The 144,179-nt window shown below is 38.5% G+C and overlaps 1 protein-coding gene across 4 annotated transcripts; it reads right to left on the bottom strand.

Annotated features, from left to right (window-relative positions):
• Window positions 1-2,944: 2,944 nt before the first annotated feature.
• Window positions 2,945-121,355, bottom strand: FIGN (fidgetin, microtubule severing factor). Of its 4 annotated transcripts, XM_084891934.1 has the most exons (3): window positions 120,993-121,355; window positions 119,946-120,115; window positions 2,945-5,213 (listed from the first exon to the last, which is right to left on the bottom strand). In XM_084891934.1, exons 2-3 carry the CDS (start codon window positions 119,968-119,970, stop codon window positions 2,959-2,961), a joined length of 2,280 nt encoding a protein of 759 aa, XP_084748060.1. In that variant the 5' UTR covers window positions 119,971-120,115; window positions 120,993-121,355; the 3' UTR covers window positions 2,945-2,958. The 4 variants fall into 4 exon arrangements, with proteins under 4 accessions (XP_084748060.1, XP_084748061.1, XP_084748063.1 ...); XM_084891935.1 differs by lacking the exon at window positions 119,946-120,115; XM_084891937.1 differs by lacking the exons at window positions 119,946-120,115; window positions 120,993-121,355 and adding an exon at window positions 113,594-113,686.
• Between the last annotated feature and the right edge of the window lie 22,824 nt (window positions 121,356-144,179).

Consider the following 144,179-nt stretch of genomic DNA (forward strand, 5'->3'; position numbering starts at 1 on the left):
GAAAAAGAGCTCATTATTAGGCCAGTCCATAGAGGAGCTCATAATGCTGTCACGGTGAATCAAAGAATCGCAGGAGAGCTCTATCTACCCAAGGGTCAGTCTTATCTCCCCCATCAGATCTTCATTTCTTCATCATGCCCAATTTCTTATGAAATCAAATCCTAGAATTGAGGAGGCTACGTGAAATTCGCACACGAATTCAGCTTCTGCCTAAATACGTGGATTTTTTGACCACTGATATCTCAAAGCAATGACTAAGTCACTTAAAGCTAAAAGCCAGTATGTCTGACCTTATTTTCAGTTTTATAAATGAGTGTAAAACATAATAGTGCAGTCATATATTTGGCATTAACTCCTACTAGCCACACACACACAAAAAAATATGGATCGATACTGGATTTTCCAAAGTTGTCTAAGACCGGATTTATCAAAACTTGCCAGCTGCTTTCAAGTGAACACAGCATGTTGGCGGAAATGAAATGTAGTGTCTAAAAGACAGAAAATAGGCCAGTACTGTACAAAAGTAAACTTGTCAGTGAGATCAATACAGACCTACAAGTTAATGGGGATATTAGAATTTCCTTACAATAAGGGGTGTGCAGGGTAGAGCCAGAATACGATTGTAGCATTTATTCCCTTGTGAAAAGCAGAGGATGTATTTTTGTATCCTTAATGAAAGGCACTGCTTTTTAATGTGGGATATTTAAATGTAAGCACAGTTTTAATTCCTAGGATGTCACAGTAAATTAAATTCTGGTTCATTTGCTCAATTTTTAGCAATATGAAAATAATAAAAACAAGGAGTAATGGATCAAACAGCATAAAATTTCAGAAATATCATGACGTTCTCATTAGCTTTTTCTCTATGTTGTGTTTCAGAGAATTTTACGTTGGGGATGAAATCAGTAAAAATATTTGGAAGGGAAACAAAAACAAAAACAGAAAGAGCTTTCTTGGGGCTTCCCATTGCATTTATTTAAAGTTTTTTTTAAAAAAAATGTACATCACTTTTGGAATACATAAAATGCCAGTGCTTTGCAACAGTTTGGTTACTGCATCTCTTGACTTAAAAAATGAAAAATAAAAAATAAAAAGAAAGGAAAAATACATTCAAAAAGCCAGGCTGTCTGCTTACGCATGGGCAGCGGCTTTGGAAAGCTGCAGCCTACACTGTGTCTGTTGAGAGGCATTGCCAGGCATCAGTCAGCTCTCGTTGAGAAGTTGCACAGAAAGCATACAGGAATACAAAGAACAACTTGGTGGGGAGCAGGAGAGGAATCCGAAATGATGAAAAACGCCACTTACGCACTTGGGGTGGGAGCTAGAGTCAGGTAGACTTAAGCAGGAAGACGGATGTATTTGGGAATTAGATTTATGGGAAAAGAAAACAAAGTGACACGTTTGGCAAGCTATAGAGTGTGTGTGTGCGTGTGTGTGTGTTTGTGCACCCCTGTGTGTGTGTCCACTTCCAATTTTCTACTTTAATTTCCAAGAGAAATGTAACAAAACTGAGGTAGAAACGAATGTGGGAGCACTACAGCCCAGAAGAGTTTAAAATGAGAAGCAAAATCCCACTGACAAGAAAGCAGTCAAAAAGGAGGAAAAGGGATGTAGACGCTCTTTGTGGATACATATATGTAGATATATGTATATATATATAAAAGTTGGTCGGTTGTGTTTTGCATTTATTTATTTTGTTATTTGTTTGATTTGGTTGTTATCTTCCGCATTCTGTTAAATAGCATGGCAAGCCTATGAAGCTAGATTAGTGAAGAAAATGACACCATTCCCAGCAGTTTTGAGAGAGAACTTGCAAACCATCACCACTCCCACCTATGCAGTAAAATGCAGTCCTAGTCTGTAGGTACCATGACCCTCAGGGTCCTAAACAGGTTTTGTGGCTGACTGTCCTAGACACTAACACAAACTGAGTTAAGTAGCTTTCCATTAACCAGTGTACCTTTTTACGAACATTTTCACTTCATTATCAAGGAGCAATGTACAAAGAACTCTTGCAGTTACTGACATAAAGAATTACTCTGCTCTGGTTAATTCCCCATAATTAGTAAAAGAACCTTTAAAAAAAAAATCCTTCCATTTCTACTTTAAATTGTAAATATTCAGTTGTATCACACTTCATTGTTTTTCTGGATACATTCAAAGTAATTTTCCTTGCTATTTTCCAATCGTTGAGGTAAACATACATTTTAATATAAAGTAACATTGAAGCCCATCCCATTACTCTCAGCAGTACATAGTGCTTTCAACACATTCCTTTGAGGTACTGTACAAATCACAATCGCTTTCCTGAGTTTTTGCAGACAAGAACACTAAAAGAAATGAACTGCAGAAAATTAAGGTCCAGATTACCGTTACCCTGTTTTACCTGTTCTTAGCTTAACACCGCAGAACAGACAGGATTGAGGAATACTGTTGCTCTAAACATGGCAAAAAATCTGGGTTTTCTGTCATAACGCAACCGTTCATCTCTTTAGTCCACTAATGTTTGAAGTTAAAGCTCTTTATATTAGCACATGCCACCAATGTAATTGTGAGGCAAACAAAAAAATAAAGCACCACTCCAGGCACTTGACAGCAACTAAATCTCGAGAACAGCAGAATGGAATCAACACACGAGGTTCATGTCCTTCCGAAGTCAACACACTTGCACCTTGCTCCTTGGTGAGTGTCGCCTGGCTTGAGCCGAACGGAGCATCCACGGATGCTCTCTGTCATCTGGGGCTTTCAGATCAGATGCTCTCATTCGATGCACGTGTTTCCCCGCCTCCAAACCTACCCTGACGCTAACGATGCAACTTCCTTTTCCTCTCCCCCAGTATCCTTTGCAATTGAAACACTACTGGAAAGGGGCGCTATGCCCTGTGTAGCAGGTTTTGTGTGTGTGTGTGCCAACATTCATTACACTTTTTTTTTTTCTTAAAAAAAAAAAAGAAGTTATCACTGACTGCAACCAAACATTTTGTTCCACTCAACATACATATCAAGCTCTTTTTGAGATATGCTAGGCTGAATCTTGCAGAACACATTTTCAAAGTCTTGGTATGTGACGGGCCTCAGCTGGCTGGGCATGATGGCTGCGAGGTCTGTGGCCGGCATGGCGTGGAGGGGGCCCACCGCCGCTTCCTGACACAAATGAGCCACGTCGAGTCCAGAGAAGCCTTCTGTGCGCTGGACGAGCAGTGCAAACTCCTTCTCGTTGAGACAGTAATTGTGCTGTGAGAGCAGTTGTACTATTATCTGGTGCCTCGCTGTGCTGTCAGGAAGCGGGATTAAAAGTCGTTTCATGAAGTACCTCCGGAGAGATTCATCTATTTCCTCGGGTTTACTGGTGGCACAAATGACTACGATTTGGTCCTCAGCCGACGTGAGTACGGTGTCCAGCTGCATCAGAAACTCGGTTCTCATCCGGCTGACGGGACTGTGCTCCTCACCCACTTGAGAGGAGAGGAGCAGGTCGATGTCGCTGACAAAGATCACGGAGGGCTGGCGACACCTGGCCACGAGGAAAGAGGCGTGGATGATCTTCTCTGCCTCCCCCAGCCACTTGGCGACGAGTCCGGAGCCGGCGATTTTGAAGAACGTGGCCCCCAGCTGACTGGCTATGCACCTGCCCAGTAACGTCTTGCCTGTCCCCCGAGGCCCGAACAAAAGGATGCTCCGAGGTAAGGCCGTCAGCCCACTGAACGCGTCGGATCGCAGCACCGGCCACAACACCTCCTCTTTAATGACGGCCTTCACCAGGTCCAGGCCGGCGATGTCGCTCCAGTCCACGGGGGGTCCCTGGGCGATGATCTCGTTGGTGACCAGGTCCAGGAGGTGCGTGTCAGTGTTCTTCAGTTGCTCGTCCACGGAGTGGTTGGATGAGGTAGCTGCACGGAGCCCAGGGCCTGGCATGGGGTGCGAGAGGAGCTGCCTGTGCTCGTCCCCGTGCTCGCTCATGACCGGCGGCGTGTACTTCCCGAAGGGCTCGCTGGCCCTGGAGCCCAGCGCGGTTTTAGCAGAGCTGTAGGAGGGCGGGGTCAGCGCCCGGCCGGACTGGCTGCTGAATTTCCTCTGCTGCTCAGAGGACAGGAGCTGCTTCGTTGGCTTAAACGCTAAGGATGATGCTTCAGCACTTCTGTCAAAGCCATTCCCCCGGTTTGAGTTTGAAATGCTGTTGTCGGGCATTCTGTACATGGGGCTCTGCGTGGATCTCTGTTGGCCGTAGCTGTAATTTCCATAACTGGAGTCCATGTCGCCCTGCCCCGCCATATAGAAAGCTTTTCTTTTGAGGGAGCTCGCCGAACTGTTTGCCAGGGCAGAGGGCGCAATGGGTGTCAAGCCGTGACCCTGGTAGGTGTAGCCGGGGACCGTGGTGGGGGGCAGGGGGGTGGGAGCTGGGATTCCTGAAGGCAGGTATGCTGAGGGAGGAGGGGGCGCCCCCCCGGGGCTATACCCAGACCCCACAGCAGTTTGGGGGGGATAGCTGGCAGAGGGGTAGCTGTAACTGGAGAGGTTGGAAGTCCCGTTGTAGCCTGGGACCAGGGCGGGTGGCGGGGGAGGAGGCGGCGGCGGCTGGAGGAGCCCAGAGCTATGCAGAGGAGACGGATGAGGCGAGGGAAGTGCAGGTGCTGGCTGGCCACTGTACGTAGAATGCAAATAAGATCCGTTGTATCCGGGGGCGTATTCCTGAGACGGGAGCCCTGCGTGGAGACTAGGTACAGTGTGGCTTCCACAGGTGCTGCTGGAATAGCTGGGTTCCGTCAGGTTGCTGGCCACCCCGGGAGAGCTCCCGATGCTCGCAGAGACATCTGCCGGAGGGAGGGCCGACCCGACCCCAGCTTTGCTGGCCGCGATCACGTCCGGGACACAGTTCATGGGATACACGGCGTCCGAGTTCAAGGACGGCTGCCAGGGTTCGTTTTCATTTTTCCGACCGTTCACCAGTCCCGACGGTGCGTCCGAGTAGTTGCTGAGTACGGGTCGGTCCACGGGGCCCTCCAAGATGCCGGAGTACTTCTCGGCATACTTCTTGAGCAGGTTGGATGCAGTCAGGGCAGAGATGTCGTCGTTTGCCCAGGCGTACTGATAGGTGCGCTGCAAATGACCTCGGTAGGCTTCGACTTTGTGGGCAGGAGACCGCGTGGTCGAGGTGATGTCAAAGTGCTGCTCTGGCCACTGGGCATGCTCTGGCGTCCACTGCATCTTCAAGCCTGAGGGTGAGGGCGGGGGGAAAGGTAAGTCACTTAGATACTCATCAGAACTTCTTTTGTTACCTATCATCATCTACCAATCATGTCCGCATTATAAAGTATCCCCCCAGTTTATAACATCTGTCATAAGCTCTATAACATGCACACTTTAACATGGATTGAATTTCAGCCCTGTAAATAAAATAAAATAAAAATTCGAATGAACACTCTGTAGAAGACCTAAATTTTCCCCCATTTTTAACTCATAGGCAAATGTATTTCTTGTAAGCCTATTAAGTCACTTGCTACACACACAGAAACACACACGCACACACACACACACACTCACACACACATATATATATATATATATATATATATATATATATATATATATGTACACACACATTCCTGCCAAGTGAGAATTCAATCACAGGTTCTTACAATAAAATATGCACCCGTTTTAAATATCGAGCAAGTGACTGTATTAATGTGCAATGTCTCGCTATTCCGCCACTACCCATCGCAGTTTCTGTTTCAGGTTTTAGCCAATATAAAAATGAGACACAGCTGACAGATCCCATCTAGGATACCTCTCTTATTTGGTACTGAACACCTAGTTAGCACAGCATAATGCTCCCTGCACAGAACAATATGACACAGACAGAGCAGGTCATTCCATAATCCAACTCTCATCTAAAGTGGCCCACGACAGTTTCAAATCTGTTTCGTGGAGTGCAGCCAAGCAATCTCCCAGGCAGCGCTTCACCGCTCGCATCGCACAAAGCCCACAACTCGGTATGAATTACAACTGGCTCCTTTCCGCCTCTCAGTTCTGTTGTCGAGCCCCGGAAAAAAAAGATACAGGCATCACTTGTCTGTCCGTCTTCTCGCTAGCATTCCCCCTCCTTCTCTTACAATCCTTCTCTCTGCCTTAGAGGCTCCAAGCTACTGAGAGGAGAGAAGATTCTCTGTCGAGAGAGAGAGAGAGAGAGAGAGAGAGAGAGAGAGAGAGAGAGAGGGAGGTGAATAGGGGGATAAGAATAGAGAGAGAAGGAGAGGATCTGGATTCTAACTACATTTCTATGGGAAGCGGTGTGGGGCAGAAACCGGAGCGGTACAACTCTGTAATGGCACGCTATGGGTATAGATAGAATCTGTGAGATTACTAACGGAAGCAAGGTGGCCATGTGTTAAAGTATAACACAAGAGAATTTTCCCACTTAAAAGAAAACGCTAAGCAGTTGGAATCAGAATCATTTGAATGTTACACTTTAAAGGAGACCTTAGACATCGCCTTCTCACCCCCAAAGGGATCCATAGCGCACCCTGGAGGACTCACATGGGTCAGTGACAGAAGAGCCCTGGAACCCTGTTCTAGCTCCCAGTGCAGGCTCATCCCCATCCTTATCTCCGCTTTTTTGGAACACTTGCTAGTCTGGTTCAGCGGTATCAAGCGGGCCTCCTTAATCTCCTCTGTCTTACCCAAAGCGAATTTTGCAAACTGTCTTGTGCCCTCTGGCAGAGATTCCTTGATAAGAAGGAGGCCTGGTCTAAATGAAGCTTCTGTGGCATCAGCTGTCTTCTGAATTTCCCAGCCTATTTTGACAGCTCCTACCCGCCTCTGCTTTCTTCCTCCAAACCCTTTCGCTCTTCATTGCCTGACTGGCTTCTGACACAGCCAGCTTTGACTTACGGAGCAAAGCTGAACATAGCACAGAGTTTGGTAACAGAATGGCATGTTGATTCCCTTCTGACTCCCTCTTCCTTGTTTGCAAAACCATTGCACCAGACACTGGAAGTTAATTAGCGGGATGATGCTGTGCTAATTGTGTTAATTTACAAGGTTTTAGTCAAAGAGAATCATGCCAGGGCTGGCACTGCTGTCATGCTTCCAACTTAATGATTAAAAAATACTGAAAACAAGGTAGGAAGGATTGCAGTAATTACACAATAAATGAATAAAGCAACAGGATTCATTTGCAAATATATTTTACCACAGTTGTACTCATTTGCATTTGGATTTTTTAAAAGGATCCATGTAGATATTCATTTGCAAATCACCATCTCAGTTAAATTAAGTCTGAAAGCTGCACAGCATAACTTAATCAAGCTTTACCATTTTTTTTTTTTTTAAGTAAAAATACTGAAGACCTTGTATATTCAACAGATTCCTTCTTCACTTTTCCTCTTTTCAAAGTCTGTCTTTTAGAAACAATCTCATCAAATTGCAAAATAATAAAGTAAAATAATAAATAAATACATTGTAAATCTGGATGAAATGCAACTTATGTCATTTCACTCTGAGGAACTCGGTGTGAATTCTAGGAAGAACTAAAGTGATATTCTTAATTGTTTCTGTTTTCTCAATCGTTATGTTTTTAAGGGAGAGGAAAACAGACCACAAAATGGGTGAAATGATCGAAACCATACTTAAAGAGGAAAATATGCAATTTTAATGAAGCAGCATTTCAGGAATCATACTTTCATTAAATTCAACTGGAAATTATTAAGAGCAAATCACCAGGAACCAATCGCAAGTAATCAGTATCTAAATTCTTGTAGTGTCATGGGATTTACTTCAAGCCTTATAAGAAGGAGAGAATATTAATGTGACTGTAATGGAGAGCTGTCTAAAAGACCTACAAATTCATTAGTCCTGTAAATTATTTCCAGGGAATTTCTATTAGGATTTTTGTTGTTGTTGTTCAGACTATCAAAATACAGAGTTGAGAACATAAGAATACACATACACTATGAGTAAGACTTTGATTAGACTGATACAGAAGAAACATTTAAATAAATGTCTTGAAACAAGGTTTCAGAAAATAATTTAGGAGTCCAGGCAACGGGATTTACTATAAGTGCACCACCACACCACACCACACAACACAACATGCGTGTGAAGCGGCCTGGTTTCCTTTCAGTGAGCTGAGGTAAGCCATTGTTATCATGCCTTAACACACATACATAACAAAAATTATTTTTAAAATGCTCACTATAAAAATTTCAGCTTTAGATTTAGAATAATTATTAAAAACAAAACAAAGCAAAAACGGTGGGCAACCTTCCACCTGTATCGGCTTAAGTGTTTTTTCTTGTAAATTAGCCATTTATAAAAACTATGCATAAAATAATCTAGGTAAGTTACAATCACTATAAGAGACAGGAATATAAAGTTTAAATCAAGTAGGCTGGCTATTTTCGCTGGGCCTTTTTGCAAAGGCTCTAGCAAAACGAATTCAATTTCATAAGATTTCTGTTTCATCAGAAATTAAGCAAAAATCCTATCAAAACTATTTGTTTGGAACAATTATGGGGAACATGATCGATTTTCGATGCTCACGCTAATTTTGGATGTGATTACCAAGATTATTGAAAGTTTATTGATTCATACTAAATAACAATAACCTCAGCAGGGCTGCAAAGGGCAAGATGGAGCTTTGATTAAATAAACTTAAAGGAATGGAATTATTCACATCCCTGAAACACAAGGACAGAGCTAGTGCTTTAAAGCCATCAGTATTGTTTAAATACGTAAGTTAATAGTTTACCATCCTCTGGTTCTTACTGTCAGTGGGCGCTAAGGAAGCTAGTGCTCAGGGGACTATCCTGGCCGTGGGAGCACAAAGAGCCTTCTCATCAGCATCTTGAATTTTAATACCAATCAAAAGTAGAACCAAACTTACTTTTGTTGTTGTTATTATTGCTCCGTTTATTGGTGGTGATATTTCTGACGTGAAATGGATGAAAAACATACAGTTAAATGTTCTTTGAACAAAAAAGCACGCTCCCTTTGAGTGTATTGCTGCTATCTGTGAGTGAGAAGCAGCAGATGCCTGTCACTTACTTGGCACCCAAATAATAAGATGGGTTTTAAAAACAGCTTTTATACGGTTTCTTTTTGAAACACAAAGAGAGAAACCTCAGAAACAATACCATCTTAAACATTATTAGAGACGTGATTAAAAAAAAAAAAAAAGTAACTCCCACCGCTGTTTAGTAATAGCTTACATAAGTACAATAAAAACTCAGAAAACAGTGAAAATTACGAAAAACAGTTCTTAAAGATAATTGAAGGATCGCTCCAAAACACCAATTTTTATGTTTGATAGTATCAGACAATTATTAATACAGCTGGCAAATATTACAATGCAATGTGTTTGTTTAAAAAAAAATGTGTTATTTAATAGAAAATTGCTTTTAAGGCACTTTACCATGTTACCCAAGAACGACAGAGTCTACAGGAAAAAAGCCAGAGCGTTTGTTATTTTATTGTTAGAGGATTGATTTATGTGTGTACAAATGAACAAGTCTGTATTTCCCATAAAACTGGGCAGTTGGCATAGCATTTTTCCATTGTTATCCTTATGACCGTTTCATAACTTATCTTTAATTACTGAACAGTCGCTGCCTGTCGCTTTACTTCCTCCCTTTTCACAATTTTGAAACGAAACAACTGGAAACAATTGTGGCATCCTTCACAGTGCTGTCTCAGCTTCCAAATTACCAAGAAACTCTTGCATAGGAAAATGAAGGGTATAAACACAACTTTCTGAATGGGAGGAAACTGAAATAAAAGACTGAGCCTTCTAGAATCTATTTTTAGCACACATTCCTGGAAATATTAATCTAAGGCGCTCACCACTCCACCCCCACCCGTAACACACACACACACACACACACACACACACACACACACGCTATTCAGCAGTTCATCGGTCTAAAAAAGCTGGTCCCCTCCACCAGATTCCCACGGGGTAATTCTCGCTGCTAGGGACTCTGCCTTCATTTGTCCGTGTCCTCAGACCTCCTAAGGGCAGGGACCCCAGGCAAACACCTGCAGGCACAGCAGGCAGGCCGGCTCCAGAACGGCTGCACAGCCCTCTCCCAGGCCTGCCACATCACTGCACTCATTACACTCCTTTGGGTTCCTGTACCTCTCAGGCCTTCATTATTATTATTTTTTATAATATATTTAAAAATATATGTAGTACCATATTTACCACGGTTTCTCTCTAGAAAACAATTACTACGAGGGTGACTATAACAAGTAATTAGAGTCTCCAGCCCCCTCAGCCCACCAATGCAGCATATTCATCATCTCATAGGTGGGACATGGCAGAACACTCACAGCTTTAACATTTCAATTAGAGGGGAGCGAATTCATTGGCCGAAACTATAGGCGCATGCAGTGACGAGCCTTCTGAGAGGGCTTACAAACTTCCTGGTACTGAAAACTGGTGCCTTGCAATTATTCTTCAAGGGGAGTGATGACCAAATGAAATGTCTGAGCAGACTCTGTGGCAGTCTACTTCTTTTTTTAAAAAAAATATATTTTTTTACTTATTTTATAGAGGAAGGGAGAGGAAGAGAGAGACAGAAACACCAACGATGAGAGAGAATCATTGATTGCTTGCCTTCTGCATGCCCCACACTGGGTATTAAGCCTGCAACCTGGGCATGTGCCCTCACCAGGAATCAAACTATGACCTCCTGGTTCATAGGTTGATGCTCAACCACTGAGTCACTCTGGCTGGGCTGCAGCAGGCTTCCTTTGTGTGCTGACCTTCATAAACCAAGAGGCCAACACAGCAGTATCTGGTATTAATTGAACTAACCCATTTCATCTGAAAACTTCCTCAGTCCATTTCCTGATAATTCCTAGCCTGAAGATGTGATGTCTTATCAGAAAGTAATAGTAAGGGGAAAGTGAGGGGAAGAAACACATGAGCTACATATTCTCTTTAATATATTTAATTTGGTCCATCTTCAGAACACTAAAAGTAGAAGTCCTCTATAAAATGAATTTGATGTAGGGACTGTTCACTTAGTCAACAAACTGAGGTAGCACTACGTGTGAAGGTCAACAAACTGAGGGCCCACTATGTGTAAACCTTTGTGGTTCGATTGTAAGAATTTAAACCAGGGGGAATCAGTTTACCAGGAAATGACATTTTCCAGCTTTCTATCTTCCTTATAATTTTACATTCACTCATATGTGGAATCCAATAAACTAAGTAACAAGCAAAACAGAGACAAACTCATAATAGATAGAAACTAAGTAACAAGCAAAACAGAGACAAACTCATAATAGATAGAAAGCAGGCTGTAGGCTGTCAGAGGGGTGGGGGAGCTAGGTGAGGGGGTGTTAGGACTGAACAAAAAAGAAAAATAAAGGGAAAAAAACCTCAAGGACAAGAACAACAGTATGGTGGTTTCTGGGAGGTGGGGTGGGAGGCAGAGGAGCGTGTTGGGGAGTAAAGAGTGAAGGAAGTAGATCTGACTTAGGGAGGTGAACACACAATACAGATGATGGGTTTTGGAAATGTACACTTGAAACCTGTATAATTTTTTCTAACCAGTGTCAACCCAATACATCCAATAAAAAGGAAAAACATTTACATTCTAAATTCTCTAAAATTAGAGTCTTTGATTTTAATGATTAAGGGAACTTTAAAAGTGACCTAGTCCCCAATCCAAACAGCCTGGGTTACCATGTGGTAACGCCACTTACTGTGGTGTTCTGGGGGGTTGAATACTATTTTGTCTAACACGGTTTTATTGGGAGGGTGTTGCTAGATTGTTAGGATAGAAAGAAACTGGAAAAGACATAAAGAAGGTTCTAGAGATGTGTGTGAAGAGTGATTATCCGAAGCATGAGAATCAGACCACTGGCTTTGCTCATCCCGTTATGTATTTGTTCTAAGTCAAGCACATCACACCCAGCTATGAAATGTGGATGGCAACGGTGTAATTTGCTGGTGGACTGTTAAGATTACCCAATGTAATATTTGGGAAAATATTTTGCAGTGGTGTATACAGATACTTTTGTAATTCTTTTACTTTGAAAAAAGCAAAAGGTGCATTAAAAACAAAACTGACTAGACAGAAAAAAGTAAAATCACTCTTAGAATTTATAAATCACTTTTTCTTTAATGTCAGGACAGCTACTGAAAAGGAAAATTTCCAGTGGGTTATAAAAAAGGTACTGTATAAAGATTCTTTAATACTCAGCAAAATACAGAGCATGATCTCCTTAATCAAAAAGGTGTCAAAAAATTCAAAAAAAAATTCATAGCATTTTATTTTTAATGTTATTTTTGACTCAATGTTGTGGAGACCACAACTAAGGAACAAAATACTTATCAGTTTAAAACCAGTTAAGGATGATCTCAAAATTCACAGTCTCAAAATAAAATATTCTAATTATATAACAAGGATGTCAAGTGATTTTTCTCTTTAAATCACACTTTCACACCTCAAGACTCCAAATTATAATACATTTTGCAGCAAATTACTTTCTCCCCCCCCCCCATCCCATCTTATTTGCATAAAACAATCCCTTTTAACAATCATGAAGGCATTTCTGGCTAAATGATCCTTAGTAAATATAGTTCAAATACCTCACCCTCTAACAGAAAAATTGCCACCTGACAGTCTGTGGGCGGCATGCGGCCTGCAGCCATGTTGTGTTTGGCCAGCAGAGGGTTTTGCAATCAGCCAACTTTATATTATATAAAAGAATTCTTATGTTTCCCTTTTTTCAAGTTGAATGATCTTATAATCCAAGAACTAATTTTTGCCGGGCAACAGTTGGCTGGATCTGATGACCATCTGCCGGCTTTGGACATGGCATACCATCTAGTTTGTCATGGTGCCCCTTCCCTGTTACATCAGGTACTTTTACCATATTTTCTGGTCACGTAAGCAACTGAATTTATGATTTCACTATGAAGCTTAAAGAGCTGGTTTATCACTTAATTACATTTTCTTAGCAAGTAGCTAGTGCTCTTATTTTTTTTCTTTATTTTTTGTTGTTGTTGTTAAAGTAGTCTCTTTAGAACAAAATGTTTCCAAATAGTATTCATTATATGCATTCCTGCCCTTTTAATCAGGGCACTGATAAAATAACTGATATTTTTCTTGTTGACTCAGACTCATAATACAATAGTATAGAATGATGAATAATGATTGAAAACAAAACACTGGTTTCTAGATTGGTGTCATTTCAGTATGTTCCCCTTTGTTGTGATCTGTCAGATACTCTTCCTAGCTATGTTTTTTAAATATACATTTTATTGATTCTTTTTACAGAGAGAAAGAGAGAGGGATAGAGAGATTAAAAACATCGGTGAGAAACATCCATCAGCTGCCTCCTGCACGCCCCCTACTGGAAATATGCCCTTGACCAGAATCGAACCTGGGACCTTTCAGTCCACAGGCCGACGCTCTATCCACTGAGCCAAACCGGTTTCAGCATAGCTATTTTCTTTATATCAGTCCATGCCATCGCTAATGTTCCTTTGAATCTGCCATAGGTTCTGATACCAAAACCATGTAACAGCCAATCATGAGCTTCGGTATAACTTTTGAGGGACTGCTTAACTGTAAAGTTATACTTCTTATAGGAAGCTGTTGGGTGGATGGTATCTGGGTGATCAACTGATCTTTGGGCTTAGGTAGAGCCTGTATTCAGTGTTACAGGCACCATGACTTGGGCAAGAATGGTATATACCCTGTCCTTCAGTTAATTTTGTGGGTAGCTTAGGATCTGAATTAGTTTCCCTAAAAGTCATTACATTTTATCCACAGCAACAAAATATTGACTCACCAAAACGTGACCAAATATAAAAATGGCTATTTTTGCCAACATTTCATTATAATGAGGATGAAACTTGGTATGCATGAGTCAGACAGATCATTTTTACTTTATTTCTATTTAAAATTTTTATTGTTGAAATTTTTCTTAAGTCCCCCATTAATCCCTTCTAGTCCACCTGCCCCCCACCTCAGATCTTCACCACTTCATTATCTGTGTCCATGGATTATGCATACATGCATACAACTTCTTAGGTTGATCTCTTCCCAAGCACTTACCCACCCCAGCCTTCCCTCTAAGATTCAACTGTCTGTTCCATGCTTCTGTGTCTCCGGGTATATTTTGTTCATTAGTTTATTTTGTTCATTGGATCCCACATTTGAGTGAGATCGTATGATACTTATCTTTCTCTGACTGGCTTATTTTGCTCAGCATATTCCTCTGCAAGTCCCTTCATGCTATCTCAAAGGGTAAGAGATCCTTCTTTTGTACTGCTGCATAGTATTCCATGGTGTAAATGTACCACAGCTTTTTGATCCATTCATCTACTGATGGACACTTGGGCTATTGCCAGATCTTAGCCTTTGTAAATTGTGCTGCTATGAACACAGGCGTGCATACATTCTTTATGATTGGTGTTTCAGGATTCTTGGGGTATATTCCTAAAAGTGGGATCACTGGGCCAAATGGCAGTTCCATATTTAATTTTTTTGAGGAAAATGCCAACAATGTTCTTTGTTGATTTGTTGATGATAGCCATTCTGACAGGTGTGAGGTGATACCTCATTGTCGTTTTAATTTGCATTTCTCTGATAATTAGTGACTACAAGCAAGACATAAAGAAGATGGTTTGCATTTATGAGGCTGAATGCATAAGCACTTATGCAAAGCAAATTACACTGATGAAGGAAATAACACTGTTCATCCACTGAACTTATATTCAATATATAATCAGTATAGATTGTCTATCATTTAGATCAACCCAGGAAATCAAAATCCTAATTCAAATCATTTTTTCCTGTAGGAAGTCTTAAAATTTCCAATGCTTAAATCAAAGTATTCAAGTGAACATATAATTATGTTCATATAAAATCCCTACATTTTAAAATTATAATTTAAATTGATGTTGTTGTTTCTGACAGAAAGTAGGTTTTACAAAAGTTTATGTTTAAATATTTTTTTAATAATAATCTAAATCAAGTAAAAACAGTGTCCAAAAGTCTGTGTATATTCTAACATAATTAATTCAAAAGAGTACACAACTATGCATATACATGCAACTTAAAATATACAAGTGATTCATACCCAGAATCTTAGTATTTAGCGTCAGATGTCATTAACTATAACAAGGGAAAAGGTTTGAGAATTTGTAGGTAAGAGGACTGATTGTCCCATGTTAAGTCAAATGTTACTTTGTGTAAGGTACCTATGAGAAGGATTTTAAACAATTTATAATAAGTTTAAACAGTGCTTGGTAGTTAACCTTTGAAGTTGTTACTTTATGGCCTTTCATTTCTCATGCCTGTCTTCCCTTTGTCCATATATGTTTTCAATCCATTAAGACCACCTACCCTTTCCCCCAGTTACTTTTGTCACACAAAGATCATCAGGACATACCACGTATGTCCACAGGGACTGCCATTACTAATAAATATGTATATTCTGTGTCACAACAGGTCACTCCCCTTGTTCTGCATATCAACCCTCTTACGTGTGTAAATAACAGGTAAGTTGTAGCATGTGAGGGTAAATAAGGTTAACACAACCTGAAAGCCATATACTAGATCCATAGTATCTGGCCTGCATGATTCAGAAAGAGAAATCCAAAATTCCAAAAGTATTGTGCATTTTCTATGTGTTTTGAATCTTTATTTTTAAGAAGGACTCTGATGATATAACATTGCCATCATCTTAAAGTTTGAGGTTATTCCAATTGAGTCTGAAGGTGAAGACGTGCCATATTAAATGCATTTGTACTTTTAATTAACATAACCCAGGCATAATATCAATCTTGAATTATGAGATGGCTGGTTAATTTCCTCATGCACAATCTTAAAATATTATGTTAATCATTATGAGCACATATAGCTATCTGTAAATAGTTATTTGTGAGTGTGTGTATTCTACTCCAAGTATATAAATGCATAGCTCAATTTAGTTATATTTAAACTAAACTATATTCATTTTTATCCAACGCATCACGCTGACATGGGTCAATAAACAAATTCAGAATCGCCCAAGCACCATGACCTTGTGTAAGATGGAATTTGCTTTCATTCTTTTTTTTGCCTTTCTATGATCCTCTAGAGAACCTTACTCAAAAAAAAAAAAAAAAAAAAAAAAAATCAGTTTAAAAAAATCAGTTTAGACAACACTTTGCTTGGAAAAGATTTTTAAAAAAAGATAATTAGGAATGCTGATTTAAGATTGAGGACTACTTCGTATAATTAGGCAAAGGAATAAGAATATTATTTACATATAAGTATATAACTCTTCAACAATTTTCCTTAAAAAGTCTTTGCTTAAGGTGACTCTAAAGTGTGCAAAGCCCAGACAAAATTTGTTTAGATTACTTATTCATTTTTTTCTTTTTGGCAATCTGTGCATTCACTTTTAATGCAATAGCAAAATAGTGTCTTGGACTTTGATAAAAAATATTCTCTAGTCAGGGCTAGGTGACACAGTGCATTAATTCAGTGTCCTTCACTCCTGGGAACTGTGTATAATTTAGTCCAGCCTGAAGAAAATAACTTTGATCAGAAGGCAGTGGAAAAAGCTCCATATGAAATGAGTCTTGGTGAGTTTTGCCTTGTTTCTTCCATGTAAGACGACATATGAAGATAAACTGCTATAGAATACAATCAGCATGGTGGAGGATGGAAAGTGAGGAGCTCACTGTGACAGCAGTAGTTTCCTCACCTCTCCATTCTCTCCCCATCTGGCCCCACTCCATGGTCTGGTTAAATAAACCTCAGCAGCACCTATAATTGGGATGCTCTAATTTCCAGATAAACAGAACATTGTTGAAGTGCAATGTGAATGGCAGTCCAGTCATCAGCACGTTGGCTCTTCCATTTGTAAAAAGGAAGAGTGCTGCACAATGAGACAGAATCAGAAGCCGAGGATATGAGCATCCTCAAAGAAAGTGGCATTTCCTATCCTGGAGGGGGTGCCCAAAAACCTAACTCTTGGGGAAATGCTAACAACAGTAGGAACCACAAGATATGGTTTCTTCAAATTCCATTTTGATTGCCTTCTCTATGACAAGATTTAACTGCACAATTTCATCTACTGTTATAATAGACAATGCCATTACATTAAAAAAATAAAAGTATCATCTTTGGCTGATTTGAATCAACTAGCTAACCCAAGTTGTATTAATCACACAAGTACAGATTGCCCCTTCTTGTAATTCTACAATTAATTTCAATCCAACTGTCTTCTGCTGTGAATAAACATGGCCTACTTTGTCTCTAATGTAGCAGTTAGAAATAAAGTTGTTCTCAGTACTGTCAAAAGATTGAAAGCTCTACGGATGTTACTTCGATATGGTCTAAATTATTCTACAATTGTATACTTACTGATGATCATGAACTATTTTATTGGCCTCCTTAGTTATCGGTAAGCTCTGGTGTTTCTTAATACTTTTAAGGAAAAGGGAAATTCTTCCAGTCACATTTTTCAAATTCGCAGGTCTCTTGAAAGAGATTCAATTCTGAAGTTTCTAGTACCAGTTGCTTATGTTAAAAGAGTAAATAAGTCAAATCTTCCTGCTACTTCTTCAAAGTGTGCGCATCCTATTTACACAAAGTCCCTGAACAACAGGAAAACCAGAACCCTGCGGGTAATACATGGAGGCTACACAGTAAAATAAAATCTAGCTGCCTGTATATGTGTGAGTGTTACATCTGTAGTTGGAGAAAGGATATTTTTAAAAATGGGGAGGGGGTGGAATGACAGATAAAAAATCGTTTTTATCCTAAATATAACCTGCTTTACTAGCTTTATTAGTAATAATCTCAAAATTCATAGAATATTCTAAATTATTTAACTAGTATGAACACATGATATTTTTAAAATCAAAAGTAAGCATTACTTAAAATTTCTTTTCAGTATATTTTAAAGATTTGTGACTTGAACCAAGTTATATAACTCAAGAAGTTTCCATACTTAAACAAAAGTTTCCATACTTAATTAGGGCCTCAAAATATGCCACGCATACTCATTTCCTTAATTGAGTACTTATTTTAAAGGAGATTTTTACATGTGTAAGGTTTTCTTCCAAAGGAAACCTAATAACAATTTTATTAAGTACTGAAACACATTTTTCAATTGCACACAAAAAGAAAAAAGGTGCACTAAAATAGTTGGAGATGACATCTTTAAAAAAAAAAAAAATCCTTGAAAAGCAAACAATTAATTATATAATAACTAGAGGCCCAGTGCACGAATTCCTGATCAAATGGGGCCCCATGGCCCAGCCCCAATCATGGAGGATCTAGGCTGGGCCTGTTGGGAGGGAGAGATGGCAGGAGGTTGGCCAGCTGTCCCACCCCAATCAGGGCCTGATCAGGGTTAGGGGCTGTGGGTGATTGGCTGCCCATGAATGGGGTGGGGGTTGCCTATTGGGGGCCAGCGGCCTGGAGGAGGGGCCATGGGTGGTTGGCCATGTGGCCCTGCCCCTGATGGGATGGGGGAGCTGATGTGGGGTGGGGCTGGGCAGAGGGAGGGGCTGCAGGAGGTTGCGGGCTAGCCTCACCCCCTATTGGGGTTGGGGGTACAATGAGGGGTGGGCTGGCTGGGGGGCGGGGCTGCAGGCCTGTCATGGTGAGATGGGCTGGTTGGGGGTGGGGCTGGCCGGCAGCTGGAGGGGAAGGGAGAGGATGTTTGGCCAGTGGCCAACTCTTTTTCCCCCCTTAAAAACATATTTTATTGAGGAAGGGACAGGAAGAGAGAGAGAGAGAAACATCAATGATGAGAGAGAACCACTGATTGGCTGCCTCCTGCACGCCCCCTACTGGGGATCGAGCCCGCAACCCAGGCATGTGCCCCTGGCAGGAATCGAACCTGAGACCCTCAGTCAGCAGGCCACTGGCTTTTTATGTATATAGGTACTTGGGAAAGTGCCCCAATTGTTAATTTAGAATTTTTTTCCCCTCCTATACAAAATATTTTTTGTCCTTTTTATTAAAGCAGAATACAGAATTCATAGACTTACTGATGAATCACAGATCTAAAAGTACATCCCTACTCACTGAACTGACATAGTTGCAGCTAGTCTCCGTTTTTAATCAAGTCTTTTGAAACCTACCAGAGCATTCGTTTGTATCAGAGTTTCAGCCTTATAGCCATTACATGACCTTAGCCAACTTGTGAAATAACAGGCAAGGATGTTTTATTGTGCCCTCCCTTTTTCTTAACGCCTCTCCACCCAGCCATTGTTTCCATATGCTACCCTAGGAATTATTTTATCCAGTTCAGTGTTAAATGATATTATACCTTTAAAAGAATCTGTTCGGAAAATTGGTATAAAATAGTGGACTGCATCCCTGGCCACAGCTCCCAGAGGCATGGAAATGTTCCTGGAGCACCCACATGACAGCAGTGACGGCTTAATCACTTGAAGGCTTTTTACATTCACCATTTTTTTTTTCTTTCAATATGAGCAGTAATATTCAGGCACCATTTAATAGGAGGTTAGCTGTTAACCGAGACTAAATAACATACTTTGTAAAATACCAAAATCAAGTTTAGTGTCTAACAAACATTCCTTCACACATTCTGAAACATTTATTAGTGCACGTTCATAAAGCCTGACTTCTTTTTTCCTCTCCCACTATGGGCATTTAAAAAAAAAAACAAAAAACAGGTTTGATAATTAGCATGCGGAGTCCAACAGCTTCCTTATTGTTATAATTTTAAGTAGAAGATCCATGGATAAAACATAATCGAAAGGTGAGCCTTTTCATCCAGAGAAATAACCTCAGCAAACCAAATAGGAAGAAATAATTTTTAAAATCGTCCATTTGTAGTTTTATATTTCTAAAAGCGGGGGGAAAAACAAACAGAAAATCTAAAGGTGACCTTAGTTAGACCTATTAGCCAAGACAGCCTTGGCTGTTTTTAGGCAAACATGATCGTGACTCCACTTTGTCCATCCGGTTTTCCAGTGTGGAGATTGGATGATGACTTGAACAATTCTCTCTCCATTAGTGAACTGTGGAAAGGAAATATAGAGGCGGCTTTTTATTTTTTTAAACTGTGCAGTGTCTTGCAGCCAGATTCCAAAGCATCAAAGAAAAAACATTTTTTTTTTTTTTTTTTGCTAGACAAACTGTCATAATTGAAATGAAGTCTAATCAGACTCATTACTGTTTTCAGCAATTTGCACCACCAAAGATGCTTATTAGGTAACTATGTTTAATAAACCACTCTTTAGAAAAATACCAGTAATGAGCTCTGAACAGCCAATCGTTAGGATGAATGCAATGTGAAAAGTGTTCCTCGGGCTGAGTAGATTTTCACACTTAGTAGTGTCATAATTAAGCTCTATGAATTGGTTTCTATGATGTTAGATTTATTGCAATAATCTTTTTTTTCTAATTTAAACATATTTGGAAATACAATCATCTAGTAGAGTTGGTTTCTGTTCATTGCACAGCAAATTTTAGGCTAATGCCAAAGTGGTCAACAACCTTTTCAATGGAACATTTATTAACAAATGATAAGCAAAGATTAAAAAACTGATAATGCCAGCTCAGCATCCCCACACCTAAGAAGAAAAAAAAAATCTTCCTATCATTTCATTATATATGAAAACTTACCCCCCCAAAAATATATTGTTAATATTTTTTAAAAATTGGATTTCTATCACCAAGTTAAAACATGGAAAAAATGGATATTCTGAAAGGAATATTTGAGGAAATGGTGGCCTTTCATAATAACATTATATTGCTTTATTAGATACTACAGGCCTGGTACAGGAATTGTGCATGGGGGAGAGGGGCTCCTCAGCCCGGCCTGCACCCTCTCGTAATCTGGGACCCCTTGGGGGATATCTGACTGCTAGTTTAGGCCCGATCCCTCCCTTTCACAATCCGGGATCGCTGGCTCCTAACTGCTCGCCTGCCTGCCTGCCTCATTACCCCTAACCACCTCTGCCTGCCTGCCTCATCGCCCCTAACCACTCTGCCTGCCTGCCAGATGCCCCTAACTGTTCGCCTGCCTGATCGCCTCTAAGGGCCACTGCCTCGCCCCCCCCCCCTCCCCCCATGGTGGCTTTGTCCAGAAAGACATCCGGAATGACATTTGGAAGGTCTTTTGGCTGTCCAGTCTAATTAGCCTATGATGCTTTTATTATTATAGATTGTTTTGAAAAATGTGAATATTATTTTCCTCCCCAAATCTTCTTTTTTGTAGCTATATTTACTAAGATCTTAATATTAAAGGACAGTATTACCAGTATATGTTATTTATATGCACTAAGGGTAATCATAAGACTTAACTAGGCTTCTTATTGATAAAGGAAAATGTTACACACCTCTAAGGACAAGAAGTACATTTCCACACAAGATGTTGCATGTGCTAACATATATAGTGTCTACAGTGATTAGAGGATAGCCTGAGGCATTTTCTCTATATATATAATTATACAGAATCAATTGAAAATATTTTTGGGGGAATATCTAAATAAGGCTTATAGGAAGCTCTTGAGCTTGTAGTCATGAGATGTCTCACAAAAGAGATAAATATCTTTTGTTTGCTAAAAGCAACCCAAAAGATGACATAATCAGCTTTGTAATGAGATTTTAGACATTGTGAAACAGAAAGAAAATCAAGAAATGAAACGGTACAAAAATAACATGAGACCAAGCATTTATACTCATTCATTTTAAGAAAAATTCTGTTACTTAATGATTCCTCTCCCAATACACTCTTATTTCTTATAACCTCAAGCTTCATAATTCCTAATTGGAGCCAATAAGGCTCCATAACTGTTTTCAGCTTTCTGAATCAATAGGGCTAGGAGAACTGAGACTGTCAAATTAGTGGCTTATTTCATCTGATTTTGTGAAATGCATTTTGCATTACAAGGTAGAGAAGAAAACAAAACCCATTCCCTTGTGACTTCATATAGCTTTCATATCAAAATATCTTTCTTTTTCTTTAAGTCTTCACTGAATTCGTACTCAGAACCACAAAGAAAAAAATCAGTGTATAAAACTACCTGAAATCTCAATCCTACATCTCTAAATGAGTCACAGGTAAAAAACAAATACTAAGAGAGGGCCCCTTTCAATGCCTTTGGAATGTCATATCATACATTGAATAACTTCACTTATGAATCATAATTTATCAACATTTTATAAAAAAGAATGAATGTTTTGTGCAGTTGAATTTATTATAACTAAGAGTCTCTAAGATTTCAAGTAAGAGTATAAAGACAATAATAATAAAGATAATAAAAATCATTCTTGGTGAGTTTTTAAAATAGCTTCCCATATGATACAGCTCTGATTTTACTTATCGGTTTTAATTAGGAATTGAGAACTGAGTTGAAAAATATTATGGCCGAGACAAATTCTACCAGCCTTCTATAACTGAGGGTTGGATCTATGTAAAATATCTACCAATTTGAGGAAACACAAGCTAAGGAATATGGAAATATGCATAGATAAGATTCTAGTGCAGAGAATTAACACATAAATATTATCTATAATAATAAAAGCATAATATGCTAATAAAATGGACATCTTTCTGGATGAAAGCCAGGGCTGAAAGGGAAGCCAGGGTCTCAGGTGCCAGGGGAAGGAAGGACTACTCTTGCACAAATTTCGTGCATCGGGCCTTTAGTGTAAATATAAATGGTAGTGTTAATGGGTAGTGGTAGTGGTGTTTACCATGTAAGACGTTTAGGAGAAACTGGGTTTTAAGCTTTAGCTCTTGGCTGTACCATTTAGACATTTGTCTGAAGATGTAGAGAAGTCATATACTTAAGCTTGAAAATGATTTCAGAAAATAATTAGAGCTCATTAACACTTAACATTTTCAAATTTACAACACCTAGTAACAGCTTTACAGTATTAGACCTCTACTCTATTTTATCATTGGCCATAACCCTGAGCTAAAAAGGCTTTCAGTAAATATTCTTCCATGTAACAAACAAGCAAAATTACCAACTTAAACATTAGCCTGCTATATTTGGTCAAACATTTAATTAACTCACTCCCAAAGCCTTGGTAGGGCCAGACCCAATGATTTCTAAGGCCTTATAAAGCCCGTTGGCATTCCTCACCCCTGCTCTAAGGATGTCTGAGTGCCTACTTGATGAGCTTACAAAACTTCGGAGTGCTGACTTGAGAACTTCTGCCTTAAGTGCTAGGGAATGAATATAAGTAGACTCCTTCCCAATGGGACTTACAGTCTTATCTCTAGTGGTGATTTACCAAAGAAATGATTTAGTTCAAAATCTGGCAGGGAGAGGGGGCTATATTAAAGAGTTAAAAATGAGTAGTATTTCACCAGTTAGAATAGAGGAAGCTGAGTTTTCCTGACTGAAACAAAAAATTGTTAAAAACACCGATAAAGCAAAGGGTACCTGGAACACGTGGGAAACAAGGTAGCTAATTATGGTTAGGAGATAGGAGGGAGGTATATGTCTATGCAAAAAGTGGGATGGAAGTAGATGAAGCTTGAATTCATATTGAGAAGGACTTGAACGTTTGGACTTTATTCTACTGCCAGCATAAAGTGCTATCTCATTGATTCTTCAGAAATATATTGATGATGATGATGATGATAATAATAATAATAATAATAATAATAAATGAGACAGAGTAGAGGGGAAACCATATAATAATAATAATAATAATAATAATAATAATAATAATAATAATAATAATAAATGAGACAGAGTAGAGGGGAAACCAGGGCCTGAACTTGAGCAAAAAGTAGAGAAACATCTTAAACAGATTTTAGATACAGAGTAAAAAGGATGGGCTGACCAATTAGGTTTGGAGGAATGAAGAAAAGGAAAGGAACATTCAAAGGATATCATAAAAAAAGAAATATTGGTAAGACAGCTGTCAAATAATAAAGAGATTTTGGTGAATATTACATTTAATCCTCGAAAAGCCTAGTGAGGAATCATTATTCCCTTTTTACATATGACTAGAGGCCTGGTGCACAGATTTGTACAACAGTGGGGTCCCTCAGCCTGGCCTGTGCCCTCTTGCAATCTGGGACTTCTCAGGGGATGTAGTAGTGTGTGAAGTGGCAGGTGGCTGGGGAGGAGCCTGAGCCAGGGCTGGGCACCACAACACTCCTGCTCATCCTGGCCCTCTGTGCCTGCCACAGCCATCACAGCCAGGTAGGACTGCCGCCGAGGTGGGAGAGGCTCAAATCATTGCAGCTGCACTTGCCAGCCATGAGCCCAGTGGTGTTCTGGCACCTGTCAGTCAGCTGAGCAGTGCTCCTGCTGTGAGAGCACACTGACCACCAGGGGGCAGCTCCTGCATTGAGCATCTGCCCCCTGGTGGTCGGTGTGTGTCATAGCAACCACTCCACTGGTCATTTGGTTGTTTGGTCGCTTAGGCTTTTATACATATAGATGAAACAAGTTCCACAAATCTAAGGAATTTTCCCAAGGCCATCCCAGAGACAGAATGACAACCTGGATTATTTGACGACAAAAAGAAAAAACAAAACAAAACAAAAAACAAAAACAACAACAACAAAAACAAAAACACACACAATATTTTTGTCTCCTCTTGGTGAACTTCTCCAAGGCTTTTAGCTTGTACAACCAATGAGTTGGGCTGCTGAAAGTTACAATCTTTTTTATGTGAAAGGAGCCAAAGCTCTTCAAGGATATTTGGAAATCACACACATGAGAATTTGCTGAAATTATGTAATAGAAGACAGCAGGAAGTGTGTACAATGAGATGAGAAGGAATCTCATGAGTTAAATCAACATTTAAGAAGTAGGCAATGGGGAGTGGGAGGGAATTTGCATAATGGAAAAAGCAGAGAAAGGGATAGAAAGTGCTGTTGCAAAAGACAAGTGAGGAATGGTTTTCAAGGACAGAGTATTTAACTGTAGCATATGCATCAGAGAAGTCAAATAGAATTAGGAGAGAAAATAGGCAATTAGGAGGCTAGAGCTGATCTGTGAGAGAGCAATATGAGTAGAGTGGTGCGGTCAGAAGCCATGATGAGTGGGTTATGGAAGAAATGAGTTGTGAGAAAGAGACATGACAAGCATGGAAGAATTTTCCTCATTGATAAACACCTGATAAAGAGCAGTTGATAGGGCAAAGAAGAATTGAGGCAAGATATTTTCTTTTAAGGAATATGGGGAAAACCTGGTCATTATCCTAGACCAAACTATGACCAGTAGGCAAAATCCAGTGTGACATTTTCTTTGGTAAATAAAATAGTATTGGAACACAGCCACACCCATTTATTTATGTCATCTTTGATTTATTTCTAGCTATATGCAGAGTGAAGAAATTGGGGCAGTTACCTACCACATGGCTCACAGCTGAAATCTTTACCATATAGCCCTTTACAGAAAATTCCTGCCAACCTCTGCTCTAGGTTGAGTGGGCAAAAATAGTGAAAAATAAAAACATAAAACACTCTATAGATGGGGCAGGAGTGAGAATTCACAAAGATGAAAATAGGTAGAATCAAGGGCACGAATGCTTCAGAGTACATTGAGGAAAAACAGAGGATCATGTCTTCGATTGAGATTAGTGAGAAGTTTAAGAACAGGTGGAATATATTTAATTTCTGGATCCCCTTTCATTTCATTGAAGACAATCTTTAGTAGTCAGTTATTCCTTTTACTTCCGATAAGCCAGTCAGTAGTCCCATGTTCCATGTCTTGTCCCATAGTCTATCAACTGTATCTCTGATCAACTGTATCTCTGATCCCAGTCAAGTACAAACTCTGGTCATGAGGAGGGACGGGATGAAAGAGAGTGAGGGAGGATTAATGCAAATGCATTATCACGATTAGAAAATTACACAGGCAAACCATCGTGGGCAAGAGTGCTATTGTATATGACAAGAAAGAACAACCCTAGAAAAACAGGCCTAATTAGAGATTGCATCCCAGTTGTAGCAAAAATTTGTGTTCTAAGAAGGGTAATTACTGGTAGTCATAACTGAAAAATTAAGTAAGACTTTCAGCTTTAAGGGAGACATAGCTCTTGAAGAAATAGATGAACCTATTTGGACAGAAATGATTACTGCCTAAAAAATCCTTATTGTCTCTGCCCTCAAGGAAAAAAAAAGCCTCATTCTATTTAAAATTTATTAAAATTCAGGAAAATCTATTTACAATATTAAGCAGGTATCTGGTCTTCTTCATACACAACTCTGTGCCAAATACAAATACATCACTCTTTTCATCATCTTCCTCTTCATTTCATAAAGCAGAAAATTACTAGGTGCCAGAAAATTCTGCATCTTTTGTAGCTCTGGGTCCTTCCTCTTTTTCTTTTGAGTTCACTACTGTGCTCTTTATAGTAGGAGAGTTGCTCCAGAAGAGTAACTACATGTGAACCAGAGCTCGAGTTAGGAAAAAACTGTACTAGACAGGGTACTTTTCTCCAAAAAAATATTTGTGATAAATAAGTATGACTGTTATATTGCACAGTGTTTAGTGATTAGAATGACTTCTGATTACTAGTTACACATTGTCATGCACACAAAAACATGTTTTGGGAAATTAAAAGGAAGATGTATAATTCTACATGGTAAAATCTTTGTAAGAATCATTCAGTCTATTGTGCCACATTCTTGTACAACATTGTTTATGAGTTAGTCTCTTTCGCTAAAGCTGTGTCTTATTCAGCTTATGTTTCCAGCACATCCCACTATACTTTGCACAGAGCATGTGCTCAATAAATAAGAAAAAATTATTGGGGAAGGTGGTGGCACTGAAGAGCACACGTAATGGAATAAAAAAAAAATAAGAAAAAGAATAAATTAAGCAACATGGAAAACTGCTGATAATATCTTATTAAACACAAAGCTGTCACTATTAAGCTAAGTTGTACCTGTAATATTTAAAAATAAAATCAGAATAATAGATATTTTCTATTAGTAGCTATGATATGTATGCTTAATGTGTATCAAATGCTTTTGATAATTATAATATTCCTTAATTCACTCACAAAATATAAAAAAGTAAAGTAAGTCTTCATTAAAATATGTTATGGGTGCAACTGAATAAGAATATAATGTACAATAATAAGATCACCACAAATACTTAAGCCATATATTTAACTATTATGCTTAAAAACTTTGTATGAGTAACCAAATATCAGAAAAAAGCATTATAAATGTGATTTTAAATTTCTTTTAGATGAAGTCACATCATATGCATCCTATTTGTAAATCTTAATTAACAAAATGTATACCATGACTGGCCTAAACAATATTTGATAACTAATGGTTAGAGGGCACAGACTGATATTTATGATACAAGGCTGCACCATGGTAACTTGGATGGTTTACTTTATATTGAGGATAACCAGTTATGACATTTCTATAAAAGATCCAGATCACTAAAGTGAAGGAATGGCCTAAATGCATCAATGGGAACTTCTCCTTAGCAAATATATAGATCTATTTGGAAAGAGAGATAAATGAAGAAAGAGAGGGGGTGAAAGTTGCCATTTTTTATGAGTCATACTAGTGTTTTCCAATAAATCTAAAGAGAGTGGTAGGTACTTTTAAAATCAGTTGGGTAACTTGCTCTTAAAATGATGGCATAATCCCTTCATTGTGGTTGATATGTTAGGATAAGTTCTGGGTTGCTTTAGAATATTGCTCAGTATTTTTACAAGTGTGACTGTTATTGTGCATTTTCTCTTTTGTGTAAGGTCACTTAGATTAAACTGCCACAACACTTTTCAAACTATGCATGCCGGCTTTCCAAGGTGGAGTGAATGAAGCTGGTGTGAATATGCCACTGCATAGCCACTTGCTTCCTGTAGACTTCTGAATAGGTACAGAGGTTTAGGGTAAATGTATTTCCCCACATTTCTTCCCCAAATGCAATCCTAGGGAAGTATGTAAAACTTGTGTCTAGGGGAAAATAACAACAACAGTAAATAGAATTTGCGAAGTAAAACACAGAATGCATTAAACTAATATCAGGTACAAAGAAAAGTAAAGCAAATTAAATAATTCTTATAAATAAAAGAAAACCACTAAGCATCATTTATTTGTCCTATTAAAGCTTATGAAGGGCCTACTTTGTGCCAATACTCTTTAAATAAAACAGAGAAGTTAAAGTGAAAGAATAAACTACATCAACCAGTAGCAATCACAAATTCAAAACTGACAGTTGTTGAACTATACCCTGATTCTCTGGGACTTGGAAAGAGATCATGTATTCTCAACTTCCATCTCCTAAATAGGTTATGTTCTTCCTTGGGTTTTCAAATCTTAATTCACAAATCTAACTCTGACAGATATTTTTATTTTGTTCTTCTGTTAATCCTCACCCAAGGATATTTTTCCATTGAGTTTTAGATAGAGTGGAAGGAAAGGAAGAGACAGAGAGAAACATCAATGTGAGAGAGACACATTGATTGGTTGACTCCTGCATGCACCCCTACCAAGGCTGGGAACCTACAACCAAGTTACATGCCCTTGACCAGAATCAAACCGGGACCCTCCAGTGTGGGCTAGTGCTCTACCCACTGGGCCATACCCACTAGGACTAACTCTCACAGATTTTAATCTTGCCCAACAAATTAAAGTAACATGTCCTATGATAACAAAGGAAACCAAATCGGGGGGAAAAAAATCTCTGGTGCTGACTTCTGGTATCTAAGATTTAATGGCAACACATGTCTTCTTAGTGCCTCTCACTTAAAAGGGATAATGCATGTGAAGATAGACAAAATTGTAGGTTCAGTTGTATAAAATATGATTTATGCCAAAATAGATCTGAGAATGCCAACAACTACAGAATCAATGACAAGTTTTAAACTCCTGAAAAGAGGAGTGAATTCAGGAATTATTTAACTTTTTTTTTCTACCACAATGTGGACCACAATCCTTTCTTACAAAGCTTTACATTTTTTATTTTCCTTGAGAAGGCCCTGGGAACCCAACAAAATGCTGTAACTCCACAGAGAAAGACATATCTTAGTGCATATTTTTAGCATGATTTGACTTTTGCCATTAAAAAAATGAAATTGAAGTGCCACTGATAGAATTCCAAGTAAACAAAGCAGCTACAGAAAGCACAGTGCCTCAGTGTGCTGGGCGCTCCGTCAGACAGTCATCTGCAAATGGACAACTTTAATTCGATTCCTGGCACCATTGGCCGTGCTGAGAATTCTCCTATCTCTTCACACCAGGGGTTTGCTCTTTTAAGCATTGCTCCCTGAAGGGAAGGAAAAACTAGAGAGGGAGGATTTCCAATGACCCTGCACAGATGAATGGATATGTCAATGGTGAATATTGGTTCAGCTTTGAAACAGGGAATCCTGCAGTGGTTTCGCAACTCCAAGCCCTTCTACGCTAGTGTGATTGTAGCCAAAGACTTGTGTGAGCAAGGACCTTTAAAGGATCGAGGCAGAGAATGAGAAAGTGGAAACACAAGCAGAAAAGAAGACAAAATGCGCTTTAAAAATTAATGATAATTTAAATGTTTGGGAAATTCAATTCTCGAGAGGCAAGCATGATAGTATTAACTCTTGTGTTGGTTGAGCCTTACATTGAAAACTTGAGGCTCTGAAAGGTAAATTCCAAAACATTAATTGCTCATAGAGTCCATTAGTAACGTGGTGTCCCTCTCACAGTTCTTGCAAGACAATGAAATACTGAAGCAAGCACTTTGAATCCTCTTATTTTCCCTGCCAGTCTTTTATAAAGAAGGCATGCACACAGAAACAAGCAAAAGGAGGAAATGTCAATTCCATTTTGTTGGAAGATGAGATTTCAGTTAATCATCTTGCAATGGGGTAGATGCAAAAATTGTGCCTGAGTAACTTCAGAACATGAATTTATTTTCACATGCTTTCTGGTTAGTTTTCATTCAGCTATCAATCAATCAATTATGCTGTGACATGATATAATTTCCTAATCATGCTAATATTCCTACTTTTATCACTATCAAACCTAGAGCACATACATTTCAATGAGACAGAAGTCTAATTATTTAAATATGCTAGAACATATTACATCTCCAAGGCGGTTTCCTTTATGAGTTTTTCTCCCCTAAAAAAAAAAAAAAAATCTAATTTAATTGCAAAGAGAAAAGTATATTAAACAGGGTTATACCGCTCCAGTAAGCAAAACTGGTGTTGTACAGAGTCCAATCACTATAGAGTTTTTATGGATCCTTATTTTAAATTAATGTTTTTGTTTGTTCCTGAAAATAGCAAAATAGAATTTGTGTCACAAAATAAATGATCATCATACTCAAGGTAAAAGATAAAATACTTTTATTTTGTTTTCCAATGCTCTTGACCTGAATAAAATTATTATAGGGATTAACTAGGAATTGCTTTATATCCCAAACATATGATTTTGCATTATTTCTTACTAGAGGCCTGGTGCACAAAATTCATGGACGGAGGGGCGGGGGGTATCCCTCAGCTTAACCTACTCCCTCTCCAATCTGGGACATCCCTCTCACAATCCAGGACTTCTGGCTTCCAACCGTTTGCCTGCCTACCTGCCTGCCTGATTGCCCCCTAACCACTCCCCTGCCAGCCTTATTGATGTCTAATTGCTCCCTGCTGGCCTGATTGCCTCTAATTGCCCTCCCCTGCTGGCCTGGTCACTCCTAACTGTCCTCCCCTGCAGGTCTGGTCACTCCCAACTCTCTTCCCCTGCCAGCCTGGTTGCCCCTAACTGCCCTCCCCTGTCAGCCCGATTGCCTCAAATTGCACTCCCCTGCTGGTCTGGTCACCCCCAACTGCCCTCCCTTGCAGGCCCGGTTGCCCCCAACTACCCTCTCCTGCTGGCCTGATTGCCCACAACTGCCCTCTCCTGCTGGCCATCTTGTGTCCACATGGGGGTAGCCATCTTGTGTGTTGGACTGATGGTCAATTTGCATATCACCTCTTTATTATAAAGGATGACTGATTTGGGCTTCAATTTTTTTTTCTACACTAAAAAATTTCATACTTGAATTATATCAAACTGCAGAGAAAAGTTTACAAGTTTTCTAGCAAGACCACTTCTGTGATGCACATGTTGAAATCTATTATTACAGGTTTTGCTATGCAGATTATTTTAAAGGCAATAAATCTATATATAGTGTAGGTTACACATGGGAAACATATACATGTTCTCTCAGATCTTTATAAAGAGAAAAAAATCGGACTCAATTGCCAGTTTTCACTTCCTACAGTGCTCAGAAGCCCACAGTCCACTCAAACCTTAGCTATAGCTCACACATTTTCTACAATACAACATGTTTCAATGTATGTACTTTCAAGACACTATGAAAACTGCATTATTCTCTTTGGTGGGGAGTGAGCACAGATATATAAAACCGAATAGGAAACAGCAACACCATAAACAAAAACAAAAATCTAAAAGGCATTCTTCTCACGTACAAAATCAATTATTTCTCAAGCCATAAAAGTTGTCTCTTCTTAATTTCTCAGGAAAGACAAAAATCCAGTAGGATTTTTTGTACTTTACCTAAGTATTTCTTTTTACTGTTAATGTGACATTCTAATATTTTAAGTTTTTGTAAATAGAGAATAGACATTAATATGCCATACATAATGTAACTTAAGTTGATGTGTTTTTACAGAAACTTTATTATTATTGATTACCATCCAAGTGCTGTCCTTAGTGCTACAATTATTACTCAGCATGCTGAAAAATTACTTCATGTGAAAACTACTGAGAGCACACACACACTTGTATGTGTGCACAGGAAGTGACTTCTGCAAGCACTTTTCTATTGTTCTTACACTCCCTTGTAAAATAAAATAAAAAGTTTTTGTAGGAAATTTCCCTCTGCTTGAGGATTAGCACATATTTATAAAATAGTAACTTAAACTATGAATACAGTAACATGTTTAGTCAAATTAACAGATACAGAAATACTGAACTGGAAAATTTCACAACATTGAACTAAGGAACAATAATTAGAGAATTAGAAGATTCGGTCTTTTTAAAATTATTTTTGTGAAAATCTCCACTGGTTATTCATTTCATCATTTTCTTTCACCAGCACGCCCTCTCACCCTGCCACCATAACTCATAACTCTGTGTGTGTGTGTGTGTGTGTGTGTGTGTGTGTGTGTGTCTGCACATTTATTTCTACATTTAGATTTCAATTGTTTTTATTTTATACATTTCTGCACAGAAAACAAATAATAATTTGTAACCACTGACTTTAAATCTCTATTACACTTTAAAGAGTCTGTACTTAGAAAGCAATTTAGTTCATTTCTCTGGAAATGAAGTTCTTCTAGGAGGAACAGCTCCCTTCTGGCATGGAGTTCCATTATAAATCACAACCTATTTACCGGGAAAAAACAGTCTAATTGTTTTGAATCTAATGCTAGCTCTTTGAACTATATTTAGTTACAGGGAAGATAGGGTTAATAAAAATACCTAAGCAAAATAATAGTCTTATGCTAAAGACAAAGAACCAAATGAAAATCCCTCAAGATGTACTTGATCAAATATTTAGAATGAAACTAATATAAGATGAGTTCTGGCCCTTTGACCCCCAAGTCTCCCAAATAGTGATAAATAGTGGGGCTCCCCAAAGAGTCTCTTCCTCGTCCCTTAACAGACTGTTTGGCATCAAGTGCTCAGTGGGCCGGAAACCCACAGCCAGCCCGGGAGAGATGGCACAGACAGAACCATGTTTGCTCTGTCAGAGGCGGCTGATTAGGGTGACACCAGCTCTTCACATAAACCTGCTAAGCAGTGCTTTACCCAGAGGACTTCCTGAAACTGGGAGTTCCAGTTAAGTTCACCTACTATAATATATGTTACTAATGCTGGAGAGTCGGCTTTATTAACTCTGTAGTAACTTAATTGTCCTGATTTATATATATATATATATATATATATATATATATATATATATATATATGTACTGAGTGGCCAGATTATTATGATCTTTGAATGTATAATAATCTGGCCACTCAGTATATATATATATATATGTATATGTTAGAGGGGCCCGGTGCATGAATTCATGCATGGGTAGTGTCTGGCCAGCCTGGCAAGGGGGAGGGGACATGGGCAGTTGGCCAGCTTGCCTGCTGGTCGAACTCCCAATTGAGGGAACAATTTGAATATTAGCCTTTTATTATACAGGATATACACTGAGTGGCCAGATTATTATGCATTCAGAGATCATAATAATCTAGCCACTCAGTAAGTGTGTGTGTGTGTGTGTGTGTGTGTGTGTGTCTATATCTATATCTATATCTATATCTATATCTATATCTATATCTATCTATAACTAATATTCAGAGAGGAAGGGAGAGGGGGAGAGAGATGGAAACATCAATGATGAGAGAGAATCATTGATTAGCTGTCTCTTGCACGCCTCCCACTGGTGATCAAGCCCAAAACCCAGGCATTTGCCCTTGACCAGAATCAAATTCAGGGCCCTTCAGTCTGCAAGCCAATGTTCTGTCCACTGAACCAAACCAGCTAGGGCCCATCCTGATTTTTACACTTTGATTTAGAGTCAAGGATTCTTAAAGGAGAATCTCAGAAATCAATGAAAAAAATTAATAGCAGAAAAAAAAAAAAGAATCCCAGTTTCCTATCACTGAATCACATAACTTGAAGGGTCTTTGGAGGCCATTAGTTCAGTCCCTTCATCTTACACTTAAGAAGCCTGAGGTCCAGAGTTCTTACATCTCAGCAGCAGCCAAACCAGGATTAGAGAACCAAAACCTCCTGCATCATCCCAAAGAGCCTTCCGCTATCTGGGTGCCTTACACCTTTTCAGAAAATTAAAAAATCACACCCTGGAACACAATCATAATTTCAAATATAGTCCTCCAGGAGCAAAGGAGCTGGGAATCTGGTGAGAAAAAAGAAAATAGGATTGCGATAGGATTATAATGGCAGTAAATCCCATGGGTGGTATCATTAAAATAAATCAGATTCAGTTATTAGAAAACATTTTCCTCAGAATTATACTATGTGCTGTGTTACAAGTAGGGATGAGCTTATCATTCATGTTTCATTTAAAATCTAGTATAGTCTTAAGCCAATCCTATATAATAAAACCCTAATATGCAAATTGACCAAATGGCAGAATGACTGGTTACTATGACATGCACTGACCACCAGGGGGCAGATGCTCAGTGCAGGAGCTACTCCCTGGTGGTCAGTGTGCTTCCATAGGGGGAACAAGGCTCAGCCAGAAGCCAGGCTCTCAGTTGGTGAGCACATCAGTGGTGGCGGGAGTCTCTCTCACCTCTGCTCTAGGTGGGTGATAATGAGAGAGGGGTCCTGAGCTCTGAGAGGCCTGGACTGTGAGAGGGATGTCTGACTGGGCCTAACACAGCAGGCAGATATCCCCTGGGGGGTCCAAGACTGCAAGAAGGCACAGGCCGGACTGAGAGGACTGCCCACCCCCACAGTGCACAAATTTTGTGCACCAAGCCTCTAGCGTTTTTATAGAACCCATATTTTCTTGACCATTCAGGCCAAAAATATTTCTAACATGGTCCATGTTTATGCACTATGATGTGTTTCAACAGTAAGAACACTTCTCTGCCAAAATTGCATTATTAATCTGTTATGGTATAATCAAATACCAACCTAATTTGATAAGAATCATTTAGGTGTCATTTGGGGTGAATGAAATATTCTTTCCCTGTCACTACAAAATATTCTGACTTAGATCACTTGGGAATGGTTGAATCATGACTCCCAGCATGTGAAATACCCATTGAAAGTTTATTTTCTGAAAGTATCTTTATTCTCCAGCCATTAAGGTTTAGTTTCACACACTGTTAGGCTAGGCTGATGTACCTAAGTGATCCAAAAGAAATTATGACTGCTTCCAAAAGCTTGTGGAAATACTTGTAAACCCTGTGGGACAGTGACAACAATGCCAAATTTAGGAGTAAAGAAGTCTGAGTAATTAGTCTCAACTCTACTAATTAGTTGTATTCACATAGCCCTTGATCATTTGTTTTCTCATCTACAAATGGAATTAGCTTATGCTATCCCTAAATGTTATGCTAAGAAACTAACTCTAGGAATTGGATAAATGGAAAAGTAGGAGAGTGTTTGTATGTTTATCTAAGATCACCTAGAAAGCATAAAACAGTGTGGGTACTCAAAGGAAAGAATAACTACTAATGCATAGTAGAGTTGGTTATAGATTCCAGCAGATCTCTTAGTTCTCAAAGGCAGATACTGAATATAGTTAGTCTTTATAACACCAGAAGCTAGTACACTTATTGGCACATCATAGGTCTTCATTAATTATATATTGGATGAATGAGTAATCAAAACCTTACAATATCAAAAAGTAGCATTCTAAATGGATGGAATGCTACATGTAAAGGCTTTGGAGGTTTGAAAGGATATGATATGTTCAGGGAAAGAAAGAAGTGTGCCTAGATCACGAGGACTGTGGAATAATTGTGGTAGAAAATGAGATTGGTTTCCCAATCAAACAGGGCCCTAGCCTTAGTAACCAGAACACTTTACATCTGAGCAGAATGGGAGAAACACTCCCCATTTTGAATACTAGGCAACAACATGCAGAAGAAAATATGCTAATAGTATAGAGCATACACTCACAGTGCCAAGATATGTCAAATGAAGTGCAGCTGATGGAAGTAGCATAGCAAATTAGACTAGGAGAAGGCAATTGGGTGTTATGCTTCCTGGGCAGAATTCTGTACCTCTCATAGCACATCCTCACTCCCAAGGCTACACTGAGCTCAGCCATGGTTAACAGAGGAGTCCTTTGTGTCACTGACTATGCACTGCTGCCCCCACTACCTTAGTCTCACTTCCTCACATCCTAGTGGGTATGGAGGCAGGTCCCTCTTTTTTAAAGACATTTCCTTTCCCTGGGAAATGACACATGGTCGTGTTCCAGAAATAATGGCTCTTCAGGTAAAGCTGGTTGGAGTTACAAGAAAACAGAGCCTATGTTTTTCTTAACAAGTCTCTTCTAATGTGTCTACTTTAAATAATGAACTTTAGTAAAGGTTCTAAAAGGAAATAAACACTTGCGAATAACTCGATTTTCCAGCTCCTTTGCTCCTGGGGGACTATATTTGAAAATAATTGTAACTAATTATGAAAGAAAGTAAATGAGTGGGCCCATAGAATGACCTATTATTTATTTGTTACAATGCTAGTCACTACATATGGTATAACAAACTTTGAAATTGAATGCAAACTGTAAGCAACACTAAATTTATCAGTGTAGTTACAAAAGAAATCATTAGTTAATCATTATTTGTTTTCCCTGATTACTTACTACTCTTATCTTTGATAAGCCACAACTTTGTAAAAATGTCTTGAGATGCCAAATATAGTTATATAGTTTTGGCTTTGGAGGGAGAAATTATTTTATAATATTTTTTTCTTCATTTGCTATGTTTTTAATGACTCCACAGTCGTTTATAGGGAAAAGTTGGCCATTACTAAAAAGGGAAACATTATGCATTTTCTTGTCTTCATCCACATCTAATGTGTATATTTCACTTAGGAAGTTAATGAGACATTTCAGCATTTTATGGTTAATGTTAGGTACTGTTTAAAAGATTAAATGAAAATATTATACTACTGTGAGGACATTAACCTCTCATACAAGTTAAGAATGGTTTGTCTTCTAAGAGTTCCTTAGGTAAGTCTTCTCACAGAAGTGTTTTAAATGCAATAGTTATTGTACATTTGCTGGTGAGTCCAGAGAATGATATAAGTCCCTTACCTAGAGGGTTATGGTTTACTCTGGCTTAGCTTACTCACATGAAAGCACTGTAGCATGAAATAGGAGGTCTGAGTTACAATTATGCCTAAAAGACACACGTGATGGGGTCCAAAGCTCAACAGTTACATAAAAAAAGGTATATATGCCCAAGTCAGTTATTCTCCAATTTCTGTAACCTGGGCAACAAAATTTCCTTGTACATGTGAGCTGAATCTTCAGAAAATTCTAACTGTAATAATAAATGATTAGTAAATCCAGAACATGGTCTGTATTTGCATATTTAAATTGATCACTGTCATGTACCAATTTCCACTTCAAATTAAGGATGGAGATTATGACTTTTATCAATTCTGTTCACAACTGTATTAAAATAAATCTATAATCTGTAATATGTAGCTTTTGTTAAATAAATGAAAAGCTTCCTTTACAGTTTGTTGAAATTTTACTTTACTGTCAAGTCAGAAGCAATATAAATTGAATAAATTCATCTGATTTAAAACTTTCAACTATATTATAGGGTTAACTCAATATAGGACTACCATATAAAGAAATGCTTTTATTCTACTGCATCCCCTTTTTGTTTACAAAGACTAAACTGACCCATGTATTGTGATGTGTATTTTAAAGTCACAAGTCATTGTTGCCATGTTATTAACTCTCATAATGGAGACTCTAAAGTATAAAATGCCTTGGGAATTTATGCATGTCATTGAAAACATATACTAAAGTGATAGCCTAAAAAATATCAGGGGCTCATAAACAAAATTTACTTTCAAGCCATAAGAGTACTGGTATGTAAAAAATTTTACAATGATAAATATGAGCACTTTATCTCATTTCATTTTTTTTTAAAAAAAATACAGCTGTAGTGTGTTTCAATGAAATGATAATAAAGTAAAAGTAATAAGAAAATAAACTTTAGTGTTGTTTTTAAGGATTAGTATATATATATGGACTACATAAGCATTTCAGTATAAACTTTAGGTCAGTTAGGTAACAGACTGTTGGGACAGGATAAAAAGGGATTGCTGCCAACTCTGTTGACAATACATTGATCTCACATTAATTTGATTGAAGGTGGCTTGCCAACACATCTCACTTTCCCCATTGAGAGCGCTCAGATAAGAAAAACACAGTGATGCTTAGCAGATAGGCTTGGTGACACAATAAAACACAAAGCATTGCAGGAGTGTAATTATAGTGATTACTTCAGAAAAGAGAGCAGATACACTGATGGGAAGAAGTAAACATCGCCGCTGCAGTTATGGGAGCCCCGTTCACTTTGGTAAAGACACAGGCATCCCAGCCAACCTGGCAGTAAGAACACAGAGAGCTCTCCGATTTACAGCACAAAGCACTAAAGGTTACCAAATGGCCTAAGCATTGGCCAACATGCTTGAACAAAGGTCTCTCTCTCTCTCTCTCTCTCTCTCTCTCTCTCTCTCTCTCTGGATGAATTCAGTATATCAAATAGATTATTCAAACATAGAAGCCCAGCCTTCCACAATTAAAACTAAGTACAACCATCCGGAAAGTTTGCCCCCAGAGGAATGTAATCTGTAAATGCTTTTTAAAGCTATTATTTTGTTGGTTGTGCAAAATAAATAATGTGAGGTATCCAGTTCTCTGAGGTCACCATCCCCTGAGACCAGCTGTAGAGGCAGGACGGGTTCATGTATGCAATTAATTAGATACATATAATCCACCGGCATCAAAGCATCCAAGAACTCTTTCTTAATGTGACAAAAATAGGGGAAAATTCCACCTCTCCCCGGTTCATGGGACTAGAGATACGAATGGAAGGAAAAACAGAGTTTGAAAAGGGCCCCGGAACTCACCTAAGGGGAGCCTTGCCTGCCATTCCTGAAGAAACAGACTCCCGCACAGCATGGCCTCCTCAGCACAGCAAGTGGAGCAAGAGCAGGACTGGAGCCCAACTCTCCTGACTCCCAGTCCTATGTTTTCCCACTGCAACTGAATTGCTTTTCAGTAACAAACCCAATAAAATATGAAAAATTACTTATGTAAATTTGCACTGTGAAAGCTACTATAATTTAAAAGTACTTAATCATCTTATTTGACTGTGACCAGCACCCTGTGAGGTACATAGAAATATTTTTATGTCAGAAATACATGTGCTCATGTATGTAGACATGTAAAAAGGGAGACAAAGTGGAAGAGAGACATGCAAAGAGACTGAGAGAATAGGGGTGCCTAAGAGACAAGAAAGTGTGATAGGTGACTGCAAAAGCCAAATAAAAAGTGGCAGACACAGACACACACACACACACACACACACACACACACACTCAGGTATACACACTCAGGCACAGGCAGAAAAGAAGAAACCATTAGGGCTTAAATGATTTGCCCTCAAAGAGCTGTGCCTCAACCCAGTTTTTTTTTTTTTTTTAATATATTTTTATTGATTTTTTTTACAAAGAGGAAGGGAGAGAGATAAAGAGCTAGAAACGTCGATGAGAGAGAAACATCGACCAGCTGCCTCTTGCACACCACACCGCCTACCGGGGATGTGCCGGCAACCAAGGTACATGCCCTTGACCGGAATGGAACCCGGGACCTTTCAGTCCGCAGACGGACGCTCTACCACTGAGCCAAACCGGTTTCGGCTCAACCAGTTTTGAAATACAAATTTCCCTGCTTTTCCACAAGGAAGGCACCATCAAAAGCAAAAGTGAAATCAAAGTGCAACTATATAATTTTATTTTTGGTTATTCTTTTGCTTTTGGCCCCCAAGCGGAAAGGGTGGAATCTTCCTAATAGAATCAAGGCAATGGCCATAGTCTAGGTGAGAGGGTTACCTAAGTCTTGCCTTGCGAAATAAAATATCAAGAGAAACATTTTTCCCCCCCTGTCATTAGGGATTTCATGACCTCTACAATAAATGCAGGGTTCTTAGCTTGGGATTCATGGAAGCATCTGACTGTATCTGTAAACCTTTACACTGTTGGCAAAATGAAGAGCTTATGTGCATTTTCTAGAAAGACGGTCCATCTGATTTGCAGAGGTTCCTTACTCAAAAATATCGAGCTGTTGCTTTATACGTTTGTGGAAGCACTTGAAGACGTGTACTTTTTTTTGTACATCAAAAATTAACCACCTGAATAATTTAGAAAGCAATGGTAATTGATCTTTAGTGCTACCACATCCTAAACATTCTTATTTTGGGTTTAACTGCAAACTACCTTCCCATTCTTTTTGCTCCAGCCACCTTTTGTGGGACTCTTATGTATGACGATAACATCTAGTTGGTAGTTAATTTTGTTAATTTTTTTTTTAAAAGTTTGTTAATTTTTTTAAAAAAACAAGTCCTATATAAGTAATACAGCACTTAATTCAAGTATATTCTAAATGGGATGCTCTACTCCTCAACATTGGAACAAACTGGCTTAAGTCTAGAGCCATGGCAGTCATCTCCCATGTCGATACCCATAAAATTACCAGCATTCTTTGCTTTCAAATTGAAGCACGATTATAAACAGGACTCTCCTAGACTGCTACCTAAATCATGGCAACACGCTCTGGACAAAGAGTTGGAAAAACAATACTGTGATAGCCAGTTTCCAAAATGTCCTCTAAGAAGCCACCCATTCCAGCCTTCTGTAGTCCTCTCCCACAGTGATCTGAGTCAGATCCTCATTCCCTTTCCCCAATACAATGAGCAGAAGAAGCCAGTTCCAGTTGTGAGCTTTTATACTTGGGGGTGTGGGTGGGGGGCTAATCTTCAATGGAAGAGAGAGGCCAGCTGAAGAGAGAGGCCAGGTGGAGAAGACAGTGAGAGGAAGAGGGCCGAGACTAAACAGAGGGAGGCCCAGCTATGCAGCATTGTCCCAGCTGAGCTCCGCCTTCCTGCATCCTGCAAGGTACCAGGCACATGAGTGACATTCTAGCATGGCTGCAGCTTCAGCCAATATCACCTTGAAGAACTGCTCAGTTGTGCCCAGACAACCCACATTATCATAAAAAGAGTAAATCGTTATTGTTTAAAGCTACTAAGTTTTGGGATGATTTGTTAAGCAACAATACATAACCAAAACTGAAGTTAAGGGTAATATGGCATGAAGAATGGGTTTACAAGAGGAAATTTAGAAGATGATAAAGTGTAATTCCAGCTTATCACTGTTGGGAATGAAAAAATAACATCTATTAAGTACTAACTAATTTGCACACCACTTGTTCATGAAACCTCATCACTACACTGACCAAGAGAGTTTGAGTAACATGCTGCCCAAGGTCATGAAGCTACAAGGTGGGGAAGCCAGACATTGAATATATATTTGATTTTATGGCCTCAATGTACTCATCCCATGTAGCCTGTGAAGAGGGAGGGAGGGAAGAAGAGAGGAAGACAGACATACAGAGCAGCTTGACAATTAATTATTTGTGACAAAAACCATTCTGAAACATATCCATAGTTTTGTTTTATTTTTAAAATATTTTATTGATTTTTCACAGAGAGGAAGAGAGATGGATAGAGAGTTAGAAACATTGATGAGAGAGAAACATCGATCAGCTGCCTCCTGCACACTCCCCACTGGGGATGTGCCCACAACCAATGTACATGCCCTTGACCGGAATCGAACCTGGGACCTTTCATTCCACAGGCCGAGGCTCTATTCACTGAGCCAAACCGGTTTTGGAGTATCCATAGTTTAAAAAATAGAATATCCACCATTATTAGCCTGTATTAACTGTTATTCATCATTATTACTAATATCTACATTGAAGTGCAATGTGCTGTAATATAATAAGCACTTGGAGACATGTAGGATTACTTGATTCCATATTAAAATGATCCCAAATTTTCATACATATATAGGGTTGGGCAGAAGTAGGTTTACAATTGTGAGTGTGGGAAACAGAGTTTGTTCCTGTGTTATATGTGCACTGGGGAGGGGGTGTCCCTCAGCCCAGCCTGCACCCTTTCCAATCTGGGACCCTTCGGGGGATGTCGGACTGCCTGATTGCCCCTAACTATTCTGTCTGCCAGCCTGATAGCCCCCTAACTGCTCCCCTGCTCACCTGATTGATACCTAACTGTTCCCCTGCTGGCCCGATTGCCCCAACTTCCCTCCCTTGCAGGCCTGGTCTCCCCCAACTGCCCTCCCCTGCAGGTCTGGTTGCCCCCAACTGCTCTCCCCTGCAGGCCATCTTGTGACGACGTGTGGGTGGCCATCTTATGAAGACATGGGGGGCCACCTTAATGTGAGGGCGTGAGGGTCAATTTGCATATTACCTCTTTATTATATAGGACTAGAGGTCTGGTGGTTGAAGAAGGGTGATGACAGTGTTATGGAGTTGCCAGGCAAGGGGAACTTAAATATTTTGTCAATTTTTATGTTCTTTATGCAATAAAAGTGTAATGCTTGTGAAAATGAGAGCAAACCTTAACTAAGAAAGTTTACATGTTAAAACAGATGGTGGCCACTGTGTGACTCAAACAACTACAATAATTGGCATCACCTCTAAGCTCAATTCATTCTCTTTAGGAGATTGAAGAGACCTTTGATAGCAAGGCATTACATCATCCTAGTAGGCAAACGCATATGAAGTACAACACGAGATCATGTTATTGTTAGTGTTGAGACACTCAGCAGATTAGGATTGCTCAAAAAGTTTCTAAAATGCCAATTTTAAAAAAAAATTAACTCAAGCAAAACTTAGGGTATTCACTGATCAAAATTTGTACAGCTATCCTTTAAGGACATCCACAATTACTACTGTCATACCTCCAGTTAGGCAGTTCAAATTGCTTAAAACTTGGTAAATAACTACTTGGCTATGGTTTGAATGAAGGTCATTTGCCCTTCCATTCACATCTCATATAGCACCTTTTATACACATATCTTGGGGTCCTTTACAAAGAATACTAATCAAGATACAAAATACAATTGTAGCAAATAATCTTGTCACAAGTTCCATTACCCAGTAAAAGCTAAATAAAAAATAACAGCTTTTCTGCCTATATTTAAAATTTTATATCACTTAGTGTCAGGCAATTTAGAGAAGAGAATTCTACAAAAGAGACCAAAGGTGACAGGAAAAGATCCATTAACTAACACACACACACACACACACACACACACACACACACTTCACCAAATGAAAATGTTAAGAATAAACCTAGGAAATCTGTGATTAGGGATAGGTTTTTTTCTTTATTGTTTTAACATATTTCACACACACACAAAAAAATAGATACATTGATAAATTGACTACTCCCAATTACCATGAGCAAATATATTCAGCCAAATTTAGGCAATAACATAATATCTCAATTTAAATGGACACAGTTAAAATTCTTGCTGTGGTTAGCTAGCATATGTTCTGCTGAAGAAGTTCATGTACTTTTACTTGTTAAATAAGAAAAGGATGAATTATTCCCACTCCCATCTCTAGGCCTTACAAACACCCTTTGAACCTCCATATCCTGTAATCTACAATTAAAAAAAAATCTGTATTTGATTTTTCTCTGACTCCCAGACAAACTCAATAGTAATTATCATTCCTGTTTTATAGGTTTAAAAGTTAGAAGTTGGAGGAAAGAGTGACTTTAGCAAAACACACACTTGGCAATGCATGTAGGAACTGATTACTTGCTATGGCATGAGAAATACAAGTTTGCCTTCCACCTAAGTTTTGGATATAAAAATGAAGATAATATTTGGTTTTATTTAAGGTTTCCCATATTGCTGCTTCTGTGATGGATAAAATTGTATGACAATAACATTATCAATTTTTCCAGAACCAAATTGTTTTCAGTTTATGATTTATTGATTACCTTAAGACATTAGTATTAATATTTTAAAATATCATTGCTAATGTTATATATCAAAGTTATCTATTTTAAGTATACTATTTTAAAATATTTATGTTATGTTAGTCCATTCAAAACAAATCCTGTCTCTCACTAATGAATCTCTATCTATAAGATGGAATTCAGTGCAAAAGGCAAAATAGATTATGTATGGCAGAAATTTACTTTTCAGGAGGTTTTTTTATTTTTGTATTTTTACTATTTATTTTTAGGATCATGTTTTTAAAGACACTTTCTTTTCTTTGAAGATTCTATAAAGTCAACAAGATGCTTTTAAGGTTGATGTCTAATGTTATGTAAACATCCCATGGTTGTGGTCTTAAGTTATATGGATGTCTTCTAAAATGGAACCAAGAGCTAATGTGAATATAAGAAGAATCTGAAAACCACAGTGTTCACACGTCTCATTTTAACCTGTGAATAATCTCGAGGGTCAGGATTAAGGTGGAAAATAGGAGCTTTCTTATACAATTTCTTTAACTATTATTTTTATCCTTCCTTCCTAATATTGATTTCATTCCATTTCTAGAATTATTACTGAGATTACATTATTGAATATACTGTATAATAATTTGTATGTAAAGGGGGAGTGTATGGGAAAAATCAAAAATACTTGTTAAATTATAATTGTTTATAGACAAAAATCCTGTTACTTGGCATTAATTTTGGCACAGAATTAGTTGTGCTAAGCAAAGATGTGCTATTGCTGAACATATTGGCACTTATTAATCAGGGTTACAGACACTCAAGAAAATTAATGCTCAATTCTAGATAACTATTTTTTAAAGGTAGTTGGGATCTACTTTTAATCTTAGTAATATGAATTAAGGTATAATCAGTGTTGTGTTTTTCAAAAGTACAACTAAGTACACTAAGTAGATCAGCATGAAATCCATTAGGATTGCTTTGTGAAAAGGGAGGGGAAAGACAAGAGAAGAAACCTCCATTATGTGCTGGTCTTTATGCCTATTTTTCACAGGCCCTCACATTTAATCATTTTATTTAAAAATGTGAGAAGAGAGGTGGGATATTTTATTAATTCACAAAGGAGGAGAATTCCAACAGGAGACTGATAAATTATAGATGGGATAAGAAGTTGAACCAGGAACCTCTACTGTGAGTGTACCAGCTCTGTTATCATAGGACTTCATGCCCTCACATGCCTTGTGTTAAAATATATATAAATATTTACACACACTTACACACATACATAGTACATACTCGAAAGACATTTTATTCTTCTAAGAACTGGTTTACAACTAGAAAGTACAGTATCTCAGGCCGTTATCTTCTCTCAAGCTGAAGTAGCCAACACTTGACAAACCATACTTGGATGGAGCTGGTAGTCCAAATGGTTCATAACTATTTATTTAACAAACTCATATATGTTTTAAGCATCAATGTTTACCAGGTTCTGTAGGTACAGAGATAACTTTAAAAACCTCATAGTCCAATGTTGGAGATAAGAACACAACTAATTATTAGATATTGTGGTAAGTGGTATAACAGAAACTGATGACCAATAGCATGATAGGTTTTCAGTTGACATTAGAAATGTGATATACACTGTTTGGAAATAACAAACATACCACATCTCCTCTAGGTACTTAGCCTCCCCCATCAAATTCTACCACCAGTTTCATAACTAATCATATCCCTCTTATGTAATTACGGGAAAAGGTAATTACATTTTTATAATTCATGACTGATGAACCCATTTTGATATGTTGTATTGGAAAACCAGTATATATCTATATATTCCAGACTCTTGAGGCCACTGCTATTTCACTCCTACATATAGCTTGGTTTCTCAGAGAGAAATAGGTAGTTTAAGCTCTCATGTTTATTCTGACTCCTACAAAGAAACATAAAACACACACACACACACACACACACACACACACACGAGAACTACATTTGCAGAGATAATGCCTAAACACTGCAGGTAACAAAGACATTTCAGGACCTACTCATATTCTGGAGGTGCTGACAGAATGAGTAACCTGAACTAAGGAGACTTTCACTGCTTCTTCAGCATCTTTTGTTACAACTCTTTCAACAATATCAAATTAGATCAGGGCTAAGGACACTGTTTTTGAATCACATGATTCAGATTAAGAATACATAAGTGTAGTTTTCCTTCTGCAAATAATTAGATTCATAACTATTGTTAGTTACAAAATAGGATATCAAGATCATTCACCTCCAAAAATAAATAAACCTATAAGAGTATTAGTTAGTTAATATAGATAGTTGATTAGCTAATTAGTATTACCCCTGGTTGCTGACTCACCCTTAGAGATATCCAGAGATATCAAAATGATCCAGAGATCATTTTTGATGGTGATGAACGATCACCTCACACTGTTGGATATCAAGAGTTCTAAATTCCCAGAGGCTGTACAGCAAGCACTGTGATATGTCACCATAAAACAAACAAAACTGATTAAAAGTGAATTTTTTATGGCTATCATTAAAGGGTGAGAAAAATAGTAAGGTAACCCATAAAAGCATAAAACGAAAGACTAAACTTGTGCTTAAGAGCTAATCCAGTTGTTGCCAATGTTACACCCCATTCCTAGAGGGGCTCATCAAGCCAAATTTCTGTTGTGTGCCAAGCCTGAGATTAGATTGCATCCACATGGCCAATCAATCAGAGACAATGGACCCTACATCTGACTTGAGGGTTGGGTCAGAAATCTACTGAGGAGTCAGAAGTTTAAGCCACAAAAATTACAATTGCTTCTAACGGGCATTATTTTTCACTGTTTCATCAATAAGGAAGCAGGCGCCTCTGTACTAATTCACAGGGTGGGAATGCTTTCTGGAGTTGGATTGTCAAGAGCTGCTTTTTAAAATAGCAATGCTCTTATCATAGTAAAACCCGCCTGCTGAGTCCAAAGGGAAGTTGGCCTCATCTACCTTTAGAGCTCAGGAAGAATTAAAATGTAAAGAAGCCTGGTATGACTCCAGCTGTTAGCTACTACAGATACTTTTAAATACCCACTCTTTCATTGATCTGAAAGTATATGGGCAAGCAGGTATATACTGTAAATGGAAAACAGAAAGAAGGCCACGTTTAAATGCCCAATTGACTGAAAGCAAACAATAAGAAACCTGTTTTTCCCCCCTTTTATTCACCCAAAGAATCTGGCTTTACAAGACCCCACTGGGAGAAAAAGAATACCCCCAAATATAAATGAGTGCCTAGACCTATCACATTCCCTAATCATGGAGAGAGAATTAAAAAATAATATTACAAATAAGGATGTTAATGTACTGCTATTTTGATCTCAAAGCCACCTTTCCCCTAATCCCACTGGTTTTTATTCAGCTCAATTTGAAGCCATCAAATAATTCTGTTTTATGGATCCTCTTCACTCTCAACACATATAAGGGATGATTCAATAGGTTTTGCAATAGTCAATGGCGAGCCTGGAAACATGACCATTCCGATGCAATATTTTGGCATAAAATGCATAGACTATGCCAGAAGAGGCACACCCTTGCATAATATTGGAGTATGTCAGGGATCAGGATATCAGGCAGATGGAGTGTGTGCATGTATGTATGTTTGTTGAGTAAAACGGAAAATATGTGAGGAGTTCTACAGTCACATAGACAAAGGAGAAGGCTAGTGTAACTAAGAGAAGCTTATGAAGTCTCTATGTAACCAGCAATGAGTTCTTTCACTTAGCCAGACTATGATGGTAAAAGGGAGGTAGAAGCCTTTACTACACGTTTTTAGCGGGTTATGCCAAACAATGTATAAAATAAGAGAATTATTCATACGTCAATAAAAGGATTTCACAAATGTGTAATAGAAGTTACAGTGAACATGTATTCAACTTGAGAGTCTGAAAATTTTAGATATATATGGTAATTTTGGAAGCTTAAAAATGAAATGAAAACTGGGATCATTTTCTTGGTTTAATATAAACTTTCAAGCTGGGAGTAACAATACTATTAGCTTATTCCAGGGGCTGCCTGAGAGGAAACAAACTGTAGGAGCTACTAAAGGACTAGAAAATCACCATCAGACTTTTTTTTTTTTTTTTTTAAGTAAGAGATCCTGGTACTCTCTTTCTCGGGAAGAATAATTTGTCCTCAGGGGAAGAGATATTCATAAGGTAGTCTTAGGGAGCCCATTACTGGTGGCAGGTAACTTATTTCTTAAAAAGTAGAGGAACTCCCCAGCCATCTCACAGGGCCATTTGGGGGATTTCTGTCTCTGTATAGGACTAAATGCTAGGACCCAGGCTGTGACAATCCAAGGATCTAGCCTCAGGGCCCATGGGCACATAGAGCATATTAAAAGTCATTCTTGGAAAACACCAGCCCTTTCTCTCTCTCTCTCACTCTCCTCATATGCCACCAGCGAGAAGAGAGTGAACCAACTCTTAGAGGTGCAACGATTCTTCCAGGCCTAGAATACATTATGCTGTGAGTGTTCTTGAACATTCGTTCAACAATTCCCTGTGCCCAACATATGGCTTCACAGCCCAGAAAAGAGTCTAAACAACCACATCACCAATACCCACAAATGCATCCTCCTCTGGAGCTGACTCTCTAAGTTCACCCTTTGCTTTTTCTTATTAAGTACCTGGACATTCTATGACAATTCTGCAACAAAAAAACTCCAGAGAGGGAATGATAAATAAGCTTAACAGTTTTGTTCAAAAACCTAAATTTGCTTTTTGGAAACAAATTGAGAGACAAGATGAAAATCAGAACAGAGCTAACTAAGAAGAAATATTTTGGGTTAGAGCCCCTGAAAGAATTTGGAATGTACACTGGCCTACTGTTATAGCTATCACTTGTTCAATATTTGAGCTGAACTAATGTATTAACATTAATTGCCAACCTAAATTTCTAGGAAATTCTGTCAGAAATATTCAAAGTATTTTTTAAATGATTACCAAAAGCATTTCCATGTGTGAGGTAGAACAAGATACACTTTTGAATTGGAAGATGTGATCTAGAAATTCATGGGCAAGAAAAGCCCCTGAGGAGTATAGGAATGCATCTGGGATATTCCAAGTTGTTGAAATAAACCCCAAGTGTATTATAATAAAAACACATTCCTTGAGTCAGTCCTAGAACATCATCCCAAGTGACCTGAAATACTTTGGTCACTTTATGAGGGGGAGAAATCACTGGTTTATGGGAAAGTATAAAGAACAGACCATTAGACCCAGTAATTCCACTTTTAGGAATATATCCCAAAAAATCAGAAACACCAATCAAAGGATATTTGCACCCCTATGCTCATAGCTGCACAATTTACAGTAGCTAAGATTTGGAAATAGCATAAGTGCCCATCAGCAGATGAGTAGATTAAAAAACTGTGGTACAACTACACAATGGAATACTACTCTGCTATAAAAAAAAAGAAAGAAAGAAATTCTTACCATTTGTAACAGCATGGATGGAACTGAGAGCATTATGCTAAGTGAAATAAGCCAGTCAGAGAAAGATAAATATCACATGATATAACTCATTTGTGGAATATAATGAACATCATAAACTGAAAACAAAAATAGAGCCAGGGACAGAGAAGCATGGAACAGACCATCCAACCTCACAGGGAAGGCAGGGGATGGTGGGGAGAGCTGGTTAAGAGATCAACCAAAGGGCTTGTATGCGTGCATATAAGCATAACCCATGGCCACAGACAGTAGGGAGGTGAGGGCATGAGCTGGGGGCTAGGGGGGTTAGCAACAACCAAGAAGAGGTCAAGGGGGAAAAGTATTACACATATTATACTTTAAGCAATAAAAGTTTAAAAATGAAGACAGTCTACACACTGACAAAATATTTACAAGCCACATATCAGACAATGGACTTGTATTCAGAACAGATAAAGAACATGCAGAATTGAATAAAAAGGGGAAAATATACTATAAGTGGGCAGAGTAAAAAAAGTGGCTAAAGGGCTGAACAAGTACTTTACTGATGAGGATAGCCATTAGGGAGGTGCCAACTAAAACCACGAGGAGAAACCACCATACACGTATTAGAATGGCAAATAGAAAGCAATGAAATTATCAAACCCTGGATGAGGAGAAACACAATCTCTCAGACATTGCAGGTGGAAGTGCAGAATGATAGAGCCATTCTGGAAAAACAGTTGGGCAGTTTTTAAAATAAAAGTAAGCATACACTTAAAAAAAAAAGAATAGACTAACTTTTTAAATGTATTTCTTACATTTGGTGATTCGATTGTTATCAGTTGTTGGGGAACAAAAATCAGATAAAATTTTTCATTTTCTAACAACTCTGCATAGTACTAAATCCCAGTTTCAGTCATGTTATCAAAACACCAAGATAGAAAATAAACTTCCAAACCCATGAATGTAATTGTTGATGTACTAATGAACAAGAAAATTACCAATAAAGAAGGAAGGATATAATAATACATCTTTTTAAAAAGATTAAGTGAAAAATCTCTAATCACAGTTTTGATGTTATTGTATAAGAAGAATCGACTCCCTCTTCAGAGATTTATCAGTTTTCTCAAGGCATCTGGGTGGCCTAAATAGTTCAGTAATGCTATATCATTCCAAAGTTCATAATAGGATTCAATGCAGCATAATGTAATTTAGACACCAAAGAACTGATGTACCTAGTAAGAGTTGCTTCACTCTCTTCTCACTGATGGTATCTGATCTAATAGGTAGAGAAATGTGCTGAATTGTCACAGCATACATTTCAATGAGAAAAATCACTACAGCATAGAAATATTTATGGAAGTGCTGACAACATATCAATTAATAATGCCTCTGAGATACAAAGAGAAAATATTCTATCCTTTACAAGTTGAGAAAGAGCCAAGGCCAGACTTAATTTCATGCAGCCTCTCATACTGCAACACAGCAAATAATTTCACCTCTGGTGGACTAGTAACACCCTACTGAGAATTTGCTAATAGCTGGAGTGAAAAGAGCTACAAGAAAAACTGTGGGTTGTCCGGCCAGTGTTGTTCAGTGGTTGAAGGTTGACCTATGAACCAGGGGTCAATGTTTGATTCCAGTCAGGGCACATACCTGGTTGTGGGCTCAATACCCAATAGGAGGCATGCAGGAGGTAGCCATTCAATGATTCACTCTCATCACTGATATTTCTATATATCTTTCCCTCTCCCTTCCTCTCTGAAATCAATAAAAATATATTAAGAGAGCCGAAACTGGTTTGGCTCAGTGGTAGAGTGTCGGTTTGCAGACTGAAAGGTCCCGGGTTCGATTCCGGCCAAGGGCATGTACATTGGTTGCGGGCACATCCCGGTAGGGGGTGTGCGGGAGGCAGCTGATCGATGTTTCTCTCTCATTGACGTTTCTAGCTCTCTATCTCTCTCCCTTCCTCTCTGTAAAATATCAATAAAATATATTTAAAAAATATATTAAGAGAGAAAAACTGTACATATTGTGTGCTACCATCCATGTAAACCAGGAAAGTGTGGGCAGATAAGCACAGAAACATTTGTGTAGCCCTGGCAGGGTGGCTCAGTTGGTTGGAGCATTGTCCCCCACACCAAAAGGCTACAAGTTCAATCCCTAGTTGGGCACATACCAGAGAAAACAGATCCATCTTTCTCTCTCACATCTATGTTTCTCTCTCTCCCTTCTTCTCTCACTAAAATCAATAAACAGCTCCTTAGGTGAGAATTAGAAAAACATTTTTGTATACAAGAAATCTTTTACGTAGGAAGAAAACCTAAGATGTTGGAAAAATGAGTACCGCAAGGTAGGATACCACGGAGCAGGGAAGATTGTAGACATATTTTCACCATATACTCCTTTCGATTTTTTTAATTTCTTCTTCCCCTTCTCTTCCTTCTTCTTAAAACATAAGTATGTTTTGACTACTTAAAATGTTTTTTAAAGAATGGCTGAAGAATAAATGAGGAATAAAACAAGCCAGTTAGAGAAAGACAAGTATCACATGATCTCACTCATAGGTGGAATTGAATGAACAAAATAAACTGTTGAGCAAAATGGATCCAGAGATAGAGAAGCATGGAAGAGACTATGGAGTCTCAGAGGGAAGGCAGGGGTGGAACGGAAGGGAGAGAAGAGATCAACCAAAGAACTGTATGCATATATGTATAACCATTGGACACAGATAATAGGGTAGTGAAGGCCTAAAGAGTGTGTGTGTGAGGGACTAGAAGGGATCAATGGGGGGTAAAGGAGACATATGTAATATTTTTAACAATAAAAGTTTAATTTTTTTTAAAGTACATTATAGAAGAGTAAGCTGTTGAAGAACTATTATGATTTCAAATGTCAGTTAAAAAAAAAAGAGCATTCTCTTTGTCCTATACACATGTGACTTATGAGTTGTAACGAAAGTATTTTAATGACTAAACATGCCCTGGGAAACCCCAATACTGCCAGTTATTAGTTGTCTTTCCTTATAAAGTTAGCATCTATGTCCTTCTTAGTAAATGGGTACAATGACCTGCATGTACATGTGTATTTGTGATGGTAGGGGACAGGCTGGGTGTAATCAGGACTGACTGCCTGGAGGAGGAGAACGACCTCATTAACCAAAGGGACTCATCTCCTGCACTCTATGCTAAGGGGACTGAAAGCATGGTATGATTTTGGAGATGGTCAGTTTCCTCCCCATTTTAAAAAGTAAAAAAGGCCAATGAGAACTGACGATCATTCTGCTGTAGTATATCCTCCCTTTAGTCTCTCCTTCAGCTGGGCTCCAAAACCGCTTCAACTTACCAAGATGCTGAATACTTTCGTACATTTCCACGGGCCTACATTTCTGAAAAGTCATCCCAATTGTTTATTGTTTATTAAATTCCCACATATACATTTTATGGCTCACTTAAAAATTTTTCTGACATAAAAACCTCAGCTAGCCAGCCATTAGAGCTTTCCCCTCTATTATTAATCACCGGTATCCTTCCAAAACAATCTAAATTTCCATTCATTTTATCTAGAGGAGCAGCCCGTAGTAAAACATCATCGCTTTTCCTGTTTTCCTCTGCTTAAACCAGCTCTAAATCTATCTGGAGGCCAAACAGATTCAACTTGAGTTCATAAAATAGTGCTGCCCCAGCAAAACTCTACTCAACCTGTCTTTAATCTTTAGGAAAGTTTACCTGTTAGCCCAGGTTTAAAAATTAAGCTATGAGAGTCAACACTATAACCACCAAGATGAATCAGGCAATAGATTTCTTTTTTTTTTTTTTGAATGAGTTTTGCTATTTCACGGCGGGTTCAGCAAACCAATTACGTGAGCTCTCACACTGCGTCACAAGAGCACAGGCCCCTTGATGTTTATATGGCGGGACCCCGAAAGTAATTGAAAACAACTCCCCATCTGAGCTGGCTGCCTCCTGTGTGGGCACTCTTTCCCCTACAGGCTGGCAACATGAACTGTAGTTGTGTATAGTAATCCAGAAGATAATCGATTATTTGCCAGTGGTCTGTTTTTGAGTTGCCACTTATTATTATTTTTATCCACTCCAGGGACACACTTTCAATTTCACAGTCTTTTGCACATGGCGGACAGTGGCTTTAATTTCTTAAAGGAAAGCGCACATTCTCTTTCTATTATAGCTGGACCCGTGGCTCTGCAAAGAGCAGGCGGGACCTTTATGTCCAGGGAGAAAATGCCTGTGCTCACCTTGCGAGCTCACTCCAGCTGCAGTGTGGTGGCCTAGGAGCTGGGAAGGGAATGAACTCAGAACCTTCCTTCGTCTAAGGAGAGACACCTCCATGCCTCACAGTCTCAGGTGTCTGTCTGAGGGATGGGAAACATTCCGGTAGATGCCATTCTTTAATTGTTGGTGGATCCTTCTCCTCATTTTACTGCTAAAGTAAGAGTTCCTGGCAGAGTTAGAGAGGCTTGTCAGGAAACAGTTGTTTTCCTCCTGTAGACTAACGTTCCTGCAGGCAATGCAGCAAATTAACCAACATAAATGTTTCCTTCAAAACACAGAAATCTTTTATCTATTTAGGAAGAGATCACACAATATAACATGCTGAACTATTTCTATTAAGCTCAAAGATGACAAAAAAAAATGGAAAAGAATAAATCTATTATAAAGAATTCATCTCTGCGGCTTTGTGAGCCATCCATAATACACCGTATTGTGCAAACTATAGGAGATGATGACCCAACAATACAGAATGTAGAGAGGGCTTTTGACAACAGAAAAGCATAAGAGAGAGTATCATTTAATGGAGAGTGAAAAAAAAATGATCCTGGATTCTCTTTCCTCCTTTATTTGTTGTATCACTTTGTAAAATCTTTCTATGCCTTGCTCTCTTCATCAGAAAAATGAGACCTATGGTTTTATTTTTACAAAGTGCTTTAGGATTTAGGGGAACCCAGAATGCATTATGTGATGAAAGCCACCATGGTGCATGTCATGTGACTGTAGCAGAAAAAGATCTAGCGACCAAAAGCAAAACATGAATCAGCAATGAATTCTCGTTTTGTTTGTTTAAAACCCCAGGAGGGGTGCAAATAGATGTCAGAACTGAAGCTGATCCTCCTCCTTTATAATCACACATCACTATATCTGGGTCTGGTTCCAAAACTTGAGTTTAGTGTCAAGAATATGAACGGAGGAAGGAATAAGGAGCAGGGTCTTTATTAATAAGCAAACCCTAAGTCTCTAGAGGGGTCACCAAGAACTCCACTACCTCATTCCCCAAGGGACCAGAGATACAGGGCAATGGCCATCTCTCTCCTCCCATCCTCATCATACATTATTCCCAACAGAGTCACGCACTGAGGAGATAAATCAACAAGTGGAGGCTGATTCCCAAACCTGCCCAAAGTCACATGGGTTTTTAGGACCACAGGAGAGTGAGAATTGGGGATAATGTGATCATCACTTTGAGACATAGGTCAAGATAGAGTTCTAGAAGTTAGGAGCCAAACTCTGTGGACCTCTGTTTTCTCAACTGACACCGAAGGTGAGAAAGGTGGGAAATTGATTTAAATGACTTCCTTCCAAGATCTAGAATTCTATTATTCTTTGAGTGTATGAATAGTAACTTTAGATTTGTGATATATAATCTAGTAGGAAAAATTAAAAGTATCAAGGTAACTTTCTCTGGAAATACAATAGTATCATGCTAGTATCAGGATGACAGAAATGAGAAGACGAAGACAGAGAAATGCCATAATCACACAGTTAGTAGTAAATTAGGAACTTTGGGATTTGAACACAAATTCTGATATTTTTTATACTGCAGTTAGATTTCCTATAAATTCTCCAACTTGAGAAGTCTAAAACTAAATGTATTTAAAAAAAAAAAAAAGAGTCCCAAGAACATAGGTATGCTAGGTACACATCCTCTTCCTCTCTCTCTCTCTCTCTCTCTCTCTCTCTCTCTCTCTCTCTTTCTACCCCCCCCCCCTCATTATTTGGGAATTTACCAAGTTTATAGTCATGAGTATGCAAAACAGTTTATTCTTGTATTATTATTTATTATTATATTATTCTCCATATAAACAACTGTAAACCTACTTTTGCCCACCCCTGAATCAAACATGTTTTATTCACCTGAACAATGTGTATTATATTTAGCAAGTGAATACTATTCCCATATAAACCTGTTCTCCTTTCTGTACTCTCTGTTCTTAGCATCACCCCACAGGCCCAATGTCCAAAGACAGAACAATGACATCACCCTGTTTTCATAATTCCCACCAAATACAACCGACTTTCCCTCTGACTTCATTTCTATGCACTCTTTCTTCTTCATCCCCAACTTGTTTGCATCATTCAGGCCTTCATCTGCTTTCTCGCCTCTTCCTATCTAACTGGCCTCCTTGCCTCTACATCCTTCTGCTACACATGGGATTAAAATAATCTTTTAAAATTAAAATGTAAACACATCTCTTACCTGTTTAAAAACTGTCAAAATTCATTAGTTTACCCACAGGACGAAACCTAAGCTTCCTAGTAGGAAGACCCAGGCCCCTTTGACCATGACCTGCCTTTCTAGCTCAACCCCCGCCATTCTCCGTGCACACTGCTTGCTTCAGCAAGAACAAATGCTCACAGATATTCCCCAGGCACAGCATACCACTGTGACTTGGCATATGCTAGCATCTCAGTCTGGAAATCCCTATTCTTTTCCATTGTTTACTTGAAAAATCCCATTCATCTTTTAAAAACCAAGTAAATCATTCCTCCACTGGGATCCCTCCAGCTGTACACTTCCCTTTATAATTAACCACATCCTGTTCTAAGCGGATTCTGTACTTTGGACAGACTTTCACTGTTGCATTCTTCACACTGCACTGTAATTGTTTATTTGTATGGCTCCCTCCATCACTAAACTGTGCAACTCTTGAAGGCACAGTGTTTTAGCACAGTGCCTCGAACATGGAAAGTCCTCAATATGTGTTTGCAACTGTAAATTATGAGCAAGCAAGCAAACATTCTGATAGAGATAAGAGCTATTCAGAGAATTAAACTGGGATGACAGGATGGAAAAGGACCGGGTGTTAACATTGGTTCACACGGTCAGGAGAGGCTTCTTCAAAACCACGCATGACAAGCACTGTCCCACAGGCTTTGCCAAAGGAACAGCTATTGTCCCAACGGATTAGCAGCAGCTCAAAATGAGGGAACTAGAGTAATCAAGTGCAGCTCACAGAGTTTTGGTTTTAGCAGCCAAGTAATTAGGAGTGTGATATACTCTGATGGGGAAGACTCGGGGAGGTGCAGGTTTGAAAGACAAAATTAAAAGCTATCCATTTGGCCTCTTCAATTTGTAGATGCCTACTAGACATCTAAATAGAAATGTCAAGTAGGCAGTTAGATATCGGAAGCAGGTGTTTCAGAGGGCATTGTGACCAGAGAAAAAGACTTGAGAGCCATCAGCTCCCCACAAAACGGTATTTAAAAACACCGTGGGGCTGGATGACATCACTTAGGCAAGTGTGCAGATTAAAAAGGGGCCAGTCCTGGGAGACATTCAAACAGAAAAACCAATAAAGGAGAATGAGAAGGATATACGGCTAAGCCAGGAGGAAAACAAGGAGATCATGGTCAACCGTGAGAAGAAAGTATATAAAGGAGGCAGTAGTCAACTTTGCTGAACTTCGCTGAAAGATCGAGTGAGATAAGATGTTTAATTACCAACAGCGGAGAATAATGGTTTGCTAGATGAACACTCTAAGAGTAGATACAGGAATGAAGTATCTTTTTAAAAAGTATTTTTTTTAAAATTAATTTCAGAGAGGAAGGGAGAGGAAAAGAGAGATAGAAACATGATGAGAGAGAATCATTGATTGGCTGCCTCATGCATGCCCCACACTGGGGAATCAAGCTCACACACAACCTGAGCATGTGCCCCGACTAGGAATGGAACAGTGACCTCCTGGTTCATAGGTCAATGCTCAACCACTGAGCCATGCCAGCCGGGCAGGAAAAAAGTCTTATTCAAGTAGAATCCCAGCTCTTAGTAAGAAACCATGAAGAGACATTACACAATAATGAAGAAAATGAAGAAACAAAGCTTAAAATGGACAAAATTTCCATGAGACTTAGAATAAATTTCAGGACGAATTTTCTAGCAGCACAGTTAACAGAAAAAGAACACATACTATAACTCCTATCACATAATTAAAAGAAAGGAAAGACTGCCATCCTGTTGAACTAATCAATTTAATAATTCTTTGTGTTTATATTTTCAAAACTGAAAAAATAGTAAAAAATCATTGAAATATGATTGCCATTTTTCTCACATTTGGGGTACATTCTCTTATAAATCTGTATACCTAACAACAGCTAAACATACACTTCACCTTTTAAAAATAAAAAATAAGGGCCAATTCATTAATTTCATACACTATATTGTGTAAGTAAATAACTGTTTTAATACTTATGTGTTAGAAAGAGAATTATTTTAAAATTTGTAGATTGAAGGTAAAACGAAATAGCACAGTCTACAATTAAGATGCCAATCATAACAAGACTGAAGGAAATAAGGCTATTTTCTTTTACAAATTCTACATCTCAAGTTATTTTTCTTGTTTTCTTCCAGAGAGATGACAAAGTTTCCACAAGTCATACTTTGCTGTGCAAACTCCCAAAACTAATTTACATCAAGGTGTTCCTCTACTTCTCTAGTGACGAAAGTTCTTTATTCTCTGCTAATTACTGAAGACTTCTATGATTAAAAATGGTTATTCTTGCAACACAGACACGTATGGTTTAATAGAAATGAACAAATTCCCACTAATAACCTAGCCGTGTTTATTTAAGTACTGATACCGTACTTTTACAGGAAGCAAAAGATGTGCAAACATTTTGTGCATTTTCGTCATAAAAATGGGAATGAATAACATAAGGGTTATGTTCTTTTGTTACATAGTAAAAAGATATGCACAAAGGTAATTCTGATGGACAGAAAAGCTCAGCTTTAGGGAAACTGGAGTGATTTGCTTGGGCACGCCATGATAATATTATAATTATCTTAAAATAAATGGGATCTCTTTTAAATTTTAGCTGCCACAAAGCATTATGTCAAATATTAGAATGATGCAGTGTTAATACCATGGCATACATCTTATTGGGGCCAATGAGATGGCTTTCAAAATGGATCTTGAGCCCTAACTGGTTTGGCTCAGTGGATAGAGCGTCGGCCTGTGGACTGAAAGGTCCCAGGTTCGATTCTGGTCAAGGGCATTTTCCTGGTTGTGGGCACATCCCCAGTAAGATGTGTGCAAGAAGTGGCTGATCGATTTTTCCCTCTCATCAATGTTTTTGACTCTCTGTCCCTCTCTCTAAAAAATCAATAAAATATTTTTTTAAATGGATCTTGATTGCTTAGAAGCAGGCAAAACAAAACAAAAAATAAAACCTATAAAAATAGTAAGTGTTTTAATTGACAAAGTAACTATTTAATTGGAGTAACTGGTAGACACATAGTGTAATAATACCACCATGTATATTTATCTTTTATGAATGGAGCATTTTTAGCATCTTAATACCTTCCTCAAATTAGACCAAAAGGTCACCTGTTATATATACACAATTCAGTAAAATAAATTTAGCCAAGAGAAAAGGCTTTTGGCCTTTATGACAAGACTGTCGTTTGTGGTTCTGTTCACTTATGGAGAGTCTTTTTATAACAAATTCTATTGGTTTATTTTAGGAACGTGATCAGCTCATCAATAATGCTTAACCAGCATAACATCAAGATCAGCCTGGAACAGCAAGCAATATATAACATGATGATTCACATGATCTCTCCAGCTGGCCTGACTTGGCAAACAATATTTTACAAGATACTGCACCAGCTTGGGATCAACTGGAGATGCAATGTGCCCAGTCTCTAGGCGCTGAAGTTGTGGCCTGTAAACTCTGTTACCTGCCATCCTCCATTTCTCTGCACCCAGCAATTGGCAACCCATTCCACATGTAGCACAGGTAGGGGTTTATGAGTGGGAAATTGCCCATAAACAAGCAGACAAAAGGGTGTCACCCTTCACAGCACACTAAACACCATGCATGTGGGACACTCCATGTAAGACATAGGCAATGCTACCATATGTGTTACACGCTACAGACAACAACAAACAAAATATGAAGAGAAGAAACTCGGGACCATGAACATAGATCCCCCCTATAAGCATTTAGTATGGGAGGTATGCATACTCTGAATTGAGAGTTAGACATGGTTATGCTTTCTGACAAACTGCCCTATTGTTTGCCTCATGATTTCAGAAGAGATTTGTCGATTCACAGTCATTTCCACAACTACATCTTCCTGTAGGTGTCTATGGTGAGTCAATATATCAGCAAATGAAGGGCAATTGCCAAAACTGGTCATGCAGTCCACAAGCATTTTGAGGAAAATAACCAAGAATCCAAGTTTCACTTATCTAAACATTTTACTGCCTTTTAAGAATCACTCAGTGTGATAAGTAGTGTGGAACATCTGAGAATTACTCACAGCTTCTGATTCACATTAAAAAGCACGAGCTGACATCAAGCCACAGAATAGGTGAATGTTAGCACGACAAGGTTATGAAACAGGCATATAGTAATTCTGAAGTTTTCATCATCACTTCTCTCAGATAAATTTAGTATAATTTCTTCATAACTCTGTGAGTCATTGGCCGACTCATTACAATATAATCAATATATTATTGAGACAGAAATATCCTGGCAATACGGCAAGACTCTAGAAAAGCTACTTTCTAAATTAATGTCACAGCATTACACACGTGTCATAAATGGCTCACAGAGGGATGCCTCATCATCCCGGTTGCTGAGATAATTGTTATACTTTGAAGTTTCAGAAGATCAATTGTGTTAGTTCCCAGGTCAGAGCTATCTCCCTCTCTCCTTTTTCTCTTCACTCTTCAATCATAATGTAGCATGGAAGTTATTTGACAATGAGATAACTGAAGTTATTTCAATGGTTCTAATGCAGCAAGTTGTGTGTTTTTGTTAAAGGCCACTTAATTGGATTTGTTAAAGAGGAGAATCCTTGATCTGCTTGCCAAGACCGATTATAGAAATTTTGCATATCTAAGGTTCCATGATAACCTTCAGGAAGTGAAGACACTACAGAATAAGCTTGGGCACATGTTTATAGGATGAACTGGCCCTCTTCACGATCTACAAGACAGGCTTTATGCCTTAGTGACACTTTCAAGTATATATTCTGTGTCTCCTCCAATTAGACTGGAAGCAGGTGCTTCACAAATATTTGAAGAAGACTGACTTATTGAAGAAGCATTCACATACGATCTCATGGCAATTCAATGTGAAAAGCAAAGTGCTGCAGTCACTGTTTTGTTTCTGTGCTCCTACCAGGCAGCATAACAAAACAACAAAACTATAACAAAAAAGAGCAATGATGGTGCTTACAGTTAATTTTATTTATTTACTTATTTTTAATTTATTTATTGATTAAGGTGTTATATATGTATCCTTATTTCCCCATTAACCTTCCCTCTGTCCCCTGCCCCCCACTCATGCCCTCACTCCCTGTTGCCTGTGTTCATTGGTTAGGCTTATATGCATGCATACAAGTCCTTTGGTTGATCTCTCCCCCTTTCCCCACTTTACCCTACCTTCCCTCTGAGGTTTGATGGTCTGATCGATGTTTCTACAGTTAAGTATAAATTCTTCCATTGTTCACAGAGTCAAATAATCATCCATGCCCTCCGGGTGTAAACTCTTCAGTATCTTCTCTGTACCAACCACATATTTTGGGGAAACTATAACTTGTACAAGCTGGTTTATCCTCTCTTACTTTGTACATTTCCTTGGATATAGGACTTTTTCTACCTTAATTTCTTTAAGTCACCATCACTACAGCTTACCAAAGAAGAAAGATATAGTGAAATACAATAGGGGACTACGGAGTTACATTTTACATCACTGCCTTTTTAGTTGCAGTGCACAACACGTAAGAATTCCTGGCTAGGAAATATAAATGTGTGTGAGAATAGGAACAGAATGAAGCAGCTTAAAATAGGGAAAGATTATTCAAAATAAAATGAAGTTCCTTAGTGGAGACGCAAGTGGGCCCTATAAGAATTAATTTTCCTAAATGCAGAGCCATGGACCTGAATCTGCAAAGTGTAAATAAACATCTACCTTGGGATGTGGGATTCACTTACGGACTTCTTCACATAGAAATGCACTGTTGAGAGTCAGTGGGTCCCCGAGGAGACAGGGCTATAGGAGCAGACTTCATTTCTACTGTTTCCTGCAGTAAGATGAATCTGACAGCTGATTCTCCTCTGGACAAGGAGAATTTTTAAGCCAAGAATATAAACATAGTCCATTTTTTCTGTCTTCATCTTATCCTAGATGGTGCCTTACCCCAAGATTTCAAGGCACGAACTCAAGTTCAGTGAACTCTCCAAGATTACTATGCATTTCCCAAGGAGATGTGCAAAATTTAATCTGCCAATTCCATGTAGTCATTTCATTAAAGCTTTCATTTAATTGCCTGGGACTTATGAAGGATCTTGTGACAAAACCACCCTGTGCCATAGCTTACCCCAACATGAGAAGAGAGAACTAGAGCTCAGATAGGTTAAAACTATATGCTCTTTGGGGGCATGACCAGTGTCTATTTTATTCTTCATGCACTTTCCTGGCCCTGCACAGGGGGGTGTCCTGGCAGTACAGCACAGCAGTTAAGAGCTTAGAGACTGGAGTCAGATAGACCAAGAGTGGAGTGCAAGCTCTCAGCTCTAACAAATTCATAGTGACCATGAAAAAGTTGTTTCCTTAGTTTCTTCATCTTTTAAAATGGAGATAAATAATGGTATCCATCTTATAAAGTGTTGGATAATTAAATGAAGTACTGCACATACTCAAATATGTCTGCTACATAGCTAACATTTAATATATTAATATACCAGTATTATTAATAGCATCCTCACTATTATTGTCAAGCACACAGGCAGTATTTGATATTATATGGAATAAATGGATGAAAGCAGCTATTCAACACCAAACTGGAACAGTGATTTTCTCACTTCCCCCTCAGTTCATGCCTCCCTTAAATCTGCCATACACCACACACACACACACACACACACACACACACACACCTGTAAGTAGCGTACAATGATTGATGAACTTAGTTTTACTAACTCTAATTCAGTCTCTCTTGCAAGCATGTGGGAAGGAGGAGCTTTTCATAAGAACACTTTGTACCAGCTTGAGGGTATTATTATTTTATTATTTTCGTCGCCCACCCCCATAAACTGAGTTTCCTAATGTTGAGATTTACTACCGAGGCAATGCCCCATTTCATGACTTCTCCATTATTTCTAGCTTTCAAGAAATGCTATTGCTGATAATCCTGCAGAGTTTTTATATGGAGAGAAATCTAGATAAAAGGAATTCTGTTCCAAAGCTTTTTCAGTCCTGCACTACTCACAGTATTAACTGTTTTAAGAAGAGACTGAGAATGTCTAGCGAGGGATCTATTCCCTGCCAACCGCAGGTCCCACCCAACTTTAGAACACACAGATAGACCCGAGAGAGGGCTGGTTCCACCCAGGACCTTCATAGAGACTTAATCAGCTTTGGGAAAGGAAGCAGAAACTCTTACAAAAGGAAAGTTTTTCATGTACAGCAGCTTATGCCTGGGAGATATCAAAACAAAATGATGGGTTACCACCATGGGGGCCCTCTTTAAAGGATCACTTACAGATCTACCATCCAAAATACTAGTTTTCAGTTATTAAGTAGAATAATTGTGGTTGGTTCACAGTTCTGTTCTTTCCAGTATTAGAAAACCAGATTTTCTCCCTCAATATTACTCAGTGAATTTCTTTAGGAGTATCCTTGCCTGGCAAGTAAATAAACTTAGATTTAAAGAGAAACTGAAACGAAAATGGCAACTTTAACCTAAAATTAGAGTAATGGCGGGAATTGTTTAATTTTGCAAACTGAAATGATTTGGGAACTATAGAAAAACTATTTTTAAGGATGGACTAAAGTTGAAGAACATTTAATTTTTTAATATAAACAAGTCTTAGTGGGGCTGATGAATTCTATAGGACACAAGTGTCAGAAAATTATAATGCAGCTCCTTCTTTAGATTTCTTAAGTGTCTTCTTTATCCATAGTGATGTCCACTCGTATGGTTGTTTTATACCAGTGGTCGGCAAACTGAGGCTCTGTTGACTAATGAGTTTGCCGACCACTGTTCTATGGTCTTCACATATGTGGATTGATATAAAAGTTGAGGCACTGAGACTGGTTATTTAAATGGCTTTCTAAGAAGTACAGTTAGCTACTGAAGAAAGATGAGTAACTTGAATCTTTGGTTTAAATCTACTACCCCTCATGGATCTATAGTAGCTTTTGAAAAATATCCTTTAGGTACCTGTAATACAATTTCACCTTAAAGTCTTTATTTATACATGTTTTTAGATTCTTTCTGAGAAAATTATATAAAATCAAGGCAATGAATTCTTTTTTATGCTATATTTGGGTTAATATAATCTCTCTTATTGTCCCAAAACGAACAGGGTAATAGTAACAGAAATTGATATACTAGAGCCTGGGCAAACCCTAACTTGCTTTTATCGATTCTTCAATGTACCTTGCTTTCAATTGCTCTGACTGATCTGAGATAATGTTTGTTTGTTCATAGTTTATAAGATCTGAGACACTGTTTTCAAATAGTAGGAAGAGTAGGACATCACACAGTAGGACCTAACTCCCTATAAATCCAAAAATTCTTATAATAGACGAGGGATTCTCAAAGTGTAGTCCCTGGACCAGCAGCAATGGCATCACAGGGAAACTTGTTAGAAACACAATTTCTATAGAGCCTTATCCAAGATCTACTAAGTCAGAAATTCTAGATGGGGCCCAGCAATATGGATTTTAACCAGTTTCTGAGCACATCTGATAAAAGCAAAGGCTTGAGAGCCACTGACCCAGACTTAGAGCTCCTTGACCCAGATAGTTGCATATTCGCATGACCAGCACCTGTTCCCAGCATCACTCTTTCTACTTTCTAAGACCTATACTTGAATGTTTTATTTTTATACTCTCCAGTGTCAGCCTGCTCCTCTTAATTGAATGAAAAGATTGCCATTTGTTTTTGGTAGGAGGCAAGATGGGTAGGTGATATCTATACTAATAAAAGGGTAATATGCAAATTGGTCACAATACCCTCACAGTAACAACCTAACAGCAGGCTACATGGGGCAACCAGGCTGGCAGGGGGATTAGTGAGAAATAACCAAATGATTAACCAGCAGGCTGCATCGGGTGACCAGGCTGAGCCAGCAGAAGGGGACAGTGAGGGATGACCAGGCTGGCGGGCAAGGGGGGCAGTTGGGGGCGATTAGGCAGGCAGAGGCAGGCAGGTGAGCAGTTAGGAGCCAGCGATCTCAGATTGTGACAGGGATGTCTGACTGCTGGTTTCAGCCCAATCCCAGCGATCAGGCCTGGCAGTCAGACATCCCCCAAGGGGTCCCAGATTGGAGAGGATACAGGTTGGGCTGAGCAACCCCTCCCCACCGTGCATGAATTTCATGCACCAGGCCTCTATTTCATAGATAAGTATTCTCATATATGTACAAATTAATGCTTTAGAGTCAGTATCAAATAGCAAGTACACACATGAATATAAAATGTTTAAGGTAAGAATATTCAATGATATTGGAAAATTTGCCTAAAGAGATTAAACTATTCACAATTGCAACTGCCAAATGCAACTGTATTTACAGTATATCTCACGTCTCCCTCAAGGACCCTGCCCTTTTCCACATGAATCCTAAAATTTCTAAGTATTATTGAATAGCCATTAAATATTATGGTCTTGCAGAACCAATTATCTTTTTAAAAGAATAGTTCCATCCCTTATTTTCTGAAGGGAGTATGCATAGAAATCACCAAAGCAATACTATTGATCAATATTTTAAATTCTGCAGAGCACTTTGTAATCCAACACACCATATGACATTTTAAAGTTCCACCTCAACTTTCAAAGAAAATTACATCTTTTTTCTTTTTTTTTATAGGTTTTTTTTTTTTTTTTTTTTTTTTTTTTTTTTTACTGTATTAAAAAAAATCTCCATGTTTGTTTATTTAAGTGTTGATTCAAAAAGTCTCCTGGGTTCTACATTCACTTTCACAGGCTCAGAACTCTGATATATAAAATGTATTTTTAAATATTCACTCAAGTCTCCTTTTGCCAAAGGCGGCAGCAGAGTCTTATCCTGCAAAGCGTATACCTAGGGGCAGTTGAATGGAGTGGAGTGCTATGTATAAAATGAAAAAGTATCAAGTGACATGGTCCACAAGATCACAGTGGCTTCAATATTTGTCTCAAATGCATTAGAAATGAATATCAGACATTTATACCAGATTGAAGTCAAATTTTTTTCCTACTTCCTATGCCTTTGCATGTGCTGCTCATTCTTATTTCACCTTACACCTTATCACTTAGCCACTCCATACATGTTCTTCAAAATTCACCTTTCTGTGACTTTAACTTCCCCACTCCAGGGTTAGATTTACTGCCCGCTTTTGCCTCCCACAGTCCTTTATATGAACACTATTATGGTACTTATTATGTTGTATAATAAAACAACATCTACCTAGATGTCTCCCCCACTGGACTTTGAGCTTCCTAGCAGGCTACCTAACCCAGAACAGGCCATAAGAGTAACTCAACATCTGAGTACATACCACATGCCAGGCACTGTGCTAAAGTATTTATAGAAATTATACATTCTTCACAATGGTCTTAAGCAATAGTGCAGTTATTATGATCACTTTACAGATTATGGAATTGAGATCTGAAGACTTTAAGTAACTTGCCTCTGGGCAAAGATCAATCAAGTTTCAGAGCTCAAATATAAGTCTAACTCTAAGTCCATTTTCTGAAGTATTTTCTTGCTTCTCTGAGGATCAACAAATAGTTATTGAATGAACTAGTGCATGGATGTCAGTGAACAAATGAAAATATTACTATATTAAAGCAAATTATACCAAGAGCTCTAAATGCTTAAACTGTTTGGCATGGAATCTTAATGTGTAGGCTGGAATGATTTTCTAAGTTAAAAGAGGGACATTTAGAGGGAAGGTAATCAAAATGTAAGTTTTTAAGGGATACAACATGCATTTGAATAATTTTCCAGGGAAAACGATCGAAACGCTTCTCCTACTGGCTTATGAACAACTCTGTGGAGAGGGCTAGAATGACTGCTGTGAAGAAAAGAGCCTGAAACCAATCCAGGAACACTCTTTTCTTCAAAAGAAATTCCAACCAATTCAGCCAGGAAATGTGGCTTTGAACAAGGAAGGCAACTGTGAGTTGGCTCACACTGGATTGGACATTTCCCAAGTGTTTTTCCCATGAAGCTGCAGTTTGGCAGTGCTTTTAGGGACTAGTGTGCTAAGTGACCGAGACTGCGAGAACTCAGAGACCTCAGGAAAAAATCCTGGCAAACAAGAAATTATTTAATCTACTTTCTTTTCCTGTTGCAATCTTTTTTTTTAATTTATTTTTTTTTAATTTTTTTATTTTAAAGAAGTCAAAATGTTTATTTTAATGGGAAAGGCATTTTGCGGGTATAAAAATTCCATTTGTATAATTCATTAATAAAAGGGCATTTCTTATACTTTGCAAAATTTCAAACTCCACATTTGAGGTATTCCCTTCTACTGTGCTTTAATTACTATTAGCAGGAGCACAAAAACTAGGCTATAGCTTCAGGGTATTTCAGTAATCCAACTCAACAAGTATGTATTAAGCTTTGTCTATGCTAATATGAAAGGTACATGTGGCAAGGGTCCTGTCCTTCAAGGCACAGACATACAATCTTGTTATGGAGAAGAGACACATGCAGAAAATAATTAGAGAACAAGACAGTACAAGAAAGGGCTATAATATAATCGAATAAATTGCCTTTATAGTCATGGGTGTAGGGAAAGACTTTCAGGTACAAATAGGATGATATATGCCTTGAAGAATTGCTTTTATAGGTGAAAAGGGAATTTAAAAACAGAAGAAAAGGTGTTCTTTCAGTAACAGTGTGAGCAGAAACAGAAAAGTACAAAATAGCATTCATTCAAGTGTTCATTCAACAAATATTTGCCGGACACCTATACATATAAGGCCCTGTGTCAAGAGCTAGCATGACATTTCTTCTTCTTTTTCAGAGAGAGCAAAAAAGTCACACTAGCAGGGACAAGGGGCAGCTTTCAGCTATATGACTTTGGATGAGTCACTTAACCTCATCCTGAGCCTTAGTTTCTTGCCTCGTGAAGTGAGAGGATTAGTTACCAGTTATTGTTGTTGTTTTTGGTTTTTTGTTTTTGTTTTTTTAACAATGAAACTGTTTCCAGTTTTATTAAGATCTTAATTAAGCACATGCAAAATACATAAAGGAACCAGATGAATGGACCTTCCTTCTCTGGCTGAAGAAAGAAGAAGGGGATGGGGAAAAAGAGAGCCCAGATAGCTGAAACCGGTTTGGCTCAGTGGATAGAGCGTCGGCCTGCGGACTGAAAGGTCCCAGGTTCGATTCCAGTCAAGGGCATGTACATTGGTTGCGGGGACATTCCCAGTGGGGGGTGTGCAGGAGGCAGCTGATCGATGATTCTCTCTCATTGATGTTTCTAACTTTCTATCCCTCTCTCTTCCTCTCTGTAAAAAATCAACAAATATATTGAGAGAGAGAGAGAGAGAGAGAGAGAGAGAGAGAGAGAGAGAGAGAGCGCGCTCAGAATTTTCAAACAACTCATCTCCTGAGATCTAATTCCCTACAAATTGTAAAATGTTGCAGAAGAAAATATAAGCAACCAGAGGAGCCATTTTTAAAAAAATAGTTTGATTAAAAAAGACCCTGGATTCCAGGATGCCAAAGTAGTGTAAGTTCTTATGTGAAATGGCAAAACTGTTTGAAAGACTGTTCTTTGAGTGTGTCTGGTAATGCCATTTAGAAGGGACAGGAAGAAGAAAACAAGATATTAAGCTATACAGGCCTCGGCAAGGCTAGCATTACTGGGGACAGGAAGGGTCAAACCAATACAGCTAAGGGAGAATCTGCAGAACTTGGTAAGATTAAATAGGGAGGAAGGAGACAAAGAAGGAGTCAAAAATAGCACTCTCGTTGTAAATCCAATAAGGTACTGCAGATAGATATGGGGAAGTGCATCTCAAACTAGTGTACATTCCAATTGCCAGGGGAGCTTTAAAAACACTGATAGCTTGTTCTCACCCCCCGAGGTTCTAAATTAGATGGTGAGGGGTACCAGCCTAGGCACTGGTATGTAAAAGCTCCCCAGGTAATTCTACTATCTAGCCAAGGTTGAGAACCACTGAATTAGAAGGACAGGAAGTTAAGGCAGGCCTGAAGAATATACTTTAATGAGCTACCTCTGCTGTTTTGATGATCCAGCAATTTTTTTTAAAATCAAAGTTGATTGTTTTTCAACATCTTTGCCTAGTATTAAATAATGACCATGTAACTACAGTTATATGAAATAGCATTTTTAATATTATCTCTATGGTAGTCTCTGTTTTTCCCCCCAATGTTTAAAATAAAACATTTTAAAAAATCTCTACTAATGAAATATGTGCATAAGTGTCTGTGTTTAAATATGTGTGTAAAGACTATCACTTTAAGAGTTTTCCTTTACAACAGATTGTTATTACAAGATCATAATGATGTTTATGAAAAAATTATCTTTTCTTGACACACACACAGTTCAGAGACTTACAAACAACCTATTATTCAGGCATTCTTATCTCGAAATACTATTTAGTCTTTGTAAGGTTATTAGGTAAAGTCAAAAGAAGTTCAGCCTTTACTTTGCCTAAATATAGTAAAGGGCAAGGTAAATAAAAATTAAGTCACAACAATCCTTAATATTTGCATAGACTTTTTAAATTTTTAAACCTTTTTACAAACATTATCCAAATGGATCTTAACAACACTTCTATTATTGAATCATGACAGGTACTATAATTTTATTTTTCTAGATGAGAAAAAGTAGGCCCAGAGGTTGGTAACATGCCCCAGTCCCAGAGGTAGAATTTAACTCATTAAACCACATATGTTTCCTTGCCTTTTCTCTATAGTTTCTTCTAAGCAAACATTCTAGTTATCAGGTGCATGCCCTCAATGTAGGCTCTATGTCCCATGGGGCTTTATCAGTACAGACTATAAAACTGTTATTTACTACTTTTATTAGAACTATAAAAATGCTTATTTTCATTATTGAACTATAAGCTTCTTGAAGGTTAGATCCATGAATGATTATAAGAGTTATGTTTCGCCCTAGCTGGTTTTGCTCAGTGGATAGAGCGTCAGCCTATGGACTAAAGGGTCCCAGGTTCGATCCTGGTCAAGGGCACATGCCTGGGTTGTGGGCTCTATCCCCAGTAAGGGGCAGCAAGAGGCAGCCTATCAATGATTATCTCTCATCCTTGATGTTTCTCTCTTTCTCTCCCTCTCCCTTCCTCTCTGAAATCAATAAAAAATATATTAAAACATAAAAAGAGTTATGTTTCCTATCCCCAAACCACATACAACACATTCATATACTTAACCAGGTATAAAAATATACTCTCTTATTTCTATGTTCTATTTCAATCTAATTTGTTAGATTTTGAGTTCAGAATCAGAAATATCATTTTCCAAATTAATGTGCACTGTGCTACCCTAGTGTGATGCATAAAGAACCCATCGACCATCCTATATGGTAAACAGCTCTTCATTGAAAGAATATCACCATATCCTCCCTGAAGTTTTTTGTTTGTTTATTTTTTTGCCAAGCCAAAATTACATAGTTTCTTTAATAATCTAAAATAGCAAAAGGCATTTAGATCATTACTTTCTTTGACAAATCCTCCGGATAAAATTAATGTTTGGCACAAGGACTTCAGGATTAAAGTGACATGAGCCTTGTTCAGTCCAGAGGAACTGGGTAAGGACCAGTGATTATATAACCTTAGATTAAGGTTATATTAGATTTTACATAATAACTTGTCACCTGGAGGGATGAGCCAACTTTCCTCCCAGATCAATATTAGCGATCTAATAGTACCATTATCTGAAGTAAATGCAAGAATACTTTAGTTTGTATATCGGAGCCCTTTAAATGGTTTCTCTGAGACATGGAATACAGTGTTAACTGATGGAAAACTGGGAGCCAAGCCAGTATACACTCATGGACAGTCCTGGTTTTCACTGTGGCGACTGAGAGAACTGGATTCTCTGAATAGTGGGTGTGTAAAACCGCATCAAAGATACGGCATCAACTACCAAGTGAACATCATCATGGAAATATATGAAGACAATAATACTCCTTTCAAAGCAGCTTTATTTTAAACAAAAAAATCACATGTCAGATCTATCAGGGGCACTAACCCCTCTGAGCGAGTCAAGTTGTACTCCTTCAATTTGGCCTTACCCCTCAACTTTTTGATCATTAAATCCAAGGAGATGATTAAAACAGTATGAAGGCAATGTTGGAAATAGTGTCACAACATTTTTAAGGGATGGAAATTCTAACTAGTTATATGTGAAGTTCCAGATAGATTTCAACTGTAATTTCTTCAATCAGAAAAAAAGGCAAGTAACCATCCTCCCCATCCTAACTTATCCTGACTTAAATAAAAAGGAGGATGGATTTCAAATGACCTCTACTCATGACAGTTTCATCCCAGACAAAGTTCCTTCCACAAAACAGAGGGTGAAGGACTTCTACAGGAGCTGTGATTGCCATAATGTTAATTAAATGTACACTTAACGCAAGGAACGCTATTCTGTGGCATGGCAGAGCAGTCTTTCTAGTACCATTAAGAAACCCTTCAAGTACAATCTTCTAAAAGTGGTACTTTGATGAGCAATTCAACAACATACCTGAAGTTTCCCTGCTATGCAAAGCACAGGTTGGAACTGTAAAGCAGTGGGGAAAGGGGGTGAGACTGTCTCACATATACTGGGACAGTATACATATATTTCTAGTTATGAACTGTGCAAAAACAACACACATAACAACAACCCAGATTTGTTTTGTTTTATAGTTATAACTCTTTTGAGGCCAAATATCCATTTCATTTGATCAATTCTCATCATATCTCATTTACTAGGCTTGGCTCCAAGTGACATTTAGCTATTTTCCCAAATCATATATATATATATATATATTCTTAAAGGACAGTGTTGCAACACTAAAGATAATCAAAAGAGAGGGACATAGGAGGAAAGTATTTCCTAAGCAAGAGGAACAAATGTGCTTGGCAGGGTAGAACAGGTATTTATATTTGTTGAACAAGGTTTGGAAAACTAATTTGCTGTAATTTAAAATCATCAGTCATTACTTAATCATTACACATTTCATATCATGATGTGTGTGTGAGACTGTGTACACACACATGCCTGCACACACACGTTTAGATGCTTCCAGCAAGATCCCTTTGTGTTAAAAATAAGGCTCTTAGCAAAATGATAATAATAAACCAAAATGGTTCTTAGAGGAACCTGCAAAGTATAGCAGAGAAAAGAAACAGAATGTTATTCAGAAGAGTCAATTCATGTGAGGGTTCCCTTCACCCTGGTCCTCCAAGCCCACCCTGGATTTTTTAGCCATCATTTTGAAGGTGTAGTAGTCACATATTTTAAACCAGCGTCAGGCTTAGCTAGGGAGACAAACAGAAACCCTACTCCAGAACAGCTATGGAGGAATGGCAGCAGCAAGCGAAACCACTAGTCTTTGAGCGCTGGTTTAGAGAGCAGAACACACTGTCAATTGACACTTGCCTTTTACAATTTGAACACGGGCAGGTCACCTGACCCCCCAGCCTCAGACACCGCTTAGTAAACTGCATTGCTCCCCAAAGGATAATTTATCTTTTCCTTTTCAGAGTGCTAGACTTCACTCCAAAATGAGGAAACTGAGAGTGGTCAACTGACTTCACATCGAAGCACTACTCCTGGAGAAGGAAAGTCAAGAATAGAGAATCAAGTCATATAAGCAATTTGTTTACATTTTTGCCCACTTATCACTTGATTAAGTGTCTGCCTGTCTAGGGAACAAAATGTTTTGCATTGTGACTAACGATGCAAAATTAAAACTTAGCAATATATTAGTTCTTTATTCTAATACTAGTTTTTCATAGTCTCGTAGTAACCTTTTTTTCAATGTAGAAATAAAACATGAATGATAACATGCAGACTTAAACCAAGGCTCAGGAGTCCTTACAAAGGTCCAGCCAGGAGGACCGCATGCCTAACTGAAAGACCGAAAGACATCACTTCAGACCAGTAAGTCAGGAGTGAGGGCACAGATGCCTGTGACCGTCAGGTACTAACCCTCTTGGTGAAAGTTGCATAATATTCCAATTATATTTTACAAAATAAATGTTCAATAAATGCCTGGGGTTTAGATTTATCCTATTTGCTAGTATCCAAGGATAAAATCTGTCATATTTGGGCATACAACTCCACTTTACAGAGAAGATGTTTGTTTATACAATGTTCATTCTCATTGAAGCAAAACATTCCAAAACCAATGTCTTTATGCCTATGCCAGCTTATACGAGATACTTTATGAGAAGGAGCCAGGAGATCCATCACCAATGAAGTGTGTATCCAATGGCACCTCCTATGTGCTTAACATGTGTGAACCTTGTAATGGAAGACATCATCTTAAGTCTGGCATGCCATTTGTAAAAGAGTAAACAAAAATAACACCTAGGCTAATTTAAAACTAAATTTAATGTTTTACATTAAAAAAAAAAGATTAGCACTAAAGGAGATCACAACCTAAAACAGTTTTATATAGGATGACCTTTGTCTTTGGTTGTAGAGAATAAAGAGGTTTTGGAACATAAGAACAAAGGTAAAACTGGAGAATGTTTGTATAAAATGTCTATGGGAAGGTTAAAAAAATCCTGCTTAGAATGGAAGAAATACTATTATTGTAGCCTTAGAAGCAAGGGAAATTCTGACTTAGCGCTGTGAATACTGTAGGTTCCAGAAGGCTATTCTAACAAAGAGGTAGACAGGGTGAAGGTAGTGTTCACCTGACTACTCAGCCAGGATAATAAAAAGTAGGTGAGAGGAAAGGGAACCTCAAGCCAGAGCTGACAATTTTAGAGTGCTCTTTCATTTAGCAGAGTAGTACAGTGTAGTTAGGGGATTTATGTTCATGTTTTTAGAAAGGGAAAGTGCAGTCTAACAACTAATTGTGGAGAGAGAAGCAGAGAAAGCAAGCAGCCTATCAAATGATGAATCCAACTGTGGGATAATAAGATAGTGGAAAGCAAGCGTAGCTCTGGCATCAAGTCTCTCACTGAGCATGTCAGAGACAAAGCTCAGGCTTGGAAGTGAAACATCCCGCTATGACTCGTTTCATGGGTCCTACAAAAAGTTTAAATTTCATACCATATAAATTCTCAATATTTTGGATTTTCATCCACTCTATGCCTGTTTTTTATGCTCGAATGACCCTTAGGCATGCATCATTTTAATTAAGAAAAAAAAGGAAATGTATGGTTAACCAATATAGAGAGGGATCAAATCATATCATGAAATGGAAACGAGGAACCCTTTTTAAAAACAACGGAGACTTTCAATCGACTAGTGTTCAAGTATTGAGTCACTCTGAATTACACAGAGCCTTGACCAATATTTATTGCTACATGTTTTAGAAGCAATTTCCATTTTGATGGCTTGCTTCAAAAGTGGTATTCTGAAGCAGTTAGGTAACATAAAAATATAGGATCAAGATTATGTCTGTCAGATGAAAAATATAGCATTTATGCAGCATTATATAATCCATTCGTTGGTTTATGAGCCCAAGGTCCCCACGGGAGTGTCACAATCCCACATAGTATGCTACAGGGTTATATTTTGCATTGAGAATCCAAATGAGCAGGAAATACTTTCTAAAACCACAAGTGTAACTAAAATACTTGTACTTGCTTCCATGAAAAAAAAAAAGTCCTAAATTACAAATAATTTCAATTTGGCAGCTTAAGATGTCTTCAGTTTGGGTGACCCAGACATTAAAATACATGCACTTTTTCTCCAGTGTGTTCGTCCCCCTCAGTTGTTAAGATACATCGCACATAAATCAGATGGCCAAATTGGGCCTATGAAAGAACAGTTACCAATGATTCAATGTCAAGGAAGCCTACTGCAGTGCTCCCCAAGGATGAGGCCAGTATTTCTTAAACACTCCAGCTAACTGCCTTCAATAAAGAAGGAACACATGATACTTAATTTCCAAGGTGACATCACACCGGGGATAATAGCTGGTGTGGTTCACTCAGCAATGGACGTAATTGGGATTCAAAACAAAAGGTTCCATCATGGACATACACTGAAAAATAAAGGCCGGAGATTATATGCATTTATAGAAGAAAAAAGACAATGATACAGCAATCTCTAGCAGCAGAAACAAAACGCATAAAACAGCTATAGAGCTTAATAGAAAGTTAAAATGAATCCTGATTTGTAATAAAACCATGGTCAAAAAGTATATATAATTTAGGTAAATATACACAATATGTAAAATATAATAAAAATGTTATGTAATTCTGTTACTAAGTATGCTTGTTGGTAATACAATTCAATAGATATGTCTAGGGAAAAATACAAAAAATGTTTGTGTGTAAAATAGGATTTATGGAAATATTAAAGTAGTCTGAATTATTTAATCTAGAGCAGTTAAAATTGAAGGGGGCTCAAGAGTTTTGAACATAAAATAGATGTTTTGTACATATTTGGTTGCTTTAAATTCTAAAAGAGAAACAAAAGAATACAGTTTGTGTTGCAAAAACAGGTTTATACCAAAAATGTTATTTTATACATTTAAAGTTTTGAAATAGTGACAAAATTGTAGACTTAGTCCAGACTTACACTGAAGATTTCACTAGACACTATTAGGAACTGACTTCCAACCTCACATTTTCCAGCATGCCTTTGGCTGAATTCTCAGCCCAAATTGCCTTCCAGTCTTTCGCTTAGACCATGAAACTCAAAAATAAACTTTTTCCCAAAGGAAATGCACCGCTGACCACTGACCACAGAATTAAGAATACTACGCACATTGTTTTCAATATAACACTAAATTTATCTTTCAAATTGACGGGGTTTCTAGAGGTCACCAACTGACAGTCCATGTACAAAATGCAGACTGCTTAGTGTTCGTAAAATCTTTTACTAGTTACCTAATAATTTAAAACATTGATACCATCTACATAAAAGTAGGGTGTCGGGTATAACAAGAAAATGAAAGGAAAGAGAAAAATCTGGCAAGCCTGTGCCTTTATTTTCATCTGCTAGTGCTCAGTGGTGACAAAGAAGGAATAATGATCTTGGTATCTGTCCTCCTTAACTCATTTCTAGCCAACCTGGTCGAGGACACATCTGAGTTTGCGGTGCATGGTTTGCAAGGGTGAACATCGTCTTACTGTGTTACGTGATGTGACCTATTTTGCACAGTGGCTTCAGTATGCCCAGCATAGAGTACAGCACATTCATTAATCCAAGAGGAACTTAATAGCAGGAAGTCAGGGAGCGGCAGTCTTTAATGAGTGGTGAAGCAGTTTTTCAGTTTGGCCAGATTTCATCTCGTTACCCAATGTTTCCTTTTACCCACACTAAAATAGGTGAGTGACAATCGAATCTCCCTCTCTTTTCCAAAGGTGAGGACAAAATCAACCCCTTTGATAATTAAAAATAAAGAAAACCAGAGTGGGGGAAGGAGGTTGTGGAATAAGAAAAAGGGAAATATGTACTATAGTCAAGGCCAGAGGAATTTGCAATTTCAATAAAGAACAAAATGTTCTGTCCAAGGAAAATACCAATCAAAAGGCTTTTAAATGTGTTTCCAAGGATTCTCTCCGAGATGTGAGTAAAAAAATCCAGAAGTGAGCTCTTCATTAAAAATTGTAAACAGTCAATCAAGTTCATCTGAAGCATTTGTTTTGTTAGACCCAGGAAAAAGACTATCCTCACATCACCGTTAAGATAGCTTGACACTGTCTTAACGAATGAGGCCATGTTTCACAAAAAACTCTACATCCTTATTGAAAATTATGAAAAATAACATTTTAAAATTAGAAATATAAATTGGACTTTTTTAGCATGTGGTTGTAATCATGGTTAAATAGGAGAATCTTATATTGTCAGTTACTTGTTCAGATAAAAAAACAACAAATATCCTGTGAGGACATGATTCAATAAGGAGCAAAAGCAGGAATCTACATACATCCAGGAGAGTAACTGCAAGTACCAGTAGGAGATGTTGGTGCCTTTCTAAGGTAAAATTACTTACTACTGTGCTCTTTAGTATGATGTTAGAAACAACTCAACAATGTACATTAATATGATATCAATTATACTTTTTTCTAAGGAGCTAGATGCACCTCATATGCTCAAAATATAATCTGTTATGCATGGTAAGGAGGCTAATCATGTCTATTCAATTAAATGAGATGGCCCACATTCAAAGCAATGAAAAACTTAGAAAAAGAAAAAAAAAGTGTCAATATACTTTTCATGTTTTTCTACTGAAGATTACCATTCCTAAAAGAGTTTGAAAGCCTATTCCTGAAAGGTGATAGAGGAGACCGACTTCTATTAATGTGGTGTCCTTTGACATCTAGTTTAGTCTGAAAATAAAAGAAGAAAGCATTAACTTTTAGTAGTGGACATGTTACAAAGGGAAAAAAAGAAATACAAATGAGCAAATTCTAAATAGCTATTTGGAACAAGGTGACCCGGCCTGGTTTAACAGAGAACCAAAATGTAATGAAATGAAGCCTACCACCTTTGTAGTACCAGAGACAGCGAGGGAGACAAGAAGGCGAACACAATGTGCGAACCTGGGAAGGGAAATTAAAAGAAGTCACAACGTTCCCCTGACTCTGCACAATAGGGGGTCCCCGAAACCACTCCAGCCCTGAAAGTCCCTCAGCCAGGGCTTCAGCCTCTGACCATGATCCGTTTTCATTTTCCAAATAAACTGAAGGCAACTCAAACCAACCGGGCAAAGCGAACCGGAGCTCGGTGAACCCGCCAGAAGCACCTGAAACCACGCCTCTAGTTTCCAAGTGAAAGCAAATCCCACTGACTTTGTCTCAGCCTCTAGGCACATGCCACAACCGGCACAGGCACTTTATCTAATCAAGAGTGTCAGTGTGTGTGTCCGCCTGTCTGTGCCTGTGGTCAGTGGAGGGAGGGCTGGCAAAGGAGGCCAGAAGAGGAGGAAAGGGTTGAATCCTGAGGAAGAACCACAACCGCAAGAAGAATGAGAAGGAAGGACATAGACTCTGACCCCTTCTCTCTTTCTCCAGCGCCCAGTACAGCATGTAGGTGCCCAACAAAAAGACTGGTGAATGAATCAATCAAAAAGTGTATTTTCCAAATTGCATATTCACTTTGTAATGTTAGTTATCAGGGAAGAAAGCTCGCTTGCTTGCTCATGATAATCACATTCTAAAGCAACCAAAATTAGAGCAGTTAAATTAACAAATAAACCTACAGGTACTAAAAACAAACATGAAACAACCATTCAAGTTAGAAAAGAGAAAAAAAAATATATGAAATATCATTAAAAATAAAATACAATATTTTATTGCTGGGAGAAACCCATTATTGCCAGTGAAGTACTTTTTTTTTTTTTCCCAAACAATATACTAAATGTATAATATTATAATGTATCTGAAGTGATAAGAAATGAAACTGTTAGATGATATTGTGAACAACAATGACCATTTAAACTAAATACCATTTAAACAAACAAAGGGGGCACATTACTGCGTATCCCCTTTCCTTAGCTGCTTCGGGACTCTTGAGGTTATTTGGGTAACGGAGGACTTGTCCTCTTGGCCTTGCTTAGAAGAGCTTTATAAGTGAAGGCAGCTTATCCAAGGGAAGAGCTAGAAGGTCCGGGAGCAACCTGCCACCATTGAAAGCAGTGATGCCTAGACAGGGCTGAAGCTTATTTCTGTCCATACCCTGTATGCCCTGGTTATTTTCTTCTGTTCACTAAAGACAGCAGCCATTATGCAGTTACTAGTAAGTAGCCCGTGTTAACTTGGAATATTTTTTTTTTTTTTCCGTAATCAATTTGGGAGAGCAAATGCTTAATGTTTTCCATAGTATGCTCCATGGAACACTAAGCCATATTTGAATCAGTTGGGGAATGTTGTCTATTATAACCCTATCTTCAAGATGTTTAATACACAAAGCATTCTAGAGGCCCTAACAGGTCCTAATGTGAAGAAACCTGTTTAACCCAAACCTATGTCACCATGGCATCATCACTTTAGCAGGGTTGGACAGGTGGAGAGAAGTGCAGGGAACTGACTTAGCCTCTTGTAACATTTTGATAAAACACAGAACCATAACTGGTTGGAAACTTAGAATGTCTCGACCCAACCCCTCACATTAGACTTGAAAAAAATGAGGTCAGACAGTACAATCATATGGCCAAGGTTACACAGCCATTGTCCACAATGAAAGCGAAAGCATTGGCCATCCCTTTACGGTAGCCGCTGTGCTTGATCATTTCACTACTTCAAATAAATAAAACATCAGGCTAGATGTGCCCACGACCCTACCCTTAACTTCTCCTTCTCCATCACCTCCTAGCCCTTCTGTTTCCCAGGCCAGCCCTCACTTCTGGGCGCCAAACTGCATTTGTTCCTCCTCCTTTGGAATCTCAAGCCTCACTCACCCTCTTTCTTCTGTGCTTTGTCTCCCCTTCTCTTCTGAGGTTCACCATCAATTTTAAGAATGTCCAAGTTCTTTATGTCTGTCTCTCTAACTCCCTCCTGAATCACTCTTTCCCTTCACCATCAAATTCCTTAAAATATATCTATATTTAACATTTCAACTTCTTCCACTTTCTTTGACTTCTTAATAATCAAAATCTGTTTTCATTCTCCCTACTGTCCTAAATCCCCTCCCCCCCCAGGCCCCAGTACATAACCCACACCCTGCAGTGCTCCAACCACAAGGGGATTTCCATTTGCCACCATCTCTGGAATACCTTACGCCCTCCTACATCTCTAGTTAATGTAACACGTGCCTCCCTCCCCCTCCACCCTGCTGCCTCCCTTTGCTCACTAGCAAAACCACTCAGCTCAAAATTCACCTATTCTAAGAAAACTGACTTTGAGTCCTCAGTATTTGCCCCACTTCCTTCAAGGTACATGCAAAATATCTTATCCACATCTATTCTAACTCATGTGAATATAAAATTTGTGTTCAACTAGGGCACATTTGAGAATGATCGGAGACTCTTAGTAGTCATTCCAGGGCAAGAAGTATAACCTGTACCACCCTAGCAAACTAGGATGGCTTTTCCCATAATGATAGCCCTTACCAGTTCATACTAAAACTTACTTGTTCACATGTCTGCTGTATTTCCAACAGACTACAAGTTCCCCAAGGTCAGAGACCTTTCCCACCCAGCATAATGCTTATTAGCATACCTTGGGTTCTTAATAAACGTTTCTGGAATGAAGAACCTGAATGAAGATACCATAAGAAAAGGTGTTCTGAAAAGAAGATGACAGTTAATGATAACAGTAGCTCCCTTAGCAGCAACAAATTCTTAATAGTAACAGATGTGAAGAGGTATGCCTTCATCTTTCAACAAAATCAGCATGAAATCTGGTAAGAAGTTTCTAAACCTCAGAGTATTTCCTGGTTTCCCTTGAAATAGTCTAGAAAACAAGGAAAACTTAGCTCCATTTTTTTTTAACCTTTTTTCTTACCAGGAAATCTCTTACTTATCATTTTAAGACCTATCTCTAATGTCACTTTCTTGATGAAATATTGCTCAAGTTATCTGAGTAGTTAATTGCCTACTCTTCCATACTCCCAGAACACTGCTAAGAATCTACAGTTTATTGAGTATTTACAACATGACAGGAGTGTTCACATACACTGTATCATTTAAGTCATATAATAAAATGTGAGGAACTATTATTATCTCCATTTTAGAAATAAAGAACTAGATACAGAGGATTAAGTAAACTCCCCAGGCCAGTGACTTTGCCCAAGCCTTAGGGTTCCCATGTATAAAATGGGAGACAGAAACTCTGAACCTCACAGAGTTGAGATAAATTTTAGTAAAATAGCATAGGCAAAAACACTTAAAACTGTGTTAACCAAATAATACATAATTTAGTAGTAGTAGCAATAGCAGTAGTAGTAGAAGTAGTATTGGCATTTTTCCTTCTCCCCCACCCACAATTTCTCCATCTTCATTGTTACTTCCATTTTGCTAGCATCTTCTTTCAGAGAGATAAAAAATAAAACAGAGAGAGATAGAAGGAAAGGAGCACTCCCTTCTGCTCACCATGTAAAGCCATGCAGTGTGCCTGAGAAAGCATAAGCATTGGAATGACAAAGTCATGCTTTTGAATTCGGTTTCACCCCTTAAAGCTGTCTGTAATAAAAGAGATCTGTTCATGCCCCCAACATACAGGGGCTTGGGTCAGGATTAATGTTATTCTTGCCCTCTCCTGGTTTTCCCTGGGAGGTCTCCTAACACCCCATCCTACACCTTTTCCATAAATCGAGGGAGAATGGGGTTGTGAGAAGATGGCAAACTGGGGGAAGAAGAAAGATAGAAGGCAAGCACAGTCTGTTCTCATTGCTTACCCCTCCCTCCACTGCTGTTTCTCCAAATGCCCATCTCTGTTGACCCTGCCACTCCCCACACCGCTCTCTCAGAATTCCTGCCCCAGGCCAGGGAGACCTTGAAGCTCAGACAACACAGGTCTTCTTGCCAGGGCTCCCCCACCAAGGACAGAGCAAATTAGTCCCCGCTCTGTGTGCAGCCATAGAATAGAAGGGGGCCAGGTTCCCTGCTTGCCAATTGTGTTAATTTGGGATTCAGACTACACATAATGTGGGATAGATGGGTAATGTCTCTTATTACCCAAATCCAGGTAAACATACAAAACTCTGAACATGGAACAGGATCCCTAACCACAATAAAAACTGTGATTTCTGGGAGATCCTGCATGTTACCTTTGCATCACGTGTAAGTAAACCTGGGAATGTGTTGCATTTTCTCACCCCAGAGCCTGAGAGTAGTTCTGTGGAGCTAAAATAGTGTTAGATATTTTGAAGTCCCTGTCAACATGAAGGATGCTCTTTAAGGGGACTTGAAAATAAAGGTTTCTTGTTTTATCAGAGAAGAAACATTTTATCAGAGAAGAAACAAAATACAGGGAAGGAAATTCGGTGCTGCGTTTCTGTCTCTGCCGTGGAGGCAGGGTGATGTTGACAAAGTAATGGAGAGTTTCCCTCCAGCCCCAGGGAGGAGAATGGGCTGCAGAGGTCAGGCCCCATCCCCTGCCTCCAGGAGGAATGAACCTAAACTGGCCTCAAAGAGCCCTTCAGCAGTGAGTGTGCCAAAGCGCCGGCCATACAGAACTTAACAATAGCTCTGCAATGGGAGAGTTTTAAAGTAAAGAGCTTTGTGCACACAAAATTTCACAAGGCACGAGTCAAGAAAGAAGACAAAAATAGGACAGAACGGGACAAGAAGGAAGAAGTGGTTTTGACAGACATTTTCAGTTTCATACAATTTAAAATGAACTTTTAAAAACCAGGACAGCTTTTAAAAAACATAAAAACCAAAATGCCATTTTGTACTGATTTAAAAAAAAAAAAAAAAAAAACACAACACAAAACACAACATTCCAACTATGTACACATTCAGAACCTCATAGCTATCTAGTTCTCCTTTAGAAGTGTCTGATCTAAGCACCAAAAATTGTCAAGCAAACTTGAATTTTTAGCTTAGTGTTCCAAGAAAGAGCATTCTGAGTGTACTGAAGTCAGTACATGTTCCCATGAATGTAGGTTCTTACATTATTTTACAATTAGAACGTTAAAAAAAAGAGAGAGAAGCAAAATTCACTATTTTTTTTTCTCCTCTAATGGTCTATCTTCCCTGGGAATAGTGATTTGTGGAAGTCCCATTTAGGAAGAAAATTAAGATTCAGTTAAAGTTTTTGCAGCAGTTGAAGAAAGGAATCTTCACAGAGTCCGTGCTGTATTTTTCAACAGGGCCGCGATTGCCGAAGAGCTGCGCATAAACATTTCTCAGTAAATCTGATAACTTGAGGATAGTCGAGATACCTGACATTCAGGAGACTGTATGATAAATTACAAGGTGAAGGATTCATTTACAAAGTAACTACACTTTGTCATCTCCTTCATAGTTGGTTTATATACCCTGCGTGTACGGTGAATGCACCTACTCTTAGGAACATGCTATTTTTAGGTATTGCCCTCTTCGACTACATGAAATCAAACAAAGGGTAGGGAAAGAGAAAAAGCAGGAGCTGTAGAAGGAAAAAATAAATAAACAAGGCACTGAACTCAATGGAGGTTATATGAACTTTAAAACCAGACCTTGAAACTAATTCTAAAGTATAGGGAAACATCACTCCTTATACCCTCATTCTGTAACAGACATGTAGCGAGTAAGCTGTTGATAATGTTTTAATTGTTAAGTTAGAGGGACTCTTCTTGTTCTTTTTTAACTAAAATACAGTAAATGATTCTACCAAATTCATATCAAGGAGGCAGACTTCGCTATCTAAGTGACAAGAAAAGGGAAGCTGTTAGAATCATGCGGAATGCTGCTAACATGTGGATGTGGAGCATGTGAATAATGAGGTCTTTGAGCAGTTTCACTGGGAGAAGAGAGAGGGGACTGGGGGACACTGGGGCAGGGCTCAGGAATCTGGTTTAATTGGATAACAAGAAGCAGAGTTTATGGCAGAATGGCCATGGTGAGAACTCAGGAGAGCCTGGAAGCTTCCGTTTCAGAACTTATCAGCCCGGATGAGAGAGGATGAAATCCAGAATGGAGAGCCTGGGTTGCAGCAATGTCATAAATAGGCTATATTGTGGGAGTGGTGACTAGCAGATTTATAGGGAACGCAGAAAGGGAAGAGTTCATTCAAGGTTACTAGCAATGGAGGCAATTGGAAGAGGGAAATGGAACAGCATGGTACGTGAGGATGTTCCATCTGAGGATAAGAAATGTTTCCCAGTCTGCGATCACATTTTGTGAAAGCAGAGAAATAGAGAATCTAAAACTGCTGATGGCTTTTCCTCTGATAGTTCTGTCTCCACTGAAGTATGGCCCAAAGAATATATAGTTGTTACCATCAATTAATGTAGCCCTCTAAATCAGTACCCTGCACTCTCTCGGTGCTCACTGCATTATATAGGGTAACCAATTCACCAATTTACATTTGTGAAACACTGAATGGATCCACAACTCTTCACAGGGTGCTTTATTCAAAGGCTTTCTTAGCATTTCCTTATAGTGTAGTTTCTAGGGAAATATACAGCCATCGGTAGATGCATGTACGTTTAAGAAAGTGTTTTTTTTTTTTTTTTTTTTTTTGGTTTGTTTGTTTTTAAATTTCTGATCTCTCCAATAAATTGCAAGCTTTGTGTGATAGTTAAAAGCAGCTCGACTGACACAGTAACTCAGAGCTCAGGTCCTCACTCTGCCACTCCTTTATTGTAGGACCTGCATGCAGCAAGTCCCCTGACCTCGGTTTTACCTTCTGTAAAATGGGAGTTATAGCATTTACACCGTCCATCTCTCAGAATTGTGAAAAGTAATGAGTTCAAAGTATTTTTTACATCACAAGCAGCTACCCCAAAGCAAGGTGGTATTTTTATCATCTGGCATATTTGTATATCCCACAGTAACTCCAAGAATGTGTGCTCATTCGAGAGACAAAGAGAGCACGGACACAGAGCACAGCTGCGGGCGATACATGACACCTGGGTGCTGAGTGTGAAAACACCTGCACACCCCAGCACACGCCCTGGTTCCCCGGAAGCCAGGGAGCCTTAGCCAGCAGGTTCCTCGCACACTGAGAAGTGGCATGTGGGAGGCCCGCTTGACATGAGGAGGGAAGGCAGCCAGATGAGGGATAGCTTTCGGTTCCCACTAGAATACCAGCACTAACCAGCATTCCCCTGCCTTAAGTATTGCTACTAGTGCACGTTTCTTAAATTAATTTTTCTAACAACTTTAGCCAATTCTATTTTCTCCTCTTTCCTGTAGGACTTCTTTAAGACGGGCTCTACCCTGGCTGGCATGGCTCAGTTGGTTGGTGTGTTGCCCCAAGCACCAAAGGGTGAGGATTTGATTGCCTATCAAGGCATGTACCCAGATTTCGGTTCTATCCCTGGTCTAGGTGAATAGGGAAAGCAACTGATATCTCTCTCTCTCTCTCTCTCTCTCTCTCTCTCTCTCTCTCTCTCTCTCTCTCTCTCTCTCTCTCTCTCTCTCTCTCTCTCTCTCTCTCTCTCTCTCTCTCTTTCTCTCTCTCTCTCTCTCTCTCTCTCTCTCTCTCTCTCTCTCTCTCTCTCTCTCCCTTCCTCTCTTTCTCATCAATGAAAAACATATCTTTGAGTATGGATTAAAAAAAACAAAACCAAACACTCCTATGAGTTCCACATAATTCAGTTTGTGCTCAAAGAGTTTATTTAGCACCTTCAGGTATAAGCATAGTCTATCAGCAGAGGCATACAGATTTCAACTGGTGGGACTGGGCCTCTCAGATTTTGCAACCTCACCCCAATCCCTGTGATATTTAACATCAGTGCCAGAAATAGACAGTAGTACTCGCTAACATTTCTACAAACAGAACCCATCCTCTCCTCTCAGCCATGCATATCTCCCAGTGCCAATCCAACCAAACTGACCAAAACAAAGCCTTCGGAAGCCCGCTCTCAGTGAAGACAAGAGACCAGCAGAGGCAGATCTACCATGAGGCTCAGGGATCCTCACTAGCAATGGCCCCTTCCAACACTCCTACCTGCTTTTGTATTTTTAGTTTGTATTATTATTCTTATAACTGGGCCCCTGTTGTGTAAGCTCTAGTTCTTACTAACCTGGGACATACCTAATAGTCAACACCTAAAGAGGAACAGATCACACCTCATTCTGTTCAGACACACTCTTCCCAGTCCCCTTCCCAGACAAAAGCACAAAGTCTGAAAGGGGGTAAATTTCCAAAGCACCGCAGAACCGCTGTCAGGGCCACGTTTCATATCCCCACCATTTACAAACTGGTAATCTTCCCATGGCCTTCTCCTTCTAGGCCCCTGCATGTGATGGCACTATTCCAGAAGTTTCCATTTCTCAGAGAAAGTTTATGGGTGTAGCCCCAAACCAAAGGCTACTCTGAAAGAAATAAGAAAAAAGAAAAAAGAAAAAAAAAAAAAAAAAAAAGGCCCCATAATGTACTTGTCATAAACCAAGCAATTATGAACAACATATGATTAAAAAGAAAGTCATTTAAATAATGAACTCTAATTTGACTCTTTAGCAATTTGCTATTTTTATTACAATTTAAATCAACCTATCTAACACAGAAATTCTCTCAACCCCACTGCACAGTACTATTTCATTGCTGTAAACCTATATTTCATGGCAAGACAATATGTTTCTATAATAAAATGGCAATAAAAAGAGTACCAATTATCCCAGTATTTTCTCAAAATAGGTAGACTTTCTTTCATGCCTTAATTTTATGTTTTCCTTTGCCCCATACTAAAAGCTCGGCATAATTATCCCTGAACAGGTTGAGCAAGGTCCCCGCAAAATCTGCTCAGGGTGATTATTTAGCTTTTTTTTGGTTATTTGCAGAATTTAGCTGAGACTGTTACAAGCGGTTTATCAAAATAAATGCTTGATTGGCTTTAGCAGTTTTTCGTAATTGAAAAAATAAAGGAAAAAGAGTTTCCTAATAAATGGAGGGAGAGAGAGGTTAAATACTGCAATTACTAACTTGCAAAAAGATTTCCATTTGAATATGGAAACAATGTAAAGGGGTCCCTCATTTTTATGGGACTAGAACCACTCTGGAGGATTTAATGATACTGCTGGGTAACTGCAACTGTGCAACTGAATAATGTGATTTCTAAGCATAGTTCCTTACATTTAATAGTGCGAGAGAATATTTACAATAGGTTATTTTAAGAGGAAAGTTGAATATGCAAATTTCTATGATGGGGTGGGATTAAGAAAACTGATTTTTAAAAAAATATAGTTTATTGATTTTCCACAGAGAGAAAGGGAGAAAGATAGAGAGCCAAAAACATTGATAAGAGAGAAACATCGACCAGCTGCCTCCTGCACAACCCCTACTGGGGATGTGCCCACAACCAATGTACATTGGTTGGAATCGAACCTGGGACCTTTCAGTCCGCAGGCCGACGCTCTATCCACTGAGCCAAACTGGTTTCGCCTGATTTTTTTTTTTTTTTTTTAATGATAAGCTTTTGTTTTGTTTTTTTGTTTTCTATCTCAAAATGAAAATCAGCCCAGCCGGTGTCGCTCAGTGGTTGAGTGTGGACCTATAAACCAGGAAGTCACTGTTCCATTCTCACTCAGGGCACATGCCCAGGTTTCAGGCTCCACACTCAGTGTGTGGCATGTGGGAGGCAGCCAATTAATGACAATCTCTCATCACCGATGTTTCTATCTCTCTCTCCCTCTCCCTTCATCTCTGAAAGCAATAAAAATATTTAACACAAAGAAAACCAGTTACTTCTGAGTTCAACAGGCATGAGAAAGACAGACTCATAGAAATATTTTCCTGTCAAACATTAGGAGGCATGAACTGAAGAGCTCATAGGTGAATATGTCTTCACCTTTTAAAGCATACTTGACATTTCTGACCTTTGAACTCTGATTTTTCACTCTTTGTAGGGCTCCTTAGTAAGGCTTGAAGAGGTAAAGGTTTTCTGGGGCTCAAATGACCCTCATTGCTTCCTAACCCTACTCATGTTTAGGCACCGTATTATGGAAAAGCCACATTCACTAGATTTCAAAGATTCAGCCACTTTAGCTATATATTGTATCTGAACAGGAGATTTCATAAACAAAGGCATCCCATCCTTCTAAATATCAGTTAATTCCAGCTAATCAGACATATTATCAACACTAATCCTAACACAGAGATTACCAGCATTACAAAGCAGCCATTACCAATTAGCCCTCCTTCCTAATACCCCTAGCCCGGGAAAGCCTACCCACATTACTATATTAAAAGACAGTCGATTCTGAATTGCCGTTTTGTTTGGAAAGGGAGAAAAAAAAAATCAGCGTTCCTTTCCAGCTGGCAGTTTTCCTAAATTAGATTAACTTTTAATTTAAATTAAAAATTTTAAAAGCCTTACACAAAGAGAGAGTAATTGCCCATTTGAAACATCCAAAAAAAGGTGATTGAAGGGTACAGTAATATGCTTACATGAATAATAAATAATACTTAGCATTTAGATAGAGCGTTCCCCTCATCAAGTCACTTCTTTATGAGCATTAACTAATTCACACATTATCCTAGCAAGAAGAGTAAAATGGCATGATGAAATGTTTCTCTACTTCAAAGTTGAGTAAACTGAGGCACAAAATGGCCACTGTGTCATGATGATGACACGTGGGTTTCAGAACGTGGACTGTATTGTCAGAAGTTTTCTGGTGGGATTTGTGTGTGCCAATGAGCTTAATCTGAACTTAATTACTGCCACAGGCACGATGTGGGTTTTGATAACGTTACATAGGCTAATTTTTATCCCATCTCTACGATTGGCTATGAGTTGGACAGGATACCTAAAATATTTTTGCCTTAGCATCTTAATCTATAAAAATGAAAAAAAAATTACATGTCATCTATACACACACACACACACACACACACACACACACACACACTGCCCAGTAAACTTTCAAAAGTTGGCAGTCATTATTCCCATTAGGAGGAGTTTATAAGACAACTACTTACAATAAGCTAATGAGATTTTTCAAGTACTCTGACAGGAAATGCAGGTATAACCCCAACTAGAAGTTCAAATGGAATAAAATATTCCATAGCCCTTGGACAAATATTGATGGTAGAACTTTGAAGCCATGCTTAAATAGTTCAGATTATATGGAATTAATGTGCTCCCAGTAAGTACACATTCATTTCAAATTACTGGTTTCCACCCTTTTACTAATATATGTTAAAAAAAAAAAAATCACCTCATAGATTCAAGATTGATTTTACTTGTAACATCCACTGATGGAGAAAATGACTAAGAACCAATGTAAATTGTGTGACACTTCTAAATACATGTTTTTATTCTAATCACAAGAAATATAACATATACCCTAAAAAAACAACAACACTGCAGAGCATGTGTGACATACATGTTTGATGCACATGTGAATTTGAGAAACCTGTGCAGTCAGTCCAAGCTTTCGCACAGGCAGCAGCCCACAGAGTCCTGGAGGCTGAGAATAACATACTGTTCAGCGTTCTGTGTGGCACAGCTGAAAGCCACCAGAAACACTGAGTGGCCCAATCCATTTCCACATTCTTAAACTTTGTCAAATGGAACTTTGTAGAATGTTTCCTCCACTGTTTTAGAGCTGGAAGATAACATAGACATCTCCTGCTGCAAGTCATCCATTTTAAGATTAAAAAAAAACCAAACACTTAGATCCACTGTTTTTACCTTTCTGGCTACCAGGTAATGGCATCACCCAATCCTTAATGCTTTAATTATAGCCTACTGCTTGAGTGTGTGTGTGTGTGTGTGTGTGTGTGTGTGTGTATGAACTTTTTGGTGGTTGTTTTTTTTCCTCTCCATTCCTAACAGATGTGATGCAAAATTCTCCCCCAACTCTCAAGCAGCACTCCAAGTCTTTCATTGTAATGATTTTCTTTTTCTTTTCTTTATCTCTTCAACCTTTTTTCTATTAAAACCGTGACAAGATAGAGGCACTATGCCCATGTCTGATTTTTTAACATAACTTGTTTACCATCAAATCCAGTGAAGATATGCCAACCACTACAGCGAAAATACAAATTCTAAATCTATTTTCATCACGCTTGTAAGTGTGTGCGCTTTCAAACTGCTGAAATTTGAAAAATATTTTCATTTCTTCTCATTTGAGGAATTTACATGGGTGCAAAAAAAAAAAAAAAAAAAAAAAAAAAAAAAAAAAAAAAAAAAAAAAAAAAAGCTTGTTGGAAACTTACGACATCTCAGCCAGCCTGAAGGATCCTGAATTATATCTGCAGTTTTTGCTGGGGCTCTGTGAAGCTCTTAGTATTACATACGACACACAAGTTACTTTTAATGCTCTTCCAAGGTATGTTAAATGCTACACAAACTTTTCATTTAGTGGCTCTAATGTTTAACTTATCTATCAGTAAGTTTGAACCCACAATTCATCTACTTCTCCATGTTGATGAATTCCACCCATTATTATTTCTAAATAAATGTTGTTAAAAAAAAACAACAACAAAAAACTTGATTTTGATTAATAGCAGTTACTGATTATGCTCATGAAAAGAAATGCCTAGAACCTTTGCCCCAGACATTCAACAAGGTAAAACTAAGGATGTAAAGGTAGTGGCTTAATAGTTTTATTTAAACTGTGACATTATTAATAGGCATGACCAATCCATTCAAATATTGTATATTAAATGTGACTGTTGTATTGATTGAGAAATTTAAGTACCATTTAGTAAAACAAACCTAAACATGATGATTCAGACAGGTGGGAAATGTTTGTATTTATTTCAGGTTTAGACTACGCTAATTTTTCTTTTTGCTAAGTGACCTATATTACATTATTTAAAATACAAAATTCACAATACTGCTCTCTGCATAACATGCCAAAACATTAAATTTAGAATGCATGCTTTTGATTGATGGAGTTGTGTTCTGAGCTACTTACAACCTAAAAATTATGGTCTTTCAAGAGGAGCAATGTTGAAATATCAGTCATTGTACATTACAGAGAAAATGCTTTTATAATGTTGAATTGACTGAGGTGGTATTCAGTTCACCTGTATACTATAGTGTGTGTTTACACCCCAAGTGAGAAAATCTGTATTGGCTGAAATTCTGACAGAATTTCATTTTTAAGAAAGTTTTTATTAAGTTGTTTCCGAGAACAATATCTCATTTAAAAAAATATGTATAGCAAATATGTCCAAAGGTATATACAAACTGATGAAACCTTCACGTTCCTGACAGTCAAGCAATGGTGGCATCGGTGGCATCTGGTAGGAGAAATCTCAACATTTCTGCCCTATCTTCATTGCCTAACAGTGATTGTACAATTGTACAATTACTATACAATTATTCTTAATTTCTGTTTAGGAGTAAAATTTCAATCATTTTTACTTCAGGATATTCAGAATATTACAAAGATAACCAGGCTTACCATGTTTATCTGTCAGAAGCCCTCCTTTCAACAATTTAAGCCTCATTTTATTTTAGTAGGGAAACTCGCCCTGATATCAGGTTATTTCAGAGATACAGAGACAAAACACGAACAAAGAAGATTAAAAACCCAGAAAAGTTAGAATTTGGAATGCGTTTTCAGTAGATTAAAATAATTTTTGTAGAAGGATCCAGTCACAACGAAGTGCATGTCCAGCAACATTTGGAAAATAACAGTGATCTTTTGTCATCATTGTAAAATCTATAAAAATGAGACTTCCCAGGATACTGGCCTTTCATTTTAATTTAATTTTCAGGCAACTTAACAGTGACCTATTTATGGCAACAGCTTTGTTAAGGAGATAAAAGAGCAAAACTATTTGTGAAAAGAGGTGAGCAGTGGACATTTTTCTTTTAATATGTATTTTAGAATAAAAAATATGTATTTATTTGTAGTTATGAAAAATGTGTACTTAACAGATGTATCTAGTCTTGATATAATCATAAATTTTAAGTTAGCTAAAATATACTGTTTTAGTTATTTGGTTAAAAGGAAATTGTATTTAAAATTATTTAACAATTATTTCAAGAAAAAAAAAGTCCAATTTTGATATTGAATTCTATGTATTTGCATTTTATAATAGCACACATTCCTCACCATTTAAAAAGAGCTTTCTATGAAGAGATGACCTAGTCATTGGAAATCCTTAAAAAGAAAATTAATATGATGTCATCAGAATAACTGAACCTTGACCATGTCCCACCGTTATCTTGATAGAATTGTTTGAAAATTAAAGGGGGAGAAAACATACTTGACAGACACCCACATGTTACCTCATGTTCAGTGTTCCTACTACCAATAAGAATGATGTATGTGACAGCTGACCCTAACCAGTGCCTTAATTAACTGGTATTAAATGATAATTTAGACTATCACAATTAAGTTTTAATTTTAAAAAATTTAGGTCAGACTTGGTCATTCAATAAGGAGTTGCCGTGGTTTGGTGTGTTTCTAGGCACAGAATATAGCAATTTGCTATTGACAAGCACTAACGGACGAGGTCATTTCACAAGTATAGTGTGGACAAAGGTGAGCCGGGCAACTGATGAAATCTGTGGCCAAGGCGAAATAGCAATCTCTGAGCCAAATGGTAATAAAGTTACTGAAACGAAGCAATGTAGTTTCTAAACCGAACTGTCATGAAGGAGGATATAAGCTTCAAACTGGCATGTCAGTAGTAATTAAAATATTAGTTCTCTCTTTTAAAAAGTTCCAAATGGCTTTAATAGTCTTATTGACGTTTTATTCAAACAGCTAAAGTGAGGGGGGAGGTGACTGGGAGGACTGCGGGGGATGGAGTGAGTGGGGTAGAGGTTTGGACAAAATCTGTCAAGGCACACACTGGGATCCAGGAATGCTTCCACAAACACAGTACTTACTATATTGCCTGCCCCAGAGTAAAAAGTTAAAGAGATTCAATAATAATAATAATAATAATAATAATAAAAGATACATATGATATGAATGCTTTAAAAGCAACGGCTGTATGTAGGCCATACTTATTGTTCACAAGGATAGGGGAAGCTTCTGTGAGGTAAGATGACAAATGTAAAGTTCTGGAAATAGATGTTCTCTTGAAGAGTCTCAGGTATTTTCTGTGCAAGGCGGCTCTCTGATTGAGCCCCTCGTTGAAATGACTCATTTTTTCCAGTCAAATACTTGATCAACCTATTCAGAAAGGATGTGACTAACACGTTAGATGAAACTATAAACAAAGCTTTAAGAAAATGCATGTGCCTTTGTGCCCAGCTTTCCCCCACTAGAGAGACAGAGCTCACTGCAAACAAGAGAATAAAAACGGTTATAGCCACTATGGGTAACGTTTTTGCCATCCTCACGTTGAACATAAAGCAGATTGCCTATGTGTATGTGTGAATGACTTAATGAGACATTATGGAACCACCGCTCTAGGGCTAGAAGTAATCAAAGATCATCGGACCCAGGATCCTACCTGCCCGGGAAGAAGAGTGAGAGGGCTTTAAGCAGGAGTGCCCATGTGTGAGGAAAAGGACTGTGAAAATGGAGATGGAGCTCTTCATATGGATGTTCGAGTGCAAGTCTCCGTACAAACTGAGTGCCATCCTGGGCACTCAGCTTCTCGTAAAGCCCAGTCCCCATCTGCACCACATAACCTGGCCCTTGGTGAACACAGACAAGGAAAACACCCACCTTGCACGCGCTGCCCAAATCCAAGCCCACAGGCTCCAGCAGCCAACACGCTCCCCTTTGCAGTGAGAGCCTTCCTATAGAGGAAGAGCCTTAAAACAGCCGCCACCCCATTCTGCATGGAACCTACTTTACCACCAGCTAATTGCGTGCGGCCACCTTTCTCTTAATTGAAGCTCCCCTCACACTGTTCAAGAAAGAAAGGACTTATCTAGACAGAAATATAAAGCGCAAAGGAATCACCAGGGACTTCGGACCAGGTCAGAAAGTCAAGGGGGCCTTAGATTCAGTGTGCAGGAGGAAGGCCAAAAGTTTGGAAATGTCTATGACTTTTTTCTGTTCCCCTCAAAGCATCGCCCTACTTTATCAACGACTGCATTCCCCGCCCAGCTGTTAGGAGGGTTTTGCAGACCTCGGATTCCGTTATTAAGAGAAGTCTCCTCTCTTGCCAGCCCCGCCCCATCTCAGTAAAGCAAAATAAACAGCGCATGCTTTTGGAAGGAAAGCTGGCTTTTCTTCTCATATCTATGAACAAAAAGTAGAATGGTGTTTTAAAAGGGGCAGACTCATCAATTGATTTTTTTTCTCTCACTCTTGGAGGCTCCGGTGGGGAAAAAAAAAAAAACTGAAGTACTATCCTAGCCAGATGTAAGTCGTTATTTATATTTCATGTCTTATTGCTTTACAAGTGTTAACATATGCTGTCATATATCAGCCCATGAGGAAAACAATACACATAGTAACTGAATTAGAAATGTTCAATTGAAACTAATAGACCATCGACTGTGACTGCTTCTGTACTATGTATTTGTAAACTACCCCCCGAAGTTGCGTGCCTGCTACACAAATTTTTAAAAATGACGCCAAAGTGGTCATGATCGATTAGCGTCCCAGTAGTAATCACTAAAGTTCTGGCAAATAAAATACGGTCCTGATGCAGAAAGCAATCGTGTCAATGGACAGTCACTGCTTCTCAGGGATAAGGTGAGTAGTCATCCATACACCTCTCCCAAACTGTACACTCTTAGCCTGGGGGTCTATGGCCCTTTCAAAGAGCTAGAAAGTGATATCTATCAAGGATACAAACCCCCTACCAGTGAAAATATGAAGTTGATGTAACTTCTGATCTGTCCCTGGATTATTTTGCTCTTTATTTTGGTAAGGCTAATAGGCCTTCCTCCACCAGGAAATGGGTCTGTAAGGAGCTGAAAATCGTAACCAGTTTGTGTACTGGCCAGCAAGAGCGTCCTCTCCAGTGACGGTTCTGGATGGGCCCAGTGCAGGTGGAAATGTGTTTGTGAAAAGCGAGGTGAGGGGAAGCACTGGCAGGCTCACACTGCCGCTGGGAAGCAGACATGAGTTTAGTTCTGGGCAGGATTTCAGGCTGCCTGGCTGTGGCATAGGTGTCAGCTAAATGGAAGGTTTTATTTAGCGCCAATTTCAACACAATCCAATGTTTAACTATGCCACGGAAGGGATTTTGGAGTTCTTCCTCAACACCTTAAAAGGAAGCAAACCAGAATTCAGCAGGCGATGAAGGTGCCATTTCATCTTTTACAGTCCCCACCCTCACCCCAGGTAATACCTTATTTATTCCTAAAATAAAGACCTGGGGCATTAGCTAGAGAGACCCAATGATAAGATTACACGGAGTCAGTGTTCATCTGCACACAATGGCTTGTCTGACTGCAAAGACCCACCCGTGTGAAATCTTCTCATTTCATACAAACTCTGTATTGCTTCACTGAAACGAAAATGCACACATTGTGCACATGCATGCGGGTGCGCTTACACACACACACATACACACACACACACACACCCCATGGGGAGGAAAGCGCATTCATTTCTAACCACAGAGCAGCAATAAAATCAAATATCCTTTTCACACCAAAGGCACCACCTGGATTAGAAGATGCTTGCCGCTTCTCAGAGTCAGCCCAGATACCATAACAGATGTACATGTTACCAGACTTGGAATTCTAATTGTGTTTAATACAGTTTCATGTTGCATCAAAGTACAAAATCAATACCATTTGTCCAGCACGCAGGAAAAATGGAATCTATAAATGGCTCTTATTGAGTAATTAAACACCTATTATTGTCATGGGCAGTGAAACAATGAATATGATAAGATAAATTTTTGCAGGGAAATACTGCAGTGATTAATACCTCCCTGCATATTAAATAAAAAATAAAATAAAAGACTGCCTTTTGTGCAGTGCTGCCGGCTGGAGCACGGGGACGCGGGAAGTAGTTGCCAGTGCCACAATAACAGGCTAACCTTGAACTGAACTCCTTTCCTCAAGAAATTAAATGTGGTAGCAGGACTTTAAATCCCCCCACTTAGAGCTCATTTGTGCGCCATGTAACCTGCAGCTCCTGAAAAGAACTCATTATCTTCAGAAGGAGAATCCCTTTATAATTTCTTTATGAATGTGTATATTGTTTCTACAAAAAAAAAAAAAGTATTTCAATGTCCAAAAAGGATAAGCATATTAACCATGTAAGCAAGGCAATGAGACTTGTACCAATCAGATACGATTCCCAGATCCAGGAATTCACCTGCAGAATGCAATCTGGTATGGAAAACTGCGCATTAGACTGAGAAGGAGGTTAGGGGGAAATGCCTATTTAGAAAAAAAGAGATTAATCTGTTAGGCTGATGCTGAAGCCCCTGCGTATTCAGATGCTGAAGTCCCTATATCTTTCTGGGTCTGTGTCTCTCTCTCTCTCTCTGGTATAAGCATGAAACCCCTCATCCATTTCATAGGCCCCAGCCCCTGTACACACACATACACACACACACACACACACACACACACACACTCCCCACCCACCACATGGTTCCTCTGTCGCTTTGCTTTGCTTTCTTTAACTTAAGAATGATGCACCAGGAACAACTACAAAGTACAAAAGATGAATCTATGGACGTGGCACTTGCAAAGGGTAACCCTATTTCACAAGTGAGAAGGGACAAAAAAAAAAGAAAGAAAAAAGGCCACTGAAGCAATAACTGCACACTGAATTACCATTAAATTGTAAGATTTACAATCCAACGTCCAGTAAGTGCATATCTAATGGAGTTTGTCCTCTAAAAGAATATAAAGTGAATCTTCACAGCTTAACACGTGTGTAGGGGATATAGGTTTTGTTTCATCTTTTTTGTAAAACTGAAAACAAAAAAGTTCAAAACACACAGAAAGGACACATTGAAACCCGAGGCAAACTTAGATGCTTACTTAATTTAAATGCACTTTATATCAAGTATTCTCATTTTGTATCAACCCTTAATTTCATTTCTCCAAATACAAAGACCTATAATCAATAAGTATAGAGGACAGAAGTCATGCTATACCCTTCACACAGCATTAATACATGAACAATTAAACTTTTTGAATCATTAACCAAATTAAATTCATAAAAACCTGTCTCCAAATGATTGGTTATAAATTGTGAGATGCTTTTTCTGAAAGCAAAAATAAGAGTTTATTAGCAGTATTGTGTCAATTAATAAATGCAAATGAATTCTTTGATTGACAAAGTGGAGAGAATTTAAATATGATAGAAAAATATCAATAACATTATGACTATGTTCATTTTTATTAACACAACCCCCAGAAAGAAATGGACTATTTTAGGGAAAAATTACTTAAAATACTCTAATTTTCAATAATCATTAAAAGCAAGCTATTTCTCTGCGATGCTTTCTAAAGTAAACAGATTCATGAAATAATGTCCATTTTCCACCTCACGACCAATAGCTAATAAAACACCTAGTCAAACATTCCCGCACATAGATAAAATTTCAGCTAATAGCCTGTTTCTGGAAGAGGAAACTTGAAATAAGGTAGCTTAAGCAATATTATTAAAATACTTATTTTATTTAGATCACTAGGTGCAAAGTAGTATTTCAGCAGTCACTGTCCTTGAATGAAGTAAAATGTAAAACTATCACGCCAATTTTGCAAACCTATGCTTTGCTCTTCTCACCTCTCCCACACGATCTGAATTTTATTTTAAAGGATTAACAAGTAACAACACATTTGATCGGCAATGATATCCTTGTTCTTTTAAACCCTGGTGAGTCCAGTTCGCTAAAGGTGAAGTGCTGGAATTATCAGTACAAGTGGCTATGTCATCACAGCCTTCAGAAAGGTGCTCTATAGAAATACCTAAATAAACAGCAGCATGAAAGGATTTTATAGATGAGATAGATACACACAGACCTCTACACCACCACACACACACACACACACACACACACACACACACACACAGCCTGCCTCTGGTTCTTAAAAATATAAAACAGACCCACTACTGTATAGAAACTAAGAGGCATTGGTAATGTCCTTTCACGTTAATTTCAACGTCAATGCTACTTTAAATGATGAACCATTTTCTGCCCTTCACCCCCCCTCCCCCCGCTCCTGCACCTTGCCAAGATATTTGAAAGATTATATTTAAAACGCAGTTGGTGAAAGCCCCTCTCTATGCTGCAGTGAGCCAGAGAATTTCCAGCATCTGATGGAGACCAGTGGACCACCTGATACTTTTCCAGCGGGGTGATAAAATTAAAGGATGGCTTTGATTTGCTTGAAGGATTACTTCCTTTACTTAATTGTTTAAAGTGCACAGTATTAACACAAAGGGGGGGGGGGGGAGAGAAGAGAAGAAAATTAAGAAGATGACTGTAGAGCCTGAGCTAATTGCAAGCTGATTAGATTGTGCCATGCAAGAGCTCTCTCCCTCCGTTACATACCATCACAGGCTCTGGTCTTTTCCACCCTGCTGCTGCAGCAAACAAGCTGATTTGCTAACAAAGTGGTCAGCCTGGGCACTCGCACAGCGGCTCACCGGGTCCACAGACGGCTGCTCTCCATGCAGAGAATCTCAAGCTCCATTTTCCAATCTGATTACACGGCTCCTTGTTCCAGCAGCCTTAAACCTTCATGGCAGTTTACCAACATTTTCATCACTTTTTTCTTTTACAAAGCAAAAGAACTGATAAGCTCTCAGGTACCCGGGATTTCATAGTCAATGGCTGGCCGGCAGCCAGCACTCCCTCAGCACACAACTGTTTCGGGCCACACTGCATAAAGCAGACAGGATTTACCAGACAGCCCAGGACTATTAGAATTTTGCCGTGTGGACAAGGAAGCAGCATGTTTCTGTCCTTACAGATGTCGGCTGTTGTGTCTAATCACATCTAGCAAGTACAGAGACCTAATAAGCACTCTGCCTGCCCCCCCCAACCCCCCCCCCCCCCCCCGTAAAAAAAAAGAGGCAAGGCATAGCAAACCAATGAGCAAATGCCCAGAAATCCACTGTTGCCCTCACTAATGTACCCAAGCAACTCTGCCTGGTAAATGCAAAGCACTAATAACTGTCTTTTAAAGTCCTGGTCTGATGACCTCCACCAATTACCTCAATTAGCATGAAAATGATGCTAGTGACTTTTCATCAAAATCTTAAATTTTGTGGATAGCACAAAATAACTGATTAGTATCTTAAAACGATGACGATTCCCTGGAACTTAAAAAAAAGGAAAAAAAAAAAAAGAAGACAAACCCAAAGATGCAGAACTGAAGCACCAAATTTATCATCTAAAGCAACCTCTTGAGAATTAATCTTACTCCCTTTAGTTCCCAGAAATCACATAATGCGGTTAGCAGGAGGGCCAACGCAGTACATTCACAATTCAAAAGTTTAAAGCAACCACTGCTGTAGCATTTCAAGTACAACACCTGTGTAACCCTTTCTCCTATGGAATATTTTTAAAATTTGCTTTTCCCTACAGCCTCTGGGCCTAAAATGCAAACTAAACCTGGGCCTAACATAGGGACTTGACAGTGAGATAATGTAAATGTTCACTCACTGGATGCTCCATTCAAACCAACCGCCACCCCCACCCCCCAAAACAAAACAAAAATAATAATAACAGAGCCTCCTTCAGCCATGGCCAATAACTTACTAACAAAGATGACAAAAAGAAGGAAAATAATGGCTTTTAATGGCTGTGGCTACTCCTGGCTCATTTCTGCATAATATGTAACTATCATAAAAGGTGGGGAGGGTAAGGAAGAAGGAGAAATGTCTACAGTTATGGGGGAAACGTACCATTCAACATGCACAGTCCCTCAGTATGCCAGCTCACCAGCGTGCTGACCCTCCACATCTCGGAGTCATTAGCTGGAGTCCCAGCCCTGCCTCCGGGAGGGGGGATTCGAACTCACACACCCAAGAGGGGAGACTGGGGGTTTTGAGTGTGCCAGACAGAAGGGTCATTCCCCCTAGCTGATGAGGAGAATGCTCGTCCCCTGGGCAGGGGAAAATTGGATGAGTGACTGTCGTCAGGTTCAGGCAATGGATGTGCTGCTGACTCAGGAATGGACGCTGACAGCCACCCCACTTCAGTCGGGCCGTGGGGAGTGGGAGTGGGAGCGGCTCTGGGCAGTAGCACTGACAGGTACACGCAAAAGTTAGGGGAGGGTGGCAGAGAGAGGAAGGAGGGAATGAGTGGACAAATGCAACAGTCACTCCTTCTCCAGACATATGCATACAAGGAATAAGCATTTTTCTTATTGCAAGTTGATACTGCCCAAGAAGGAAGGAAAAAAAAAGATATGTTTGGGGATATACATATTTAGAACACCCACAAGATTTCTGAATGGGCTTTAAAAAAAGAGGACGTGCGTTTTAAAAACTGGTAGAGGAAGCATGGTAAATATCCGCATTCACAATTCTGCAAAAGCCCACAAACTCAGAAAGTATGCATAGACACCCATGTATGTATTTGCATGTGGGTGGTATTCTGCATAAATGACTGTCAACTTAAAATGCCATTCTCTAATTTATATGCAAATTCCACCTCTGGTAAAATAAAAACATATTTTAAGCAGCGTATAGTGCCAACACATTATTCCCATGAATGATTCCTAGTAAACTATTTATGCCAACTGTGGGTTGGTATGGGTTTTTTTTTTTTTTAATGATTTATTGGATGGCGAACGAAACCACTTAAACTATAGTTGTCTGTATGAATCAGTAATTTTCATGTTTCTAATTAAAATGTAAACAGCGTAATGAAGACATCAAGTTTTTAGGCAAATGTCTCTTCCAGTGCCACTTGGGGTATGGTAATTACTGGAGCAGATCTATGGATGCTCCAGAATCCTCTAGAAGTCCAGATTAAAAGCATTACTGCTAAACCTGGCTGTTCACCCGAGGGAATAGTGTACTCTAACCCATTCCCAGTTTGCTTACAGATGCACATTGGCACTACCTTTAAAACCCGGTCATTAAAAAAAAAAAAAAAAACAAAGTGGAAGATAACAAATGAAGTAATTTATATTTAAAATGTGGATTATAAAACATTTACCGGGCAATCAAAATGCTGGAACTAGATCTATTTGGATTTGATTCCTTGCCATTAGCTTCTTAGGAAACACACACACACACACACACACACACACACACACAGAGAGAGAGAGAGAGAGAGAGAGAGAGAGAGAGAGGGGAAAGAAATGAAAACAATAACCAGAGAGAGAGAGAGAGAGAGAGAGAGAGAGAGAGAGAGAGAGAGAGAGAGGAAAGAAATGAAAACAATAACCAAACAGTAGACTGTCTACACTAGATGTCCCAGAGCCCAGAGCCCAGATCCAGGTGGAGGGGTACTGGTTCCAGATTCAAAGACAGCGTTCGTGGTCAGGATATTTTGTTTAAATGAACAGTTTAAATGAAAGAAGTTCACAACATACACAGTAGCAACATTTAAAATACCACTGGAACAAAAATATGCCATTTCCCCCTCTCCTATTTAAGAATGTAAAAGTGCCTTTGATAGGACTGTACTCTGTTTTCCTTCTTATTTCAGCATCTATTTCTCTGTGAAATTCGTCAAAATTTATCCTAAAGCAAATGACCTCTTGCACGTGCTGAAGAAAGACATCGCCTCTTCTGCCTGCAACTGTTAATTGAACTTCTCTCTGAAGCCTGTTTTTCCAAGTTAACCAGCAAGCTGGCTTTACATATTTACCACCCAGCACTTGAACAGTTTTTGTTGTTGTTGTTGTTGTTGTTTTTAAAATTCTTCAACACCCCTCCCTCCACACACCCCTTAGAACTCCGGTAGCCACTCTGCACTGGCGGTTGAGTAGTTACAGCTGAAATCTGCAGGGATATGAAAAGTCTAAAAACGCTTGATAAAAGGAGGCTTCTCCTTCCCCCTCCCCACCCCCAGCGCTGGACTCAAAGTCCACAGACATTCTGATAGGGCCCATTTTCATATTATTTTTACATAAATGCTAGACAAGCATGTTGCCAAGGGGGGCTGTGGAATCAAAAATGGATAAGAAATGTGAATGTGTGTGGAGTGACGTGAGGCAGAGCGAGCGAGCAATTTTTGCACTGTTATGTTTTATTACTAAAGTAATGCAGACAAATAAATGTATATCCACCATCCTGGGGTCAGAGGGAATGTTTAATCTAAAAGCGTTTTCTAGCACTTCTCCATCTGAAAACATATAAGCTTTCCTCTCTCTCCCCTCCCCCCCCCCCTTCCTTGGGCTTAGAGACACAGTATTTTGGGGTGGGGGAGGGGCGGGACATGGAGAAAGAGAGGATTTGAAAGAGGCATATTTTGGTGATGTTTAATTTTTTTAACACCTCTGGGGGTTTTCCAAGGGAAAGAAAGCTGATTAAACAAGGCCAAGTGTTTTGTCGGCGTGGGGGTGATATCATAGTTGTGTTCAGCATCAGAAGTGTTGCCAGTACAGGCATCATTCCTATTCGCTTTGTGGCCAGAAAGGTAAACACGGGGTTGCATTGTGGATTAAAACAATAAGAAATCCCTCTCCTCCCCGGCTTTCAAGGCCGTGTTAATCGGGTGTAATTTTTAATGAACACTAGCTGCTTGGTACCCATTCAAGACGCTTCGTGAGAAGGTTATTCGTTTTTTAAAAAAATCAACGTTTCAACCATATCGAGCTGTAACCTTTCTTGAAATGTAAATGAATGGTTTAAAGTGAGAAGATTAATAAAGAAGGGATGTTCCAATTCCAAGCATGGCATGCTATGTATTTTTAAATTTGTCTATGCCAGATGCTGTCAGTCAGAACAAAAAACTGTCCAAGCAGACAATCTGTGCGTCTGAATGTTGATCATGTTGGAAAGTACAGGGGGGAGGAGGGAGGGGGGAGTGTGTCAAGGATTCATGGTCCTTCATCTTTGCAGTAGAGCAAACACGTCTCTCAGTATAGCGACAGACAGCTGCTTCCACTTTCTAATGTGCCCTAACTTAGATCACTGAAAGAATTGTCAGCACTCAGAGAAACACACAAAGATAACACAGCCAGCTGCCATGGAGGGGGAAACAGCCCAGCTCAGAAGAAATGGGATTTGTTCCATTTGCATGATGCTGCCTCCCCTGGGCCCCTTTCTTTCAAATCTAAAGCACAAAAGACAACACTTAACATATTTGCTTAGAGATGACAACCTCATGTTGATTTCATTTGGATGTAACAGTGTCAGGATTACAGATATAAGAATATATTATATCTGTAACAGAGACTGACAAATGTACCCATCAGTCGAACTGTCTGATTCATCTGCTTATACAGCCATTTTGCCATCCCAAGGGTGCCATCTAAGTAGTAACTTTAGAAGACTGAAGGTCTAATTTTATTACACCACATTTCAACCTACTAAACAATATTATTTCTAAAATAGATCATTTTTATTGGAAGTCTCCCTGATGAAAAATCCAGTAGACACCAGAGAATTTATGAACTGTATGGGTCCTTTGAACTCAATAGAGGGCCCATTTTAAGCAACTTTTCTTGCTGGATGGCAAAATCCCAGTATCAAATAAGTGAAAGTTAAAGGGAATATGTTTGTTCTGAGTGCCTAAGAATACGGGTATAGTAAACAGATTAGAGAGAGAGAGAGAGAGAGAGAGAGAGATAATATGGACAACTATAAAATCAGGCCTTACCTGGCCCGTTTGAATAAATTCTTTGTAACCACTTACTTCTGTCTATTCCATTATGTCTTCCGTCAATACAGCATCCATACTTCAATAGCAGCCATATGAATAATCATTGCCTGTCAATATCTTGTAGACATATACTCAATCTGATTTCCAGTCAAGGTATTCTCCAGGCAGAGGATAAGACAAGAGAATGACTTACAGCTGCGCTGGCTAGCCAGCAGTCATTATAATGTGTACAACTTAGGAAATCACGATTCTTCTGGTCTGGAGCCTGCATACTTTTACAAATCTTCCTTCTGTGTGACTTTCTGGATTTAGACTTTGTTTTGTAAGCAAATAAATAGGTATAAGATGATGGGACTGAATTGATTTCTTTGCATCCACATGACTCTGATTTACTTGCTTGGAATGATGGGGGCAAGAACAGAGACACAAGGAGCAGGTAGAGAGGAAACAGCCACGGGCAGTAGACTCACAAACACATATACTTACACACACATCAAAGCCAGCCACACAGCCCAAAGCACCGACTTCCCACAACGAAATGCTGGCTCCCTGTGCTCCTGCTTTGTCTAAAGGCAGCTCTACTCCATGTTGCTATTTACTGGCAACAGTATAATTCACTGATTCGGTCTTGTTTTATAAAATAGACTTAACTGCTATATGTGAAATTTCTGCACGGCAGATGGTTAACCATCGTTATTTTCCATTTGTTTAGTTTCTAGTAAGAACAAGGAAAACTGTGGAGCCGTGATGCAAAGAAAACTAGCAGCCTGCGTGATAACCCAACCAGTGCCAGAAGATACATTTAAACACACACACACACACACACACACACACACACACACACACCACACTTTTATCACATAGTATATCAAGGCTAAATAAAATGCTGAGGGGTCAGGGAGGCTACCCCCCCCCCTTCTCATCCATAAAGAAAAACTGCCATTTGAATAATTTATTTTATTCCTTAGTCTAAGGTCCTCTAAGGCTTAGCCAATAGATATATATTTTTTAAGTGATCAAAGTTTCTAGAAGCAACTTATTATAACCATTAATGTTTGTCATCACCCAAGCGGAAATCACTTTCCTTACCTCTAAGTGGCCCAGTTGTCCAACAGAAAATGGGAAATGGGAGGCATTTGTGGACAAGTACACATGCACAGAAAATTAAGCTGTAAATATCTGGACCAGGTTATTACTAGAATCTGGAAACATCTGGGGCTACAGAACAAGCCAAGCCCCCATTTCCACCATGTCCAGGTAATTGCTTAAATGATTTATACCTCACTGTTTCTATTAAAAATGTCTTTAAAGAGAAACATTTGTAGGCTTGGTTCAGCAATAAAAACCGGTATCTGATTTCAGTGGTACAAAATGCTGTGAGAGATGCTCCATTCCTTCAAGGACACATGCATGACTAAACTGAACCTTGGACAAAGAGGGCGCGCTGAACGAAGGCCTGGCCAGCCACTCACAGGAAACATCCTCATCAGAAAAGCACGTTTGAATGGCTTATTTGTGGTTACTTTTTACTCTAATCTAAAGGACCCAAACATCCTCTTTGTACACACATAACCAACCAATATATTCAAGCCATGTCAGAGAGAACTATACCTTTTAAATTTTAAATTTCAGTTTTAACTAACTTCTTGTAAGTGATGCTTACTGATCTTGAACTGAGGGAACACCGTGCCAGACCTATCAGGAAGAAACAGATAAGTGCCAACTCCTGGGCTGCCCCTGGGGACAGGTAGTTAAGAATCTGGAGCAAGATTTAAATTGGCTCACTTAGATGGTGTCTGTTTAGAGCTACCAGCCGGCCCATTCAGAATGCAGTCACCTGTCTCAGGGGTTGCTTTACGGAACACACACACACAAACATGTACACACACAAACATGTACACACACAAATACATGCCACATGGCTGTATTCACTTGAAATGATTTTAAGTTTCGTTTCAGATTTTAAGCCAAGAGGACAAATATAACTTCATATTTTTTAGAACTGCCATGTCTAGACATAACAAAAATTTCAGTTACTAAAAGCTATCACCTATGAGGGCAAAGGGGGGTGGGGAGAAAGAAGGGACAAGAAAACAAAGGACTGAGCACTGACTTTAAATATGTCTCCTATTTTGTGGCCACCAACTAATATTGCTATTCCTTCTACGGAATCACCCAATTTCCCTTGATGAGAGGACTAAAAGAAAAATGGCTGACATCTGAGGTGTAAAGAATCAGCATGCTCACTTTTATTTTAGCTTAAAACTCCAAACTTCTGATCATAAACAGGGGAAGCTTTTAATCCCATGTCCCTTAAAATTTTTCCTTGCTTTGGTTTGGTTGTTGGTAAATTATCAACAACCAATTTGTAGACATTACTCTCAATCTCATGGGTTTTAACTTATATTTAAGCAATTTTAACTTGCTTGAAGTTTATGGATTGGTTTGCAGGAAATCAGAAGAGTACATTTAACAAAGGAACTAAATAGATTGTTGTAGTCAAACTGCAAAAATGCTTTTGCTACTTTTTAACATACAGTTTCGCCATTTTTATTATTGTACCTACGATGTATTATCCTCTTTACTACAGTAGCCGTTTGATGAAGATGTGTTTGCATGCAATTAACTAAGCAACATTTGTCTACTGGAGCTTACTTAAAGGCATATTTTTATAACAATCCAGGTTCAACAATCAGCCCTGCAGATATTTTCTTCCATGTAGAGTTTATGAGATCAATCTAGATTTCAATATGAAGTGGTAAGATAGCATCTAGAACTTTTCAAATCTGAAAAGCCCAAATTGGAAGAAAACTACTGAGCAAAGGTTATAGGTTTCCTTATTAAAATTGTGTTTTTACAAGAAAGACAATAGAGCCTTTGTTTTTGTGTGTGAATTCTTTCATGAAGCCTTATAAACAAGTGCTGCTCCTTGGAACAGCTACCTTTAAGTCCAAAAACACAAATATAACACAGAAAGCTTGTGAAGTACTGTTGACTAACTCATTACAATTTCAACATTTGATCAACTTGAATTTCCCTTAGAACATTTTGTAATGCTATTTGCTGTCATACTGGCTACAGGTTTCAGAAGGAAACTGACCCTTCCACAAGCACACAAACCAAACTGGTAATGCAGTTGAGCCAGGGTCATTAGGTGTAACCCCAGCTAAATTGTTTACTGCCCAGTATTTAGTACAACATAAATTAATAGTGTCAGATACTAACTGTAGGACAAAAATATGCTGATTAAAATGTAACTAAAGACTCTGGTCAATGGCTTCGTTGGTTGGAGCATCATCCCATACACTAAAAGGGTGTGAGTTCGATCCCTGATCAGGGCATGTGTGAAAGACAACCAATTGTTGTCTCTTTCTGTCTCTCTCTCTCTAAAATAACTAAACATATCCTCTGGTGAGGATTTTTTAAAAATGTAACCAAAGATATTCACAAATTACAGAGTCAACAAATGTTATCATGTCAACTGTAGGTCAGCTAGTTGGCATCTCACATCTAATCACCATAACTACCATCGTATTCCCAGTACTCTGTTTTGAGTACTGCTGGGCACATCTTTGCACTCTACCTATTTACTGGAAAAAGAACAAAATAGAAAGACACGCCTTATGAGGTGCTGATGTTCAATCAAAAGCTAAATAACCAACTGTCAATGAGTCCTACCTAGACAAGAAGTTGATTTGAAAGTCTCCTTATCTAGTATTTTATGATTCTATACTTTCAAATGTTTCTAACAGCAAACACATAAGGAAAAAAGTTAAATATGTAGAACTCAGTGATTGGAAGCCATTTGTTACTGCCTACAATCAAATAGGTTACAGATTTTTGTTTTGTAAGGTTTTTAAAGATATTATAACTTTCTGTCTTTAGAAAATACTTAAATGCCCTCCTACCCACTTGAGGTCTTTCTTTGGTAATTAAATTATATGAAGAGTATGCAAATTTCATTTTAAATAAAACACACAATTTTAATTTCTTTTCTTTTTTTTTTTTTAAATATATTTTATTGATTTTGTACAGAGAGGAAGGGAGAGAGATAGAGAGCTAGAAACATCGATGAGAGAGAGTCATCGATCAGCTGCCTCTTGCACACCCCCTACTGGGGATATGCCCGCAACCAAGGTACATGCCCTTGACCAGAATCGAACCCGGGACCCTTCAGTCCCCAAGCCGACGCTCTATCCATTGAGCCAAACTGGTTTCGGCTAATTTGTTTCTTAAATATTTTAAAAGGATCTTCCAACTTTTTAAAAAAGCAACATTAATAAAATATTAACCAAGTAACAGTTTCCTACTCTTTTACCAATTCAATTCTCCATTTATTACCATCTATTATAGGTCTTGAACTGTATAGGCAAGGAGATGATTAAAAATAAAAAAAAAGGAATTGTGGTCTGCTTTCAAGGAGTTTATAATTTCATAAATTAATAGTGCAAATATATAGTAGAAAAATATTATAGCAAATATTTTAAAGGAGATTTTTAGGGCATATAAAGAAATAGATCCTCTGGTCTATATATCTGTTATTGTGCCAGTACCAGGCAATTTTGAGAACAGTGGCTTTTGTAATATAGCTTGATACCTGGTATTGAGATCCCTCCAACTTTATTCTTCTTTCTTAAGATTGCTGCAGCTATTTGGGGCCATTTTTTATTTCAGATGAATTTTTAGAAAGTTTGTTCTAGGTCTTTGAAATATGCCATTGGTATTTTAATGGGGATTGCATTGAATTTAGATTGCTTTTGGGTAGTATGAACATTTTAATGATGTTGATTCTACCAATCCATGAACATGGTATATTCCTCCGTCCTAGATAATAAAAGCATAATATGCCAATCAACCAAGTGGCAGGACAGTGGAACGACCATCCGGACTACCATCCAGGACCACACTATGACACCCACTGGTACCAGGCCAGCCAAGGCAGGTACAAAGCGATTTATCAGGGGCCTGGCCATTACCTCATGATCATCCCTCAAAGGAATATCCAGGCCACTGGCCAGCAGAGCAATCAATTGGGGGGCTCCACAATCACCCAAAAGAGGGAGGCTCAGACCACCAACTGGTGGACTGTGGTGGGTGGGCAGGACCTCCCTCTGTGAGGGAAGACAGTGCCAGCAGCTAGGGAAAGGAAGGCCTACTTTTGCATGAATTTTGTGCATTGGGCCTCTAGTTCATTTATGTCTTCCTCTATCTTTTTTTTTTTTTTTTTTTTTTTTTTTCCAGCATCCTGTAATTTTCTGAGTACAGGTCCTTTACCTCCTTGTTAAATTTATTCCAAGGTATCATAATATTTTTGTTGCAATGATAAATGGGATTTTTTTTTTAGTTTCTCTTTCAGTGAGTTCATTTTTGGTGTATAAAAAAGAGCCATAGACTTCTGGGTGTAATTTTATACCCTGTTACATTGCTGAATTCATTTATTAAGTCTACTAGTTTTGTGATGGAATCTTTAGGGTTTTCTATGTACAATATCATGACATCTGCAAATAATGACAATTTTACTTCTTTTCAAATTTGGATGCCTTTTATTTCTTCTTCTTGTCTGACCACCATGGCTAGTACTTCCAGTACTATGTCGAACAGGAGTGGTGAGAGTGGGCATCCCTGCCTTGTTCCTATTCTTATGGGAAATGGTTTTAGTTTTTGCCCACTAAGTATAATGGCAGGAGAGGGTTTGGGGAGTGAGAGATCAACCAAAGGACTTGTGTGCATGCATATACGCATAACCAATGGGAACTGGTGAGGACATGTACTGGGTGGTGGGGGAGTTTGGGGGCAAGCCAGTCGGGGAAAAAGAAGACATATGCACTACTATATGTAATGCTTTAAATAATAATAAAAAAAAAATTACATCCTGATTAGGAGGGCTCAGGGTGCAACATTTGAGATGTCAAAGTTCTGGTAGAATTTCAACAGGTGGAGAAGAACATTCCAGGAGTGAAAAGATGAACAAAGACTAGTGAGGAATACAAGAGAGAACACATTGAATTGCTTCTGGTCTGATAAAGATCAACTCTCATACAGATCTATTATATATACAACAGATGTGATGTTCCTACTTCCACTACTGCTTTAGATGATCTGCTTGTCAGTCAATTTCTATCTCTTTCAAGGAAAAAGCATTGGCTAATCTACTTATCTCTCAAGATAAAAGAATTTCTGATGCATGGCTGGCAACCAATTGATAAGCATATTTAATAAATGGTTACCCCTTCTGAAGGGCTTAACAAAGTCACAAATGTTCCTTGAGCTTCCTTCATTGTTTTCAAGACAATTTCTGGAATTTCTTAAAGAAAAACAAAAAGTATTTTCATTAGCCACTGGTCACTAGTAAAATTCCAAGTTACTCAAAGTAACTAGTCCTGACCAAGCAGTCATGAATTGTATAGAACAGGGAAAAAAATCTTAACAGTCATTTGATCAACTTGCTTTTTGTGAAAAGTAAACTGGATCTCAGAGAGGTTGAGTGTTTTACTAAAAGTCACAAATATGATAGATTGTTGACTTCTGCTGACATTTTTTTCCCCCTCCTTTACTTCCCTGAGTTACTTTTCCAGCATGGCGGCAATGTTTTCAACGGTCTTCATAAATTGTTGTTGAACTTTATCCAAATAATGAACTTTCTCTAGTACATATCATTAGTACCTTCAATTCTGAATAGATATCTCTATTTTTATTATTTCAAAACCAGGAAGAATAATATTTTTAAAAGCCAAAATGTTTTAAAATCTCATGCAGTCTATTGATTTTTATGTAAATGTGTAAGTATCAGAGAAGTGGTTTTCAATTTCAACTTTACATCAGAATCTCTGGGGTAGCTTGAAAGAAATTGTTCATCCCCCAAATTTCCATTTGACCGGTCTGAAATGGGGCTTTGGCAAGATTTTCTTGTTTGTTTTGTTTTGGTTGTTAAGCTACAGCTATCTTTTACGAAGTAGATACAAAGCTTATCAATCTTTTCTCAAGTGAAATCAAATTATACATGTGTTTACTGCAATGATTCAAGGTCCTTGTAATTTTCCAAAAGAAGCTTTAAAAAAAGATATACCCTAATCCTCAAAGGATTTTCTTCTATAACTTCATTTGTAGCCTAATCAAATTGAGTATGCTAAGGAAGAAAAAAGGAGTCTGAAAAATATGAGTCATGTATTTCCTAATACTTTTTCAAAGTATGGGGGAAAGGGTGGGAGAAATCATTGTTTTAATTGGATGATAACAAATTCCATATATTCAAGGTTTGATCTAGAACCTGCCATTTAAAAAATTGAGAATATCATTGGTTTAGATTATAGTGATATGTGCTATTTAATATGTATTAGTTACTAGTTCCTAATAAATAATCAGTTCCTCATATAACTTTATTAAGATTTAATTATTAAATTGCCAATAGCATTTTAGCAAGTCACATGCAAACAGTCCTTACCCTTAGCTTTCCTCACCAACTTCCCTAATTAGCTTTTCCATTAGCTATTTCCCCATTCCTGAAAATTGTCTTTCACCTTTTGTCCATGCCCAAAACTGTTGCTATACTTTCTTCCCACTGCACAACTCAATACCCTCTTAACTAATGCAAACTACCACTTCCTGATCTAAATATCATATTCCAATTGCTCAAGTGAAATCTGATTTTCCAGATGGTCAAGTAATAACCAGCCCTACAAATGAATACTAAAAACAAACACTCAACCCCTTCAAACAGGCATGGGTAAGACAAGACTGGATCCCAGCAGCAGAAGGATAGATGAGAGAGCAAATAGCAAAATAAGAAGAAAACCTTTTTCTCCCTGGCCTGAAGCACTAGCACACCTGCAGAGTTGGTTGGTAGAAATGATGGGTACTAGTAAACATAGAAAGTATATGCATTTAGGTACTTATGCGCATTACAATTATATACCAGCAACTCCTCCCAGATGATAGCTCAATAACAGTGGCATTCTGGCACGGAAGAATTAATTTTAAGAAAATATAATTGTACTGGGGTAGAATTCAGGATTTTTGCCCATCATTATAAAAATCCCATACCACATGTTGTACTGTTCTCACTCCATATTTCTCAAAATAAACAGCACAGAATAGTTTCTCCTTAGGTTCTTTTTACTTTGTGCTGAAACAAAATAAAACAAGATAAAAATAAAACAAGCATTAATGTCTTGTATGCATGCATCAAGGACTTATTGAAAGACCACATGATAAAAAAAATGTTCAATATTACATCTCTCCTGATATTTTAACTGCTTAAATGTTATTGACAGAGACTTTAAACCTATATCCAAAAAATTAAAAATCCCCCAAAGGAATTTAGTATACTTACTGAATTTTTCTATTTAGAAGGACACTAGCTCAGTCTAAGCATCTATTTCTGAATAAGATTCTTTAGTGCTATACTATCTTGCCGCCCACAAGTGAATTCATATTGATGGCTAGTTGATTACTACTCTTAAAATTATATAAAACATATTTTTCCAATTAGGAAACACATTTAAATGTACATTCTGGGTACATTTAAAATTTCTCCAGAGCGGGGGGGAAAAAGCACTGTTCATGTAGATATAAAATTCCAAAGCTGGTGATATTTTATCCTTCTAGTTTGTCAGGCAAGGGTACCGGCCATTCAGGACTATATTAGGGTCATATCAGTATTCCAACCAAAAATGTTGCTTAATCTCCTGAATAATGCAAATGAAAATGCCTTTTTAAAGGAGAACTTTGCACCAACACAACTGGTTAAGGTACCACGGAAGAGGGGAACGGGGATTAGACCCACATCTTTTGTAAATTGGGCCTAAAATTGACTCCAGATTTGTGACTCACGAATGAACAGTTTTAATAGAGATGTACTTTAAAAAGAAAGAAAAAAATAGCTATTATTCTTAACAAGTTACATACTGGGTATGATTATTTAAAAATGACTCATAAAATATCTTTTTAAGTACTTAAAGTCATGAATATGTTCTACTTTTTTACCTCTGCTTGAATGTAATTTTTCATTTGCCAGGAAAGGATACATTTTCTAACTAACCCCGTTAACCTAATTACTCATAAAGAAATACCAAAGGCGTCTCTGACATCCAAACCTGCACAAAGAAATGTATCTGTGCACATACACATGAGCTTATTCCTTCCACGTAGATCATCAAAACTGTAATTTTTATTTAAAAGATTCCTTCTGGCACAAGTAATTTTTAGCAGTAAAATGTATCAAAAGCATGGAAAGTTTGCAAACATAAGACTGCCCTACCCATATTATGATTTCTTCATCCATACACTTAAATTCAAAATATTGACTTAAGATTAAAAGAATAATAGTACTCTGTTTATTTAGTTGTCTTTGTGTGATCTTAAATGGGGATTGAAATGAAAATGCCTTCTCTCTTAAAGGGAACCTTTTGTCCTACTCAGATTAATTATCTTGTAAGATTAAAATCAGTGAATCATACCTAATTAAGATTTATAATTTAACATCATTCCGGTATAAGATCTAAGAAAAAGAGTTTACAATCTTCAATTTGAAGTGGAAAGTGAGAAGAAGTGAAGAGAAGAGAAATAAAACAGCTATTTGGGGCATACCAATGCACTATATTGCCACATATTTACCCAGATTTCTGGTTTAATCTTTTTTCAAACCAACACTTAATGTGAAAACAGAACAAAATAGAAGTCAGGTGGGAAAAGAAGGGTTCCAACTTAAATTATACTATAGAATTTGTAGATAGCTTATACAACATAGAACTTTTTTTAAAAATGTGTATTGTGGCTAAACTGCCTATTAAAATATTTCGACTTTAGAATGTCTTTAACGCAAAAGACTCCTAAACTGTGGGGTGGATTTATAATTAAACAGGACACTTGTAATAGTTATTTCCAATCTTCCTTTCATTAAAAGGTGTAATCACCTGAAAAAGCAATGCCTTGTTAGTACACAGGGCAAAGATTTTTCTTCTTAGAAGGAAAATCTAAGAAGAAATCACATATATAGTATAAAATCACATATATATAGTATTTTTATCCACAATGTCTAACAAGGCATTCAAAATAAGTTCAATATTTTTTTCTTTTTAAGAAATATCTTTAAAGCTCCCCCCCTCCCCCCTTCTCACCCAGTCTTGGATTTCATAAATGGACAGTTACTTTTCTGAGCTCTTTGATATTTCTCTTCCTGGCAGAGTCATCTGATGTGAGAAATATCTTTTGAAAATAAATGGTACAACTTCAAGTGCCCTCAGATCCATCACTTGCTGGACATTCCGTCGTGTCTCAGTTTTGATTTGAAAAAGCTGCTTGACTTCAGATTTTAGTTTTAGGTATCTCAATACAAGCTTGATCTCATTGAGAAGGGCCTTGGGAAGCAACAATGCAAACGTGCTGTCCACCCATCAACACAGACTGTTCACACCAAAAGGGAAAGGAGTCATAGAGGGCGACTGCATGGTTCAGTGGGAAGGAGGCTATTCGAATTCAAGTTCAGAAACCAAGTTCACAAATTGAGTATACTATACTGCCACGTGAAGGAAAGAGTTACATTTCATCTGCATCACAGCTGTCACCACCTGTTTATGTAACCACAATGCCACTTCCTCATGTCAAAATATCAATACCGTTACTATGATAACGAGATAGTTATTTGTGTTTGCCCCTCGTCCCGGACTAGCACTCAGTGAGTAGGGCTCTTATTTTGTAATAGTCAGGATTTTCTGTCTATAGATAATTTAGCACACCACATTAAAAAAAAAAAAATACTTAGTTTACTTGTGCTTGAAAACAGGTGTGCTAGTGCTGGTGCGTGCCAACAGAGAAACTGCCGGGTTCTTATTACAAATCTCATTAAAATCCTCCCCAACCCCCTTTCCAACCATCCTGTGCCTGGGGAATACCTAGCTAAGCTTGTACCTGTGTGCAAACAATTCCAAAACACAGTGTTTCTCTTAAGAATATTTGCAAAACTCGTGTGACATATGGGAGCACATACCAGACAAAAAAGCAACTTGAGATAAAGGAAAATATTTCAGTCACCACTTCATGGACAGAAAGAGGAGAAGATACCTGAAGGTCCATTTTCCCATCGACACCCTCGCTCCACCACCTCCAGTATCTCTTCAGGAAGAGGCCCACGGAATCACTGTGGAAGAGCCTGTCTCCAAGTGGGAAACCTGTGACTTCCATAAAGCAGGCTCCGGGACGAGAGTGTGGGGGTGGTGACGGCAGGGCTAGGGAGTCCTCTGCAGGCCACGGGGTCCCCCACGGAAGGGAAAGGGGCCTGTGTTTGTTTCCATGCTCGGCTGATACTGTCCCGAGTTCTTAGTAATTTTTGAACAAGGTGCCCCACATGCCGTTTCACACCAGGTGCCAGAATTGCATAGCCAATCCTCGGTGAAAGTGACAACGCGTGTTACGGGAAAGATAATAAATCAAAAGAACAGCAAAAAAAAAAAAAAAAAAAAGTTGACAGCAACATCCAGAGACTCAGGGTTTCACATTAGATTACTTAGAAATTTTTGTTTTGAATGTTGCTGTTTCCGTGAGTAATAATTCCTCATGAACTGCAGCCTGTAAGTAGAGGTCACTCATTTTCAGATGAGCGGACTGCCACATGGACATGGCAGCTAATCAATCGTCAGGTGCTTAAAAAGCGTCCGATTGACATCAGGCAAACAGTTGAGTCGGGGGGAAAAAGATTATTATTATTTTCCTTTTGGTGAGTGCAGTAAAATGCAGTTTCTTTTCTCCTGCTTGAACTATATCCACAAGTGGAACAGAAGAACTCCGTTAATTACCAGCAGGAACCAAAACTCACAGGAAAGGAAATGAGGAAAGCTACTTTCAACATTAAGATACCAGGGGAAAGAAAACATTTTATAGGTATTCTGCTGTAAAAAAAAAAAAAAAAGATTCTTTGTGAGTTATATATCACCAATAACTTTTCATAGAAGCTAGTTGTCATATGAAAATGAGAACAAAATCCTAGCAGCAACAACGTTTCCAAGATTATATTTTAAAAACATGAATAAATAATGATTCTACTTTCAGGATCTATCAGTTTCAAAAAATGATTGGAGGCAGTGATACTTTCATTGCTTTGTGAAAATCATAGCAGCTCACATAGAAGCAAACACATCCCTTCTACCTGTATTTAACATAAATACATCTGCATTGAAATCCCCCCCTGAATGTGCTGCTGCTAATATACCCCGAAACAACAGCCCACCATATGCAATGTTAAGCAAAGTGTCAATATTCAAGTAACAAGACAGCGAGCAGATTGGTTGCATAAACTATGTAAATATTATTAACAGGAAGAGCCATATGAGATCTGATGTGTGGATGGTTTCTGATCACCTATCTGTTCCGCCGCCTCAGTCTCAGAGCTGAGATTTCGTCAACAGGTACCGCACGCATGTGCTGTGCGGAGGCACGGCCTCCAGAGCAGCGTCTGTGCGGCCGCCCCAGGGAGGCAGCTCACCCACCTGCTTCCGATTCGCTCCAAACTTACCAGGGCAATGTATGCTCACCCTCCTCTGGCCCTCCCCTGGTTCCCACTCTCTGCATGTCCTGCAGTAAGCATCCCTCAAGTACAATTGCCATCTAAGTAATAACATGGAAAATATCAAAAGGATCTCTAATCGACAATCATGTCAGAGCACCTATGCTTGAAATGTCTACCAGAAATTGAATGAAAAGTTAATAATAAAAGTGCAAGTGTAGAAAAAAAAAGTAATAAGATAAAATCCAACCATGAAAAGTACTTGCTACACAGAAATTAGTTTTGTCTTTGAAAAAAAAAAAAGACTGTTTTAACAGAGAAAAACTAAAAACTTTAGGTGGAGTTTTGTCTGTGTGTGTGTGTGTGTGTGTGTGTGTGTGTGTGTGTGTGAGAGAGAGAGAGAGAGAGAGAGAGAAAGAGAGAGAGAATTGAAAGATGGAATAATTTTTGGACTTGCAGTCTTCTAAGTAGTACCTAAAATATTTTCCAAGTTTAACTGATTTTAATAAAACATTAGCTCTTGTGTATTCCAAAAGAAAGCGACAGTTCTATCAAAATTTTCATTGAAAACAAAATCCCCATTGTTTCCTGTGCCACTTATTTATTCCAGTTTATCAATGACTCAAGATATAAAAGCAGATATACTGATTAATCAAGTCTTATTGATTAGTATTTTACACAAATGTCTGCAGCACAATTTTTTTCCAATCAAGAATTTATAAATCAATTTAAATTCCTGGTAATTAAATTTACTAGCTCTGTAACAGCAACTGTGGCACTTTATGTAAAAGCAGTATGTGAAATCTGTACTCAAGAATATATTGATCAAAGGCAAAACAGCAAACATTTCTATTAAACCAGATTCTTAGACCAGAGTAGAAAGTACCAAACATCATAGCCTGCAATTGTTTCAAGTACACCCAACAATTCTGCTGATTTGGGACCAGTGAAACTGATTACTTAATGGGGCAATCATTCAAGGCATCCAAACAGACAAAAATAGGGAATCATTAGCATACCCATCTTCACCTTGAGATAAAAAAATTTGAAAGATGTTGCAGACATTTAAAGTTTTGGAATCTGACCCCATTCTTAAACTAAGGGGTGGGGTGGGGTGGGTAAGAATCTAAAAAGTGACAGCCAAAAATTCAGGGGGGGAAATAATGTATCTATAATTATATCATTATCTTCTCAGCTAATATTTTCAACTATCTTAGAAATCTCAAGTTTTATACAGATTTTCTCTATAGATTCTTGGAAGTACTACTTCTTTTCTCCCCTCTGGCCATACTCTTGTGCTATTAAAAGTAATTAATGAAATCTCTGCTCTCTTGTATTTCTGTCTTAAGTACCTGCCTACAAAAAGATTTCCAAAGTTCCTGCCCAACATGAATAAAAACACACAAAAAGATTTTCTATTTATGGGAAAATAAATGATACTGGAAACTTAGCCATGGAAGTCTTTAATATAACTAAACACACACACACACACACACACACACACACACACACACACACACACGTTTTCACTCAGAAGATACCAGAGACAATTTTAAGACTCTCACTAATCTGGTACAGCCAGGAGAAAGAAAACTATTCTCTGCTTTTTTTAAAAAAAAAGATGGATCCTGAAATAATTCCAAAGAGGCTCTACAAACTGTCTTTTTAAGAGAAGAGAAAAGCAAGTCAACTCACATATCCAGCTTCCAAACAGAAGTCTTACCCTCTTCCAGGAAAACAACAATGAGACTTTATTGCCCTGCTATGATTCTTTCATTTCAGACATGATTAATTAGCAAGTATTACACTTCCCAAAAACTCCCACCACACTCTTTGTGGTCTATCATCCTAGTTGTTGATAGATCCATATGAAAGAGCAAGTAACCACCAGCGGTATAGGACAAGTATCCAAAAAACTCTTCTTTCACATCTTTGCCTCCCAAAATGAAGCAGCAGGCTGCTTTTAACAGCTCTCTCTCTCTCTCTCTCTCTCTCTCTCTCTCTCTCTCTCTCTCTCATAAATAAATAATCACATTTTTTAAAAACGTACTCATTTTCTTAACAATACCTTTTACCATCTGAATAAGGCATGAAACATATTCAGTATTCAAGAATACAGGGCACATTTAACCTGTTTCCTACCTCTGTTTTTAAGCTGAAGTTCTGAAAGCCTTGTGAGTCCATGTAGCTTATATTGATAACCATCCACATGCACAATTAAGAAACAATAGAAAGAATGTGAGCAAGCATGTTTGGGGGAATGGATTTTATAGGGGGAAAAAAGTTTATTTTCCAAATAAAAGCTAACATGTCACACATGCAGTGAAGATAGGAAATAGAAATAAAGGATGGAAAGAAAAGACAAAAAGAAGAGGGCAACTCTAAAATGTGAATGAACCTAAACTCTGATCTCTGCATATTGCTCCAAAACACTCTTTCAATATAATTTTCCCTGTAATCATTAATGCAATCAACTTTCACACTGTCCATGGGAACCAAGAAGCCAGCCATAGCTGAATGTACTATAAATATATATTTTAACAACCAACCATTCATAAAGACTCGGGTTTCCCCCTTCAACTTTTCAACTGTTGTGTCCAAAAAAGAAAAAAAACTTCACACATAGTACAATACTAATAAATAGATCTTGGTTCCAGGAAACAATTTTTTTTTTAAAAAAATCTATTCTGGTCAAAATACCCTTGCTTTTTTTCTGTTGTATTAAATTTAGGATCAAAAACATCAAAGCAGCTTCCACCTCGGACCTAACTTTTAGGGGATCAATGTGACAAGGCAGTCCCTGATAGATGTTTCTCTTGATAAACGACTTGTTCAAAAGAGACATTGTAGCTTTCATTTCCTGACCACAACACACTTTTAATTTGCAACAGCAGAGCTGCCAGAGTGTGAGCACTCGCCCACTTTCCAGCCTTTTAGGTTTGCAGCTCTGGTTCCTTTAGGCCAAACATCTGAGACAGAAATCTAAAAATAATCCCAGTAATAGAATTACAAAATAGGAGCCACTCACGCCACTTTATACACATACACAAGTGCCTGCTTGATAGATAGAGACATAAACTTTTTCTCCCCGAATTCTAGGGTAGGATAACGAGGGTCCCGAGTGAACATCATTTGCACAACGGGCATTTAACTCCCAGGGAAATAAATTATGTGACTATTATTTAATAGTAAGCAGAGCCTGAGTGGGGGGCGATTTACACACTCAAATCTGGTGCTAAATGCCATGAATTATATGATTGCCTAACCCAATGTGTGTGTGTGGTTTTTCCCCCCACATATTATTGCAATGCTTATCATTACTACTACCCAGAAATCACACTTAAGTATCAATAAGGTAAACAGTCAAACCATCCAATTTCTGCTCTCCGCACATTGTCTGAGCTCCGATTTAAAATTTATAAATGTAATATCCTCCTCATCACAGGCAGCAGCCCAATCTGCTCTGAATATATATTACAGCTTTAACATCACAGAGGGAAATCGCCCATCTGGCAATCCCATTCGCTCCAACAGCTCCGGGGGAGAAAAAGCTGTGCTCTCTCCTCCTCAAAACATTTCTCAGGGCAAATTATGTGCATCTAAAATAAACAGTCTCCTTATTGATCGCTTCAAAGTCAACAAGTTCCAAATGCAAAATTCAATCAAATCCTTCCTATCGGGGAAGAGCGGCGTGTGTTTAGCTCGATAGCCACCAGAGTCCAACCAGAAGTGCGTGTCGCGCCACGCTGGCTCTTGCCGTCCCTCTCCTTGTGTTCACATTCGTGTTGTGGGAGAGCAGGAACCACCGCCACATCACAGACCCCTGGCAGCTCTGCCCCACTGCTGTTCCTTTCTTTCCCATTCTCCCTTTCCCTTCTTTCTCTCTTTTCAGGGGAAATGCGTGGTGGTCGTCGGGCAAAATGTACCCAAAAAGAAACAGGGTAGAGTGGACATACCCTTTGGTTATGCAAAATACTTTGAACATCTTTTTGTTGCTGCTGTTGCCTCTTAGTCTTAATTGAATATCACAAAGTGTGTACACACGGCATGGTCACAAGAGCTATTGAAAACCCCCCCTCTCACTCCATTTATCTGACCTTCTTTCTTTCTTTCTTTCTTTCTTTTTTTTTGTAGTAAAGAAAGAGGAAAGAGCGATTTCAAACAAAGTCAATTTCAGTGCCTGATTATTTAATTCTGTCACAGGTTAAAAGTAAAAAGCGTTGACAGGCAGACAAGTGAATGGCAAGCAAAGAAAAAAGAAAAAGAAAAAAAAACTATCACTGTTCCTGAAAAGGCATTAAGCACTTTAAGCAATCAAAATATATTTTTAAATTCATGTGAAAGCTGTCCCTTCATAACTCACCCCCCGAAACAGACACACACACACCACACACTCAGAAGAACTGATTACTCCACCAAGTGCAATCATTGAGAGAGCCCATAATCCAATTGCATTAATAGATTGAGAGAGAAAAATTCACCGCTCTGTGTGTGTACATATATATACAGATATATACTTTCATTAGTAAGCAGTCTTTCCTTACACTCCCACCCTCTCCCCTTTTCACCCAGCCCCCTCCCCAAAAAACCCCACACTGAGTTTAACTAATTTACATACCATTTGACTTCAGTGGTTACACAGTGCATTACTAGTAACATGCAACTTTGGGATTACAGCTAAACCGATACAAGTGGACTCCAGTAATCTATGACTCAAAACTGAAATAGATAAACATGTGATAGCAAAAAAAAAATAAACAAGCATTTTGAGAGATTAAAATATACTTTTTTTAAGAAATGAATTCTATATCATGAGCATCTGCTTCCCAAACAGGGTTTCTACGGTTTGATCATGCCATTTAATTTGTCTTTCTTATTTAGAGGCAAAGGAAGTAAATTCCAAAACTGACATACCATAAACACTGGTGCTACTGATCATTTCTTGCTGGCAGCACAAAAAGCTGAATTGGATTTCTCACAAGCAGGAATTCCAAAGGTTGCTTTTCATTAAAGCCACTTTTCCTCTCAGCTATCAAATGTCACTGCCTTGAAACGTGGGCCCTTTCGTCAGGTATTCATTTAACCTACATGCATATAATTAAGGGGGAAAGCAACATCAACAAAAAGGGGATCTCAGATCACAGGAGAAGAAAGGGGGAGAGAAAAAAAAAAAAAAAAAAAGCACATGACCAGGAATGCAAGTCCATGTCAATTTCACTCACTCCCATTGAAACTAACAAGAGCTCCGGGAGGACGGTAATAGGATCAGTGGATTGTATATACCATTAAATTATACATCTTTCTCTCCCGGCCCCGGCCAACAATACGCCCACCACGCTGCTGTGCCCCCTCCGAGACGAGGTGCTTACATTTTTCTGCAACCGATCTCCTGACATGATCACGTCCCCCCGGCCGCGGGAGGGTAATTTAACCTCAACTTTTCTGTGTGTGCGAGATTCTTATTTACACTTCTTATTTACTTAGAAGTTAGTTCCCCAAGAAAGTCTTAGCCCCACCCTATGGCTCCGCTTTCTTCTTTTCTTTTTATTTTTTTGTATTTATTTTGGAAGTAAAAAAAAAAAAAAAAAAAAAAAGATAGTAAATAAGTAAGCACAAGACAGCGGAAAACGAGATTCTTCCCATCGCGAACTCTTCATCCCACACGATTGTTACAATGATCAAGCAGCAAAAATAATAATAATAATAAAATAAAATGCATTCTAACGTTCCGGGGCTACTTTGTAACAGAGAAATTAGACAGCAGGTTGGCGTACCGAGCAGAAGAAACGAGTGCACACATCCAGTTCAATGTTTATGGCACAACTCGGAGGTCCTCCTTTCATTACAGGTCTTGGATGTATGCACAGAGTCTTTTTTTAAAAAAATAAAACAAACAAAAACAAAATAACCCCCCAACACATCTTAAACAGATGGTAAGCAAACTAGCGAAGCTCCCCTTACCTGAAGGCGCGGGGCGAGCAGCCGATAGGTCAGCGTGGCATCGATCCGCCGCGCCCGCCGGTGAATGGGAGCGGGGGTGCAGCGGGGGCGCCTAGGGTTTGAAATCATTCCAAGTTTTTGAAGGGAAGACGGACTGCAGCCTCTGCCATGTTGGAATTTCAAACCCAAAACAGCTGCTTGCAAGGAGAGCCAGCGTGCCAGAGGCGGGGCGCAGGCGCAGAGCGCCGCCGAGCCAAATTCAAATCACTTTCACACCGAGAGCCCGCGGTCGGCTTTCCCGGGGCGCGGGGCGGCGCGGGGCGCGGGGCGGGCGGGGAGCCGGGCGGCGGGAGCACCGCGGGGAGCGGGAGCGGCGCCCGGGGCCCGCGGAGCCGGCGGGGAGAGAGGGCAGCGGGAGGCGGGCGGGCGGGCAGAGACGCGCCAGAGATTCACGGGCGGCGGGGAGGGCTCAATGGCCGCGCCGGCCGGCCGGCCGCTCGGGTCATGTTACACGGCCCGGGCCCCGGCGGCCGCCCAGCCTCGCCGCCGACGCGCTCACGCGGCCCGGAGGGGGCCCCGGGGTCATGATGACGCGCGCGGGGACCGGAGCGCCCTGGGCCCGCGCGCTCTGGGCGGCCCAGCCCGGGGTGGGGGGTGCAGGGGTGGGGGGGAGAGGGGCGCAGATCTGGGGGGAGAGAAAGGGCCTTTCCTTCTTCCCACGCCGCGATCAGCCGGCCCTGGCGCTCCCCGCCGGCCTCGGAGGGCCCGGGCCCGGGCTGCGCGGCTCTCCGTGCCCGCGGGGCCCTCCCCGTGCGCCCCCGGCCCCGCTCCAAACAGCCGCGGCCCGCGCGCCCCTCCCCGGCGCTCTGGGCTGGGCTCCGCGCGCCCCGGGAGCCGGGACCTCACCCGCACCCTCCCCTGGGCCCCCGCACCAGCCAGACCATGCCTGTCCGCCAAGGAGAGGCAACTTTGATGGGGGGAAACCGAGTGAACCCTGTTGTCCTCCCCCGCCTCCCTGAGAATAAATAAAGCCCTAAGTGTCTAGGTGTGCGGTCCACGCTCCGGCTCCCCGGCTCCCCTCCCTCCCTGCCTCCCCCAGGCGGCTCGAGCGGGGGAGCACAGCGCCCGGGGGCCCGGGGCGGGCTGCGAGAGCTCAGGCAGAGGCAGGAGGCTTCGGCTTTCCCAGCCCCCCTTCTAGGAAGCAATCTGGGGACCCAGGAGTGGGAAGAGAGAGTAGGGGCTTTGTAGTGCTGGGAGCTGAGGAAGAATGAAATGTGCAGTTGAGTGTGTTGCTCGCATCCCAGGGAGCAGTGCAGCGCTGATTGTGTGTTGCTGAGATAGCCTTTTGTTCGGAGCATAAGGTTTTGAGAAACACACACATTTCCTGGGCTCTCTTGTTAGATGTAAATGTGCTCGCATCCAGATGCTTACTGTGTAGTGTAAGCTCAGTTGGCTTACTAATCACCCCGCCCCACCCCCAAACAACCAGGATCGTTTGAATGGGAACCTCATTCAGACTTCTAGGCTTCCAGGTTTTTTTTGTGGGGTTTTTGTTTTTTTTGTTTTTTGTTTTTTTTCCTTCAACCTATTTCATTCTAGGCTAGCCAACCATCCAACTGAGATAATAAAGCAAACAATAACATTTGATCATGATGTCTATGAGATAATGTGCCCCGGCAAAGTTCTTTAGGAATTGTAATGAGAAAGAGAGTGGAGTGGGATAATAATTTCTCTTTTCATTAAATAGGACTTTAATAGATAAATGGTTAAGTTTATCCTTTGGCCTAGTGGACATCCAGTCCTCTGTATTTTAAGGAAGCTTAAGAATGAAAGAGGCAAATTATATATTCGACCAGTGGCTCATCAGGCTTGGAAATATCACCTTTGAAGGCTGGGACAGAAAATATACTTGTTTAGGACTGACTGTCCTTGCATTTCCCCTGCTTTTCTGCTGTAGATTTAATACACTACATTCTGTCTCTCCGTGACGAAATGAAGTGTTTTTAAAATCCAGATATGGACTTGGAAATTTCCTTCTCCTGTTGTGATTTTCTTACCTTTCGTAGCCATTGAGTGGATGCATTTAGCTAACAAGATGAGAAAGGATAATCATTTTAGTTGAATCTAGACAGATGCCAGCATTTAAAAGACAAAAGAAAAGTGATTTAAGATCTTACCAAATATTTCTAAGGCATGAGATTTCTCTTTGGAATGAGTTTGACCTTTCTCTGCATTTTTTTTTTTAAACTAGGCTTCAAAATAAAACAGAAGAACTTTATTCTGATGTAACAGAGAACACTGAAGCCCCTTTAGTTATATTTTACAAGATATCTTTGAAAATGATATTAGGAAAAGTTACGCATTGGGTTTCACCACAAAGGAATAAGTGTAGAAAAATCTCTATGGGTCACTGTTAGATTGAGCACAGATGAATTAAAAAGAAACAACAACCGCAAAGAGCTTATAATTTCCCTTATTGCCCATTTGGAGAATGACGACAAGAGGTCCTCTGGACACAGCAGATGCTCTGTGCAGTTCAAGCAAAACTGTGCTGTCCTTGTTCGTTAAAAAAATGTTCAAAGCACACCCACCTTTAACACTAAATTCTAGCATTGAATTTACAGTTCTTCATGTAAACCAAAATACTGAATAAAATATATATATAATGGGATACCCACTGAATAAAAACAATAGATTTTGATGACTGACTTAGAGCAATTTATTTTCAATATCTAAAACAAAATAAGTCTTACTTTTAAAAGGGGTCAGGAAGAACTTTTGGTTAGCAGGAGTTTACTAGTAAAGTAGTACCTTTTCCAATTCCCCTATGTTCATTTCAAGTACAGATTTAAAATCTATATTCAACATACAAATGAATATAATTAACTTTGCAATCAAAGAAAGGGAAACTATTTAAGAGTCCTGTGCAGCCTGGGGGAATGTGGCTCAGTGATTGAGTTCTGGCCAATGAACCAGGAGGTCACTCTTCAATTCCCAGTCAGGGCACATGCCCAGGTTTCAGACTCCACCCCCAGAAGGGGGCGTGCAAGAGGCAGCCAATAAATGATTCTCTCTTGTCATTGGTGTTTCTATCTCTCCCTATGCTGTCCTCTCTCAAATCAATAAAATTGTATGTACTCCTGGGAAATAAGGCTTATATAATAAAATATACCTTATAAGTTTTGTATGACTAATAAAATTCAAAAAGGAGTTTGTCATCTCACTATTTCTAGGTTTTTGTTTTTTTTTAAGGTATATATAAAGTTTATTTTTATCCATTTACTTTTGCCCGAAGTAAGATGAAACTTAATTTTGTTTTTAGAAAAGCTTCATTTTTCTGTTGAAAAATTAGCACATTTTAAAGATTTTTTAAAAAATATAACTATCTTTAATAAAGTAGTATGATTAAATACCATTTTAGCAGTCATAATATCTTATCTACACTTAATTTTTAAACTTTTACTTAAAAAATGTTTTTGGTTGTAACTGAAAAATCTATCTCTCAGTATATTTCATGAAACTTGTGGTGATAGGAGAATAAGAAATGTAGTCTTTAAAGGAAGTTGATTGATTAATCAAGGAAAGAGTTAATTCAGTGGAAAAAAATTGACTGCATTAATCACCTGCTTACTTCTGTTTAAATATTTTTTAGTGTAGAGAGAACAAATATAATGAATTTCTAATGCACATTATTTCTGACTTTGTTTTTTAAAGAAAATCAAAATAAAAATAAGCATTAACTATTCTTGTTTTCCTTCAGAAGGAGTGTGTGTGTGTGTGTGTGTGTGTGTGTGTGTGTGTGTTCTCTCTCAAGCTAATTCAGAGAATAATAATTCTACTTTTTCCTGTTCTTATTCTACACATAGAAGCAACAGCAACCACAGTGAAGGGTAAGGAAATGAGCAAGGTGATATTGAATGTGATTTTGCAGATGACCATATGCTTGTCTGCATTGAACTAAGGATAATGTGACCCAGGTTAGACAAGGAGATGTGCTTTGCCTATGTCAAGGGAGAAGAAAAGGAAAGCAAGCAAAAACATTCAGGTGGACAGAGCATAGAACAGAGATGAGGGTGACAAGATGCTTTAAGAACAAAACACGTTTTCGGGAGCATTAATGCTTGGTTTTTAATGAAATGCTAAACACAAGATAGTTTGCTTTTTAAATACCACTTTATAGTTTCAAACTCAAATATGAACTCTTTTGATAAAGATTAAACTGTTAATATCTTCTTCCAAACAACAGTGTTTCAAAGAAATCTTCTAGGGTTTAGTAGCTATTTATTAGACCTAGATGTTTTTGTCATATTGCTCACAAAATCTAAAGTGGGTCTTATATAGTGCAAATTACTGACTCAATATATATTTTTAAATGTTTCCATACAATTGCAATTTAGGACTTTTCATTTGCACTTCAATTCAACTAAGACTACTAAGAAGTCCTTATTTTTTCCCTTCCCCCTCCAAACATACAAACAAAAAAAATAGCAGAGATCTTGACCTCATTTGAGTAAAATTACTCAATTTGTTAGAATTACACTGGAATACAGATACTGTCAAATGGTATTAGGGTGGTCCATATATCTCCTTCAAGATCTAACCCTACAGTGGAGAGACAAGTGAAAAAGCCTGTGGGAGGTTCACTGGAGATACTTTTTGGTTATGCAGAAGTGTTTTCTTCTAATAATGTGAGGGTTACGGTTTTTTATTCATTCTTTAAATGGTGGTAGTATCCATATATTTGCTGCAACCTCTGCCTGATTTTGCATAATTCTCAATTTCATACTGAACTTACTATAGTGAAAAATATTGCTAAAAGTATTGCTCCTCCAACCCCCCCACCTTGCTCTAGCTGGTTTGGCTCAGTGGATAGAGCATAGGCCTGCGGACTCAAGGGTCCCAGGTTTGATTCTGGCCAAGGGCATGTACCTTGGTTGTGGGCCATTCCCAGTAGCGAGTGTGCAGGAGGCAGCTGATTGATGTTTCTAACTCTCTATCCCTTTCCCTTCCTCTCTGTAATAAATCAATAAAATATATTTTAAATAAAAGTATTGCCCCCCCCCAAAAAAAAAAATTGCAGAGGATTTAAAGAAAATAAACATTAACCACTTTGGAATGAGATGAGATAAATATAGTTCAAAGTGAATGTTGTAAGTGACTCATAAAGAGATTCTGGCCAGAAGAAGATATAGATTCTTTCATGAAGAAGAGAGCAGTTTTCCTGGCCTTGGTAATCTTAACCTTTATGCTCCCATGCAACAAACCACTTAAAGTTTGCATATTCCATGCTGTTTGTCCCTGAGTGCCCTGCTTTGCATGGTGCCCTCTAGTTTCCCTCCTCTGCACTTTCCTCTTCTAAGGAGACTTCCAGGCTTTCTAGGGTCGCTTCAGTATCTTTCTCCTGTACCTTCACATCATTTTATTTTTTATTATCTTTAAAAATATATTTTATTGATTTTTTATAGAGAGAAAGGGAGAAGGATAGAGAGTTAGAAACATGGATGGGAGAGAAACATCGATCAGCTGCCTCCTACACCTCCCCACTGGGGATGTGCCCGCAACCAAGGTACATGCCCTTGATGGGAACCGAACCCAGGACCTTTCAGTCCGCAGGCCAGCACTCTATCCACTGAGCCAAACCAGTTGGGGCACCTTCACATCATTTAAAAAGTATCTTTTAAACCATGTCCCTCTCTTTCTCTCTGCAACTTCACATCATTTTAAAAGTATCTTTGAAAGTAGGTGACTCCTGTTAGATTGTAAGCTTCCAGAGGGCAGTCAATTATTGAATCTTCCATGTTTACTGAGGAAATGAATGAGTTGATGTGTAGATGAAAAAGGCTTGGGCACAGGCAGCAATAAAGGGAATTATGGGAGCCTTTGCAAGAAACAGCTTATAATCTAGTCTGGTTGAGCTTCTGCGTTCCACAGGCACTGGAGGGGAAATAAGGATGGAGATGAGAATCGGGGGTGCATTGGACAGGAACTTTATCAAGGCCTTCGGTGAAAGGTCTGCATTTCAGTGGGTGAGTAACAGGACTCTCTGGGAGGTTCGTAAGCAGGAGATTTATGTGGTCTGAGCCCTGCTTTGCAAAGAGACAGCTAATAGAACTGGAAGCAGGGCCACTAGCTGGAAAGGATCTATCATTGCGAGGCTCTATCATTTTCTGTTCCTTCAAACTGTCCTTCCTTCTAGTAGGGTTTGGTGATATGATATGCTTCCTCGAGTTTTTATAGGTGGTCTGTTTGTATTGATGGTTCAACACTGCATGTTTATTTTATAATATTACAAAATGTCAGTGTGTTTATTTTTTAAATATGTTTTATTGATTTTTTTACCGAGAGGAAGGGAGAGAGATAGAGAGTCAGAAAGATTGATCATACACCTCCTGCACACCTCCCACTGGGGATGTGACCGAAACCAAGGTACATGCCCTTGACCGGAATTGAACCTGGGACCCTCCAGTCCACAGGCCAACGCGCTCTATCCACTGAGCCAAACGGACTAGGGCAATAAAATGTCAGTGTGTTTAAAGGCATTCATTTAATGCCAAAGATACAAAGGGGGATGGTACCTTAAAAGTGAATGTGTGTTTCCCCTCAAGCTGAGCACAGTCTTCTCATTCCTTTGCCTCCCTCTCCCTACCACCCCAACCACTTTACAATTAGTTCCACTCAGACTGCGCTTTTGGCTTAGCAGGTATTTCATTTCCAAGAGAAGAGCCGCCTGAAGATCAGAAAAGCTCCTCCCTGGAGTATGTTTGAGTGCACAAAATAAGCAGAGTGACTTTAGTTTTTATGTACTGAACAAAAATCCGGACAGGCATTCCCTTCGTTTTAAGTATATTAACGTTTCCTAGACAGGATTTTTTAATTCATTTAAAACAGCATTAGGTGAGGTAGGCTGTTGGTGCTTTGAATTAATGTGCAAGCTGTTAATCTCCATAGACCTGGATTTAAAATTAGACAAAGCAATAATTAGTTTGGCACCATCATTTCACTACCCAGAGGGTAATAATGTAGGTCATAAAATACTACAGCCTGGCATAAGTTTTTCTTTTTCCTTTTTTTTTTTTTTTTTTTAAACAAAATAAGGATCTACTATACTATTAGGTGGTGTGAAAAATTAAAAAAAAGAAAACAGATTGCCACTGAGAAGTACAATAGCTAAGCTTTTGCTTGCACCCCATGATTCCTGAAGAGACCGAAATTCAGACTTCCCCTTTTAAGTGATACAAAGACATCTGCATGGCTGCTCCTTTCAGAGCTGAGTGGTTGTTTTCCCCTCCAATACTTTCCACATACCATTTATGTATTTAGTCACAAAATTAAGCTTGTCCTTTATACTATGCTTTTATTTCATTGTACTTACTTTTCTCAGGGGCTTGCCATTTGGTTAAATTATAAAAATGGTACAGTGTGAAGAAATTGAAAAAAAAATATATGAGTGTTGCTTTCAAGGAAATGCTTACCATACCTACCTTGATTTGTTTTCATGGCAAATGACTACTGGCAATATCAATAATTCAAGAACAGAAACAATGGAAATACAGAGGAATTGCATTTGAGTACTTCTTCCTGTCAATCATCTTTGCCAGATTCCTATTTGAACATTCTGAAAATGAGGAAGCATCATATCTAGCCGTAAGTATGAGTAATAGTGGTCTATTTCCTTACACTCCTCACCCCAACTGAGCATTTAAAGTTCAGGTATCTTGGGTGTCTCTATGTTCTTTAATATTTCAAGCTATGGAAATAATGTTTAATATTGTATTGGAAATATATTTCATGCAATGTACATGCACAGACTTTCTATTTTACATAAAGCAATATGCAAGCACCTGTGTATCTATAGAGAGCATTCAATGTATGAGATGAGTACATTCACAAATCATTTAAGTTGAGCTTTTCAAGTGATGTGAGCTACTGATACAAACTTGCTAATGATAATTATAGAACTGATGCTGATTTAGTCATTTCAAAAAAGCCACGGAGGCATAATTAGTGTCTGAATGGCCTCAATATTGCATTATTAGGAGGCTAGGGTGAAACTTGAAATGAGAACATCAAGGCTGATAACAGAAAAGAAAACACGGAATACATACATAATTCATTCTGAGATATTATAAAGGTTTTATAACCAGAAACAATAATTTGCAGAAAGCATCTCGTACTGGAGCCAACCGCAATCATTTGGTCAACCTGTTAAAGATCAAATAGTATATTCTTAGCTATTCTCAGTGGTGTCTTTGTAATAAAGTAGCAGCAAACAGACACTGTTTGCTTCTGGTCACTTTTAAAGAATGTTCAGTTTATCAGTAGGGACTTTAATCTCAACCTTAATAGAGTACAAAAGCAGCTTTGTTCCTGTGCTTCTCCCCTTAAGGCCACAAGCCATGTGCACTTTTGAAATTCAGAAGGAGAATTTTATTCTTCTTCTGAGAATGCTAAATACTGTGGGGCGTTTTCCCCAAAGAGTCATTTTCATTCACCTTTCTTCTCTGGACGCTCTTCTTCTTCCTTTTCTTCTTGCTGACAACACAAATGCTCCACCACGCTTCACAGTCATCACCAGAGTGAAGACATGCAGAATATCTATGAAGTATTCCCTGCCTTGGACTCCTGCCAGGCCAGCCATTATCAAGTGACCCATGTGCTGGTTGACTAGAGCGTTATAACTCAAAAGTCCCCCTTTTTGGTACTCTCTCTATTAAGGGGCAACAGATATGAAGAATGACTCCTAAACCATGTAAACAGAAAAAAGACTGTCATCTTGGAATCATTCTTTCTCCTTAGCATAGATATACAGGAGGTCAGACAAAGGCACCTTTAAATATAATCTGTCTGCTGTCTAAATGCTTGCTTCCAATGTCATTGCCCTTATTATTATTAGAGTTTCCAAGAATGACAAGTTTGGGTTGTATTGCATGGGAGAAATAAGGACTGTAGTTTAATATGTATTATGAATAAGTGTAAATAATGTCCATTATCCTCCATTGAGGTGTCACATTCACAGAACAAATTGTCAACTCTCTGGGTAAAGAGAGAGTGAAGGAAACCCCCAGTAACCAGGACTGTAGTTATGGAAGACTGAAAAGAATGAGTCCTCAAAAGCAGGTAGAGGTATTCCTCAGATCAAACATGGTTTAGACTTTATTATGGTATCCCAAATATCACAACCAATGAACTCAATAAAAGGAATGAACTTAATTTATTCACTGCAGTCTCTACATCATCTTACAAGAACTGGTAAATATGGATATTTACTATATCCATCATGAATTCATAGTTATTTATTTGCCATCCCATAGTATAGTGAGACAGGTGAGAATATCAGAAACATATAATATATAACATATAATATATAACACACACATGTTGTGTGTGTTATATATTATATGTTTCTGATATTCTCACCTGTCTCACTATACTATGGGATGTATATATATATATATATATATATATATATATATATATATATATATTCATATACATATATATGTATTCTAGTCACTAACTCAAGAAGTTACATAATCTTTCTATCCCTCCATTCCCATAATGATGGACTATCAAAATTCATTACTTTCATTAAACATGTTTTTGGCTGCAAATAACAGAATAAACAATTAACAGTAGCTTAAAGTATTAAGGCATTAATTATTTCTCAATAGAAATGTATAAATAGTAGGATGGATCTTGAATTTCTGCAGTTCTCTCTGGAACATTTTAGTCTATTTCATCTAAACTGAGTTCAACAGCTTCAGACATCACCAGAGACAAGAGTGCATCTAGTGGAAGAAGAAAGTGTTGTTCCACATGTCTCCTTTCATTTCTCAGGAAATCCTTTCTCAGGTGCCATCAGGGGATTTACTCTTAATATTACTGGGTCACATTTCTGTGATTAAACCATGACTAGCCAGGGAGTGAGACCATTAGGACTGGCTTCAATCAATTATAATCATAAATCAGTTCCTGTGCTGAGAAATGGGTCACCTATTGACAAACACACAAATAAACGTGAAGTTCTCTCATCAAGAAAGAAAGGAGCAGAGGTGGTGGTGGTGGCAGAGTGTGTAGACTTGGCTGTGAAGGCCCTTCACTTTGTACAATACCATGAATCCCATTTCACCACAGTTGCTGTGAATGCTGCTCCCAGTAATTGTTGCACTGAACAACCAATGTGTTTGAACAAAAAACAGTCTATTTTGCTTGCCATACTTTCTAGACCAGCTGTATGGATCTGAGTCAGTTTTTATTATCTAATTTAGGTCTTTATTATAAGAACCTACTTTCCCTACATTTAAAAGACTCATAGCCCAGACATAAGGTCATCATTTCAGAAGTGATCCAGAGCCTGGGATGTGGAAACTATTATTCTGAACATTAATTAGAACATAGAAATGTTTTTCAACTTAAGCAAATAATAGGACTGCTGATTGGCTAGATATAATAGAAAAATGAATAAAAATATCCAAATATCAACTTTCTTAAAGAATTTAAAGTAATAAAACACTTTTTCAGGCTCATGATAGACACTCAATAAAGACTTGCTGAATGAATGAATGAATGAATGAATGAATGGATGAAGTTAAGTGTATCTAGAGAAGAAAGAGCAAAAGAGGTAAAATTAAGGTACTCCCTGATAATCCAACCAACCATTCCTAGCATTTGGAGGTTAGAAGTAATTTTAAAATGTTTGGAATAGACACTGTTGTGCCAGAAAAGAAGTGAAACATTGGACCATTCACAAGTAAGGTACTGAATCCAGGATTTCTGAGGGAAGACTTAACTTTTAACTGCGATGACTTCAAGTATAGATAGTGACATCAAATGTATAAAATGTCCTTTTACTGTATTGACATACAGTGAGAAAAATAACGGCAGCTTTTGCTTTAAATAATTTTCCATAAGATCATTGTCATTGTTCACCTTTCGGAGGGGGGTGTACAGAAGGAAGGGATGAAGCAGTATAAAATTTTAAATGTGTAGAAACATGACTTCATCTTTAAGAAATATCTACCTATAAATACTGTTTTTAAAATAAAAACCATTCTTTTAATTCCTATCATTATACATTTTAAAGCTAAAGGATCTTAATTTTTGTTGTCTATTTCCGTAATTAAACATGACTAGATCTACTTTATGGTAATAAATATTCCACAAGATTGGTGTGGGCTTATGTCACAATGAATGCAGTACTGGAGGACAATTCCATATAGACAGAAACTCTGTAAGGAACCAATGGAAATTTGGTTTTGATTTCTGTGCAGTCAAAATAGTCACCTTGCTAGGTCAAATTGATCTCAGGATTTTTGGTATCATTGAGTCTCTTTTAGAGATGTACTCACTTAATACAGAGATCTTCCTCTTCCTTCATTTTTAAAAAAGATTTTTAAAGAGAGGTCTGGTGCATGGCAGAACTAGGACTTAAACCCAGTTCTATCTCATTCCAAAGTCCTTGCACTTTTTATTACACCTTGCTCTTGTCTTTCTCTCTTCCAGTGGTGGTGTTCAACCCTGTGCCTTTCTGAACTTCACTCTAGTATGTACATACTCAGAAGCAGTTTCGTGACTGCTAGGAAATTGCTCAACACTTTTCAGGCTTGTTCAGGCAAAATTTCTCCACCTAATTAGATCTGAAGTTGCTCACTCATGCTGTAAAGCTGAGAGGAAGCTGAGTAGCAGAGTTCTTGTTGTTTATTATTCAGTTAAACTGGTAGATCCTGGCTGCGTGGTTGTTTCTTAAAATGTCAATCCCTTATTAATTTGACGGGGGTGAGGAGACAATATGTCAGACCAAATGTGTTTTTATTTTTTATGCTCAATTTCTTTTGTTTGTTTGAGAAATGTTCATGATTCAAAATATGTAAGTTTTTCAACAATTAAGTTTTTACTTTTTTCTTTGGCTAACCTAAAAAAAAGATACATATTGAGGGTGAAATTTAACTCTTTTCATAGATAGCTTTTCTGTTCCCTCTTCTACTTTTCTTATTTCTTCCCCCCCCCCCTTCCTATAATTGACATTTTCTCTTAAACCACAGTCATTCCTTTGAGAAAATAAAGATATGCAATATGCAATGTGGGATTCATTCAGGTCTGAGGTTAACATTGAAACAGAATTATAATGTATGTATAATGTATTTTAATATACATACAAATTCAAAGCCTGTTCCTAAGATCTTTGGTAACTTTAATATGCTTTAGAAAAATGGGTACATTTTCTCCACCAAACAAATTTTGAACTATAGAACTAACTCTCTATCTTGGAGGTAACATAAGACTGGAAGAAATATTTAAATTTCTTTAAGGCAACATTTCTCTAGTGTGGTTTGAAATCCCTGATGCTAAATTCATCTAGGGGAGGTTATTGAACCCTATTGCAGACCAAGTGAATCAGCATCTTTTGGGAAGGATCATGGTATCTACTTTCAACATGCCCCTGTGATGATTCCTTAGCTTATTTAAATTTGAGGACTTCTCCCTGTGGCATCCATCTAGACCACCACAGACTCAAATGAGAATCACATTTATAAAATTCCAAAGAGCTTCAATTCATTTATATTCAGTCTTCCCCTCCCTCCCTCCCTCCCTCCCTCCCTCCCTCCCTCCCTCCCTCCCTCCCTTCATCCTTCTTTCCTTACCTCCTTTTCTTCTTTCTTTCCTTCCTTCCTTCCTTCCTTCCTTCCTTCCTTCCTTCCTTCCTTCCTTCCTTCCTTCCTTCCTTCCTTCCTTTTTTCCTTCCTTCCTCCTTCAACTTCTTTCCTCCTTACTTCTCTTTCTCCCTTCTGCCTGTCTTTCTTTTGTAAAGATATAATGATAGCTATGTAGATGATGAAGTAAGAGAGAGAAAGAGAATATCTATTGTCTGCTAGCAGATAAAACATATATGGTTCCTTCTTCCTCAACTTGATGATTTCTCTTCCAAGCAGGCATGGAGTGGAGAAGGATCCTCCATACCTTACACCCAACAACACCTTTAGGCCTGGCTAAGCCTTTGCTTCTTTTGGGGGTTCTTTCCTACGTGGTGGCTCTTTCATTAATATCATCTCAAGATTTCTTTGTCCCTCATTTAGCAAAAATCAATATTGTGTACAGAGCTATAAAATTCATGGGACTGCCAAGAAGAGATGCAGGGTTCCACCATGCCATTTTTGACAAGACATTTTATAACTGGTTTCATCACTACATTTACCCATGATTATCTGTTTTGATGCCCACATCCTTTTATCTGCCTCTTATTGAGCTAGACATGGGTTCCGTGGCTGGTGAAGATGGAAATCAGCCATGCAATGATCTTCAGTCTCCTCAGATGCACAGGAGCACACACAGTTTTGTTTGTTCTCAGATGCATAGGAACACACAAAGTTTTGGCTAAATATCAGTAGTCCTCCAGGAAAACAGCTTAGAGATTTTTTAAAAATTATTATTTTAATCCTTACCTGAGGATATTTTTCATTGATTTTAGAGAGAATGGAAGAGAAAGAGAAAGACAGAGACATCAATGTGAGAAAAACACACCTATTGGATACCTCCTGCATGTGTCCTGACCAAAGCCCGGGTGGGGGAGGAACCTGCAACTGACCCAGGAGCCTGACCTTAACTAGAACTGAGCCAAACCTGGGACCCTTAGATCTGCAGGCTGAGGCTCTATCTCTTGAGTCAAACTGGTTAGGGCAGCTTAGACCTTATTTAACTCATAAAGTATTCCCAAATCACCAAATCTGAAGGAGTTGTCTGTTCCTTTTATGTTTGTGCTCCACTATATAGTCATTACACATACTCTATTGATATAATTCCTAGTCTCTATCTGATCTCAAACACTTTAAGGATAGACATTATTTTTATAGTGTCATTAAAGCACAAAATAGTTCCTAACACACAGTAGATACACATTAAATTCTCTGAAATAAATGATAAAGATAAAAATATTTGAAATAAAAACAAATTTGTACTGCTAAAATTACTAATATAGCTATTATTCCTTGAGGATAGGGATTTACATGTGAACATTGTAGGTATTCAATTAATATCTGTTGAAAAATGTTACACAAATAAATAAATTGTTCAAAAACATGACTAATTTCAGTTTACCATGAGGGTCATCACATTCTAAGCAAACAAATGCTATTAAACACATATACTTACACACAATCACACACAAAAATGTATATTTTCTTTTGTAAATATATTTTTATTGATTTCAGAGGAAGGGAGAGAGAGAGAGAGAGAGAGAGAGAGAGAGAGAGAAACATCAATGATGAGAGAGAATCATTGATCAGCTTTCTTCTGCATGATCCCCAGTGGGGTTGAGCCCATAACCAGGCATGTGCACTGACCAGGAATCGAATGGTGACCTCCTGGTTCATAGATCAATGCTTAACCATTGAGCCATGCCAGCTGGACTATATTTTCTTATAATGCCTTAGTATGAAACATCTTACTCTTAATTTTCTTTTTTAAACTGAGAAAAGAGAGAATATCATATGTGAATAGCTAGCTACTAAAATCCATTTAGGATGGCGTGGCCAACATGGCTCAGTGGTTGAGCATCGACCTATGAACCAGGAGGTCACAGTTTGATTCCTGGTCAGGGCACATGCCTGTGTTGTGGGCTCAATCCTCAGTGTGGGACATGCAGGAGGCAGCCAATCAATGATTCTTTCTTATCATTGATGTTTCTGAATCTCTTTTCTTCTCCCTTCCTCTCTGAAATCAATAAAAATCTATTAAAAAAAAACATTCAAGATGATCCAACCTGTGGAATCTGATTTCTAATGAATGTGTATGCAGATGTATGTGTGTATACACACAACCTATGTTTATGTAGTTTTTAATAATATATTTGTGTGTGCATATTTTTCTGTATACATATAGTCATGAATATATGTGTGCATATATAATGCCTCCATATAGTTTTTCAGAATACGTATGCATTTTTGTATAAATAGAGGAAGGAGATAAAAAGAGCTATGTAGTTTTCAGGAACTACGGTTAATTTAAGCAAGTTGACATATTTCTTTGTAATATCTAAGTGATGTTTTATTTAGAATTACTATAGAATTGACCACAAGAATTCATGTGTTAGGATAGTTATAATAAGTTCATACTGTCAAAAATTGTTCCCCTTTCCTTTTCCTAAAGTTTTCTCTACAGTCTTTTTCCTTTTTACTCACTTGCCCCTTCGGCTCTTTAAACAATTTTTCAACTCAACTATGTACACAAGCATATAGAGAAGAAACAATGACAGAGTCATGTACCTTCAACGAGGCACTGTGTAACAGCTCTGGTCAAAGGATGCTTGCTAGAATTCAGAAGGGAACTTGTGGGTGTCATACCTTTTTTGATCATTATATTCCCTGGTAGATGAGTCAATAGAGGAATGATATCTACATCTATAGAAAATGAAATCCCGTCCCAGGGGTGAGGCTGAGCCATGGACTACTGGAGATATCAACTACTGGATATTTGATTGGCCACTAGGATACAAGGCTCAAAGCTTCCTGACATTGGAATATACGTTCAGGATTTCCATCCAACACTCATTCTCTCCATTGGCAGATAATTATCTTCTTCTTGTTGTTAAACCTCACCCGAGTGTGTGTGTATGTATGTATGCATGTATGTATATGTGTATGTGTGTATATATATATATATATATATATATATATATATATATATATAGAGAGAGAGAGAGAGAGAGAGAGAGAGAGAGATAAAGAGAGAGAGAGACGTTGATGTGAGAAAGACACATCAATTGGCTGCCTTCTGCCCAGGCCCCAACCTAGGTCCAGTATCGAACCCAGGTATGTTCCCATGGCCTGGGATTGAACACCAGACCCTTTGGTGCATGGGCTGACTCTCTGTCCACTGAACCCACCAACCAGGGCAGCTGACACTTATCTTTGAGCTAAGTTGAAGGTGGCAAGATTTTATTATCCACAATTGTACCTTAATTCTTCTTTGTAACCTATAAGCAAAAGTGAGTCAAGTTTTTGAACTAGTAACAGCAGTCTTCACCGTGTGTTCTACTCCATGTCAACTAATGTGATCGCATCTAATGGAATAGATGCCGAGGTACGATCAGGCGCTTCTGACTTAAGAGGACCTGCTCATTGTAGAAAAAGAAAAGCTGCCTGCTTCATTTTGCAGGTTATCACTCCAAGCCTTGATGTGCTTGGCATCTGTGTCCTCCTGAAATTGTCTTATTACCTTGTGAATGGGCTCCATGCCATGCTAGCAGATGGTCATAAAGAATGCCAGAAACCTGGGCTGTGTATCATTTTTTAGTATTAGTGTCCAGAAATCTATGGCATTTGAAATGCAGCCTTTGAGTTTGAAACACACTTGGAGAGAACATTAGCACACTCAGGCTTGTCAGATAATAGACAGTGTTCTAAAATAATGAAGGTGGGGATATTATGATAAGGGCAGGCATAATTCCTGTACCTCCCTCTCTCATTCTCTTTTTATCACCATCAGGCTGTTGTAGTATTTAAATACTGGTATTTTTTTAAATAAGAATCATGTAGGGTCATGTCTCAGGTGGCAAGACATAGGAGAAATGTCACGGGTTTTGTTGACCATGTACAAATTACTTCACCTGTCTGAACCTATAGTGCATTTACTATGAGATGGGAATTAAGGTAACAAATGATAGAGTTTTATGTATTTGTATATGTACCTCACAGTTATTGTGCAAATGAAACATGATACTGCTTAAGAAAGTACTCTATGAATTGTACAGCACATTCAAATGATTAGTTTTGAATTGTTTTTTTTCTTTGACCTGTTTAGGAATCCCACTAACTTTCCTGTTGCTAATTAAATTCTGAAGAAGAGAATGTCACCATTAAGTTTGGGCATCGACAATCTTGCCACTGAGTTGCTGATGAGAAAGTTAACAGTAAGCTCTATTTAGGCAGAATATATTTTTCCTAGATTGGAAAGGGCTAGCTCCTCATATGGTCTCTGGGCAGAAAAGCAACAGGGCAATTTGTAGACCACCTTTCTGTTGCCCAAGGAAAGGGTATTGCTAAGAAATTTTCTTGTGATGTTAGGCGTTATAGACACCTGATCTAGACCACTTGGGTCCCAAATGAAATTCTGAGCATTATTCAGCACAGCTCCCTATGCAGGTCAGTGCCAGCTGATCATAAATTTGCTCAGCCCTTTGCTTCATATTGGTTTTGGCCTTTTGTGCCCAGAAGATTTCTGACATTGTTCTATTTGACCTGTACTCAAATAAAGTTTTAAAAAGACAAACACATGAAAACTAAAAAGCAACACTCTGAGAGTATTTTTAAATTTGTTGTGTTTAATATAATTTACTCAGTATATTGATATAGATAAGAATGGTGTCACTGGCCAACTTGGATTACAGATGTTCAATAACAGAAATAATACACGGTTGCCTCTACCAAGTTCTATCGGGCAATAAAGCTGAGACAATAGGACATTGGGCTCCCATTTTCTTTTCTCCCCCAGAAAAAGCTGTGGGGATTAAGATAGACTGGATTCTTCCCCCTTTCTTCTGCCAATGCACAAGTCTTACACTTGTTGAGTGAGTGGATGGGAATGAAAAAACACAATGAGGGGTCTCCCCACACAGCTCTGTGGGCAGGACACAATAGGAAAAAATGATTTCTTCTTATTAGTGTAGCTCTTCTCAATGTGAAGCCCAAAATGTGGCCAATGACACTGAGAAATTGGCACATACTTAGAATAACATATGTGAATCTTACATTGCTCATTGTTTTCCTTTCGAAGATTTTTCTCATTTTCATTTTATGGACCACTTAAATCTGTGTTGGTTTGTTTCAGCTTGAAGTGCTCATATCTAAGGCAGCCACGAGTGGGGAAAAATCCATATTTTAAGTTGACCTCTATTTAATAGTAGCACATTTTCAGCTGACAAAGTACCACTGGCTAACTCAAGACCAGGAATTTCTAATGGTGATTATGTGGGATAAAGTTATTTCTCAAATTCATTATCTTTCTTAAAAATTCTTTCAACCATGTTTTCAGAAAAATACATTCATTGGAGTAATAGGTTTAATTTCATATTGAAACAGTACAGCCCTTTTTTAGGGAACAAATTATATTGGAGAATAAAAATGATATTAATTATTGAATTAATGTTAATTTTTAAGTTCAGGAAAATTTTAAATATGCTTAAAGTAAAACAGCACTGATTAATATTTTAGAAGTATAATTATGATGGGAATAGAAATAAATGAGATTACAACCATACTAGCAGAGGATAGTGTCAATGAAACTCACATCACATGTCAACTTACTATCTGGTTTGACATATTAATTGTCCTTTTACCACTAAGAGTTCCCTCGGGAAAGCATAACAACAATAACAAAAATAACAAAAAGAGTTTTAATATGCCCAGCTTGTTTGCACAATATGAGCAATGAACTTTTTTATGTATCAGAGAACTGACTAAACAATAGAAAACTCTGCAATCCTGAGTGCAGGGTGGGGGGAGGGGGGAACATTTCTTGCTTTCTAGAAGCCTCTGGCCCTCCTATTTAGCTACATATACATATAATCATTACGAATATCTTTCTAACTGCTCCAGAAACAAATTATTTTTATTTCAATATTCTCTGCTGGTGGGTTAGTGCTGGTGATCACAACAGCATGTGCGTAGACTTAGGAACGGTGTCCTATAATTTCACTGTACATAGTGAGTAGTACATTTCCATGTGGATGATAAGACTCGGGCTGTACTGTTCTCAATGGCAAATAAACTCTGACACTTCTCCATCAATCCCTATCTAATAGATTCTTATGATTCAAAATAAAACATCTTGCTGAAACCGGTTTGGCTCAGCGGTAGAGCGTTGGTCTGCGGACTGAAAGGTCCCAGTTTCGATTCCGGTCAAGGGCATATACATTGGTTGCAGGCACATACCCAGTAAGGGGTGTGCAAGAGGCAGCTAGTTGATGCTTCTCTCTCATCAACGTTTCTAGCTCTCTATCTCTATCCCTTCCTCTCTATAAGAAAAATCAATAAAATATTTTTTCAAAAACCTTTGTTGGAAGTCTCTTTATTAGTATGATACAGTACATGGTATTTCTTAACTACATATATGCATGTTGAGATGAAAATATTAGCAGCTGATGTTTTTGGAATGTTTTAGAATTTACAGTCTCTTCATCTACTCCATTCTATTTTGAAAAGGAACTTGAGACTCAGGGGAGTCAAGTGATTTGTCTGAGATCTTATAGCTTGGTGAGTGGCACTGAGTGGACTTGACATCTTCTGACCCTGCATCCCAGGCTCTTCTTAATGTTAAACCAGTTTCCCTGCAGAGTGCTCAAGCGTAAGGGCTTTGGGGTCAAATGACCTGGGTTTGAATCCTGATGCTTGATTAGCCTTGGGCAAGACATTTAACATCTTAGTCCCTGTAAACTGGGGAAACTCTTAAGTACTGCCTTATAGAGTTGTGAAAATGAAGCAAAATAACATATTACTCTAATGCTAGTAGCATGGTGCCCAGCACACTGTAATAAGTCAATCAATCAATCGACCAATCAATATTGATTGTTGTAAATATGTGCAATCATGTACTTACCTATGTTTACCACTCATATTTGAATATTTGTGTGCTTTGACTTCCCTCAAATCTTGTCTCTCAAGTTTCTCAAGGGAAATAACTTTTAATTCATTTATATTCTCTGTAGAGATGCTAGAAAAGGCTTTTGGAATGAATGTTGAAATGAACGAAAACAAAATGTTTCAATATGGCACTTAATTAAACTATTGAAAGTAATTGGAACCCATTATAAGCATCTATTCTAGAAAATATGAATAACTAAAAATCTGAATTTTTTCACTTACACTCCAATTAGTAGTAGTGTCTTCTGAATTATGATGCCGATACTTTAATTTAGTTTATTCATTGGTGCAGAAACTCTCTGCTTTCACATATAATTGTTTTAATATTCGCATATCTAGGTTTTTCATGTTTTGCCAGTTCTCTGAGACAAATATTCTTATGTACCATTGGAACCACAATTTTAATATCTAATTGAGCTTACCAAATAGACAAATCTGGTTGTTTATAGATCTTTCACATTTGGTAACACAGTTTAATCATTAGCATATAACCAGCCACAATGTGTAAAAATCTTGCACTTGCTTTTTTAAAAAGACTATGTCACAAAAATAGTTAAAAAGTTAAAAGACTAATATTTAATAAGCAAAAACAAAATAGAATGCTATCTAAACATATGAAGCCTTTACATATAGAGATGGAAGAAAGAAAATCAACATTGTAAGAATGTGTGTGTAACAAGTAGAAAAATGTATAAAATTTTAAATTCACTTTGGTTAAATTTCAAATGAATAAATGTACTGGTATATAATTTCTGGGATAGTAATTGTACTTGTCTTCCTTATAGCTAAGTATGAGAAAACATTTTTCTCGCTTAAGAGTTATCAATCTCACTGCTTCCTCTATACCCGAGGCACATTTCCTTGCTGTTGGGAGGGTTCTGATGTCATAGAGAATAATGACATCAACTGAGATAGAAACAGCAGGAGCTGACCATTCATAAGCAACCATGAGCTTATTATCAGGCCAATGTTCTTGGCAACAACCAAAGAATACATAGTAAATAAATGACTTCTATACACTTCTCAGAGTTCCTATACTTTAAAAGTGATTTGAAAAGAAAAGAAGCATTGAGATCAGGAATTATTCCAAGATCAATTGCCTTTCTGAGTATCAAATCTATTAAACAGTTGAAGAGACCAATGGGAGCAAAATCCATTAGACTAGGATGGCAGCAGAGTATGTGGAGTGCTGAGGTCCACACCAAGCTACCTCTGCGACTGTCAATGAGAAAGCTGGTTCTGAAGCTTCAGCCATAAAGTGAAGGGTAGTTTCTTATTAATCCCTGAAGGCCATGAGCTCTAGGGTATCACAGTACACATTCATTATCTAGGTTGTCTTGGTTGTCTTCTGACCAAAATAGCCTCTAATCTACCACACACCAAGGATTAATCTTGGTTGTCTTCTGACCAAAATAGCCTTTGATCTACCACACACCTTGGGGAAAATTTTGCATATGCACAGTTCTCCTTGCTCCACAGATGAAGGTTTCTTACACACATAGGCACACACCCAGATACTCAAACACACAGGTATACATATATAAAGTATCATTTTTAGTTTATTTATTTAAGTTATGTGAGATACCAGGTACTAGGGTGATTGCAAAAGAATATGTCTTGCCTTTGATGAGGTTACATCTTATAGATGAAGAATCTGAAACTCAGAAATGTTGATTAACTAATTCACTCAAATTAGTAGTAGATGCAGGCCCCAGTCTCAAAAAAATGTAATAATAGCACCTAGACTTGGTTTATGACTACCACTTCAATGGCTCTGATCCTTACAATGCCCAGTGCTAGATGCATTGCCTAGATTGTCTCATTTAGTGGCCCAACAAGGTCAGAACTACCACTTACCCATTTTATGGATAGCACTGCAAGTAAAGGCAGAGAAAGGATCTGACTTGGAATCCCATTCTATTAACCACAGAGCTATCCATGCATGGTGCCTTTTTCCTTACCTGCCTGTGATAAAAGAAAAAAAATCTGAGAGTCAGTATATTCTGAAGGGCTGAGCATAATATAATCAAGTGCCAAAGCAAAGGTAGAGATAATGGACTCTCTGAGTGGTCAGAAAGAGGTCCCCCTGGTCCCTCCAGGGAGGGTGCATGAGCGAAGTTGCAGAAGGGGTACTGAACAGAGGTGGAGAGAGCTAGCTTACTGAGAGGTGTGTAGTTGGAGGATTAGCTTGCAGGTATTAATGAGGACCTTTAGGACTCTCAAGATGAGGAACCACTTTTTATAGTTACTGCTACTACTTCAGCTTCACCGACTTTCAGAAATGAAAGTAGGTGTCTTTTCACCTGGTGTTCCAACTGCTCAAAACTCATATATTAATTTGCAACGTCTGAGAAGCAAGACACTCTGAAGGGTTATTTCAGAACTAATTGCATTATGTGACTGTGAATCACAGCGTTTTTAGTTTTTCATCCTAAAAATAACAAACTGCAGACACGAAGGGCCCGCTCAATGACCTCTCTCCTCAGCTCTACCTTCACACACTGCTTTGGGAAGTTCTGCATTTTGCTTTGGAGAACTAGAAGATTTTTAGTTGCTCATGGAAAGGACATTTTAAAAGCGCTAAGTGTGGTGTTTAGACAGTTTGGGAGGAGGGAAAGAGGAAAAGGGTAGTAATTTGTGCAGGATAATTAAGATCCATCTTTCCCTTTATCTTAGAAGTTCAGGCCTGTTTAACTGACCTACTCTTCCCTACAGCAGAGGAAACATTAACAGCAGTGGAGAGATGAATGTTACATGGTGCCGCTATGCTCACATTAAAACAAAATACAATGAAAACAAAAACCTTGTAGTCTCTGTAAACACTGGCACATCTGCTGTACTGGATAGAAACCCATCGATGTTTCTGGCTCTCTCTCCCTCTCCCTTCCTCTCTGTAAAAAATCAATAAAATATATTTTAAAAAGAAAATAATAAAATAATACCTGAAGTAGAGAAGCTTCCCTTGTCTTTTCTTAAGTTAATTGACTAATCGAGCACTAGCATGATCAATATAATCATCACACTGGGACAACAGTTGGTGGTAGTTTGTGCTACTGTTCTATCAAGTGGGATGGACACGGTGAACTTTAATGACCCTGTCATGCTAATGGACATTTCTGCATGTTCCAGCCGGTCAGCTACGTCTGGCTTATCCTGTTGGTCCCCTTACCGTTCACTGAGGACAGTGTAAACTCAAGGTAAGGTAGGTGACCTAGCTCCTGAATTGCCTATGAGAATCAAAAGAGGATGTGTAGGGTTGGTTTTAATAGCGAAGCCAACCTTGCAATTGACCACTTGGCCATCCAACTATATGTAATATGGCTCTGGTTTCAGCATTAAATTGCATACTTAGTGATGCATACATGACAGGAAGCTCGTTCGGTTAATTTCTTTTCCTTTTATCACGGAAGGCATTTTCCTTTCTTCAGAGAAGCCGCCCTGATTAAGCGGGGGGAGGCGTATGCGATGCTTTCACTGTCAGGATGTTCCAATGATGAAAATATCAGCTTTGCTATGCTCCACTGAAGACGTCTTGTATGTGGAGCAGAGATGCAGATCCCTGGAGAAGGCTGTCCTG

The sequence above is a fragment of the Pipistrellus hanaki genome, assembly GCF_964339955.1.
Source record: "Pipistrellus hanaki genome assembly, chromosome: 8".
Lineage (NCBI taxonomy): Eukaryota > Metazoa > Chordata > Mammalia > Chiroptera > Vespertilionidae > Pipistrellus > Pipistrellus hanaki.

Coding starts and splice junctions, on each gene's coding strand:
- FIGN (XM_084891934.1), bottom strand. CDS start 119,970: ATGATCAGTAGCACCAGTGTTTATG. Junction 5,214..119,945: donor CAGTAGCACCAGTGTTTATG/GTATGTCAGTTT, acceptor CCTCACCCTCAG/GCTTGAAGATGCAGTGGACG.